We start from the raw sequence: 144179 nt of genomic DNA on the forward strand, positions 1-144179 counted from the left end.
ACAGTCATATTAACTAAGCTTTTACTTCTGCATTGCTAAAAACAGGCTAATATTCAGTTCAGCTCAATAAATCTTATCTGCATTGCCAGCTCACAATGCAATACTCATCTGTTATTCACAGGTTCTTGACAGTAAAGACACGACAACACAATTTAGGCCTGGAACCCACTACAAATCGCTATTGCAATCGTTTGTGTTTTTAATGAGCGTTTTGTAAGCGATTTCATGAGTGTTTTCTAGCGATTTTAAAAAGTGTAAGCATTTGTCAGCGATTGTGTAGCGATTTGCGATTAGCGTTTTTAATTCTGATTGGTCCTTTCAATTGACCAGAGATTACGCCAGCGTTTATATACTTTACATTGCAGAAACACTAACGCAAAACGCTAAAAATGCTGCATGTCCTGCATTTGTAATTTTGGTAATCGCAATCGCTCCAGTGGAATTTGGCCCATCCATTAACATTAGCTGAGCGTTTAGGGAAATTGCTAGCGTTTTGAAAACCTCCCTAAACGCTCAAAAAATCGCTCTAGGGGGTTCCAGCCCTAAATTTTATTGGATTGGGATTAATGGGAATAACAATTGTAATGTATAGAAGTCCCTCAGGCTTTAGTGAATCAAACCCATAGTGTGAACTTAGCCAACTTTCCTGTAGTCAGTTGTCCAGCTCATGCTATTTGAATAGGTTTTTGAGAAGTTGAGACACGTTGGTTGCTTAACACTAGCTAAGAAAACAAAGTTTTCTTACACAAATGATCAATGGAAATTTCCCTTCTGTCCGATCAAAAATTCCAATCAATCTTAGCCCAAAGTTGACCAGAATTATGATTAATTGGACATGTTGTGCAATAGATTTCTTGCAGATTAAATGAGAGTGATCAAAGTTTTACGCTAACTTGATTTGTGATAACTATATTTTCACTATATGGGTAAGTTCATGTTGCGCATGCATCGTAATGCAAGGGACCTCATCGCCATTCATTTGTAACGCATAATCTGCAGCTTTTCTGGTGAATGAATGGCAACAGGTGAATGAAACCATTGTGGAACTATTGCAGTGCATTTCTGTGCAACTATAATTTACATTACAGGTGAAACTCAGAAAAATTAGAATATCATACAAAAGTCCATTTATTTCAGTAATTTAACTTAAAAGGTGAAACTAACATATGAAATAGGAACATAAAGGAAGGTGTTTTGGATTACTTAGCTGATCAGAGTCTGACACTTTTAGCCTAGAATATTGAACATTTTCACAATAGTCTAATGGTGTGAGATTTAGGGGTTTCATAAGTTGTAAGCCATAATCATCCAAATTATAACAAATAAAGGCTTGAGATATCTCGCTTTGCATGTAATGAGTATATTTCATATGTTGGTTTCACTTTTTAAGTTGAATTACTGAAATAAATAGACTTTGCACGATCTTCTAATTTTTTGAGTTTCACCTGTATAACGCACTACATAGTGATGGAACTACCTCTACATATTCATATGCTCATGTGTTACTTTCCTGCGATTATTCGGGTGATCTGATGAAAGCAGTGACCTGCTGAAAGAATCCTATGACAACATTTGTTGCAAATAAAGAGTCACATTCAGTGATCAACCTTTTTATTTTAACAGATAAACAGAAGTTACTCAACTAGTTGCGCCTTGTTTACCTTCCTTTTGCTACAAAAAGTAGAATGTTTGTGGACATCTGTAGGATGATGTTTTATGTAGTGATATAATCATGCCTCATCCAATTACCAGTGATATTAAATATACATGTTAATGCATATAGTATAGTGCCCATTGCCAGTATGTGAATAGTTAAACACTTCACTTTAGAAGAAGCCATTTCTTCATATGGAAGTACATGTAATATACATAAGTGGCCAAAAGACCATAGCCTTATAAGGAAAGGTGTCCTAAAACCATTTAGGATTGGATGGAACTGTGTTTTTGTCTGTATACAGGGTCGGACTGGGACACTGGGGGCCCACCAAAGAAATTTCAACCTGGGGCCCACACATCCCATGATTGCGGTGAAAAAAGGGCGTGACACCGGAAGCGGAAGGTGGGCGTGGTCATGATGTATTATGGACAGGGCCAAATGTACATGATCTTAGCAGTATTGTAATTCAGAGACACTGCAGCCCAGCAAAACTTTGCATAGAGTCCCCTCCTTTAATATAAAGTAATGTCCTACTTTGCAGAGGTTGCGACCGCAGAGGTTGCGACCGCAGAGGTTGCGACCGCTTCGGGGCCCTTGGGCCAAACGGGTCCCGAAGCGCTCTCCTTTAACTACAGTATTACCTCTCTATTGGTCCTGTGCTTATAATAATCACTTCTATAGATACTTTGAACAGTGGTAATCATTAACAAGCTATTTACCATCCCCTTCTTGCACCTCTGACACTGTAGTTGCCATTGGCAGGTTTTGGTGCGTCGTATCAATTGTTACGTATAGAGTGCTTGGGGGCCCCATTGTAAAATTTGCATAGAGGCCTACAGCTCCTTAGCTACGCCACTGCTCTCAGCATGAGTGATTACAGCACTAAGAAGAGAATTTTTGTGCTGCAGGCAGCAATTGGAGCTCTGTCAGAGAAGGAGGGGGGGGGGGGGGCCACTAGAGACCTGGAGGCGGGGCCCACCGAGGGAAAAAACTGTACTACTGTGGCCCAGTCCGACCCTGTCTGTATAGGTATAAAAGGGAGCCAACACCCAATATCAGAGCATATGGGGCCCCTCAGGACTATTTGTGAACTTATCTGATCGAGCTCCAAGACATCTGGACATTTGGCCATCATTCTTTATTTATTCTTTAAATGTTATATATTTTACATCTTTTACAAGTGCTGTTTTTGAGTTATTTTATGTGCTCTGAAACTGTGAACTGTGCTACAAAAGCTCGGTGATAAATAGGCGCTTTGTTTAACTATTTTCACACGTTTTGTGAATTCTCAATACAACAATTAAAACATCAGACTAAGCATAACTATACAGTTGTTGAAATGGGCCATAGGATCACATAGCTGTGATGGTCTGTCCCTCACTGTCACCCGACTGCAGCCCCAGAGACTTGTCTTCTGCCTTCACTGCTTTCTGTTCAGCAGCCTGTTCCTCATCAATCCCAGCATTTTCATTCATGTTCATTCTGCATTTGGTATAGGAAAACCAAAATAAATAAGGATAAGAAAATACTCAAAACATATAAATATATATTGTGTGGCTGAAGTTACAATTGTAGTTTCTTAAAGCCAGGGGTGTTTCTAGCCACTTTGTCACTCCAGGCAAGAAAACCTGTGGCGCCCCCCCCCCCCCTCCACACTCAAATCTCAGGGCCAGCCAGGGGAGAGTGGGGCATATAATATCAAGAGGGGGCACGCCACTCACTATGAGGCAGTGGCATACCTAGGGTATTTGGCACCCGGTGCTGATTATCCACAGTCACCCCCCCCCCCCCCCCAATAATTGGGGCTTCGTTGCGCGAAAAATGTGTGTGGTCATAGACCAAAATGTGGGTGTGGTCACGGGTGGAGACAAGTTTACATGAACTTAGCAATGGTGGGACATTAGATTAGGACAGTGGTGGCGAAAAGTCACTTATCAATCGCAAAGTGCCAACAGCAATTTAAACTAAATACAAACATTTTAACTCATACATGAACATTATGGAAAATCCAAGTTGAAAATAAACTGTGAAGATAAACAATTTCATCCATCCTACTCCTGAAAAATGTATTTTTTTTAGAACCCCCCAGTTTTATTTTCTGTTTTAAAAAGCTAAAAAAAAGTAGGTTTAATGCTATTGTCTCATATGATGATGATTCTGCTTTTCCCATAGTCTCGCAGTTAGCAATCATGAGGCCCCCAACAAGACAAATTCAGCAATCTTGAGGCCCTCAACAAATCATGAGGCCCCCAACAAGACAAATTCAGCAATCATGATGCCACCAACAAGACAAATTCAGCAATCTTGAGGCCCCCAATAAATCATGAGTCCCCCAACAAGACAAATTCAGCAATCATGAGGCCCCGAGCAAGACAAATTCAGCAATCTTAAGGCCCCCAACAAATCATGAGGCCCCCAACAAGACAAATTCAGCAATCATGAGGCCACCAACAAGACAAATCCAGTAACCATGAGGCCCCCAACAAGACAAATTCAGCAGTCATGAGGCACATAAATAGACAGCATTTCACATAAATGGGCAGAATGCCCCCTTAATATGGTAGACACCTCTCACCTGGCTTCTGAATTCTCCTCTACTGGCTGCTGTGCCTGGCTGGCAATACTATTTTTGTCTGGATTGGGGATGATGTGTGGGCTGGAAGGCCTGCTGTGGCCTGACTGGCGGTGATGCTGTGGCTGGGCTGGCTGGCGGCGAAGCTGTGGCTGGGCTGGCTGGTTGAATTAAATGCTGGCCTGACTGGTGGTGATGCTGTGGCCTTTTTGCCAGTGATTCTGGGCTGGTTGGCCTAGATAGTTTAGGTAGTGAGAGGTGCCCCCTAGTTTAGGTAGTGCCAGGAGCCCCCCAGTTTAGGTAGTGACAGGTACCCACCAGTTTAAGTAGTGACAGGAGCCCCCAGTGTATGTAGTGACAGGTGCCCCCCAGTTTAGGTAGTGACAGGAGCCCCCAGTTTAGGTAGTGACAGGTGCCCCCCAGTTCAGGTAGTGACAGGAGCTCCCAGTTCAGTTAGTGACTGGCGACCCCCAGTGTGTGTAGTGACATGAACCCCCAGTTTAGATAGTGACAGGGACCCCCAGTTTAGATAGTGACAGGGACCCCCCGGTTAGATAGTGACAGCGACCCCCCGGTTAGATAGTGACAGCGACCCCCCGGTTAGATAGTGACAGCGACCCCCAGGTTAGATAGTGACAGCGACCCCCAGGTTAGATAGTGACAGCAACCCCCCAGGTTAGATAGTGACAGGGACCCCCAGGTTAGATAGAGACAGCGACCCCCAGGTTAGATAGTGACAGCGACCCCCAGGTTAGATAGTGACAGCGACCCCCAGGTTAGAGACAGCGACCCCCAGGTTAGATAGTGACAGCGACCCCCAGGTTAGATAGTGACAGCGACCCCCAGGTTAGATAGTGACAGCGACCCCCAGGTTAGAGACAGCAACCCCCAGGTTAGATAGTGACAGCGACCCCCCAGGTTAGATAGTGACAGGGACCCCCAGGTTAGATAGAGACAGCGACCCCCAGGTTAGATAGTGACAGGGACCCCCCCAGGTTAGATAGTGACAGGGACCCCCCCAGGTTAGATAGTGACAGGGACCCCCAGGTTAGATAGAGACAGCGACCCCCAGGTTAGATAGTGACAGCGACCCCCAGGTTAGATAGTGACAGCGACCCCCAGGTTAGAGACAGCGACCCCCAGGTTAGATAGTGACAGCGACCCCCAGGTTAGAGACAGCAACCCCCAGGTTAGATAGTGACAGGGACCCCCCAGGTTAGATAGTGACAGGGACCCCCAGGTTAGATAGAGACAGTGACCCCCCAGGTTAGAGACAGCGACCCCCAGGTTAGATAGTGACAGGGACCCCCCCAGGTTAGATAGCGACAGGTGCCCCTCGGAATCAGGGCTAGCCAGGAATCCGGATGCATATAAAAAAATCATCATGAGCAGCAGATCTGCAGATCTTCGCACTCACTGTGAGGTGTGTTGCCTCTGATAGTTTGTGCGCACACTGCGCAGTCAGGTGTAGCCAGCCGGCGGTAGCACTGGTGACTGGTCCCTGCGTCACAACACGTGTGACAGGCGGGGGGCGGAGTTAGGGGCGGCGCCGACGTGTAAACGAACTAGCGTGCGGAGGCCGCACGCTAGTCTGCACAGAGAGGGAGAGGGGGCGGGGAGAGGGGGCGGACCAGTAGGCGGCGGCACCGCACATATGAACTAATGTGCGTGCTGCTTGCTCAGAGACTCAGGAGAGGAAGGGGGCGGACCAGTAGGCGGCGCCGGGCACAGGCTGAGCTGCCTGTCACAGCCGGTGCTCCAACGTTTTGTCCTACGCGTCGATTTTGCCTACTTTACCTTCTGCGCATGCTCAGTACTTTCCACGCCCACTCTGCACATGCGCATTTAGGTTCTCTCATTTCCCCTCATCGTTTTACCCTACGAGTGTGCAGAGTAATAGCCTGTGGTTGGAGGGAGTACAGCGGCAAGTGTGTCCTAATGAGCAGGCCCCTTTCTAGGGGCTGTGCAGCCGCCCTGAGCACAGATGAATCAGCTATAGCTGCTACATTTTCAAACTTATTTCCATTATTACTTTATTAGCAATATCATACAGTGAAACACATATACAATCAGCCTATTTCCATAGTAGGTTATTTCGATTTGTAGGTCTCCTCGATGGAGTTTCCATCATTCTGTCATTAGCGTAGGACATTTCGACAATGTAGGACAAAACGTTGGAGCACCGGCGCCGACCTGGCTGGCTGAAAGAAGAAAAAAAAAATTAAACAAACGGACAGAGCGGCGACTTGGCGAGAAGGCGCCCACTTAGACCCACGGCGCCATAGGCAAAAATTTATAGTTGCCTAGTGACTCAGACGCCCCTGCTTAAAGCTTAAAGGCAGGAACACATTAGGCAGAAATTCATATGTGTTTTCCACTATGTGCTATGGAAAATGCATATGTGATTCTGCCTAGTGTGTTCCTACCCTATAGCACACCTGAACTGACCCACAAAATGTTAAACTGAATATGTCAATGTGTGTATTAGGTGGCCTGATACTTACAGGTCCCCATCAGGATGGGCTGTCCTCTATTGTGCAACTGCGATATAAAATTTTTGGGGTCACTTCAGGTGTCCTATAATGATGCTTAAAGAGTACCAGAGCTGACAAATTAAAAAGATTGTATACATACCTGGGGCTTTCTCCAGCCCCATCCGCTCCAATCGCTCCCACTCCGCCATCCTCCGCTGCTCGCGGCTTCAGAAACCGGGTCCCATCACTGACGTCAGCCCCGGCCAGCTACACAGGAGAAGTGCGCCCTTTACGTATCTCTCCAGCGGCTTTCTCTGCCCCCTCCCCCGCCAACTGTAATTATTTAAGGCACTTGAAGCGAGAGACATATGGTGGCTGATATGTGTGGGATAAAGTGGGATTAAACTTCCCACATTAGAATTTGTTGGGTGGCTTGACTAAGGACGCCCTGTCTGAAATGTTTAGTTTGCATTGTCTTCCTGGATGTTATAATAAAGGATACTGGATTTCATCAACATAACAGCTGTGCTGCGAATAGTTGTATATATTATTGGGTTGTGGCATTTCGGTAGTGCGGGAGGTCAAAGTGGTACCAAGTCCTCTTACCTGCTTTGGTGAGAGTCTGCAATACACACAGGACAGGGCACACCCGAGGCAAATAGAGACGAGTTGATATAAAATCCCCAGAACCAGAAAGATCAGCTTATAGCCAGACACTGTGAAACCAGTGACAGGAACTGTGCGGAGAGGGAGATGCACCCAGTCTCCCAGTATCCACCAGATTTCAGTACTAATGTGTGGGACTATAGTAGGGGAACAGGAGGGGAACAAAAGACCACTTTGCCTGCATTTCCTCAACCAACCAACCAGGACACAACTCCATGGGTGCCAGTATACATTACAGACATCAAGAATCCATCACTTAAGGATTCAGTACCTCTCTCTTCTCTTATCTTCCTCAGCATACTGATCCCTGGAAAATATAAAAAAAACATTGTATAAAAATGATGTGTAGAGATTATCAATTAGATGCAAATAACTCCAGCTTGCATTTAAATGTCAAGCAAACTATATGCAGCTTGGAATTGGGCCAAACAGAATCAACAGGAAGTGGTTTTGACTGTCTCAGTTGCAGGCTGCATACAATTTGCATGAAACTTGCATCCAAGCCAGAATGTATTTGCATTTCATTGACCAATTTTATGATGTGTAGTACTGCTTTATTAACGTTCCACAATCTTTGTAAATGCACTAAGACCACATAAAACCTACACAGTTATAGATATAGGGAAACCTTCCATTTAATCTTCTCTAGACAACTTAAACTTTCCTTTATAGGCCTCCCTGAGTTTCCTCCTGCTTTCATGGATAGCGGGCAGTGTAAGTGGCGGAATTCTAATGCTCTCACTATCTCTGATAGCTTTTGGATTGCGGAAAAATGTATACCTCTTTCCTTTTTATAATTTAACCACTTCCGGATTCTCGGTGCGTATATATACGCCCCTGAATCCTGAAGTGTATACCATGGAAACGGCCGCTCGTATGAGCGGCCGTTCCATGTCAGTTCACGGAGGGTGTCTACGTGAACACCCTGCGAGCCGATCGCCGGCTCGCAGGGTAAATGTAAACACACGTGGAAGACCTTCCCCCGTGTTTACATGTATACGGCGCTGCTGCGCAGCAGCGCCGTAGAGGAGATCGGTGATCCCCGGCCTCTGATTGGCCGGGGATCGCTGGCATCTGATAGGCTAAAGCCTATCCCATCAGGCGCAGGACGGAAATCCGTCCTGCGCCGCTCACAGAGGAAGGGAGAGGGAGGGAAGGGAAAGGAGGCCAGGAAGCGCTGTGGAGGGGGGCTTTGAAGAGCCCCCCCTTGCAAGCGCAAGCAGCCGGCGGCGATCAGACCCCCCCAGCAGGACATCCCCCTAGTGGGGAAAAAAGGGGGAAGTCTGATCGGCCTGGCTGCTATCTGATCTGTGCTGTGGGCTGGAGAGCCCACGCAGCACAGATCAGCACAACATTTCATGGTATGGAAGTGGTTAACAGACAGCTTCCAGTCTCAGAGAAATATCAATACAATCAACTCAAACTTTTTTTTCCAAACCCCTCTAGTCAAGATGGCTTTGCTCAACTGTACCTTGTATGAAAACTTATATTTATCTGTTTCCTTTATTGGAGCAGCATTTTGTTACTCTACTCTCACATGATAGAGCGAATCAGCAAAAAACTAAGATTATGCGAGACTGGGAGACAGAATTACAATTCTCTTTGGATATCACCGAATGGAATGAAGTAGGGCGGATTATGATTAGGGACACTGCTATGAAAATTGCATCACAATGGTATCAAAACACCCTGTCAGATTCCCTGCAATAGCATCAGTAAAGCTTAGTTATGAAGCAGAATACATACGGTACCTTTTTTTCTTGAACCAGAATGTTCTTATTAGCAGCACGGCAGAGACAAGAGAGAGGAAGACCAGCATTGCAATTAAACCCAGGAGCCATGGAGCTAGTGGGCCAGAAGCTGATGCAGATGAAGCCTGTGGCGTATCTACAGAATTGGAGGAATATAGATATTAGGGTATATGTATATACATCGCATCAGTTAGGTGATGGTCAGGAGAAGCTGACCGTCAGAGGCAGTATAAGGTGGTTACCAAATACTCTACTATAATGGTTTGGGTTTTTTTGGGGTGATTTTATTGCCTCTCCACCTTCAGTCACCTGACTCTAACTGATCTTATTAATAAATCTCATTCCCAACACCCTGGCCATAACCAGCCCGATAATGTTAACCTGTTTGATGATCAACTGTAACCTCGAGAATTAAGGTTAATCCCTTCTTGATGCCTAACCTTCACCAAAGCTTTAACCCCTTCTCGCCACTGTCCATAACTTCCCAAGTAATAATAACCCCATACTGCTACCTGCCACACCATCCCACCCCCATAATTAACCCTTTCCTAATGCCTAACCCTAACATTCGCGCACATGATAAAAGGGTATCCGGAAATGTGGGTGCCCATAAAAGCCGATAGTAGAATTTCTATATTCTACTCTTATTGTGTAAATGGCTGTAGTACAATATCAGTAATACATACCAATATTTTACTGCAGCTAAACCTAACCTTATTCTCACACAGAATCCTCCCTCTACCAATGCCAATCCATAACCACCCATCCAGGGTCAACCTTAACTGCCCCCCCCCCCCAAATCCGCTGAAAAAAAAAGCTCACTATAGCTGTACCTTGCATGCAGACAGCACCCAAAATTTCCCCCCATAGCCGTTATTTCAATGAGCGACTGTTTTGCCGCTAACATTTCTGCCAGACACGGGCACCCAAATTTCCTGCTTCCCTATAACAAAAATTTGGCAAATGACTAGATTTATTGCATTGCATTGAAAACAATGGTCACATCATTAAAAGATGTTCAATAAAGGAAATATTGTAGAAAGTGATACAGCACTCAGATAATGATGGCTTATACGCAATGCACAGCATCATTAAGGCTAGATTCTGTTGGCTATGGTGTGATAGATAGGTGAAAAATTATTTAAAATAATGGACACATTTCCTGAGTGTTCATTTGAGATGATCAGTGTGACGCTAGGCAACGCCCAGTCGTCCAAAACGCATAAAAATCGCAGATCCAACAGTCGTTTCTGATCACCGCAATGACGCAATCAATCGCACATCTATTGCAGAACTCAGAATGACAAACTTTGGTTTTAAGATAGAAAGTTCTGGGAAAGGTAGTTAATTGCGTTTAGCACTAAGCTGTAACAAGCTGGTTCCCCGGCCCCCTGGAGAGCTAATGGCCCCTCTCAGAGGATATGCCAGCTGTTTCACTCTGATAAGGAGGCCTAGATTCAGCCAGGCAGGCTACGAATCCCCGGGAGGTCTTGACATCTTGCTCCCTGGGAAGGATCAAAGGGAAGCCAGCTGCCAGTACACACCCTGAATGACCTGAGGCTCATAGCATAATCCATAACTTCCCAGATCTGTCATATTTCTGGGGTTCCTGAGATGGCAGCTTCGCCAAAAGTGGGGAAAGTGTAGCATGAGTCCCGGTGCTGGTTCTGTGAAATTCTCAGAACTCTGTCCCCTAAACTTTCATAGCAATATGGGTTTGAAGAGACGGGGGGTAAATTCTCATGATAGACCTGTCATATTACATGTCCTAGGATTCGTAAAATCATGCTGAGTGTGAATATGCGGTATAGGTTTTAACTGCCCCCACGTGCACCCCAAGACGGGCTGAAATAGAATTCTGCCAGTCTGAGGGTCTGTAAGGATGGGACAGCCCCTGCTCCATCCTCCCGAGGCTGGACTTGTGCCTGTCATAGCCCCTCCCTGCAGCGATGGGTGATAAAACTATTGACAGGCTGAAACGCAAGGGTCCTCCACCTTGAAACACCATCTTGGTCACATCTGTGCCAGCTTGAGGATATGCTGGCATCCACCTGGTCTGAACTTTGAACTGAAACAAAAGGAACTCTTCAAGTTTTTCCCACAAAAGGACATCTTTCCACAAATCTAAGTATTTTTTATCCTTTTTAGTTTCTTTTATACTGTGTTATCATTTGTCTCTAGAATTGTTGATTTTAATGATTTTCTGTATATATTAATTATTTATATTGCACGTAAATAAAGACTTTATCAAATTCATTTACTGTTCCGCTACACCTGCTATACAGCCATACACAGAAACTGAACTCAGGTCTCTGAAGAGTCGCTACTATTATTGATATCTAGACAGGATACAGCGTGTTTTAACCGTTTTATTTGCAGGATCAGTCAGTCAGTCGGTAGGGACCACTGGCCCATACCAGTGGTGGTGGCAGATATACCCTGAAATAGTGTGTAAAGTGTATTTCCGTAACCCACAGGCTCCCTTCTGGTTTGCCTGCGGCCAATTCCCAACGGTTTCTGCGCATTGACCGCGACCACAGTTTGCGCGATCTGTGCGCTGGAACCGTTTGGAAGGCATTTCGCGTTCCAGCCACCAGGGCTCCTGTGACAATCAGCCAGAACAGTCCATTTCAACCTTTAAAACCTGGTGCACACGTTAAGCCATGATCAATAAACCTAAAGACCAAGACCCAGGGGTGTCGCTAGGATCTGCATTGATGCAGTGCACCTCACCACACTTCAGAACACAAGCAGACCCCAGAGACGGCAAATGACAGTGTGCAGCTGACTGGGAGGAGGACATGCCTCATCCTTGGTACACCGACACTTGGCTGCACTACTGCAGAGCTTCCTTCTTCTTCCTTCCCCAAGTGGTGAACACTGCCAATAGCAGAGGCTTGTCCAGACCTGATGATGTGGCCGCATATGAATACTCTGAGCAGCCACATCATCAGATGCAAACAAGCCTCTTGTATAGGCAGCACCATGCGGGGAAGGAAGCAGATGGGAGCACTACATTAGTGCAGCCAAGCGGCATGGAACCATGGATCAGGTATGTCCAGCTCCTGGCCATCTGCACACTGTCACTCCCTGTCTGTCTCTGGTGTCTACCTGGCACTAAGGAGGAGGCAGACAATCAGGGCCCAGTGGTAGAGGTTCCGGGCAATAGGCCTGAACCTTTTGGCCTAAAAAAAACCACTGCCAAGACCCCTCAAGCTACACAGCATAAACATGAGCTCATCTCTAGTTAGTTTTACAGAATAACTAGAATAGTAACCGCTAATTACTGCCTCTGGTAAGAATCTGTGCACGGAAGTCCCACAATGTCACCTAAACATCTGGCGTGCCAGACACCTGCCTACATTGTTCTCTTTCCCCAGCTGTTAAAAGGCGATCCATCTTGTGCCACACTTTGTCCCTCTCCTTCTGTCCACAGCAACAGAACAGGTCGCTAACTTTCAGGAAAACGCCAAGTCTGTATAGCCTCAGCCACGCCAGGGATCAAGTACTGATCCCCACCATGTGGCAGACCAGGTATGTGTGTACTGTACAAAGCTTTAGAGTTTACAAGCTACATTGACAGATGCCCATGTAGGCAAGGCCTTACAAGCAAGTGACATTTTCAGACGTGGATAAAGTCTATTTGACAATCTTCACCATCAGACATTGGGGTATATTAACCAAACTGCGGTAAGCAGAATGACGTGTGTTGAGTCTTGCACACGATGAGTAGAGCATAATGCATTGCATGTATTGAATCTCGGCTGTTCAGTAAGAAAGCACCTATTCAGTAGGAGACCTTGGGCAAGACTCCCTAACACTGTCCTGCCTATAGAGTGCGTTGTAGTGGCTGCAGCTCTGACGCATTGAATCCACTGGCAGAAAAGCACGATATAAATGTTCTGTGTCTTGTCTCACTGCAGTTTATTGACCATTTCTGTGTAAAACCAGACCTATCCAGTACTCAATAGCATTTAATCGACCAAATGTATAAGTTGTACGATTTTTTTGTTGTTGTTAACATTATGAGGTGTAACAGATGTAGTATATTTTCATACTCCAAAGCTTGTTGATGTGAGTAGTAATGCTACATCCATGCCTACTTAGCTGCAGCTAAGTAAGGTTAAGGCTAAAAGGTTACTTTTCATCAATAGTCCATGGTATACTTCAGTCATTGACATTTAAGATGATAATATATCGGCCTCCTTATGTCAGGATTTGATGTATTATAGCTATTTAAATGCCAGGATGTAATCTAAAGTGTTGTAAATTAATGTCACTAACCTCAGCAGAATAATGAAGTTTCAGAGTGTATGATTAAGGTTCAGTAGTGACCCTAAACAGATTACAGTGCTGCTGCTGCTGCTCCACCTTATTTATAGCACAGTAGTAACACTGTAAAACCAAAAAAAGCCAGTGTGAAAATCTTAAGGTTATTGAAGTCATCGGGAAAGTGAGCATCCAATCTATAGAGAGCCAAATACAGTATTAGTCTACTTCTAGCCTTTTTGTTTTTTAAATTTAGTTTTGGGTAGTGTGATATTGGATAAGAATTTTTTTTTTATTATTTCTTTTTGATCTCCATGTGGAAGCATTTCTATAACTTTCTGCCTAGATGAGAAGTGGGATAATTTATCTAGAACATTGTAAGAATGTTAGGGACATCAACAAATAGACATTTCTTTGTTTTTATTTATTTATTTTTAGACAAAACTTTGGAAAAGTTAAAACTCATGACTTCGTTGGACCAGACCAGCCCTTGGTGAACTACCCCAAGTTGTCTCTCTTGCAGGGGTAGGTGTTGTTCCTACACCAGACCAACCCTTGGCAGACTACCCCAAGGTTAGTCACTACACCAGACCAACCCTTGGCAGACTACCCCAAGGTTAGTCACTACTCCAGACCAACCCTTGGCGGACTACCAAGGTATCTCTTTTGGAAGGGTAAGTGTAGTTCCTACAACAGACCAGCCCTTGGGTGACTACCTCAAGGTGACTAGTACCCCAAGGTGACTACCCCAAGGTGTCTCTCCTGGAAGGACAGGTGCAGTTGCAAGCCAGACCCGCCCTTGGCAGACTACCCAAAAGTTAGTCACTACACCTTGGCAGACTACTATGCTGTCACTACTATAGCTTGGCAGATTACCTCAAGGTGTCTCTCTTGGAAAGGATAGTTGTAGGTCCTACACCAGATAAAATAAGGCCCTCGACAAAAAGGACTGTGGGGCCCTTATATTTTCATTCTGTACTGACAGTAAATGTGTGACCTTTACATTCCCTGACTTCTGGGGCCTCTTAGAAGCTTGGGACCCTGGACAATTGCCCGGTTTGACCCTATGGAAGCACCAGACCTGTCTATGGGGACACATAGCTACTTAATTCTGGTATCTCAGAGCACGCAGCTGCTTAATTACTGTAATGGACTCCACAGATAAAAGCCAAACTGCCTCTGCAACAGTATCATGCAATTCAGCCATTGTGGGCTTCCCATCACTCCAACATGCCTATTCACTCTCTCAGCCAACAAACTGGGAGTCATGATTCTGCCTAAGGAGCTGCCTGGTCTTAATGTGGCTTTAGATGAGTTACGCTGGCCATACACATACAATAAATGTCTGATCCAGCATGTGTTGCTTACTCCCCATGTAATTATGGAGAGGGTAGTAGTGATTCATCTACGACTATGCTTCCTTTGATCAGATTTCATTAGAACAGGAATAGACTTTTCATTGCTCCTCCCTTCATTTACTGGTAGTGCTGTACCCCATTACTTTTTCAATAACTAAACAGCCCAGAAGTATTTGAAAGCTAATAAAGTGGGTGTCTGTAGATTTCTGGCAGGATTTTTTTTTTTACAATACTGTATTCATTTATAGATTACGGTATTTAGTCAATCTTTGCTACCTGATTCACATTGTGAAATGTATCACTAGTGGTGACCTCTTTAGTTCTGCCAGTTGATCTGTTCGGAATGTTCGATGCTGAAAGTTCCATGCGCAGAGCGATATATTGCTTGCTTGGTACCGGTAGTTGGAAAAATCTGTTATTTCCCACAATGCAATGAGGTTCACAGACAGCAAACTATCAGGACCATGGTTATGACATCACAGTGTAGGAGGGGTTTCGTAACAATAACAGCCACACAGCCCACTATGAAAGGTAAAGATTTCTCGTAGGAAAGGGGGTATCAGCTATTGATTGGCTTTAAATCTACTGAAAGACAAAATGACCCGTGTATGGCTATATTTAGTTTAAGAATTGCAGCCTATTGCAGTGAACTGGACAGGGTCTGGTCTCTCAACCAGGTATTTAAAAGCATTCCTGAAGTGAAAAAAAAAGAAACTAAGTTAGATACTTACCTCAGTAGTGGGACGCCTTTGGACAGTCCACAGGCTTCCTGGATCCAGCCCGCCGTTCCAGTGCAGGGTCAAATAGGTTTGTTGGCCATGCTACCACTGTAGACAAGTACATCCGGATTGGGCATGCATGCCGGCCAGGCTAGGAGTGCAGTCAGAGGATGGTCAGAGGATGACGAGGGAATGTGCCCTGGAATGGTGGGTTTGGCGAGGATCTGTGAAACCTCTGGACCACCCAGAGGCTTCCAACTACTGAGGTAAGCAACTATTCCCTCCATTACAGGTTTCCTTTAAAGTGGACCCGAGCCGAGGCTTGGGTACAAAATGAGATACTTACCAAACGAGAGAGAAGCCTCAGGATCCTATTCCCTCAATGCTTTGATTCCCCCCTCGCTGAGTGCGGCCCCCCGGAAGATTGTCGACAAGGTATTGTTACCAATCAAATCAGGGCAGCACACCTCCTCCTCCATCAGTGCAGCCGCACAGTAGCCAAGCAAGCATGCCTGCACAGTAAGCCGGAGCTGCTCATGTATGAGCAGCTCCTTGCTAGTGCACATGCATAGCCGCGCTTGTAACAGGAGAGGAGTGGGGCCCCGATGTGGAGGGAGGCTGCACTGATTAAGGCGGAACATCAGAGCACAAGAGAATCTTCAACAGAAACCTGAGGCTTCACTCTCTTTAGGTAAATATCTCTTTTTGAACCCGAGCTTCAGCTTGAGTTCCCTTTAAAGAAGAATTATTTGACATAAGTCAATCAAGGAGTATCTAAACAAACTAAGACAAGCTTTGCAGCTGGATGCCTACACAGGATTTAGTATACAATTATCACACATAAGCCCCTGTATTGAGTGACAATATAGCTGTCTTACCTTGCTGCGCCTTAGTACAAACTGCAAGCAGTAGAACTAAGAGAATGGCATTAACAGTGACCATAGTGAATGCCAGGATAAGTCCAGTCTGAGTTGTCACACTGTAATCACAGGTCTGAATGGGTTTTTTCTTAGTTCTGATACTTTTATAGTATACGCTCCTTGTCCCTCTACACAGATGATCCATTAATCAATAAACTTATCTGTTATGTTATAGCAATGTGGGCTGTAAAATCATTTTTTACACATTGGCATTACAGTAGCAACCTTTGCTTGTCAGACATAGGAAAAAGGACTGTTCACAAACTAGAAAAAGTATTTTGCATTCTCTATTTCACTTTAACAATTGTTGTGGGGGACTTTTTGCACTTCACACGTCGTGTTGCAATAAAATGTGTTAGATGCGTGATGTGACCATACAGGGAAGGATACAGTACAATGAAAGTATGCTTTGCTACCACATTAAGCGCACACGCCCAGTAAATGCACAGCATGCTCTCCGTTACTCCAATGGGACCCACCAAGTTGTATCCAATGTGAACGTACAATAGGAACATTATTGCATCTCATTGCAATGATATTGTCAGTTGCAATGCAAAGGATTCAGTGTGAAAGGCCCATAAGACCTCTTTTACACTATACAAAAATCAAGTGCGTTTTAACAATGGCTTTGGAGTTGGAGCAATTTTTGGGTACCTGGAGTCGGAGTTGGAGTCAGAGGTTTCATAAATTGAGGAGTCAGAGTCAGATGTTTTTAGCACCAACTCCACAGCCCTAGTAAGTATTAGACTCAGGAGTCGGAGTCGAGGAGTCAGAGCATTTTTTGCCGAGGAGTCAGATGATTTTTATACCCACACCACAGCCCCAGGGCTGTGGAGCTGGTACAAAAATCACCCGACTCCTCAGTTTATGAAACCACCGACTCTGACTCCTTAGTCTAATTATTACAAAGGCTATGGATTTGGTTCAAAAACCACCGACTCCAGGTACCCAAAATTGCTCCGACTCCACAGCCCTGTTTTTAACTTTCCATAGCAGTGCATTGTCAAAAAGCTTTCAGTTAAAATCTGTACAATATGAGCTAAGCCATAGGAAAACAGGGACGTTACCTTGCACATCAGTTTTCCTTTTAGTTATAACTGACAGCAAAAGAGTGGAAAAGGACCCTAAGCCGTTATTTGCACACTCAGAGCCTGATTCATTTAAAGCCGAGGTTCAACAGAGGGTACGCTTACCCCAGGGTGTACTTTAACTGAGCTCTGGGGGTACTTGAATTTGTCATAGTCAATCTATCATACTAGTAAGCTTTGAGATGAAAAAAAAAAAAGATAAACCATACATAAATTAACTCTACTGAGTATTAATAGTTTCTTAAAACAACAATAAATGTTTAAAAAACATTTATACACAATTATAAAGTTCTCCAAAGCAATATTTATGCATCAAGGGGTACACATGACACAACTTTTGCAACAATCAAAATTTTCCACAATGAACGATTGTTTAACTAAACGTATACAATGTTTAGCGATGTGCGGCGATTGCAACCATCGTGACAGATCCCAACGAGGACTATGGCGCAATCCCCATACACTCCCGCGTTAATTAGTCTCATTTGCACCTGTTGTTTGTTCCCACAGTATACAACTGCAGGAGATAGATTGGGGGAACGCTCTTATCTTTCATCACCACGGACCCCCGGATCCATCTTTCCAGAGTATGCAATTTGTTGTATTTTTTGTCGCCGTGGATCCTCCGATCCATCTTCCTGTGAGTATGCAGCTTTGCTCATAATAGAGGGTACTTGGCCAGCAGTCAGTAATAAAGGGATACATGTTGCAATAAAACCTGCTTCGTATGAACAGTCAGCCCACGTTTAGTGGCGGATTCAATTGCAAAGCTATGCTTGCAAACCTGAGATAATTGGTTAGCTGGTGCATTAAACTTTTTCAACCCAGGTGTCATCATGCTGCAGTTATGCCAAAGCTCCCAACTGTCCCTCTTTTGGAGGGGCATTCCCTCTTTGGGAGCCCTGTCCCTCTGTCCTCCTCATTTGTCCCTCTTTCAGGACTTTGTCCCTCTTTCTATGTACATGGTTGTACTTCTATACCGAAAAATGTGTTTGATTTACGCTAAACTTTATTTCCATCCTTTAATTTGATATATTTCTAATTTTAAAATGTTAATATGAAGGAAAATGAACCAGGATAGAAAGAACCAGTGTGGTTTGAATTATAAAACATATTTTTCTTATGAAATATTTATGGTATGTGTGACTGTGGATGTGTTGAGGGCGTGATCAGGGGTGTGGATTATTCGCGTTCCCAGACACGTTAGCACCCTCTATGCTGCTATATGGTATATGATATAGCTATAGCAGCATAGATGGCGCTATTGTGGCCAGGAACGCGAAGAATCACTCGCGTCCCCAGCCTGTCAGCTCCTGTCACCGAAACAGGAAGTGGCTGCCGGCGGGGCCAGGAGGATCGTAGGGAGACGGCGAGGGCACGGACAGCTGCAGGGGGCTATTGGAAGCCCTAGGTGAGTAAAACTCATTTTTTTTTGTTTGACTTAAGTGTCCCTTTAAGTGTCCCTCTTTCTCATCTCAAAAAGTTAGGAGGTACGATTATGCCTATTTCACAGGAGAAGCTGATGCTCATCATCGTGCAGGACTGGACGTGATAATTTGATAGGTAACTAGCTTAGGACATAAGTGAATGCGCACACCAAACTAAACACATGGCCTGGCTGGTAATGCTTTTTTTACGACAGATATAGGACAGAATATACAGTAACCAGAAATCAGCAGCGCCTCTGAGCTCACACACACTCCCCAACAGCTACTGATTAGTACTGAATTGTGTTCCACTTTGTTGTCATGTGATGCATCCATGGTACCGCCCAGCCCCAGTCACATGACGGTGACGTCATCAAACGGACTCCAGCAGCAAGACGGCATGGAGGAAGCAGATGTGGAGTCACGTGGGTTTGGCATGTCAGAAGGGATTGAGGTGCTTCTGAGTGATCAGATTAGGCAGAGCGCCCCACATTGCCCACATGGTGAGACTGCCTGTCCCCGGGTGACAAACGGCTGACATGTACATTGTAACTAATAGCTGCAGCGTGTCTCATTGCTTGTATACATTGGTCTCATTGCATTATGAGGCACATGATGGGCATGTCTGTACACGGATTATACATATTCATCTGTTATCTTCTCAAATGTGGAAAATTGCGTCTGAAGTTGAGAACCTTGATTTTATTTAAATCTGTGTGCAATAGGGTGGCAAATGTTTGAAATCCCCCTTATCCATAGCAGAATATGGTGAGAGTTGTTGAAAGCTTAGTGCAGGGTTGCTTAAAGAGTAACTGTTAGCCTCCAAATTGAAATTTAAAACACTATTGCAATGTTTTATTTATTTATTATATAAGTGAGCCAAAACGCCAATGCACAAGTTAAAAATCAATCTAATTTTGTTACTATCTAACCTTTTCCCCCAGCTCCGGACGCAAGCCGCATATCAGATACTATAGCATGCAGAGCATGCCTATGTCTGGCCGACCCCCCTCTCCCCCCCAGGACCAGGTGCCAATATATTCTCCCCACCGCAGCTGACCGCTCTGACACGGAGAGAGAGCGGCAGCACTTCCAAAGCAGCACCGCAGAGCAGCCAGCGCCGTGCATCTCTCACATGTGATTCTCTCACATGTGACTCGGCGGCGGCTGCTCTGCGGTGATGGTGCTGGAAGTGCTGCCGCTCTGTCTCCGTGTCAGAGCGGTCAGCTGCGGTGGGGAGAATATATTGGCACCTGGTCCTGGGGGGGAGAGGGGGGTCGGCCAGACATAGGCATGCTCTGCATGCTCTAGTATCTGATATGCGGCTTGCGTCCGGAGCTGGGGGAAAAGGTTAGATAGTAACAAAATTAGATTGATTTTTAACTTGTGCATTGGCGTTTTGGCTCACTTATATAATAAATAAAACATTGCAATAGTGTTTTAAAATTCAATTTGGGGGCTAACAGTTACTCTTTAAAGAGAACCCGAGGTGTGTTTAATGTTATCTGCATACAGAGGCTGGATCTGCCTATACAGCCCAGCCTCTGTTGCTATCCCAAACCCCACTAAGGTCCCCCTGCACTCTACAATCACTCATAAATCACAGTCGTGCTGTGAGGCTGTGTTTACATCTGTAGTGTCAGTCTCAGCTGCTCCCCCGCCTCCTGCATAGCTCCGGTCCCTGCCCCCGTCCCTTCCCTCCAATCAGCAGGGAGGGAAGGGATGCAGGCGGGGACTGGAGTTCTGCAGGAGGCGGGGAGAGCAGCAGACTGACACTATAGAGATAAACACAGCCAGCTCTGACAAGCTGTTTGTCAGCAGTGTGGCTGTGATTTATGAGGGATTGCAGAGTGCAGGGGGACCTTAGGGGGGTTTGGGATAGCAACAGAGGCTGGGCTGTATAGGCAGATCAAGCCTCTGTATGCAGATAATATTCTTCAAACCCACCTCGGGTTCTCTTTAAAGTGAACATCATTTAGCTCATATAGGTCCACTACAAAGTAATAGCTCTGACACAGTTGGGAGAATTGTTGGTGCTAGTCTTACAAAACCTCAAAGGGTTCAGACCTCCAATCACAGCACCCTCTACAGAAGCACTGTGATTGGTTGAATAGTGTGGGTGTAGTATTATACAATACAGTAGAGGCCTGCGCGGGTCCACTTTTTCATACCCGACCCGCTTTCTGGTGAATTTGATACCCGCAACCCGACCCGCAGGCCCGCTACCTGCTTTTTTACATTTTCTTCTAAAGTGCACATTTAAAGTAACAGTGGGGAGCTGTAAAGTTAATAAAACCTATTTTTATACACAAACCAAAGCTAAAGAAGGTTTTTAGCTTGCTTTCACTACCCGCGACCCGCACCCACAGACCGCTACCCGCAACTCGCTACCCGCACCCGCAGCTTAAATCAATTCGGGTACCCGAACCAGACCCGCATTTCGGGTTACCCGCGGGTACCCGACCCGCTGCAGGTCTCTACAATACAGTATCTGAAACCTAGCAGTTTTGAGAGGGTCCCCCCAATCATGTCAGAGTAATTGCCCTATGAGCTGCTGAGTCCCCTGAACTAGACTTCTACAAAAATATGCTTAGCTGGCCAAATAGATTTTTGTAGTAGCCCACCGACCTTACAGTTGAGTAGCTAACAGTTGATTTGACGCAATGCGGAGGGAAATTTATCAGAAGAGAATCTCCTCTGCCTAAAGGTGGGTACATAACTTTCGATGGATATCACTCGTCAGGAATCGGTACCCAGTCCCCTTGGGCGACTTCGCTGGCCTTGGCTGCACAGATGCATATCAGCTGACAAAGCGCTGTGTTGCTATGTGGGGGGCGGGGCGGGGGGACAATGGAGTCGTGCATGTGTGAGGTCACATGGCAGGCAGAGGAGCGGCATGAACTATGCACTTGGCCATCGCTGGGGAAGAGTGGTTCCGCTGAGCCGATTGCTTGCGGGTTGGGGGCTGCTGTACGCATGCCTGATTATCGACTGAGGAAGTCGTTATCAATCACCTCAGCCAACTTAAAGAGACTTTTTTTTTTTTTTTTTTTTTTTTTTTTTTTACCTGTTTTTCAGCATTATTTTTAAAGTGGATTCACCGCATTCCCATGGCAGAACACATGTTTTATACTAGAGAAATAGCCCAGCAAAGTTCCTGGGCTCCGGAGCAGTGCTTTTCAGCGCTGCTAGATTTGGGCGCAGCCGGCGCTACTATAGACTACAAAGGGAATCACAACTGAGCAGCGCTCAGTGAGTAACGTCGGCGCCGTCAGAAGACGGAGCCGAGGTTGCTTAAAGGGGAACTGAAATAAGAGGTATACGGAGGCTGCCATATTTTTTTAATCAACACCAGTTGCCTGGCATCCCTGTTGGTCTATTTCTCTGCAGTAGAATTTGAATAACACCAGAAACAAGCATGCAGCTAGTCTTGTCAGATCTGACTTTAAAGTCTGAAACACCTGATCTGCTGCATGCTTGTTCAGGGGCTATGGCTAATAGTATTAGAGGCAGAGGATCAGCAGGGCTGCCAGGCAACTGGTATTGATTAAAAGGAAATAAATATGGCAGCCTCCGTATACCTCTTACTTCAGTTCCCCTTAAAAAAACACAATAATTCGGCCTCCAGCAATTGCCGGAAGCCTAATTATATAATTCCCCCACTATCCATGGCGGCCTGGAGGAGGAATAGTAATTAATACGGCCCGGACTTGTGCAGAAGCAGGATCAGCCATATACTGGCTGTATCCTGCGCCCAAGTCTACCGGCGCCAATTTCAAATGTATGCCCTGAGCTCTGCAGATCCTATTTCCAGCTAGAGGCATAGCTTTATGCTGTAGCTCTGCCTTTACTCCAGTCAATCTCCACCTCTCCCCGCCCCTCTCGGTCTTCTTTCACTGAGAGTGGTGGGGAGAGGCGGCGATTGACTGACTAGGAGACAGAGCTACAGCATAAAGCTCTGCCTCCCCATAGCAGCACAATCTGCGGCCTGCAAAGTCGTGGAACTTTGCAGGTCTATTTATCTGGTTTTAAACCAGTTCTGCCGAGGGAATGTGGCGAATCCACTTGGAATATAATGCTGAACAGGATTAAATAAAAAAAAAAAGAGACTTCAGAGTCTCTGTAAGGCCTTGTTCAAATTGCGTTTGTGTTTTGCGGTTTTTAGTGCAATTTTTTTTTTTGCGATTTCTGAGCTTTGGGCGTTTCGGTAAGTGCTTTTTGGGGCGTTTCGCGATTTCTAAGTGTCCTAGGCCTTATATTTAACCTCCTTAGCGGTAACCGCGTGCTGGACACGGGGTAAGCCGCCGGAGGTTGCCGCTCAGGCCCTGCTGGGCCGATTTTCATAATTTATTTTTTTTGCTGGACGCAGCTAGCACTTTGCTAGCTGCGCCAGCACTCTGATCGCCGCCGGCCCCCGCCCGATCGCCGCTATCTGATGCGGCACGCCCCCCCCCAGACCCCGTGCGCTGCCTGGCCAATCAGTGCCAGGCAGCGCCGAGGGGTGGTTCGGGACTCCCAATGACGTCCTGACGTCATCCCGCCCCGTCGCCATGGCGACGGGGGAAGCCCTCCAGGAAATCCCGTTCTTTGAACGGGATCGCCTATCGCCGGAGGCGATCGGCGGGGCTGGGGGGATGCCGCTGAGCAGCGGCTATCATGTAGCGAGCCCTGGGCTCGCTACATGATTTAAAAAAATGAAAAAAAACTGCTGCGCTGCCCCCTGGCGGAATTTTTCATACCGCCAGGGGGGTTAAAGTGGATCCGAGGTGAACTTTTACACATTGCATAATTGTGTTCCTTTGCTATTGTTTATAGGGCATTCCTCAAGCCAAATACTTTTTTGTTTTTGTTTGAATACTCTAATTCCCTATAAACTAAAAAAGCCACGCCCACAGGTTTTCAGAGAGCCTTGGCAGTAGCAAAGGCTCATGGGAGCTCAGTCTGGGCAGGAGGAGGGGGGAGGTGTTACTAGCCATTGATTTCAGAGGCAGAGGGGAGGAGGGAGGAGGAGAGGGGATTAGGCTGATGGCTCAAGATACAGATAAGTCTGCTTCTGTGTAATGTTTACAAACAACATGGCTGCTGTCGTATCACAGGAATACATAATCATATTCTATTAAAGCTGTTTGCAGCTAGTTTTGCTGTGTAAACCATCTAAACTTTAGATAAGATATATAGACAAGTTACTTGTTATAGTTAGTTTTTCATCTCGGATCCACTTTAAAGGTAAACGGACCTAAAAATTTGAAAAAATTATAATTAATTAAGCAGTCCTACGCCCAGGATACATAATGGGAGTAATACTTGCAATGCCTTGTGGGTTTGTAGTGAGGAGGTCGTTATGGCAGAAGAGTTGGTGGTGCTGTTAGCTGCATTAAGATTCTCTACAAACAGGAAGTGCCAGCTAACCCGGAAACACTTCACATTTAAATTGACGGAAAAAAACGCCCACGAAATCGCTGGCAAAAGCACTTTTTCTAGCGATTTGCGCTTTTCCTATATCTCCCATTATCGCAAAATTGCCCCGAAAATGGTCCATGCAGCGCTTTTCAGATCGGAAAGCAAACGGAACGCCCCAATCTGAACTAGTGCATAGGAAAGCATGGTGTAAGCGCTTTCAGAGCGATTTTGAAAAATTGCCTGCGCTTAAAAAATGAAAAGGCGCCTCTAGTGTGAACGAGCCCTAAGTCATGTTTGTGTACTAGCCTTTATCACTAACCTCTACTTTCTGATGCAGAATATTAACCTCTTGTGTTTGGAGAGGGGAGGTTAGTGTTTAGACAGAGGAAACGTTAGTGCTCTTCTACCTTGCCCAGCTTTTCTCCTTTTTCCTTTTTTATTCACAATTCTTTTATTAGACTGCAGGGCAGTCGAGTAGCTTCAGCTGGAAGTCCCATGGTCTTCAGCTGCACTCTCGCAGTACAGCCATGGCCTCCAAACAATTGGTACGGAGTATCTGCTAGTTTATAAACAGCACATGTCCAGTTAAAGGAACTGCTTATACATGAAAGAATGAAGACATGCATGAGAGGCTTTTTTTTTTTTTTACTGGACACGCTTGGTTTATGGACTTTCATTTTCTCGGTACACCCTTGCCTGTGCTGCTGGAGTGAGGCTGAAGACCAAGGGACTTTTGGAAGGATGGGTAAGAAGAATACTAAGTAGCATAGGACAGGAGCGACACTGGAGCAAAACTGGGCATGTTGGAAGGTAAGTTAAAGTTAAGGGGACAGCAGCACATAAGATATTAGAATGAGTCATGTTTGCTTTAAAGGACAGCTGAAGTGAGAAGAATATGGAGGCTGCCATATTTATTTCCAATATCCGTTGACTGACAGCCCTGCTGTTCTACTTGCCTACAGTAGTGTATGAATAACACCAGAAACAAGCATGCAGCTAATCTTGCCAGATCTGACAATAATGTCAGAAACATCTGATCTGTATATGCTTGTTCAGGGGCTATGGCTAAAAGTATTAGAGGCAAAGGGTCAGCAGGACAGCCAGGCAACTATCCCCTGCACTCAGAAGCCATTCCATGTCAGGAATGAGCTTTATGGTTGTAATTCCTCATCAACGAGGGCTACGCTAAAGTTGAACTAGTGACTGACTGGAGAGAAACTGTCACTTGCATACCTGAATGGTTAACTCTTTCAGGCAGAAAAAGAAAAAAAAGGGAACACAGTCTGTTTATCTCAATTATGTCATACGTCACCTCGGGTACAATTTAAAAGGAAATGAATATGGCAGCCACCATATGCTTCTCACTTCAGGTGTACCTAAAGATCTGTGTGTGTGTGTGTGTGTGTGTGTGTGTGTGTGTGTGTGTGTGTGTGTGTGTGTGTGTGTGTGTGTGTGTGTGTGTGTGTGTGTGTGTGTGTGTGTATATGTATGACTGTAGTAGAGACAGTAGACAGCAGTCTCTTTTGGCACAGGACCAAGACTGAGTGGGCCTGTATCTTCTGAAATGCACTTTGTGAATAATGACAACTTGATCTCTCAATTATATTTAATATGTTTGTCTTCTGTTTTTGCTTTCTTTCCATAGGCCCGACGCTATTATTTGTGAAGTCCTCCCATGGAAAGGAACATGGCAGGAAATTCTATGCGTGCTCAGCCTGCCGGGACAGGAAAGACTGCAAATTTTTCCAATGGGAAGATGAAAAGGTAAAAAACTACCGCATGTAACCTCCTCTGCCCCCGTGTGTATGAGAAGATATGAGAAGTGGCAGTGCGGCTCACCTCATCAACGGTTCCAGCAGCGAACTCAGACCTCTTGTCATCTGCACGGCGCAACTGGTTTCAGTTTCTGCTGATGACGCGATATAATAATTAAATATTATATTATACTTCTTATATTTGTATGCTATACTTACCGCTGAACACTTTTTGGTGAAGGGCTGGGTAATTCACCTTCAGACGTACCAAGTTACCACTTTCTGTTCAGATGCTCAATAAACTATGCTACTTCAACAGCATTTTTCTCCCCCACAACATTTTAGGCAAGTTGTGTGGAGAAGGATTCGAAGCTTGTTCATGTTTTATTTTTTATTAGTAGGTGCAATTTTACTTGTAACACATTTAACTAACAATTACATGTTATTCTCTTGAAACAGGTTTCGGAAGCCAGACATCAGGCTAGAGAAGACTATAACCTCAGCTGTCGGCCTTCTTTGACGCATGATCGGTACATGCTAAGGTATTGCTATCTGCCTTTCTGTCTGCTTATAGCTTTTATTGATATATTTAAATGTGGTATGTTTCAGAACAGAGACAAAGGTAAATGGTATCCCAGCTCAGGGATATTTGTTATGCATTTGGTAGATTTTTTTTTTTTTAAAGTATGGAAAAAGATATCCACTAAATATAATAAACTGCACAAAAACTTTTTTGAATGGTCTTTGTTAAAGCGAACCCGAGCCCAAGCTTTGGTTAAAAATTAACAATTACCCTGCAGAGAGGGAGGCCTCAGGATCCTTTTGATGCTTCACTCAATGGTCCCAAGTGCCCCTGTTTCTGAGTGCGGAACCCCTCCTCGTCGTGGCCGAACGGCTCCCCTTCTGCATTCATGGCTGCGCATTAGAAGCTCAAGACGATGCATTGTCGCTAATCTTTGGGGGGGTGGAGAGGAATCTGCGCTCAGCGGCGGGGGACAGCAGACCACCGTGGGACAGCAGACCACCGAGGGAAGCCTTAATACGATCCTGAGGCTTCCCTCTCTTTAGGTAAGTATCTGATTTTGTGTATCTGAGCTTCGGCTCAGGTACACTTTGGAGTACATAATATAAAAAAGACAGAGCCTGTTATGTCAGACGGTAACTTTTTTAAAAAGGTAGTTGTAAAAAAAACAAAAACTGTCCTACAGGCACTCCAAGCCATGCGATACTTGCCCTGAGACATTATTTACTGACCTGAGGAAGTTGAATGACTCCCCTGAAATGCAGTTTGGTTTTTTTTTTGTTATTTGTTAAAAATAAACTACTACTGGATCTTTTTCATTGACTTATAGGAAACCAGAGCTGACTTAAATTAAAAGTTTTATAAATACCTGGGGCTTCCTCCAGCCACACAGATTGCTCCCACGCCGCAGTTGTCTTCTCCCTCTTCAGTTCCCCGGTCCCGTAACTTCCTCCAGTCACGACCAGTCTGACTGCGAGGGAAGTGCACTCTTTACATATCTCTCCAGCAGCCACCAGAGAGATACGTAGAGGGTGCACTTTTTGCGCAGACTGGCCGTGACTGGCTGAAGTTACGGGACCCGGTGACAAAGAGGGAGAAGACTGAGGACGGCGGCGTGTGAGCGATCCATGCGGATGGGGCTGGAGGAAGCCCCAGGTATATCTAAAACTTATAATTTAAGTCAGCTCTGGTACACTTTTAGTATTATGGGCAGTGTATGCATTTTCCCATAAGAATGTTAACTGTTTGTTTTGTAATGTTCCATCCGTTTGTCCCTTTTCATACCAGATTTCAAGAGTTCATTGGGCTGCCTTTAGCAAGAAGGAAGTTTTGTCAGGACTGCCAGCAGCTGCTGCTGCAGAATGAGTGGGAGGGACATTCCAGCCATCATGTGGTTGGAGACGTTTCTGCATCCCAGCTGAAGAGACCCAGCCAACTCCTGCATCCTCTAGAAAATAAGAAGAAAAATGCCCAATACCTGTTTACAGACAGAAGCTGCAAGTTTCTTCTGGATACAATTACCAGTCTGGGCTGTAGACGAGTGCTGTGTGTTGGCACTCCAAGGTATATTCCTTCTATTCCTATGTATGATGGTTATAGACTTTTTCACTAGAACCATCACCTGTATGTAAGATTTGTTCAAAGCTGAAGTAACATCTGCCAACAAACTACCACTACAAATAGATACACCTCCTGTATTCCTGTGTAATAATGGTAGCAAAAGGCATCCTCACTACCTTAACCTCTGTGGCGGTGTGATTATTTCCGGATTTTAAGGTTTGAAAGCGTTGCAGTTTTTCCACATGCTTTTAGACCGTAAAAATCATGCTGCAGCCCTTCACATTATTCACCTCCTATGGATCCAGCTCAGGGTTACTACTCTGAGCTGAAGATTTCTGGCCCAAGCCTGACTCAGGATTACCGCTAAGGAGGTTAACAATCTGGCTGCATCAATGTGATGCATTGTCCTTTTTTAGTGTTTGAATGAAAACCTTTTTTCCAGTAGTACTGGCCTAATTCTTCAGGAGAGGTAAGACCAACACCACGTAAGATTGCCAGCGCACAGCAATTTTACCATTATTACCGATGCCTAATTCCGCTTCCTCATTGCAGTACAAAGCTGTTTGGCCATTGATCACCAGCCATTTACCCCCAGATCCACTCAATAAAATACTGGACATTTCCAATAATTGTTGGATCAACATACTGACCGAGAACCAATAACAAGTGTTTTTTAATAGCATTTCATTCAATTCATACTTCCGGCACACTGCAATGGACTACAATAAGTGTGAAAGTTTCATAGACTTTCATAGCGTAACACAACACAGGTTTACCCTACTAGTGTAAAAGAGGCATTACAGAACAGTGGACCTGATTCACTAACCTATGGTAAAAATGCCATATGTTGCCTGTCCATGGCAGCTTTTCTTTGCCATGCACAAGCTACTCTTTGGAGGATCCAGAGGCTTTCCTCTACTGAGGTAAATATCTGACTTTTCCGCTGCCTAAAGTCACAGGTTTTCTTAAAGATTCCAGTTTGGAGATACATTATTCTATTCAACAAGCCAGACCCTTTGTAGGCCTCACTATCTTTACTTCATTGTTTTGACTGAGGAATATTACTCCTCTTATCCCTCTTCAGTTTACTGTATTTTGAGTTAGAGTTTTAAATTCTTCATACAATGTAAATTACTTTTTACCTTGAATTACAGGTTGCATGAATGGATCAGACAACATGCTGGTGAAGGCTCTAAGGCAAAGGTGAAAAGCCTCTTACTGGACATTGATTTCAGGTGTGTGGAAACCATATCTGTGCTGCAATGAGAAAAAGAGAGAGGCTGTGGTATGGGAGCGCCCAGCTTTGCTACCATTAAAGTAAACAAACTCTTGCACAACACACAGTGAAAAGTCTTTATTCCACATAAAAGTTGCTGAAGAAATTCACTTCTCTGTGTTCTGTGTTTGTTTAGACAGATAAACCTGTCTAATTAGTTCTTATAAGCAACTGTGAATAGACTGCAGGAAGCTCTGCATAAGATAAGCACTGAGGCTTAACCATTGCAGTGCCCTCTGCAAATGTGACACCAAGTAAAACATCAGGGTTTTTTTTCAGGATTTTTATAAATTGTAAGTTGGGTAGTCCAGATGTAAAATAATGAGTAACAAGCTTCTGTTCTGTGCTGGTAGTCACTCCTGCAGCAACATGGGAGGGTCTAGTCATTATGTACTCCACAAAGAGTGGCCTCAATTCACTAAGCTTCTCTCCTGTCTTTAATAACTCTTCTGGGCTGTTTCTACAGTTATCACCATGGTGATAACAGTAGAAACAGCTCAGAAGAGTTATTAAAGATAGGAGAGAAGCTTAGTGAATTGAGGCCATTATATTTCAGCTTGGCTAAGAGCAGCAATTTCAGCTGTGGTTGGTTTTTTAAAAAAAAACAGTAGTTTGCTGCAAACTGACATAGAAAGATACTTTTTAACACCTTAAAGTTGTTCTCCGGTACCTATATAAAAAAAAAAAAAAAAAAAAAAGGCTAAAACTGACACGTGGGGCTTCTATTGGGCTTCCCTGCAGCTGTAATGTTGAGGCCGCGCGCATGCTCGCTCCCGTGTGCGTCGGCAGGAGCTCACTGCGCAGGTGCAGTACAAGAAAACTTCGTACTGCGCCTGCGCAGTAAGCTCCCACTGACATGCGCAGGAGCAGCCGCGCAGCTAGGGTCCTATTCTTCTAGTTAGATGAATAAATAGCCCGGTGCCAACGGCCCGGTGCATCGTAGAAAGACGGCGCAGGACATTACAGCTGCAGGGGGGCGATAGAAGCCCCAGGTAAGTGTCAGTTTTAGTTTTTATTTTATTTTTTTTTAGGTCCCAGAGAACCCCTTTAAGTTACAAAAAGCCTTACAGAGCACTAATACGTTTGTAGCTAATTTTTAGTTAATTTAGTTTCAAACTTTAACCCTCCTGGCGGTTGATTTTTTCTGCAAAATATGCAGAAATCCTTTTTTTTTTTTTTTTAATTTTTTTGTTTCATGTAAAGCTACCAGAGTGGTAGCTACATGAAACACCACTAGAGGGCGCATGTGTCCCTCTAGTGCGATCGTCGCCGGCATCAATAGCAAACAGGGGAACGCGTATATAACGCGTTCCCCTGTTTGGCTTCTCTTGTCGCCATGGCGACGATCGGAATGACGTCATGGACGTCAGCCGACGTCCTGACGTCAGACGGCTCAGATCCAGCCCATAGCACTGCCTGGAACTCATTGGTCCGGGGGGCGGGGGGGGGGGGGCCCTCTTCCGCCGCTGCGTGCTAGCTGTGTGTACAGCACTTTAAATGGCACAAATCGCCCCACCAGGGGCTGAGATATCTTCCTGCGCGGCATAGCCCGAGCTCAGCTCGGGCTTACCGCCAGGAAGGCTAAATAAGTGAAGACACATTACAGGTGATGGCTCCCCACATTCAGAGGCAGTAGGCCATAATGAGTTTCATTTGTTAGGCCTCTTCTGCTCATCAGAGTGACTGCTGATCTTTGCATGTGGGAAATTAGAAAAAAATGCACTGGACCAAACCAATCTCAAACAAGCAATCGATAGTAAAATAACCTCCATCTTTTACTGAACATATTAAATAAACCTGGATACCCTGGTGCAAATTATCAACCAATGGTGAAGGTCTCTAATTTATAGTTCTGGCACTTAACCTCCCTGGCTTTCAATTTCTGCAGGATTTCTGTGCAAAAAGTGGTTCAATTACTAAACTGTGTCAACCAAGGGTTAAGAATACATTTTGAGTATAATACAAGTTTCAAACACAAAATCATGTCAAAAAATAAATTACATTTAATTCTCTCTGCAGACTATAATTTCCCCACTCCGGGCTTATGGACAGAAAACACGTTTTTTTGCATTAAACTTCACGTTCGTGTGCAAATTTTTACATCCAGGTGTCCATTCACATACGAAAATTCACATACGAACACAACTTTTAATGCAAAAAGATGCATGAGGAAAAAAAACCTGAATCCTGCCTTGGAACTGTTGGACGAGTCTGACTCATCTATACCATTTTCAGCTATTTTTTCTCCGGATGAGACAGACTTGTCCATACCGCCGGGGGAGGCTACACCAGCAAACTTTAGACTCATCCAATAGTTAAACATCCACAAATTGGTCCTGTTTCTTGGCACCGCTTGGGCTTACTTCACAAAATGGATTACTTTATATATTTTTTTTTAACTCAAGATTTGCCTCGGGTACACTGACAAGAGTTGACAATCACAAAGCTCAATCCTGTTCATAAAGTGTCCTTCGCAGACCACATAGTAGGTGAGGAGGGTTGTCGGAATAAAATAAGTCCTGACAGATAAGTATCCAGAATGTATAGGTGGGCATACATCAGGCTACTCGGCGGCCGATCGACCACCCGATTCAATTATTATTATGATCAAATCACATGAAAATCAGTGCCGCCAAGAGCATGCGCGATTCACAATGCGACCAATTTCTGCCCGACATGCTCAATCGGGTGCACGGCGGTAACAGCGTGCGATAATCACAAACCGCAAACGTGACAGAAAACCCCTGCCTCTGTTTCCCCTAATTTTTTATGTGCCCAGTGCAGGTACGCTTTACCTGTCATGCCGCCTGCTGTCGTCTGCTGTACTTCCGCATTCTGGCCCCATTTGACTATCGGTGTTATAGCATGTGGAGCGCAAGTGTGATGTCACGCACACCCCACGTGATAAAGCACAGGTAGTCACGTGGAGCCAGAATGAAGTGCAGCAGGCACCAGCCGGCGGCGAGACAGGTAGGGACATCGGCTGGGGGCGGCATCACAAGGCCGATTCCCGCAAGATTTCATGCTGAAATCGATTGATAAACGGCCTGCGTTGTATGGGCAGCTGACAGATCTCTCTCCGATCAGATTCGCTCATGAGCGAGATCTGTCTCTTGGTTGAATCTGCCCATTATTGCTAGATGTATGGGCACCTTAAGTGTAGATAGAGATAGTCACTAAGGCAGACCAGAGCAGACTGCTGCCACAATTAAAGGAATCCAATCCCACAAAACAAACTAGCAGCTGCCAGTGCAAGTCCCAACATGAGGAAATCGATTGATCCAATGTGATAGTAGATGGTATATTTAATGTACATAATGTAGGTAAGAAAATGGAAGGGTTGGATCTTACGAACCTCAATCTTTTTTTTTTTTTTTTTTTTTTTTCCCAGATACTCTCAGTTCTACAGCAAAGAAGAATTTTGTCATTACAACATGTTTAACAACCACTTCTTTGGTGGAGAGGTACGTGTTTATTAGATGGCATGAAGAATAATACTGCTGGAGGTGTTTGGTAGAACACTAAATGCTAGCCATGGCTGGACATAGGAATCTGGCCAATACAGCTTTCGTCTGTCACCTTGGCCAGTAACACACTGTGCTGTATTGGTCAGTGTATTACCTTCCCCCTTTCCCTCATTCAGTTCCATTGGCCTGGAGATCCATCTCCCTACAATAATAATTGCTAATTAGAGATGGTTCACCCAGAAATGTCTACAATGGTTAATGACCGAGACAGAACAGAGATGGTTGTATAGTCAAAATTAGGTTAACATTTGTAGAGAAAATGGCATTCCCCTCAGCCCAGCTCAGCAGTGTTTATATGCCACAGATTTGCATGCTATGTAGGGTATTGCAGTACTAAGAAGTAGCGAGTGTTATGCTGGACATGTTCTTTTTTTGCTAGTGGGGTTTGCAGAGAAGAGAAGCAGGCGTGTCCTGGGAGGATCAGACTCACCGATTATGTAACTTTTGCTCCTGTTAGATCATTTTCTTATTCTTTTAAAAATAAATTTTAAGCATTTTACAATTGAAAAAGTATCCACAAGTTGGTGAGAAATTACTATCAAAATTATTTTGAATATTTTCTTGCTTGCTGGTGAATTAAAAGGCCTTTTATTGACAAGTTTAACAATATCACCTAGGAGAAAACTGAGAAGAAAAAGTTGATTCCATATGGGCTCCTCTGAACCATGAGGCTGGGGTACTCTAGAGTGCACCGACTATCTGACAGGATACTAGATGCCCTGGCCAGCAAGGCCAAACTTACACTTTCTCCACCTCTAGGCCAATAGTTTTGCTGCTCCCTTTTTATTTGCAGCACTGTTCTTCCCATTCCTTGTGCAGCCATCTTTTTCATATTTAGCATCCATGAACAGCACTCCCTCTCATTCAGGCCCTTTGGGCAGTAGCTCCCCTCTTCCATGTGTAGCTCTCCATTTGCAGCCCCTTATTCTATATGTAGCAATCCATCTTCCATGTCCAGCAACCTTCATGTGCTGTAGCCACCCAGGGCCCGAACATTTGTGACCTTTTCAAAATTCAAGCTCTGCCTACCAGTAGAGCTTTGTGCAGTACAGTCTGATTGGTTCTGAGCATGAAACTTTTCTTGCTATGGTCATTGGATTACAGTTTGTAGTATTCTTTTTGCTATAATAAAGTGTAGCATCTTAAAGTGGATCCGAGATAAACTTTTACTCATTGCATATGTGTGTTCCTTTCATATAGTTTATAGGGCATTCCTCAAGCCAAATACTTTTACGCCCACAGCTTACTAGAGAACCTTGGCACTCTCAGCCTTAGTAGCAAGGGCTTATGGGAGCTCAGTCTGGGCAGGGGGAGGAGGAGGTTATTAGCCAGAGATTTCAGAGGCAGAGGGGAGGAGGAGAAGGGAGTGGGAGATACAGATCTGTTTGTCACATTACACACAGGCAAACTGAACATGGCTTCCATCATTGTATCACAGGAATAAATAATCATGAACTGTTCAAGCTGATTGCAGCTAGATAAACCTGCAAAGTTCCATGACTTTGCAGGTGGTAGAATTTGCTGCTCTGGAGAGGCAGGAGGAAGCAGAGCTGTGCGCAGTAGCTCTGCCTCTTGCTGTGTCAATCTCTGCCGATCTCCGCCTCTCCCTACCCCTCTTATTACTATGCCCTCAATTCCGCCCCCTCAGGCGTGCATCTGTTCCTGTGAGACTCCTCGCACACAGCGAGTGAGTCAGAAAAAGCTGCAGAGAGGGAGAAGCTGCGGGCTGCACAGCACTGGACTCTCCTGTGTACAGTAGAAAGGTATGTAATACACAGTAGAGTGAAAGGGCGCATATCATTACCATAAAATTAGCCAGGCTGGAGCCGCGACATGGAAACAGGAAGAGGGGTAGCGGCCATTTTATCCAGGAAAGCAAAAACCTGATAGGAAGGAAAGTAGAAGGGTGGACGGTACACACCAAAAGAAAGAAAACCAATTTAATGAAAAACTGTATACATTTTATTTATCAAAAAAGACAATAGTATTACAAGAAGCTTGGTCCCGTAACACACTCCCCTATAGCCCCCACCCCCTGGACTCCCAACACACTGAAGCCCCACAAGCACTCGCTACATTCATCTCCCAATCGCACAAGGCCAGTAATCCAGGTGCACCCAGATCTCATAGGGAACAAGAAAAAAATATATTATTGTGCGATCACATGTATTAACTGAAAGTCTCTGCTGAAGACCCTAGGGTCACAATATTCCATCACAGTTCCACAGTGTATGGTAGTAGCAAACGTCCACTTTCTAGCAGTTCCTCACAAAAATATGGTAATCACAGACCCTTTTGATTGTGCAAACATCAGGAAACAAAGCACTTATGAGCCACGGCAGACTATTGCAGCAAAGCAGAGCATAAGCCCATAATGTCCACAGCAGTAAAAGAGATTTGGCAAAGCGTGAGGCAAAAGTGCAGCATAAGAAAAGTCCACAGCTGAGTACCTTACGTACAGGCAGAATGCCTTCAGCTGGCAATCTTGCAGTGCAAAGCGGCTATGCAGTAGCTCACCCTACCAAATGGCAGTTCGTATGTCCTTGGAGCTCGCAGGACGACTGGGCAGTCATATACCGCTGTGGCATGGAGTTTGATCGAGGGTATCCCAGTGTGGAGGGACTTCCAGTGAGGCAAGGAGGCAGAGAGAGTGTCGGACAAGCATGCGGTGATGCCACCTATAGCCCCGACATGTTTCACGAGCTCCGTGCTCGTTTACTCAGAGGGCGTGGCTCACCGCAGTGTATTCCCATTGAGCCGAAGTTGACTCAACCAGCCAATGACAATGCGGCGGGGTGGAACAGGCCAACCACGACATCCGTCTAATAGCGGAGGCGCACGTCATCCCCCCCCCCCCCCATTTTATACATTTTATATTTTTTTTAAATGCTATGAAATGAAAAATAAAGGGCTCAGAGCGGCAGTAAGAGGGGGAACAGCATACATAAAGTGCTCCACATAAATGTCTTATTCAAAAAAAAAACAATTTCACTTTAGACTCTGTTTAAGCAATTTTACAATGTGTTTTAGGCTCCAAAGAGTGTCTGCCAGCGATTCCTGCAAGAAGAGGATGGAGAAGGTGTTATTATGGTGACAGACCCTCCTTTTGGAGGTTTAGTAGAACCATTAGCTTTCAGCTTCAAAAAAATGACTAAGCTTTGGAGGGCACCGTCAAACGCAGGTGTGTTGGAGCTGATTATTACTGAACCTGCAGGTAATTCATAGGGAAGAAGGGCAACGTGTGGTGCATTAGATTCGGCTTCTGGTGGGTGGAGTGAAGATGAAAATGGTGCAATGGGAATTGGGCAAGCATCAATATGGCCTCAATTCACTAAGATCATGCTGGAGATAATAAGGCAAGAGAAAACTTACCTCCACACAGTGAGAGAGTTATCTTATCTCTTCATTCCTTAAGTTACCTCCTCTGTAGTTAATTTACCTCCTCTGTAGTTAATTTACCTCCTCTGTAGTTATTTTCACATGCAGTTAATAAACAGCCTGTCTTTAACTCTGGAGTTATTTTAAGGATTGGAGAGTTAACTTAAAGACAGAAGAGTTAACTTTAGGTTTGCCTGAGGTAAAATGTTTCCTGAATACTACATGCCTTATCACCATGGTAACAACTCTAGAAGAGTTATTAAAGACAGGAGATAATCTTAGTGAATTGAGGCCAGTGAGAGTTAAGTTACCTCCTCTGTAGTTATTTTCACACGCAGTTAATTAACAGCCTGTCTTTAACGTTAGAATTCTGGAGTTATTTTAAGGATTGAAGAGTTAACTTAACCACTTAACCCCCCGCGGTACGAATTTCTCCGTCCCTTTTTTCCCATATTTTTATTTTCAGTTTTTTTTATAACATTGCATCATTCTCTAATATTTGAAGTTTACACTACTCAGCATTCTAAATGATTTTACAGAGTAGACAGGTGAACTTTTGAACTGTCCTCTGCAGAAAAAAAAAAAAACAATATAGTGCCAGACACTTGAGATAAGCTTCAGAAGACAGAGCTCTCTGCGACTTTGTGACTGATATTTTTTTCCCAGTAGGAAATCCGATGGAACTGCCTACATTTTGGATTTTTCCTTATTTCTTTGAGCCTCGTATTGTGCAGTCTTGTCCTGGGTTTAGTATGCTGGATTATCAGGTGAGCACCGTATGTTTGTCTTTTGTCTGTTATTTCCCAATTTATAATCTGAGGAAATGTTTTCTATTTTCTGTAAAGCACAACTAAACTAAGAATGTTGAAGATGCTATGTTTATTTTCTTTTAAACAATGTAGATTGCCTGGCTGTCCTCCTGATCCTCTGCCTAATCCGCTACATTTATCCATAGACACTGAACAAGCATGCAGATCAGGTGTTCTGACTGAAGTCTGAATGGATTAGCCACATGCTTGATTCAGGTATGAATGATTCAGATACTACTGCAGCCAAAGGGATCAGCAGGACTGCCAGGCAGCTGGTATTGTTTAAAAGGAAATCCGTATGGCAGCCATATACCTCTCACTTCAGGTGTCCTTTAAAGTGGACCTGAACTCAGAACTTCCTCTCTGCTCTAAAATATTAGCAACAGTATAATAACCTTTAAAGAAAAAAACATGTCCATGTTACAGCTTATAGAACTCATACTGAGATTCTGCAGAGTGGTTATTTCCTGGTATCCTGGCTGCACAGAAAGTGTTAACCCCCGTGTTTACATATTAGTTCAGAATTTGGCAGACAGCTGACAGCTCAAAATTACACTAGCTTATTACTTGCTGAGAAGGGAGACTAAGGGCTCGTTTCCACTATCGTTGTAATGCAAGTGGATGGGCCTGTTTCCACTGTAGCGTTGTTGAGGTGCGTTTTTTTTCAGCTGTGAAAAAACGCACAAAAGAGCTGCAGAATTCGCCTGCGAGTGGAATGCATGCGAATCACATGCAATGTATTTAATAGGGAAATCGCATGCGATTTCCCCATGCGTTTTTTTGCCGCGAATTCGCATAGGTACCAATGTAAATTCACACAGGCAGTGACATGGTTAAAATCGCATATACCCTCACCTATGCAAATTCGCAGCAAAAACCGCTTGGGGAATCGCATCCGCATGTGATTTCATCAGCGGTGGAATCCAGGCGATTCCGCACCGCAATAGTGGAAACGAGCCCTTAGGCTGTTTACTATAAACACACAGGGTGGATTTCTTTGTATTCTCCTTGTCTCCTGTGCTTTAATGAGATAGTAAGGATGTGTATGACCCCTTTATGGACAACTAATGATGTTAATGCAGATGATGTTGGTATTCTTTCAGGTGGACTATGATAACCATACTCAGTATAAACATGGGAAGACTGGAAGGAAACAGTCACCTGTCCGGATTTTTACCAATATTTCACCAGAGAAAATTGTGCTTCCAGCAAGTGAAGGCTACAGGTGAAAATGCAATTAATTATCATTGACTGCATAAGATGTCTTCATGTTGACATCATTACACATGTCACTGAACTTTATTAGCAAACCTACACATCTGGGCATACATGAAGCATAAGTAATTGGAGGTTAGCTTTGGTGAAAGTTGCCTGTCAGAATAATTGGCAGCTTCAGAGGTAGAAGCATCTAAATTAACATGCACATTATGACTTTTTTTTTTTTTTAATATATATATAACGTTTTGGATTTCACCAAGTTCTGTATTGGACTATAACTGATGAATTACTTAAAGAGAACCTGTATAAAAAAAAAAGCCTGCTATCATCTATTTTTAAAAAACTGCCCGTATAGTGCATCATTTTGATTCCTAAGACCTCAGAGGGGCAGTAAAAAAACAATCTTCCTTCGTGGACATCGCGTTCATTGTTTGCTTTAGGTTTCCCATTATATGAAATTATGTTCTGTCATTTTAGGTTCTGCGCACTGTGTCACCGATACGTGTCCTCTGAAAATAAACACTGTCAACTGTGCAACTCTTGTACCTCCAAGGTAACCAATCGTATGGTTCATACACGTTGTGAGGTTTCAGTATACACAACAGATGTTTCATAGCTGAGCAGGCTAAGTATTAAATCTTCTTCCTGGCCACTCACTGCACCAAAAGGGGCCTTTCTTCTTCTCCATCCCAGACTGAGATGTTCTCAGAACTGACTGCAGTGGGATTGTTGGTCACAGTTACTGCCGTGTAAAACTGTTAAGTACTTGGTTCTTTTATCTGAACGCGCTCAGCGTCGACTTCTGCTGCAGCTTAAAGAGGACTTCCATCCTGAAAAACAAATTCCTGCAGCGCTGCTGTAAGTTAAATTGTGGTGTCTTGTGCCACGAAGCCACTCCGAAGACCCTGCAATGCTACACTTCTGTTGCTTGGCCCCGCCTCCTCTCTCTCCTCTGAGAAAAAACACCCTGCAATTTAATGCAGTAAATAGCTTGGAGTTTTTTCTCGGAGGAGAGAGGAGGTGGGGCCAAGGGGCGGAAGTGTAGTGATGCAGGGACATCAGTATGGCTTCGTGGGACAAGACACCGCAGGTAAATATAACTTTTTTCATTTCAGCAGCGCTGCAAGATTTTGTTTTTCAGCATGGAGGTCCTCGCTAACTATATAAATATCCCCTCTACTTTATCTGGGGTGGGGTGCCTAGGAACGCCCCTTCATTCCCTGTTGATAGTTCCCGATATCACTGTAACGGCATACTGCGCAGGAGAGCTGCCACTTGTGTGGGCTTGTGGAGATTGAGCTCAGAACGATATTGTTGCAGAGCAGGGGGCGCTGGAGGGTGCAGATGGTGCTGTGGCATATGTACCGTATGTAAATCATGATTAAAAGTAAGCTAAAAAAATTTCAGGTAATAGTCTGCAGATTATGCCACATGTATGTGAAGTATGCCAAGCGTAAAGGTTTGCTTTATGAGATAGATCGGTGTATGTCAGTACGTGTAATTTACCCACATGGTACCTGAACTTGCTAACATAATTGTCCCCTTACAGGATGGCAGAAAATGGAAGCACTGTGCCCTCTGCAATAAATGTGTGAAACCATGTGAGTAATGACAGTTCTTTATCTGTGTCATATTTCCCAGTGACATGCATACAAATCTCTAGGCTGAATTTTAATACAAATATTTATTTAAAATTGCAAATGATTGCAGATCTTTTACATATCCAGATGCAGACTGTAGTGTTGAAATCAAGTTTAATGTGCCAGCCCATGCTTTCCTACTATAGAGATAAAAATTTCCAGTCAGGCATGTCAGTGGTTAGAGTTCAGAGGTTATGTGGAAAATGCAGTTCTGTCACAGATTTTCATCAGAATCCCCTATCAAGATAAGACACGGAACATTAATATTGCGCTTTTCTCCTGCAGGACTCAAAGGGCCAGAGCTGCAGCCACTAGGGGTCGCTCAGTACGCAGTAGCAGTGTTAGGGAGTCTTGCCCAAGGTCTAAACAGGAAGGAGATTCAAACCCTAGTCTCCTGTGCCAGAGCCCTCAACCAGTACACTATCCATCCACTTGTAGAGAGATATAGAGAGGGGCACCGAGAGCCCAATATAGTGTAATATGTACTGGTAAATGGAATTCTGAAAGCAAGTAGAAATATACTCACAAACCAGGGTTACCTCCAAGGTAACCACTGTAAATGCAGGTGGGGAGATTAGACCTGTCCCCACTCAGGATTAAGAAGTCGCTCTCTGTAGATCAAGGAAAGAAGGGGGTATGTCACCCCTCCACTAGGGGTGGACTCAATTGAGGTAAAGTAAACAGAGGCGCCAAAAGGATAAAATATGCTACGGCGGCAGTGGTGGACTTAACTCCCAGAAGCAGACACAAGAACTGTCAATTTCAAAACAGTTGAGAATTTGACATACAGTACTTTGGAGTATGTCAATAAATTCTCGACTGTTTTGAAATTGACAGTTCTTGTGTCTGCCTCTGGGAGTATATGCTTAGTATATTTTATCCTTTTTACCCCTCACTATCCAGCCATTGTTCATAAATCACCTGTGTGTACTTTGTAGGGAATGAAAGTGTAGAAACAGTAACCTGATTGGAGGCTATGGGTTACTGCAGTTATAGGTGTATTTTTGGTGATGCTGCTATTAACATGGGCGCATACTTGATTTTTGTAATTTCTTTCTTTTTTTTTTTTGTTTTTTTTTTTACAATACACTTTATTACAAAATAAAAGGTGTTATATTAACAAAGACACGTAAGAAATGCCACTAATATAGTAATCATGTTGGCAAGCAGTCAATGCATATAGCATTGTATGAATCTGAGGTCCAACTCCTATCTGTTTTCAAATCAGTATGGGACATGGTTGAGTTGTCATCTAATACCAATTCCCATTCATTGCTGGCTAGATGCCAGTGGTCCCATATACTTGAAAGGACTCCTTAACCATAAGAAAGAGAAGTAGAAAAGAAGGGTGATTTTTACTAGTGGTTTATCTTTTACTTTAACACGCTGTTATTAACTAGAAACAAATTGCCAATTACTGTCAATTTTTAGTCAATTATGTTTGTTTGTTTTTTTGGGGGTTTTTTTTCAAAATGTTTAATATGCATCGGATTTCCTTTTAACCTCCCTGGCGGTAAGCCCGAGCTGAGCTCGGGCTATGCCGCGCAGGGGGAGATCTCAGCCCCTGGTGGGGCGATTTTCAAGCTGTAAATTGCTGTGCGCGCAGCCAGCACTTTGCTAGCCGCACGCACAGCTTGATCGCCGCCGCTCTGCGGCGATCGGCCGCACGCAGCGGCGAAAGAGGGCCCCCGCCAGAGCCCTGCGCTGCCCGGACCAATGAGTTCCGGGCAGCGCTATGGGCTGGATCGGAGGTGTCTGACGTCAGGACGTCGGCTGGCGTCCATGACGTCATCCCGATCGTCGCCATGGCGACAGGAGAAGCCAAACAGGGGAACGCGTTATATACGCGTTCCCCTGTTTGCTATAGATGCCGGCGACGATCGCACTAGAGGGACACATGCGCCCTCTAGTGGTGTTTCATGTAGCTACCACTCTGGTAGCTTTACATGAAACAAAAAAAAAAATCAAAAAAAAAGTTTTTTTGCCAATTTGGCAAAAAAAATTAACCGCCAGGGAGGTTAAGCTATTGAAATAAACGCACAGTCACTCATCACCTCCCCAGTCTTTAACAATCCTAAAAATGACCACATGAGGGCAGCAAAGCAGCATAAAACATTATAGTACTGCACACTCAGTAATGTTGACATGTAGCCACTGAACATTCATTTTCATTCAGTCGTTAAACATAAACTGAGCTAATGCAAAATCGCTATTGCTCAGGCCCCTGCCTACCATGTCTAATAGTCACACTATAGCAAAGTTAGAGTGGCATTTGCTGTTCCTGGACTCAAATCACCATGTTAGTGGATCGTCTGATACCTGGGAGGCAGAGTTCGTGGCTTGGAACAGTGATGCTCTCTGTATAGGTTTTATACTTTATTTCATCTACTCATCAACGGGTGATCAGTACTAAAGCAAGACTAGGCTCCCTTATGAGATCTGAAATTACTAGAGGGGTTGGTGTGCCTGTGTAATATGTAAAGCTATAGGCTTGCTATACACCAGCGGTTCTGGATGCTTGTCTGGCTTACAGGGGCAAAAAATAGATAATTTGCATGCTCAGTAGTGGTGCATTGTGGGTAACCACAAATATTCACTTATAGCTGAATTATTGCAAGTTTGCTTCTGTTTTAAGAAGGCAAATTTCCCTAATTGTTGCTTATTAGTAGGAGGGTTTTTAGGTCTCTTTTATCCCCCTATACATTCCTAGTGGTTTGGGTCACCCGAGCTGCTTGGTTACTTTCTTAAAAGTTTTAAAATAAACCTGAAGTGAGCTGTGTAAAAAAAAAAAATACAAATTTTTAAAAAAGGTAGATACTCACCTTTGTCGAGGGAAGGCTCTGGATTATTCTGTATGTTTTTTTTTTTTTTTTTTTCAGCTCTCTTCAGGGTCACTTAAAGTGTACCAGAGCTGAGCAACTATGAAAGTGTTATACATACTTCCACCAGCCCCATGCGCACGGATCACTTCCACACTGCAGTCCTCCGTCTCTGTGGTGCCGGATCCTGTTACTTCAGCAAGTCGCGGCCAGTCTGCGCAAATAAAACTGCATCCTATACGTATCTCTCCAGCAGCTGCTGAAGAGATACGTAGAGCGCGCACTTCTTTTGCGCAGACAGGCCGCGACTTGCTGAAGTTACGGGTACCGGAGCAGGAGAAGACTGAGGGCGGCGGCGGCGTGTGAGCGATCCGTGTGGATGGGGCTGGAGGAAGCCCCAGGTATGTATAACGCTTTTATAGTTGCTCAGCTCTGCTTTCCTGCATGCAGAAGTGTGCTGTACTGCATAATGTTGGTTTTCAACACTGAAAAATTGCTTTTCCATGTGTGAATCTGAAGGCGATGAATTGAGTAGTTCTGTTATAAGATTTGCCATGAAGAATACCAGTCTTGGCATGTCCTATAAAAAAAATAATAAACTTTTGGTTATTTACCTTTGTTGAAAGCAATGCACCACGTCTTGGCATTTTATAGGAATGTAAAACTGTGACTGTGAGAGGGATATAGAGGCTGCTATATTTTTTCTCCCTTTTAAGCAATACCAGTTGCCAGGCCCTCCTTCTGATCCTCTGCCTCTAATACCTTTAGCCATAGACCCTGAACAAGCATGCAACAGATCAGTTGTTTCTGCCATTATTGTCAGATCTGACAAGATTAGCTGCATACTTGTTTCTGCTGTTATTCAGACACTTCTGCAGCCAAATAGATCAGCAGGGCTGCCAGGCAACCAGTATTGTTTAAAAGGTAATAAATATGGCAGTCTACATATTCCTCTTGTTACATTTATCGTTTTAAAGTGGAACTTTAGTTACAGCAATGTTATAACTTTTTGTATTATAAAAAATGTAATTTCCTGAAATGTGATTCACAGTTTTGGATAGTTAAAGGGACCCTGGGGAGTAAAAATAAACAAAATTGGTACTTACCTGGGTCTTCCTCCAGCCCCCACCGTAGGTCGGGAGGTCTCCCGACGTCCTCCTGGCACCTCTCCCAGTCCCTCCGTTGCATACCGCACCCGCGACAACCGGTGTCGGGCTCCCACTTCCTTATCGGTAACACTGGCGTGACTACTGCGCATACGAGATTAAACCACGTGGAGGGACAGGGATAGGAGCCAGGAGGACGGTGGGGGACCTCCCGACCTACGGTGGGCTGGAGAAAGCCCCAGGTACCAATTTCGTTTAGTTTTACTCCTCAGTGTCCCTTTAATTTTCTTTTACTTCCCAAGCCTAATTCCTGATGGCAGAGCCTCTGTAGTAGTAGTATTAATAAACTTTATTTGTAAAGCACCCACACATTACGCAGCTCTGTACAATTGATTGGAGAAACATTACAATGTGTACAATGTTACACGGGGGACAGTATATCGTTCAACAATGATACATAAAATAGTGATGTAACAATGTAGGGGTAAATGTAGCGAATATAGTATCATCTTTGTATGTGTTGTGTGAAAACAGCTTTTTTATATCATGTGATTGTAAAGCCATGTACACACACTAGATAGTTCTCGGCCAAGGTGGGCTGTTGGGTTTGCCTCTACTGAGAATCTAGTGTGCACTGTGCCCAAGTGATTATAAACACGGTTATAGGAGAAAAGTGCAGGACAGGATACATTTTTCATGTCCCAGATGTAGTTTGAAGTTCAGTAGAGTTTCTGCTTCAGCTGCTGGGTGTTATCAGCCAGATGTGACCATGTGATGCACATAATATGAAGTAGTGTTTGACTACATCTCCCAAAACCCCAACAGAATTACAGCAGAAACCATAAGCCTGATTCAGTTAAAAGGAACCTGAGGTGTGAAACCTATGGAGGCTGCCATATTTACTATTTTTAAACAATACCAGTTGCCTGGCAGTCCTGCTGAGCTTTCAGGTCAGTAGGATTTAAATCATACACCTGAAACAAGCATGCCGCTAATCTTGTGAAATTTGTCATCTGATCTGCATGCTTGTTGGGGGTCTATGGCTTAAAGGGAACTTGAGATGAAATGAAGTCTCAGGTTCCATACTCACCTGGGGCTTCCTTCCCTTGAGGCTGCTCGTCCCTCGCCGTTTCCCCACTTCGTTGGGAATGCCTGGCCAAGCGTGCACCACTGTTGCACTCCTGCGGCTGAGAGCATTCTGCACAGGCGTAGAATGCTCCCGGCCACAGGTGTACAGCCTGGCATGGACTCGGCCAGGCTAACGGGCAATCCAGTGGGGGGGGGGGGGGGGGAACTACCTCGGGAAACGGTGAGAGACCGAGCGGCCTCAAGGGGGCTTAAAGCTAATGGGAACCGACCTAAAAAAATAAAAAAGTCAGATACTTAAGGAGAGGGAAGGTTCTGTCCTAATGAGACTTCCCTCTCCTCTCCTTGTGCCCCGTCCCACTCAGGATCCCCCGTAGCAGTATTCGACCATTTCGGTCAAATACTGTCACTTCCGCCGCTGAAGAAAAGTTTCGGGAGCACTCGGGCTCCCGAAGTGCTGCTGCATACTGCGCATGCGCGAGTGCCCTCTGTCGCACTCGCGCGTGTCTATGACGCACACGCGTGTGCGCAGTATGGAGCCGCCGGTCTTCGGGAGCCCGAGTGCTCCCGAAGACTTCCAAAGTCCCCACGGCGGCGGATTTGAACGAAGGATCCACCGGGCCCCGGGAGAGGAGAGGAGAGGATAGGCTCATTAGGACTCAGAGCCATCCCTCTCCTTAGGTGAGTATCTAACTTCTTTTATTTTACATGGGGTTACATTAGCTTTAAGGAAGCCACAGGTAAGTATGGAACCTGAAAATTCCTTTCATATCAGGTTCCCTTTAAGTTAAGTATAAAATATGAGACTGTTTTCGTCTCAAGTACACTTTAAAGTATTGGAGGCAGAGGATCAGCAGGGCTGTCAGGTAATTGGCATTATTTAAAAGGAAAGAAACATGTCAGCCTCCATATCCCTCTCACCTTGGGTTCCCTTTATGTTTTTTCTTAAGTTTTCTCAAAGAAAATGCTTTCTCATCTCATTTTATCTATAAAATATGTTTTCAGCATATAGAAAGTGAAAACGTGCAAATACATGGGTAAAAACATTGGAACAACTAATTTTGGGTCAGTCTTTCTTTTTTTTTTTTTCTTTTCTTTTTTTTTTTTTTTTTTTTTCTTGCTTGGGGCTAAAATTCTGTTTTAATGATGAAGCGTTAAAACCTTTCCTTTCACAGGAAATGGGTGTTAAAGTGGATCCGAGATAAACTTTTACTCATTGCATAATTGTGTTCCTTTCATATAGTTTATAGGGCATTCCTCAAGCCAAATGCCTTGTTTTGTTTTAATACTCTAATTCCCTATAAACTAAACAAGCCTCACCCACAGCTCCTTTTGTGCCTTGGCACTGTAGCAAGGGCTTATGGGAGCTCAGTCTGGGCAGGAGGAGGAGGAGGTTACTAGCCAGAGATTTCAGAGGCAGAGGGGAGGAGGGAGGAAGAGAGGGGACTGAATTTACACACAGGCAAGCTTATAGCATCTCCAGCCCTCAGCCTGTGACAATGAGACAAACAGAACATGGCTGCCCTCATTGTATCACAGGAATACGGTAAATAATTATAAACTTTTGAAGCTGTTTGCAGCTAGATATGCTGTGCAAACTATCTGAACTTTAGAATATAACAAACAACTGATAAGAAGCAGCTCAAGTCAATCCAACTGTTGTTTTAGTTTTACAGGCCGCTAAACAAACCGTATTTTGACCAATGTGAACTGGGCCTTATAAATGCAGATAGGTTTCAGAAAATAACTCTGTGGAATTACCGTAAGCGGGTTGTTTGGTAAAACATACATGTTATCCTTCAGATCAGGTTTTACAGCTTGCAATGTAAACTGTCGGTTTTCTTTTGCAGCCTGGACTCACTGCTCTTCCTGCAGTCGCTGCGCTCTACAGGATCATCCCTGCGGCAGGTCAGCGGACGGCTGCTTTCTGTGTGGAGGAGCAGATCACAAGCGTAAGAGTTGTCCTCAGAAGCAAGTGATCGGGGCTCAGAGCCAGAGGTCAGTCATGGCAGAGTCTACATCTAATGCTTTCCTTGCATGATTACTGACATGTAAGGAAAGCATTGCAAAGTGTGGCAATCAAGTTACATTTGTGTATGTGGCCTGCAGCTGGATGTTGAGGGTTGCTAACGTGAGAGCCTATTTATGAAGTTCTTAACTTTGAATATATATCTGCGTTAGGAGTGTGAGGATGCACTTCACTGTGCCTCATACTTCGAATAGAAAGTTTTAATTTGTTTTATGAACTGAGTAGTCCTGCAAACTGTGAAGAGACTAGGATGCTGACTCTTAGGGTCCATACACACATCCAATTTTGATTGGCCAGTGGTTGGGCAATTTTACCACTTCCATGTAGTATGAGGGCCAACAGATTTTGAATACTATGAATAGATAGTTTTGGTAAGCTCTCATGGAGTTGGTAATATTGGCCAATCAAGATTGGATGTGTGTACCGTATTTTTCGGACTATAAGACGCACTTTTTCTCCCCCCAAAATGGGGGGAAAAAGTCAGTGCGTCTTATAGTCCGAATGCTACATATTTGGACCTGCGCCTGTAACTCTATCCCTGTGTCTACTATGTCTGCATATCCCTCCCGATGTCTGCAAATCCCTCCCGATGTCTGCATTTCCCCGTGTCTGCGTGTTTGCAGTGCCTGCGTGTCTGCGATGTACTCTGTGTCCCCAGTGTGTTTGCGTGTCCCCAGTGTCACATACGAGCAGTTGCCACATATTCAGCCGGCTGTCCCCGGTTTCTGAAATACATGCCTGTCTCGCAGCTTTAATCATCGCGCTGTCTGCCGGTATCGCTGTAGCTTGTATCAATCAGGAAGTCCTGGACATTTTTGCAGAGGAATCCACCAATCCGGCGGGAGCGCTGGCCTCAACCGCCAATCACGCTGCGCACTGCTGCTCGCCCGATGGTGTTGAGGGCGGGACCAACTTTCCGTCATTGGGGCCAATCACAGCACCCCCTCGCCTGATTGGTGCATTGCTCGAGCAGTGCGCAGCGTGATTGGCGGTTAAGGCCAGCGCTCCCGCCGGATTGGTGGATTCCTCTGCAAAAATGTCCAGGACTTCCTGATTGATACAAGCTACAGCAATACCGGCAGACAGCGCGATGATTAAAGCTGCGAGACAGGCATGTATTTCGGAAACTGGGGACAGCCGGCCGAATATGTGGCAACTGCTCGTATGTGACACTGGGGACACGCAAACACACTGGGGACACAGAGTACATCGCAATGATCAAAGCTGCAAGACAGGTATGTATTTGGGAAACCGGGGACACCCTGCTGCTGAAGTAGTGTAGGTGTTTACACAGACCAGGACACGCAGACACCGGGAAAATCGAGTACATGCAGACACGCAAATACTGGGGCACAGGGGGGCATGCAGACACTGGGACACAGGGATAGCAAACACTGAAGGAAACAGTGGACAAGGGGACAGAGGAAGGGGGACAGAGCACAGGGCATTGGACACCAGGACAGAGGACACAGGTGGACAGAGGACATGGAGACACCAGTGGACACGGGGGGTGAGGACACAAGGGGGACAGAGGACACAGAGGGACATAGGTGAACACAGAGGGACACAAGAAGTACAAGAAAGACATAAAGGGGGCATAATAATTCGGGGAGGGAAGGTCCATAAGATGCCCCTGCACAATGGACGCACCAGGTTTAGTATATTTTTTTTCCCCTGATATTTGTCCTCTAAACCTAGATGCGTCTTATAGTCCGGAGCGTCTTATAGTCCGAAAAATACGGTATGTATGCTTTCCTATGACACAGTTCACACTTAATGCCTTTTAACTGAAATCTTTTTCACAATGCCCTGCTATGGAGGAGAAAAAAAAAACATGTACCAACTGATGATGGGCCTGTTTCCACTACACGCAGATTGGATGCAGAATGGATGCAGAAAAACTGACTCCAATGAATGCCTATGGGCCTGTTTCCACTAAACGCGATTTTTTCTGATGCAGATTTTCCCATAGGCATTCATTGGAGTCAGTTTTTCTGCATCCATTCTGCATCCAATCTGCGTGTAGTGGAAACAGGCCCTAAGTGTAAACGGGGCCTTAAAGTGAACCTCCGGACTAAAAATCGACTCAGCAGAACTGAAAAGGCTTGGTGTTTCTGTAACAGTTTCACAGCATCAGAACTTTGTTTTTCTTACCAAAGCATCATTTTTAGCTGCATTTTTTAGCTAAGCTCCACCCATCAAAGAAAACTGCCCAGGCTTTTTTTTCCCTGATGCTGTGCAAAGCATGATGGGATTCCCTATGTTGTTGTTCATGTTGCCTAGCAACTGGGAGGGGTGATCAGCACACAGGACAGTTGGAACTGTGTCTCATGCTCCCTGTCACCTCCTTTCAACCAAAAAGATGGCTAGCCTCATGAAATCAAACATTTGCCTGTTTTTTTTTAAAACAGGGTGGGTATGAGATTATATTACCTATCTATTTTAATTAACATAACTAATGTAACTTAATGACAGTATGTTTGTTTAGGCTGAAGTTCCTCTATAAGCTACATTTGTGATCACGATAGTTAGGAATAACTGTCAGGCTAGTCTGGCTACTTGCTATAGGTTAGACTTTATGCTCATATGACTGACCTATAACCCAGCCCTAACACCTGCACAAACTCCTGCCTAACACAAGCTACAAACCCCTGCAGGTAGATGTGGCATACAACCTGGCAAATAGCATTCACCAAACACAGCAAGTATAGCAAACACAGTACACTTGAATAGTAACCTGAGGCCTAAAGACTGAATCAATTCAGACAAAAGTAGAATCACAATACAGAGGCGTAGTCAAGACAGGCCGAGATCAGGGCTGGCAGCGTTCTTGCAAGGTCCTTTTAAAGAGTAACTGTCGGGCATAAAATAAAAAATAAATTCTTTATTTTTATCTGGTAAACAAGTAACACGGATGCTAACCAGGCAATCCAAAAGTCAAAATCTCTATTACTTTTCTTGTTTATAAATGATCATTCCCCAGTTTACCTGACTCTTATTTGGTACGTTGCCACAAAAAGGAAGTTGCGGGGCATGCTGGGTTGTCCTTTTTTGCTTCTGTACATTAGTTAAGTCTGAGAATTGATTTTATGCCCAACAGTTACATTTTAACAATCCGAGGTTGGCAACAGGAAATCCAGTCAGGTCAGGAACAAGCCGGTTTGATAACAGGTGATCAGAGGAAGCGTAGTCAGGTGCAATCCAGGTCAGCAACGGGTTATCCAATCTACAAGAAGCTTGGTCAAGAGACAGACAAATCTGCAGCAAGGCAAGGCACTTGGTGTGAGCGCAGTCTCAGCTACAAGCCCAGCATAGACTATCACGGGCGAAGACTGAGGGCGCTCACCTTACTCTTATACAAAGACTAACCAATCAACAAGCAAAAGAATCCAAAAGAACTAATCAAGTAACAGCGTGTCAGCCGTCAGCTAACATGCAAGGTACGCATGTGGCTACTGTTTACAGCGGCGGAGCGTGTACTGGGAACGCGTCCGCCACTTATCCAATGGGAGCTGAGCGCCATGCGCTCCAGTGACGTCAGGGCGCCGCCGAGACCCAGAGGCTCGTGTCTCAGCGTGGGTCTCGGCGTTCCGTCGCCATGAGCAGCCAAAGGACTTTACAATAACAGATTAAAGAGCAATCACTGACTGGAAAGTTGATCTCTGAAACAAATTACCTCTTATAACAATTGGTCGCTTTGTAGCCGTTACAAATGACTAGTCTAGTGTGTACACAGCATTAAGTCTCTGTCAGAACTTATAGAGAAGTGTATTATTAGTTACGGTAGGTCAGGTGATGGATTTGTAAAGCTCTGATTTGCTGGTCACAGTCATGTGTCACTTCTGTTTCCTGTATTGGCTACAGTCGGGAGTGATCACAGCAGGTCAGAGCCTCACAGATTATACACATGCACAGAATGATCACAGACTTCTCCATAAGTTTTGGTGCACAGAGCAGCTTTATCCATAAAGTCTTGGCAGTGCTGACAGGCCAGTGACATTTTGCAGTGAGTTTTATCTGCCTCAGGCCTCAGCTCATGGTAGTTTGGTACAAATAGCAGTTGCATGTTATGTCTTTTCACATAAAAGGAGCTAAAAGAATTTTTAAAGTGTCCCTGTAGGGTGGTAAGAAAAAAAAGACTTAAGTGGGTACAGCACCATTTACCACTGTGACTATTGTATAGTAAAGTATTCTTCAGTGTCAAGCTCCTTGCAAAGCCGACTGTCGGCACAGGGACTTGACTTGGCCCCTTTTTGCTCCCATTGTGACGTTACCTCATGCCCTCAATTCTCTAGTCTAGTATGTCATATAGCCTGTAGCCTATACAGTTCTGTATAATGCCTGAAGAAGAAACAAAGTTTTGAAAGCTTGCAAACAAATCTTGTACAGTTAGTCATTTAATATATCACCTAAACACCTTTTGTTGTTATGTCTTCGGATTTAAAACCACAATGACTCAGCACCTTTTATTTTACTTTTCTGTAGATGATCTCTTAAATTTGCATCTTGCAGAGTTCTTATTGATACTTAGTACTTGCAGACTAATCTTATTTATTTGGATGTTTCATTTCTTTAATCATGGTGTTTGCAGAGGGAAAAGACAAGCCAAGCAGAATTTCAAGATGAATGCAAAGAAAAACATCCAGGCTTCAAAACGAGGAAAGAGGATGAAGAAGAAGAAAGCTCTCGCCTGATTACAGAACAGCTAGTAGCCTGATGACACAGGGAATTACAGAGCCAAGTCTGTACAGCATTCACACTGCTGAGATGGGGAGGTCATGGGTGGATGAAGAAGCTAGCATGCAGGTTATCTTTACCAGGGTGGAAGAAGTTGAAGTTGTCAGTTTCTACCTCTTGGGTGGGACGTGTTTGTATGTTGGTCAATCATTCAACCTCACCTTCCCCAAAGTGCAGCTTAAACTAAACCTGTAGGGAAAAAAGTGCCCCTGGGAGGGGGGGAAGTAGTTACATCAGGAGGAGGATGCCTCTGGATCCTAATGAGGCTTCCCCAGTCCTTCACAGCCAACTCATTCTAGCGCTGGCTCCCCCGCAGCTTCACTGACCATAATATGTACATGTTGCGGTGCACGCAGGAGCACTAGCGGCTTCCCACTTGGCCTCATGCGGAAATAGCCAAGCTCAATCGGGTCTGCTCTATTGCGCAAGCGGAAACTGTCTGCGCCTACACCGTAGAGAGGACCCGATCAAGCTCAGCTATTTCTGCTAGAGCTCATCAGAAAGCCGCTATTGCACCTGTGTGCACTGCTGATGACAAGCCCTTGACCGTAGATCTTAGGGGGAGCCAGCACTCAATCCCCTTTAGTGATGAGGAAGGGGGGGTGCCTCTTTAGGATCCAGAGGTTTCCCCCTACTGAGGTAAGTACCCCCTAGGGGAACTATTTTCCCTTCCAGTACTCTTTAAGGCCTCATTCACATACGCATTCATGTGTACATTTCAGCGATGTATATAGTGTCAGTGAATGGGAACTGCAATGCAGGTGCCATGTATAGCAATATAAATACATGGCCACCTACACTGTAGCGTGACCGCAGGTTTTATTTTTTTTTAACAAGATTCACAAGCTTCTGCCGTTTTATGAATACCAAAAAATAGTACTAGGGCTTGTATAATCACAGACGCCCAATAGGGACCAACTTGCTGAGTACTGTATGTCACCAGAAGGTAAAATGCTTGGCCTAGAAAAAAAAAAAAACTTTATCATTCATCTGTGAAACATCATTTTTGTTTGCTTTCCTTTGAATTGTTATGTTGGCTTTGGTCAAATAAAATCGTTTTTGTTCTTTTTCAACATTTGTGTCACAATTGATCTTTCTATAGATAGCACTCGCTTCCCGCCACCTAATCTTTTCCCTTAATTTTGAGGCGTTATTGGGGTCAGTTCAGCCCTTGCATAATTTGGTATTGCAGTTTGAATGCACATAATGTGCCTCTAATTTGCTGTCCATTTATAATGCAGGTGCTGCTTGGAAGTGCTCTTACCTACTAAGGGCTGGTGCACACCAAAAACCGCTAGCGGATCCACAAACGTTAGCGGTTTTTGAAGAGGTTTTTCAGAGCGATTCTAGGCATGTTAGAGAGATTTTCTAAACATGCCTAGCGTTTTTTGGAGCGTTTTTGTGTAGCGGTTGTTATATTTTGTTACAGTAAAAGCTGTAACTGAACAGCTTCTGTAACAACACCGCTTTAAAAACCGATCTAATCTAGCATTTTTCAGAACAGTTTTCCACTTTACATTGAGGCCTCAAATCTAAAAAATGCTGCAGGACCCGAGGTTTGTGTTTGGGGGAAAAACGAACCGCTTTGGTGTGCACCATCCCATTCACTTTCATTAGCCAAGCAGTTTTCCACCAGCAAGCATTTTAAAAAAAAACGCTCAGAACCGCTCTTGGTCTGCACCAGCCCTTAGTTTTTTGGGGGGTTTTTTGTATGAATCAGGTAGGAGGTTTTGTGGGGAATCTCCTTGGTGGTGGGGGCAGTTCACAGTTCTGGATTGTCCACCCAGGTGGTGAGAACGATTTTGGGGGGCTGTCTGTGCTGCTCCAGACCCCCTCCCCGGGTGTGTTTTGCAGAGCTGGGTCCCGGGTGGTGTAAGTGCATGGGGCCCCGCCTGTATTGCACACCTCTTTGCACACACCTCATCGTGGTGAAAGGGTCTAGTATGAAATGCCTTTGCATGCAAACCATTTTGGAAACATCCTCTGGTAGTGCAGCTGAATGCAAATAGTGCAACTAAAGGTAAATTTCACTCAAGTTTTTTATCAATACTAGAGTTCAACCTGTTATTTGTAGTTGAGGGTCTTCCTTAATTTTGAGGTTATTGGGGCAGTTCTGCCCTTGCATAATATGGTAGTGCAGTTTGAATGCACATAATGTGCCTTTAATTTGCTGACTGGCTTCTGCAAACCATTTATAAGGCAGGTGCTGCTTAGAAGTGATCTTGCCTACTAAGTGTTTTTTTTTAATTATTACCATATCTTTGACAGGGAACTACCAGTGTGTATTGCCATCACATCTGGGCTAGAGCTTATACAATGTATTAGCATAACGGCAACTGTTGCATGGCACTACCTGCATTTACACTCAGTGTCTGTTTACCCCCACCTCCCCACACTCTATACCTGCTGTGGATTGCCACTGTGTTTCCTCTGACATTCTACACATTCATTAGGTCCACTATGAATGTCCATGTCTGTTTGTTTGTTTTTTTGTTTTTTTTTAAGCTTTCAGTGGCAGGGTGTCTCAGTTCACAAAGAAACATGCTGAAATCTCCTCTCATAGCTCTCTGGTATAGTGTATGTCCCGATACCGCTAGTGGCCCTTGTCATATAGGCAGGAATGGGCCTGCACTATGGAGACAAGCTCCTCCACGTCTATATACACTGATCACAGAGGAGAAAAACAGGAAACGGGATGTACTGACATAGGCAGGAAACAGCATGGATTAGGTTATAAATTCTGATGAAAAAATATATATATTTGGGACCATTGAAAAGCATTATGTCCGATTCGTCCACAATGTCTGAAATTTGGAAGCAGGTTTTAGTGTGGACCAAAAATCTGATGCAATAAAATCAGACTCAATACTTTGTGTTGGTATCACGCAAATTCCGACTTTGTTGACTGAAAAAAGAGATTCTTAACTCTAATGGAAACAGGCCCTAAGTGCTGTCTGCAGGGTCGCTAAAATCCGCCAACTGCAATGTAACATGTAAAAGATTATAGCCCGCTATAAACCAAACAGGTTTCATCATTACGTTGTCTTTAGGGTTTCTACTGTGGAATTGGGTTCCTTTGGCAGCCCAATTAGCATTTTTAAGACCACTACTTGCATTAAGAGTACCTGTATATACTATATGTTTTACTACGTTGTTTCTATTGTAGTTATGTTACTTGCTTAACATGTATTACCATGGTAACAGTTGGGCTCCCCATGCTAAGTGTGAAACGCGTGGTGCTCTGCTGCCATTCATATTGGTAATATTGCTGCATGCATGGCAGTTTTTACAGAGTTTAGTGAATCAAGGCCATGGATACAAACACCTTTGTGAACGCACAACGTGTAGCAAGTGGTTGACAAATGAAGTGGTGTTTGTTTTTCTTTGTTGGCCAAATAATCTTAGAAAGATGATTACTGGCATGCCCAGAACCTTATTATTGGTCAAGGTAAGCAATGGCCATCTAGTCTCATTCCACTAAATTATAGTGAACCCGTGATTTGTTATTCATTCATATCCATTCAAATAAATATTTATGGAGGAAGTTTGCGTTCTAGATCATGTTATGAGGTTTTTATTATTGTAATATCGTGTGATTATCTTTCAAGGGTAGAGATGCAAACGGTTTTGGCTGAAGTGCCCAGTGCTGAAATGTCTTGGGCTCTGTGATAGAAATGTATTTATTGTTATTACATCCTCTCCTGTGGCACTGTCCAAAGTACAGAACAAACATGGGTACATAAATACAGAGCTACAAAAAGATACACTAAGACAATACAAACTGTTCACAAACTATAATACAAATCACAGGATTGAGGGAAGAGAAGCTTGCTCTTCTGAGGGTACAACTAAAAGAATAGGAGAGGTACAGTGGAAGGTAAACTGCATATTAGGTCATTTTGAGTTTTCTGTCAGATTCCCCAGGAAGCAGGGTTTGGACAGAGACTGAAGGCAGCGTCTTAAGGTCCATACCCACTAAGCGATTTTTTTTATTTTTTTTTCGAAGGATATTTCATACGATGATTTTTTTCCCATGATATCGTGTAACATTGTTTAATGAAAATGCCACCCGCAGCGATCATTCGTTTTTAAGTGGGAGGGCAATTATGCTTGCAGTGCATGTTGATCTATGAGGAAAAGTAGTAATGTGCAGATAGGAGCAGTCACTTGGAGAGTCAAACAATTTATTAGTTGCCGCACCAGACACGTTGTATGCTGTATTTGGTGTCCTTGCGGATGATGATATCGGCAAAACAGTCCAACCTTTGAAGGAATGGTTCCTGCAACATGAGAGGTTGATTAAGAATGGGGTGGGTGCCACCCTCTTGATCGAACATGTGAGGGAAGCTCACAATGCCGATGTGGGTTGTCTGTTATGTGCGGGACTTGAGATGGTAGAAAGCAATAATTGGGGCGGCTCTAGGGATGAAAGACTCCTTTGAGAAGCTATCATGATTTCATGCATGGATGCTCTGGGGAATCTGGGTTTCAAAAGAGGAATGAGCTTTTTTTTCAAGTAGTTGTCTTTTTGAATATAGTTCTTAAAGAGACTCTTAAAGCGAGTCTTAAATCATGTTATTACTGTAAAGCACTATAGATAGTGCTAAACTGCCGCATCCCTGCAGCAAAACGAGGGGTTTATACCACCAAATCCCCCTGCAAAATCCAAGACTTTCTTGGTCGTGGATTTTGCTGCTCATGGAGGCAGAGCTTTGAGCGTCAGCTCTGCCTCCATGCGCGTCAATCGCCCTGCAGATCTCCGCCTCTCCTCCGCCCCTCTCTGTGAAGGCAGATTGAGAGGGGCGGGGAGAGGCGGCGATCAGCGGGGATTGACGCGCTAAGAGGCAGAACTACATCGCTAAGCTCTACCTCATCAGAATGCACTCCCTCGAGTTTGGAGAGCGGATTTTGGGGGGATATAAACCGCTTGTTTTGCCACGGGGATGCGGCGGTTTAGCACTATCTATAGTGCTTTACAGTAATGACATGCTTTAAGACTCGTTTCAGAGTCTCTTTAAAGGGGTACTACAGCGAAAAACTGTAAAATTGAAAATATGTGCAAACATTTTAATAAGTACATTTTTTCCAAAGTAAAATGAGCCATAAATTACCTTTCTCCTGTGTTGCTGTCACTTACAGTAGGTTGTAGAAATCTGACAGAAGTGACAGGTTTTGGACTAGTCCATCTCTTTATATGGGATTCTAAGGGATATATTTATTTTTAAAAGCACTTAGTGAATGGCATTTGCTCTGTCCAACTGCCAAAAAACTGTGTAGGAAGCAGGGAAGCTGGGCAGCATCATTGTTTAAATCCTTTTTAGGGAATATCTTTATAAAGATTAAAAGCCTTGCTGAGAATCCCCTATGAAGAGATGGACTAGTCCAAAACCTGTCATTTCTGTCAGATTTCTACTGCCTACTGTAAGTGACAGCAACATAGGAGAAAAGTAATTTATGGCTCATTTTACTCTGGAAGAAATCTACTTCTTATTTATATCAAGAAAGTAGGAGGTGCCCTTGTTGGATTTTCAAATAATTCTGTATGTAAAATCACATATAAAGTAAATTGCCTACCTCATGAATGGAAACTTCACTCAGTAAGGGAGATGAGTAAATTTATTGGTAAAAAGCACTTGGGACAACACGTTTCACGGCACAAACCGCTTCCTCAGGTCAAAATAAGGTGCTTTAAATTAAAAATAAATAAATAACAATGGACACTCAGCATGCCATAATATAACCAACATGATTAGCAAAAGGGCAGCGCAGAGATAAAGGACATCAATAATAGTGCCAATAGTATATACATAATATATATATGTAGTGAGTAAATGAGATCATCTTGTTTAAAAAAAAAAACATGTATATATATGGAATCAGTATACATCAAATACCATATATGCCCAAAGGAAGAATAACACTTAAAAAACAATCATTAAAACATTATAGTACAATCAAATTCACTACACATCTTTTGTGCCCCTAAATAAAACATGGATAAATGTATGAGTGACAAGGAGATTAATCTTAATATTTATTTGATAATCCTAGCCGAGAAAAAAGTTCTAGGTAGGAGTCCTGTGAGGTATGTGGGGTTATGGTCGGAGTCCTGCTATTTGAAGAGTAGGTAACTAGCTGGAGGACAGCCCAAGTGCTATATGGATAGGCAAGTGTCTAACAGTTGGATTTATGTTAGAAAACCGGTGGGGTCGGAGCAAGTAGGATAAAACGCCACATATTGGAGTGCGACCGTGGTATAGACATAAAAAGGTCATATATGTGCCCCTGCGGACACAGAGGTAGGCTAACTTAACCCCTTGGAATCGATTATGCGATAGGTGAAAAGTATCCCTTACCTTGTTAGCACCTTATTTTGACCCGAAGAAGCGGTTTGTGCCGCGAAACGCGTTGTCCGAAGTGCTTTTTACCAATAAATTTACTCATCTCCCTTACTGAGTGAAGTTTCCATTCATGAGGTGGGCGATTTACTTTATATGTGATTTTACATACAATTCAACAAGGGCGCCTCCTACTTTCTTGATATCCATTGCACAACATCCCACGTAGTGGGATTGTTTTTTTCACTAACAGTTCGTGGTGAGAAGTTTTTTTCTTCTGAAGGAGCTGCGACCACCTGCTAAAAAGACCGAGTGGGGATGGGCTTTCCCCACAAGCCTACTTGAGTGGTTGCCTCGTTAGCAACCCATACTTGTGAGTATTATTACTCTTATTCATAGACCTTTTTTCAAAGATAATACACCATTGGGGCTCCCGGTGTCTCTGTGTTTTTTTTTTTCGTTTTTTTGTACTTACCACAGCCCCCATATTTCTTATTTATATATGTTTGCACATACTTTAAATTTTACAGTTTTTCGCTGTAGTGCCCCTTTAAGTGCTTTTACTATACTGCTGTCTTTCCCTCCATCCTCCAGTGGGTGGGTCAGTGTAAACACCTGTATATAGGTAGATGGGCGGTGTGTTAGACAGGCCCCACATGTCCTGAAGTACCTGTTCGTCGTGGTATTTAAATTTCGTTTTGTATGGAGAGTGCCGGAGTCTGCCTTGTCTTTTTGCTATCGTTCATTTTAGTTTCAAAGGTTTTTTTATTGGAAGTTTTGTAGTAACATAAAAGCAGATATTCATCCCAATGGGACAGTAACACGTCTTTGAACAGTGAACATACTGTTACTAGGCAATGAACACAGAGCACAAGTAAAGTCAAAAATGGAGTCACAGGGAAAGAGCACATGACCTAAGGCCAATGAGATCAATAGCCGACAGCCATATTGATAAGGGCGCTAATCTTAGACCAATAACTTTGGGCAATACCACCATATATGCGCAAAGGAGCCCAGTTGCCCACAGCCCCTGAAACAAAGGTTGGATGTAGATGGGTCAATGGAATGGAGCCTGTCTGGGTTTAGATACGCTCCATGAAGGACCTTTATTATTGGTTTCAATGTGCAAGAAGTAACTACTTCCTTTTGTCAAAGTGCTGCAGCACTTAGTCCACTATTCACGATTTAAGACCCCAATCTCCAGACCAGGCTGGAAGCACGGATTCCCGAAGATGGGGAGGCAGGTAGGAAGTTAAATTTGAAGGCCCTTGCAAAATTTAAGGGATTGCCAGATGGAAAATGAGTAGACTGATGGTGGTGAAACAGTTTTGTACTTTAGCGGGTGAGATAGCAGGGGACAACTGTATGGCCAGGAAGGTGGCTGGCGATAAAAGATCATTTTGTACTTGGGCCTGCAGTGGAGTGCTGTGATCGGAGTGCATTTGAGCAATTTGAGCAGCCCGATAATGGCTCAATAAGTTAGGGACACTGAGGCCCACTTGGGCCCTGTTCAGGCTCAAAGTGTTACGCCCAATTCTGCGTATTTTTTTTTTTAGGGGTAAACTTAAAAATAGCTGGTTGGAAGTCCTTGAGGGATTTCTGGGTGACTAATATTGGGAGGGTGGGAAAGAGAGGATACAGGGCAGGATTGTCATATGTACAATTATAACGCACCTTCCTGTCCAACAGATAGTTGGTGATCAGTTCTTGTTTCCATTTATTCAACATGGGTTTAATAGGGTTGAAGAGGTCTGCAGAGATTTTCCCTCCCAAAAAGGTGATGAATCTATGTTGGAGAGTGAGGCCCAAAGCAGAAGTCATACTACATGCTTGTGATTGTGGGAAATTAACAAAGAGAATCGATTTGGCAATATTTATGGATAGTTTGGAGATAGTGTCAAATCGCTTGACAAGCAAAAAGAGGTTAGGGATGGAGGTTTGAGGCGTAGTGAGGGTTAGGAGGAGGACATCAGCGAATAAGTTGGCCTCATATTCTTTACCCGCAATGGAAAGACCATGGATATCAGGTGATGACCTAATCCTATTCACAAGAGGCTCAATGGCAACAGCAAATATGGGCGAGGGCACCCCTGCCTTTGAATGGGAATATTAATAGGTGAGGAGTTTAAGTTGAGTTTTTGGGTGTCTAGTATAAACACTGTACGTCCTGGAGAAACACTCCTATAACAGCTTTGCACAGAGCAGCTATCATAAAGGTCCAGTCTATGGTGTTGAAAGCCTTTTCCATGTCAAGGGAGGCCAAACCTAAACCACTGCTAAAGCCTCAAACCTGATACAGTTGGTCTTTGGGTGACTGGGGTTCAAATTCAGAAAAGGGGGTGGAGCACAGCCAATCAGATTTGTTTCATTTCACTGCAAACTATTGATGCCAAAGACTGCAATGCTCACAAACTAGGTCATTGAGTAATTGTGTGTTAGGGTAAGAAAAAATGGGTGGAGCCAACACCAGCCAAATACATACCCGGGCCATCAGCTAGTAATACAATAATATTATTGTAGTGGACCTGAACTCTTGCACAGGACAGAAGGAAAACCTAAAGAAAAGCACCCTGTATATATTTAAAGCATTTAGCCTGTGCAATTCCCCCTCATTTGTGTCTAATCACAAACTGTAATCCGATCTCTCCCCTGTGTCACATGACTGCCAAAGGCAGAGATGGCAGATAAGCCAATGTGAAAGCACTGGATTTTAACAATGCAGTGGGATGCAAAAGTTTGGGCAACCTTGTTAATCATGATTTTCCTGTATAAATTGTTGGTTGTTATGGTAAAAAATGAAGCCATCAAGCCGGGACTCAGCACTTAGTGTCAGCACAAGCCGGGAAGCCAGCGAGAGAGCGGAGGTGTCTACAACTGCTCATCGCTGGAGCCTGGGAGGTGAGTAAAGGCTGCTGGCGAAAGGGGGGACATCTGGAGGCAGGAGACACACAGCCCAGCAAACCCAAGCAGGGATCCAGCTTCCTGAAACGCCCCCCCCCCCCCCAAACACGCCCCCCCCCCCCTGCATGTTAAATGCCTCGTCCTTAAGCAGGGGTAGGCAGCCGTTCCCTAGGGGGTTAAAGACAACTGTCCATGCTTGGAAGCCATCAAACCTGAATGAACTAGAGATGTTTTGTAAAGCGGAATGGTCCAAAATACCTTCAACTCTCATTGGAACCTACAGGAGGCGTTTAGAGGCTGTAATTTCTGCAAATGGAGTATCTACTAAATATTGATTTCATTTCTTTTTTGTGGTGCCCACATGTATGCTCCTGCCTAATTTTATTTAAACAATGATTGCACACTTTCTGTAAATCCAATAAATTTCATTTCACTTCTCAAATATCTCTGTGTGTGTCTCCTATATGATATATTTTACTGACATTTTTTATCGTAAAAACCAACAATTTATACAGGAAAATCATGACAATTAACAAGGTTGCCCAAACTTTCGCATCCCACTGTATGTCTGCTTCTGTGAATCAGGAAGTAGAAATAGTGCAGATTTATTTTAGGATTTGTATCAGCTGTAACAAAGACATGGTTTTTGTTTAAAAGTTTGTATGCTATTGCGTATCTTTTAGAGCAGAGAGGACTTCTGAGTTCAGGTCCACTTTAATGTTAGAAGGACTAGAAAAATGCATAGAATTACAACAATAATGTATTGCCATCCAAATAAAAACTTGTGAACTCTTAACAGCATTTTAACAGAAATTATTTTTCTGCAGAAAAAATACCTATTAGAACATGCCAGTGTAAAGCCTATTTGCCAGGCAGGATTATCCTCCAGCAAAGTCACAGAGAACCCCAGACTGATACCATGCACCGCCCAATTACTGAACTCTCCTCTGTTGTGCCGTGGGTGTGACACCTTTGAGACTCTGGGAGGAAGTGCAGGACAGCATGCAGCTGAAGTGGCAGCATGATGTCTTCACAGTCATGGTGGCTCCTTTTTTCCTCCATTGGGGGCAGCATTCCTCAGACCTGACAATGCTGTCCTCCTACTCTACCATTCCAGGCAAAAATAAGAGTGTTGCTGTACCCTGCAGGTACCCTCCACATCAGGGCCGTGCAGAGGTCACTTAAGTGGGGGGTGCTCAAATTTAAAAAAGGAACCTTACACCCCCCCCCCCCCCAATTGCACAGTAGACTTTGCCCTGCAGTGACATGTAAACTCCCCCCCCCCCCCCCCCCCCCGCAGCGTTCTTGGTTATCTGCGCCTCCCCACCCAGCCTCAGCCATCACACATTGACTTCTTTCAGAAGAAAAGGACCATGTACTGCACTCCATAATGATTTATGCACTGCACTTAGAGGAAAGCTTGATCTGCCATATGTTTCACACTTTACTCCCCCTTTATAGCTGCAGGAAAGCTGGGCCTGGTTCTTTATTTCTAATGAGCTCCACATGATTTGTGCACAATTAGCTGTCACTGCTGAATGGGCTGTGTGAAAAAGCAGCAGGAATGCCACTGCTATGAGGCATCTGAGGTATCCCTTCCCCATACAGAAGGATCTGTACCTGTTGTAACTGTTTCTTCTACTGTGTGCACCACAGAGCCTCACCTCACTTCCTCCTTGTAAGAAATTCCTTTTGGTAGTCAGTGTCAGTCAGAACAGCATCTCCACAACAGGGGAATAGTGGGCAGGGTTAACATCTGCAAGAGGCTTCACAGTAGTTCTTCTCCTCTCTGTTTCACCAGCAAATGAGCCACCTCTTGCACATCGGCCTTCTATGCTCCAGAGTGTCCTGGGTGGGGGTGGAGCTTACCACGGGTGGGTGGGGCTTATCACGGTCAGGGGCGGAGCTTCCTTTACTTGCCAAAAGGGCCTTTTTATTGAAAATTGTAAAAAGGGGGGTGCCTGGGCACCCAGAGCCCCCCCTTCTGCACGTGCCTGCTCCACATCATTGGAGTGCAAAAGATTAGGAAAGGAAATGGAGTCACGCTTGCCATGTCTTCCTTTCCAAAGAGAGATAGCAAAGCAGCAAGAAACGCATCTCATTTGAACACAATTCTGACAGGAAAAGGGCGTGGGGCTATGGACAAAGTCCTGGCGAATGGCTCTCAAGCAGCCCGCACATGCTCAGTAAGGCCTTGTTCACATCTAAAATTGCAATAGCTGATGCCAGCAATTTTGTCTGCGATCTTTTTTAGCGCCTCCCGGTGCTTACCTGCGGGATGCAATTTTTTTTTTAAATTAAGCGTTTTTTCTAAGCGCTTTTGCAGAGATGTATTCATGGAAGCGCTGGGGAAATTGCTATACACAGCGCTTTTTCAACCGTTTTTCAATTTCCCTATACCTTCCATTGAGGCAAATCGCCCCAAAAATAGTACAGGCAGTGCTTTCGTCAGCGGATCGTCATTGAGCCGCTCAGATATGAACACTCATAGGGAATCATTGCACGAGCCCTTTTACGGTGATGCCGGTGCTTAAAAAAGTGTGAACAAGCCCTAATAGATACAAGATTTTTTTTTTAATGTACACTTAAAAGGCCTCGACCATTTCTGCCTGGGTGTCACCCCCTGCTATGGTGAAACCTGATGCCCCCCCCCCCCTCCCGGTGCTCATCTGCAGATAATACACAATTTTTCATTTTGAATCCCATTAACTACTTTCGGACCGAGCGAGTACGAATCTACGTCGGGTAGGGGGCGCTGCGGTCCTGACCGGACGTAAACTCTACGTCCCATTGACCGCGCACCCCAGCCCGTCCGCGTCGCTCGGTCCGCTCTGCCCCCGCCGCAATGTGATGCCCTGCCGCCTCTATGACGGCAGAGCACTGTGAGCCGGGCAGGAGCCGTTTTCATTGGCTCCTGGCCCTGTCATTCATGTAAGCCGTTCCCATTGGCTTACATGGAGTGACAGGGTCAGGAGCCAATGAAAGCGGCTCCTGACCGGCGCACTGCGCTCTGCCATCATAGAGACGGCAGAGAGAGCAGCCTGCGGCGGGGACAGAGCGGCGTGTCCGGCGGGAGCGACGGTAACTTGCAGCGATTCGTCGGGAAGTGGCGGTTTGCTGAAACAGCACCCTCTGGTCCTTAAGGGGGCAGAGGGTGCTGGTCCAGAAAGGGTTAAAGACACCACCTGCAGTAAGTGTGTATGTTGTCTCTGCATATTCTTCTGGCACTCTGGGTTCCTTACACCAGTGTTCCCCAACCCTGTCCTCAAGGCATACCAACAGTGCATGTTTTGTATGAAGCCACACAGGTAATTAATCAGCTCTGCTGCAACACTGATTACCCCACCTGTGCATGTTTGTGGCTTCCTGCAAAACATGTAATGTTGGTGGGACTTGAGGACAGGGTTGGGGAACTCTGCCTTACACATTCTAAATCAATGCTGGTTATTTTCATTTTTCTCCTAAATGGCTCTAGAGCACAGGGGTCAACCTTCAGTTCAGGGCCATATTCATGCCAGGGTTTAGGACGGACAGGGAAATGGATAAATGTCTTCTACGTGATGAACAACACCTTTCCTGATTCAGTTCCATCAATTCATTCAAGCTGTGCCAAAATGTGTGATGACCTCAGGCCTCGGACAACTGTAGTTCAACATCCTTGCGTCTAGACCAGGCATGTGCAAACTTGGCCCTCCAGCTGTTGCAGAACTCTAGAGTATGAAAGGAACATGAGCCCAATCTGTATCCAAAACATGGGGATGCCAATGAACTAGCATCCACCGCATCTCATCACCAAATGCTTGATTAATGCTTTGATCAGATATCAATCAAAAATGCCCTAGTGTTTAATTTCCATTAGATTTTTTTTAATTTTCTATTAGGATGACAAAATTGGCCATTGTAAGACTTAAAATGCAAATTTCATGAATTTTTAATCAACGGTTAAGGGATTTTGAAGTAAAGGGATACATTTGGATCAAATAAAGTCTGGGCAAATTCTTCCATTTTCAGTGTGTTGGATTGAAATCCAAAGCCGCTTATTCGTTGCCTGAGACAATGTGCATAGATGGATAAAAGAAGGGGTCTAAGAACAGAGCCTTGATGTACCTAAGATTCTAATCTATTTTATTTAATTCTTTTTTTTTTTTTCTTTAGTGCAGTCTTAATACCCATAATCCGCTGATCATTTTTAGCATATACTGTAAGGCACCTTCACTTCTTGGGTCATTCTTATGACAAGTGAGCAGTTCAGCCATGTGGTGGAAAAAATTCCAAGAGTTGTTTTATCTTGGTGATTTAGTGTCACGTAATTATCCCATGATACTAGTATTATCCTATGATACTAGATAAATTAATTTTCCTGGACCATGTCCCATCTGTTGAGTATATAACGGAATAAAGTCATATTTGATTTGATAGTGCATTTTAAAAACCATGCACTTGTCAAATATTTTTATGACTTAACTTAATATGTGTTGCTTTTAGTAACTAGAGATAAGCATTCATTAAGTTGTTTAACATTCCAGAAACTTTTCCAACTATCATAGTACACGTTGCTCAATAAACAGTCACTGGTTACTCCAGATCAAAAGCACTGAGTGGCAGATGTAGTTAGCATTTGTGCCATTATACTCAAAATTGCAGTTTAGGTTATGTTTGCAAACAATAAATCTTACAGAAAACACCAGAAGGAATAACTTTGTGTTCAAAGAGAAACAACGTTGTTTTCTTGTATTTGAGGTTGATTTACTAGGGCTGAAAAAAGTGTCATTGAACACTATAGAACAGAAGTGGTACAGAAAACGTGGACAGGATTTTATATTAATGATTAGGTGCCAAAAGTGGGGACCCCTCACTTGCATCAAAATTAGTAGATTAGAGTTTTTATACAGGATGAAACTCGAGATATTAGAATATCGTACATACGGTAAGTCCTTTTATTTCAGTAATTAATATGAATTAGAACCTACATTATAAATTACAGTTGGCTTTAAACCAAGCAGAGGCGTAGCTTGGGTTTTCAGTGCCTGGGGACAAAGACAGTTTTTGTGCCCCCCTCTGGACAAAATGGGTGTGGCCACACATCAAAATGTGGTCACGGCCATAGGTGGAGTCAAAAGTTATTTAGATAGCTATGTGTGCCCCCTCACCCCATTCAGATAGCCAGATGTGCCCTCCTTTAAATAGCCAAATGTGTGCCCCATTTGTTAGCCAGATGTGCCCCCCTTCACCTTGTTTAGATAGTCAGATGTGCCCCCTTTGGATAGCCTTATTCTGCTGCTGTTAATGTTTCTGCAGAGGGAGGTAGAGAAGTAGGGGCACTTGGGGCAGCCAGCGAGGTGTGGGGGTGCTATGGCCGTGGTGAGTGCCCTCAGTGCTGCGCCCGGGGACAAGTGTCTCCTCTTGCCCACCCATAGTTACTCCTCTGTTACCAAGATATATAAAATCACACATAATAAAGTGTGATCGTCTGTCCCCTTTCTCCTATGTTGCTGTCACAGTAGGTAGTAGAAATCTAATTTATGGCTTATTTTACTCTGGAAAAAATGTACTTCTTATTTGTATATGTTTGCACATATTTAAAATTTGACAGTTTTTCGCTGTAGTGCCCCTTTAAATATGAATATTTAAAGGGAAGGTTCAGGGAGGGTGGGTAAAAAACCAAAATCAATTTCCACTTACCTGGGGCTTCCTCCAGCCCGTGGCAGGCAGGAGGTGCCCTCGCCGCCGCTCCGCAGGCTCCCGGTGGTCTCCGGTGGCGCGCCCGACCTGGCCAGGCCGGCTGCCAGGTCGGGCTCTTCTGCGCTCCAAGTCCTGGTACTTCTGCGTCCCACGCCGGCGCTCTGACGTCATCGGACGTCCTCCGGGCTCTATTGCGCATGCGCAGAACTACTGCGCATGCGCAGTAGAGCCCGGAGGACGTCCGATGACGTCAGAGCGCCGGCGTGGGACGCAGAAGTACCAGGACTTGGAGCGCAGAAGAGCCCAACCTGGCAGCCGGCCTGGCCAGGTCGGGCGCTCCACCGGAGACCACCGGGAGCCTGCGGAGCGGCGGCGAGGGCACCTCCTGCCTGCCACGGGCTGGAGGAAGCCCCAGGTAAGTGGAAATTGATTTTGATTTTTTACCCACCCTCCCTGAACCTTCCCTTTAAAGAAAAAATGGAAATGCATGAAAAAGGCATAAAAACGCACACGAAAAAATGCAAATACGCCCATAGCCGAAAACTGATGGTTTTCCGCATTGACAAGTGTGACCTTAGCCAAAGTGCAAACTTATTTGGCAAAATAAAAGAATTCTGAAAAAAATGATTCTGATCTAACACATTTAATCAGGAGAAACCGGAAATGTAACCTTTTTCACAGCTGCACCCTCACCCCAAATCCGTATACGAAATTATGATGAGTGCCACAGTAATACAGTTCATATACTTTTTAGTGTAACCTAAACAATAAAATGCAAGTGTCCCTGCATCATCAACTGGTTGTGTGTTCCTGGCTTTTTTGAACTGAGCATGTGCGCAGCCAGGACAGTAAGGACACAGGGCCGGACCTGACAATTTGCTGTGTGTGGTTCACAGAGGTTCTCATTGCATTGTGGGAAATAACAGCTTTTTCCAACTGCCAAGCAAGCAGCTCTCTGTGTGCGTATACTTCAGACAGTAGTGGGGAACATGCAAGCAGGACGCGTATGTGCGTGCATCGTGGGGTGGGGGGCTAGCGGGTGTGACCTAGTGCCCGTTTAACGGGCGGGCCTTTTTACTAGTCCTCTATAATAAAACCCCCGTGTCTCTGCGTCCCGTGTCCATGTGTGTGTCCCTGTGTTTGCGCTACTGCGCATGTGCCGCAGGGACACCCTTTGGACAGGGAGCAGGACGGGCCAGGGGGCCGCCGGGCAGGTGTGTTCGCGGGCGGCCGGCGTGTGCTTGCGCGGCGGGTGCGTGCGGCTGCATGTGCGCTTACTGTGTGTGGTGGCGGTGGTCACAGGAGGGGAGGAGAGGGGAGGGGGCGTTCCAACACAGACCTAGAGCCCGTTTTTATACGGGCTTAGGTCTACTAGTGCTCAATATGTGGCTCAGCCCACACATTTGAGGTTGCTGCACATCTTCCACTTCCCTGGTGCCCAAATGTGCTCTTGATAACCACTACACCACCGTGGCAGCACCGTGGCGTGGTGTTTATTACTCTCGCCTCGCAGCGCAGGGTCCCTGGTTCGAATACCAGCCAGGGCAGTATCTGCATGGAGTTTGTATGTTCTCTCCATGTCTGCTTGGGTTTCCTCCAAGCACATCGGTTTCCTCCCACATCACAAAAACATACAGATAAATCAGTTGGCATCCCCCTAAAAATTGGCCCTAGACTATGATGCTACACTACACAATACATAAAGACATACATAACTATGGTAGGGAGGATATTTTGAGCCCCTTTGAGAGACAGGTAAGTGATGAGACAATATACTCTGTACAGCTCTGCGGAAGATGTCAGTGATATATTAATACTAAATAATAATAATATTCTGGGATGCTAGCAATATCCCCGTCAGACTCTGAGGATAGTGCTTGTACTCAAGGCCAAATTTACAATTCAGAGGCTTGTAGGCACGGGCATTCTGGTGCCCTAAACTCCGTCCCTGAACTCAGGCCACACACCTTGTAACGATCGGTGGGCGCAGAGAGTATCTGATTACCGGTGATCTGCAGTATCACCGGAAATACAGATATATACCAGATTATAAGTGAACTGCAGTCTCACCGATAATCCGATATACAAACTAACCTCTGATCACCTGAATAGAGTGTAGTGTTTGGTGTAACTGTAACACTAAGAGGACAAGGCCTCAATGCAGTAAGGAGTACTGCACAGATTCCTTCCGCAGACCTGAGCTCTCCAAGACGGGAGGAGTCAGACTGACAGTAGGAAGGGATATCTGAAAGTGACCCTCAAGAGGAAGGATCGCTAACAGAGCGAGGAACCGCCTCTAACGGTAAGGTCGGTTCTCGAGGTCGGACAAGCCAGGTCGTACACACACGGACAGATAAAGTACAGGATCAGGAGGCAAAGGCAGAGTCAGAGTACAGGCAGGGTTCAGCAACGGGGTATCAGAAATATCGGGGTACAAAATCAGGAGGCAGAAGCAGAGTCAAAGTACGAGCCGGGGTTCGGCAACAGAGTATCAGAAATATCGAGGTGCAAGATCAGAGTTCAGGAGGATAGTCAAGGCAGGCAAAAGTCATAACAGATAATCACAATCAAACTAGTACTTTAGCTTTTAACAGAATCTAGCTTAGTGTAGGATTACAGCTCCAGCTGGTCCCGGCACACTAACGGATCTAACTACGGATCTGGGTGCTCCCACATATGTGAACGCAACGCCAGACAAGGAGCAAGTGAACAACCAGCAGTATATATACTCTAGGACCTTTCCAGGACCTCCCTAATTGCTGGTCCAATGGGAGCAGTGGAATTTGTCAGCTGACCCAGCTGGTCAGCCGACACCCTTCTAACTGCTATTTAAATTCTGCCTCAGTGCTCGCGCGCGTGTAAGTCTGAATCTTGGTGGACTATCAGTCCCAGCCACACCAGTACTGTTTTGCAATGTATCTAATGCGGGGGTCGCCTCTGATGTGGATTCCGCCGTTACCAATGCGGATTCCGCCGCACTGCCCATGCGGCATGCGGCGTTTTTTCCGCGTTGTGACGCCATGCTGGACGCGGAAACAGCCGCCTCACCTCGAGAGACGGCGGCTTTTCTGCGTTTCCTCACAGTACCCCCCTCCCGAGGAGTGGACTCCGGACAACTCCCACCAGGTTTCTCGGGATGTACAGCATGAAATTCCTTCACTAACTCGTCCGCATGCATGCGGTTCCTAGGTACCCATTGCCTCTCCTCAATCCCGTACCCCTTCCAATGTACGAGGTACTGTACCGAGTTCTGTACAGTACGTGAATCTATGATCTTCTCCACTTCGTACTCGGGTTGGGCATCCACCAACACGGGAGGAGGAGGAGTGGGACCCACCTGGACTGCTGGTTTAAGAAGGGATACGTGGAAAGACCTCACCCCCCGCATGCTGGTGGGAAGGTCAATGGAATAAGTAACATTATTAATCTTCTTGGTCACGGAAAATGGGCCCACAAACCTGGGACCCAGTTTGGCAGATGGCTGCTTCAGGGTCAAGTGACGCGTGGACACCCAGACTAGATCCCCTGGCCGAAACTTCCATTCCACGGACCGTCTCTTATCTGCTTGACCCTTCTGACTCTGGAACGCCTTCTGTAAATTCCCCTTAACAATTCCCCAATTGTCCCTGAGTGATCTCTGCCAATCTTCCAGTGCTGGAAATGGAGACGAGACAACTGGAAAAGGGGAAAATTTGGGTGACCTCCCTGTTACAATCTGAAATGGGGAAAACCCAGACGAGGAATTCTTTAAATTATTTTGAGCGAATTCCGCGAAGGGCAAAAATTTCACCCAGTCACTCTGCGCCTCAGCAACGTAGCATCTCAGGAATTGCTCCAGGGATTGGTTAATGCGTTCTGTCTGCCCATTGGTCTGTGGGTGGTAGCCTGACGAGAAAGACAATTTCATGCCCATTTGGTGGCAAAATGCCCTCCAGAATCCAGACACAAACTGGACTCCCCTATCAGACACGATGTCTTCCGGAATGCCATGCAGCCGGAAGATGTGAATGATAAACAATTCAGCCAGTTCTTGAGCCGAGGGGAGTCCTTTCAGGGGCACAAAATGGGCCATTTTGCTAAACCGATCGACTACCACCCAAATGACCGACATGCCTTCAGACCTGGGCAATTCCCCCACAAAATCCATGGACAAGTGGGTCCATGGCTCACTCGGGGTGGGCAAAGGCTGCAACCTTCCTACAGGTGCCAGCTGGGAGGGCTTACTCTGGGCGCACACCGCACACTCCCTAACATACTCCTTGCAATCTGTTGCCAAGGAAGGCCACCAAGCACACCTGGCAATCAGATCCTGCGTTCTGGCAGCTCCAGGATGACCAGCATTCTTATGGGCGTGAAAGAGTTGCAGAACCTGTAACCGGAATGGTAGTGGTATGAACAAGACCCCTTCGGGTTTCCCTTCAGGAACCTCCTGCTGAAAGGGACCCAAGATCTCTGTCCACTCTTCCCAAGACTCCGTGGCGGCTAACACCAGTTTCTGCGGAATGATGGATTCAGGAGTGGGGGGCTGTGCTGTCTCAGGTTCGAAACACCTGGAGAGGGCATCTGCCTTGATGTTTTTGCTACCTGGAGTGTATGTGATTATAAACCTGAATCTCGTAAAAAACAAGGACCACCGGGCCTGACGGGGACTAAGCCTCTTAGCCCCCTCGATGTACTCCAAGTTCTTGTGGTCGGTGTAAACAGTGATCATGTGCTCTGCCCCCTCCAACCAGTGGCGCCACTCCTCAAATGCCAATTTAATGGCCAGGAGCTCTCTGTTGCCTATATCGTAGTTTCTCTCCGCCGGAGAGAACCTACGGGAAAAGTACGCACAGGGATGTAGTCTTCCCTGTAACCCTGATCGCTGAGACAGCACAGCCCCTACCCCGACCTCCGAGGCATCGACCTCAACAATGAACGGATAAGCGGTGTCGACATGTCTCAGGATTGGTGCGGAACAAAACAATTTTTTCAGACTAGAAAATGCATTCTGAGCCTCCGGAGACCAGTGGGTAGTATCTGCCCCCTTTTTTGTAAGACTGGTAAGGGGTGCAATGATTGTGGAGTACCCTTTTATAAACCTCCTATAATAATTTGCAAAACCCAGGAATCTCTGGAGGGCTTTCAGACCCACAGGTTGCGGCCATTCTAGGACAGCTGTGACTTTAGCAGGGTCCATTGACAGACCTGAGGTAGAAATCACATACCCCAGAAACGTGACGGATGTCACCTCAAAAATACACTTTTCTAACTTGGCATAGAGTCTATTCTGTCTTAATTTGTTTAGGACAAATTTCACATGGACCGTGTTCGGGGAGGTTATTGGAATAAATTAATATATCATCGAGATATACCAGTACGAATTTACCCAATACCTCCCGGAATACCTCATTGATTAGTTCCTGGAAGACGGCGGGCGCATTGCACAACCCGAAGGGCATCACCAAGTATTCGTAATGCCCGTCGGGTGTGTTAAAGGCCGTCTTCCATTCATCGCCCCTTCTAATGCGGATTAGGTTGTATGCCCCCCTCAGATCTAACTTAGAAAAGATCTTTGCAGTAGTGACCTGCGTGAATAAGTCGTCTATCAATGGTAACGGATAGCGATTTTTCACCGTGATTTTATTGAGACCTCGGTAGTCGATACAAGGTCGAAGACCCCCGTCTTTTTTCTTAACAAAAAAGAAACCGGCCCCAGCAGGTGACCGAGAGGGCCGAATAAACCCCTTGGCCAGGTTGTCACGAATGTAATCCTGCATGGCCAACTTCTCGGGACCGGACAAGTTATACAGGTGACCCCTAGGGGGCATACAACCAGCACGGAGATCAATGGGGCAATCGAACGGGCGATGAGGAGGTAATTGATCAGCAGACTTGGGACAAAAGACATCAGAAAAATCGGAATACACCTCGGGAACACCCTCCACGTACACCTTGGTCTGACCCAATGTCACCTTTCCTAGACACTGTTGGTGACAACGATCAGACCATCTGGTTACCTGACCCGTGGCCCAGTCGATTTGTGGAGAGTGGGCCTGTAACCAAGGCATGCCTAAGATAATAGTGGAGGTTGACATGTTCAAAACGAAAAACTGTAGCTGTTCCCCATGCAATACCCCTATCGTAACCCTCACCTGCGGAGTCTGAGACAGAGGACGATCCCGTTGCAGCGGGGAATCGTCTACTGCCGTGACCTGAATGGGGGGACTTACTGGAGTGAGAGGAATACCCAACTCCCGAGCAAATTCAAGGTTCATAAAATTGGCCGCTGAGCCAGAGTCAATAAAAGCTTCAGTGTCCACAGACTTATCATTCCACGTAATAGTACAGGGGAGAAGTAACTTCTTCTCTTTTTGGGGTGAGAATGAAGTGCCTAGGGTGTCACCCCCCACTACTCCTAGGCAGACCCGTTTCCCGACTTGTTAGGGCAGTTTCGCACCCTGTGCCCTGCTTCTGCACAATACAGGCACAGTTGTTCTGTTATTCTCCGCCTACGTTCCACCTGGGTCAATCTTGATCGACCAATTTGCATGGGTTCGGGTGGTGGTGAGGCTGGAGAGGGTGACACCGGTGGAGATGCCGTTACTGCGGGTGTACCAGAAGGTGCCACATACGAAGTCACCCTGACCCGGTGACTGCCCCTAGTCTGCCTCTGATGGCGTAGTCGACGATCGACTCTGATGGCCGATGATATGGCCTCATCGACTGTTGCGGGCTCGGGTAAGGTTAGCATCAAATCAGAGACCTCCTCCGACAACCCAGATAGAAAATAATCCATCAGAGCAAAATTGTCGAATCTGGCGGTAACAGACCACCTACGAAATTCTGCTGCGTAATCCTCGACCGACCCTCTGCCTTGCCGCAAAAGTTTGAGCTTCCGCTCTGAAGTTGCCGCAAGGTCAGGGTCGTCGTATATTACGGCCATAGCCTTAAAAAATTCCTCGACTGAGGTCAGAGCTAAATTAGTGGGGGACAGGTTGTATGCCCAGGACTGGGAATCACCAGTTAACAGTGTTTTAATGAAAATGACCCGTTGGGTCTCAGTCCCCGAGGAACGGGGTCTTAACTCGAAGTATGACAACACTCTACTCTTGAAATTCCGGAAGTCAGACTTGTGGCCGGAAAATTTATCAGGTACAGGCATACGTATGTCATCACTAGGAGGGGATCGCACTGAATCAACTGACGTCTGGAGGGTTTGCACAGAGCCTGAAAGGGCATCAATCAAAGCTTTGTGCTGGCCCAGTGCTTGATGGAGGTTATCCACCGAAGTGGCAAGCATACCCAGACGACCAGTGTTTGCGTCCATTTTGTTTTTTGGTCTGGCGTTCTGTAACGATCGGTGGGCGCAGAGAGTATCTGATTACCGGTGATCTGCAGTATCACCGGAAATACAGATATATACCAGATTATAAGTGAACTGCAGTCTCACCGATAATCCGATATACAAACTAACCTCTGATCACCTGAATAAAGTGTAGTGTTTGGTGTAACTGTAACACTAAGAGGACAAGGCCTCAATGCAGTAAGGAGTACTGCACAGATTCCTTCCGCAGACCTGAGCTCTCCAAGACGGGAGGAGTCAGACTGACAGTAGGAAGGGATATCTGAAAGTGACCCTCAAGAGGAAGGATCGCTAACAGAGCGAGGAACCGCCTCTAACGGTAAGGTCGGTTCTCGAGGTCGGACAAGCCAGGTCGTACACACACGGACAGATAAAGTACAGGATCAGGAGGCAAAGGCAGAGTCAGAGTACAGGCAGGGTTCAGCAACGGGGTATCAGAAATATCGGGGTACAAAATCAGGAGGCAGAAGCAGAGTCAAAGTACGAGCCGGGGTTCGGCAACAGAGTATCAGAAATATCGAGGTGCAAGATCAGAGTTCAGGAGGATAGTCAAGGCAGGCAAAAGTCATAACAGATAATCACAATCAAACTAGTACTTTAGCTATCAACAGAATCTAGCTTAGTGTAGGATTACAGCTCCAGCTGGTCCCGGCACACTAACGGATCTAACTACGGATCTGGGTGCTCCCACATATGTGAACGCAACGCCAGACAAGGAGCAAGTGAACAACCAGCAGTATATATACTCTAGGACCTTTCCAGGACCTCCCTAATTGCTGGTCCAATGGGAGCAGTGGAATTTGTCAGCTGACCCAGCTGGTCAGCCGACACCCTTCTAACTGCTATTTAAATTCTGCCTCAGTGCTCGCGCGCGTGTAAGTCTGAATCTTGGTGGACTATCAGTCCCAGCCACACCAGTACTGTTTTGCAATGTATCTAATGCGGGGGTCGCCTCTGATGTGGATTCCGCCGTTACCAATGCGGATTCCGCCGCACTGCCCATGCGGCATGCGGCATTTTTTCCGCGTTGTGACGCCATGCTGGACGCGGAAACAGCCGCCTCACCTCGAGAGACGGCGGCTTTTCCGCGTTTCCTCACACACCTCAAGTAAAAATATTGTGAACTCTAATCCCTGCCTTATGTCCTTAGAATCTTACACTCTAATCATTGTCTCATATCATCCTTATTGACATGAAACAAGGATTAGGGTTTAAGTGCGAGAGGTTAGTGATATAAGGCAGGGATTAAACTATAAGCTCCCGAAGTCCGTGATCTGAGGAGGAGGGGACGCCTCTCCCACATAAGGCGCCTGTAGGCATGTGCCTACAATGCCTTATGGAAACTCCAGCTCTGCTTGTACTGGGAAATGCATTTCTGTTACTATATTTTTATTTTATCATAAAGAAATGTAATTTTTGTTATTAATCCTTAGCCTGCCAGTGGTTTTCTTGGAAAAAAAAAAGCTACATGTCAGTAGCAACTATGTTTAAGTTGTGTTTATTAAATGTCTGTAACTATGTCTTGCCGAAATTTACATGTACAATACAAATGTCCACATTAGTCAGTACGGATGTCATTGAGGTGCTAATACATTTGAGATGATTGAGAATTATGCTAATTATTATGAAAATCTATTGTACATGGACTAAGCAGATCTTGCAGTGAAAGCATTTGATTGGTCCATTTTAAAGCTGTATAGATTTGCAATAACATTTGCATAATTCAGCACCATCTTAAAATGATTTGCATATCTCAAGCCAAGTAGAACATTTTCACTGACTTAAAACTTTGTACTAAATGCCTTTAGACGACTGTGGCACAGGAATACAGGGAAATATACACGCCTGGGGACAGATGGAAGTAGATTTCCACTGTTTTAGAAGTCCGTAGCTTGTGGATGCGGAAGCACAGAACACCTAGAGACGTCAGATGGCACTTCAGCCTTCAGTGTTTTTTCACCTTATGTTTACAAGCAATTTTCACCTCCCATTCATTCACTAATAACTTTATCACTACATATCACAATGAATTGATCTATATCTTGTTTTCTTCCACCACCAATTAGGCTTTTTTGGGTGGTACATTTTGCTAAGAATAATTTTTTTCTAAATATGTTTTATCAGCAATATTAAGTTTTCAGCCATTATAGTTTTAAAATAATACATGCTACCATAATTAAAACCCACGTATTTTATTTGCCCATTTATCCCAGTTATTACACCATTTAAATTATGTCCCTATCACAATTTATGGTGCCAATATTTTATTTGGAAATAAAGGTACATTTTTTCAGTTTTGCGCCCATCACTATTTACAAGCTTATAATTTAAAAAATAATAGTAATATACCTTCTTGACATGCATATTAAAAAAAAAAATATTCAGACCCTTAGGTATTTGGGTATTTTTGGAAGAGTGTGGGAGGTGAACAGTTAATATATAAATGTAATTGTATGTCTCTTTATTAAAAAGTTGTATGTAGATGTAGTTTTACTATTTGGCCACAAGATGGCCTCAGGCATTTTTTTTTCATCCTGTAAGCGAGCAATCACGCTTACAAGAAGTGAAGGGAGGACGTGACATTTTTTTTTTGTACTTCAGAAATATTGCGGCTTCTCACAACTGAGTTCCCATTCATTGATCTCCGGGCTAATGGGCGGCGGCACGGGAGCACGCGGCCGGGCGTGCGATTGGCCACAGGAGCGCGTGGCAGCAGTTTTTTGGACATAGCAACTACATCCAAAAGGCTAAACTAGTTAATAGAGTAAGTTCCCTATGTTATTAAAGCAAATGTGAACCAAGAAAAAAAAAGTTAGATACTTACCACTGTAGAGGTGAGCCTCTGAATGCGCCTTCCTCGATCCTCATCGACCCCTCCGTTACTAGCCAGGACCCACTTGTGCTTCCCCTCCATGTACAAGGGTGGCCAGACTGCACAGGGCTCACACAGTAGCATAGAGTCATGCTCCAGCAGCTCTGTGGTACTCTATGAAGATTCCAACTCTTTTTTTCACTTCCAAAAGACATCCATCTCTCCCCAAACCACTCAACTTTCAAGCGTATCCTTAAAACACAGTTTTTCATACTAGCATAAAATGTACCCTAGACGATTCTACTTTCAGCCTCTGGACAAGCTGTGCTCCTCTCTGAATAAAGCTCACAGATGCAGCAACCCTGGTCATAAACCTTCTGTATATCTCCACCTCTTGTTTCCGTGTCTGTTATTTCAGCGCCGGTCAGCTTGGCGCAGAGTGAGTCGAATGACTATTCCCCCTCTGAGTCATAGCAACTCAGAGGGAGAAGCAATTCGGGATCTGGCAAACCCAAATTACCCGTGCGCGGGCTGCGGACTATAGAATTACTGCTATAGCCACGCCAAACTCAGGCGCTCTGACACTGTATTTGCCATTGGCAGCTTTTGGTGCGCCGTATCAATTGTTATGTACCGAGTGCTTGGCGGGGGCCCATGTAAAACTCGCACCAAGGCCCATAGCTCCTTAGCTACGCCACTGGCAGCATCTAAACACATTTGCAGTCATAGTTTTGTCTTCACACATCTTCTTTAATGGCGTGATTGGTGTAAAGAAATAGTGATACAATGACAGTACTGTGCAAAGTACAACAAAGATTACAAAACAATCCAAAACATTTCCATGTGTTCTCCCACTTCCACGTACTTACTAGAGAGTGGAGTTACAAAGATAGCAGTCAGGGTGTGGGAAAGGGAATAGGTTCATCTGCTGTTGGCACCAGGGACAGGACAGAACCACATCTAATCTATGTCCCTTCTCAATTCGGGTTATATGCCAGCATCGCTCCATACCACATACTAACTTTTCACAAGATGTAATACTATAAAATACTAAGTGAAGAGCCCTCATCCACGTCACGTAATTATATTTCATCATCAACCACCAGGACAATTACAGCTGCAGACTAGTTTCTGGGTTACTGCACTTAGGTTCCTCAGAGGATCGGTTTTATTTTACACTTTACTGTCCATAAAGTGCATTTACATGACTTAATACAAGCACCTATTAGTGTAGTTTCAAAAAAAGTTTGCATAAAAAAGCAACCTTCCCTAAACCCTATCTCTTAAGAGATGTACATCCTAAAGCACACATTCTACCGTATTTGCTGATAAAACGCCAATGCAACCACACAAAAGGCGTTATGTGTGACCCATGTGTCATGTGGAGCTATTACATGTCTATAATAATGCATCTTCCACCATATTGTCCTTCATACCAACCATCAGGTCCTTACATATGCAACAGCCCCATTTCCACATCAAGCCGCCCAAGGCCTTGGCCTTTTTGGCATTTCCAAAACACCAGCCCAGAGTCAGATATCGGCTGGTAATGAAGAACTACATACATAAGACATTTCAGCTGTGCTTCTGTGTTATAGGAAGCCCTGTGTAATGAGATTCCTGGCCAAACAAAACATGACACGATCATGCAGGAGTCACTATACCTGATATATGGTAATATGTTAATCTGGATATGTAAATACACTAAATGGATTTAAGATATACTGTTGTACTTCCTGTTAGACTGGAAATCACCCTTAGGGGACAAGGGTGTGCCTGCACACTTGAGTTAAGTCCTAGGTCCTATTTTCAGAAGAGAGTGAATCATTTAAGTTTTAATCAAGGTGTTGGTGCCAAGCAGGATATATTTACATTTATAGGGGGTGTAGCACATTGATAGTCTGGTCTGAAGTGATTCCAAACAAACAGCATAAAATGCTGTCCAAATAGCAGATAGAACAGTAGCGTGAATGATGTGACAGCAGATTCGATCCCAGTGATCGAATCTGCTGTCGATCGAATCGGCCTAGTGCAGCGGTTGCGAACCTATGGCGCGCGTGCCGAGCCCGGCACGTGTAGCCTAATTTGCTGGCACGCCACCGCTGCTTATGAACTGGCCGCAGCGTCTACTAGACGCCACCGCGCCAGTTCATAGCCCACAGCCCAGCAGTCTACCGGGAGGCAGACCAGGGCTACGGCAAGATCAGAATCAGAAATCAGAAATCAGAATCTTTATTATCGCCAAGCACGACTGGGTCGTGCCCGGAATTGGGCTTGGCACGTACAGGGTACTGATACAGGATATAGATACAGAACAGAACATAATACCAGGTGCAGAGAGACAAAGTGGCATAAGTTACAAACACAAAAACAACCAAAGAGTCCGCTTAAGCTAGAGCGCCATCTATGTGCAGAGTGCCTCAGTGCGGGCACGGTATTGTGGGATGGGAATGGCAATTTTGTGGATAGAGTTCAGAAGGTTGACAGCCGAGGGAAAAAAGCTGTTTTTATGTCTTGAGGTCTTGGTGAAGATGGACCGGAACCGGAGCCTCCGGCCCGAGGGTAGCTGACTAAAGAAGCGATGGCCTGGGTGTGAGGAGTCGTTGGTGATCTTTAATGCTCTGGAGTACAGCCTGGAATGGTAAAGGAGGTCCAGAGTGGGAAGGGATCTCCCAATGATCCTCTCCGCTGATCTGATGACCCTCTGCAGTTTGAGCCTGTCACTGACAGAGGAGCTGGCGTACCAAACCAGGATGGAAGAGCATAGGACGGATTCGATTGTAGCGGAGTAGAAGTTTGTCAGAAGTTTTTGGGCCATACCAAACTTTTTTAGTTGGCGGAGAAAGAAAAGTCTCTGTTGGGCTTTCCTCTGTGTGGAAGCAGTGTTGGCCTTCCACCTCAGGTCATTAGAGATGGTTGTGCCCAGAAGACGGACACTGGGGACTCTTTCTACTTCCTTGTCATCTATGCGGATTGGGGGTGGGGTGGAGGCGCGCCTCCTGAAGTCGACTACCATCTCTACAGTTTTTGCTGTGTTTAGGACCAATCCATTCTCTCTGCACCAGTGACAGACACTTTCGACCTGGTGGCGGTACTCCTTCTCATCGTTATTGGTGATGAGACCGACAATGGTCGTGTCGTCAGCGAATTTGATTACTTTTACAGAGTCCGTCGTGGATTTGCAGTTGTTCGTGTACAGAGAGAACAGAAACGGCGACAGGACACAGCCTTGTGGGGCTCCTGTGTTGGTGATCCTAGGTTGTGAGGAGATAGTGCCTAGCCTAACGACCTGGGACCTGTTGGTGAGGAAGTCTGTGATCCACAGGCGTAGGGTGGGGTGGACTCCTAGCGCAGCGAGATTGTCTTGCAATATTTTGGGGCTGATGGTGTTGAATGCTGAGCTGAAGTCCAGTAGGAGGATCCTGGCGTAGGAGTCTGGTCTATCTAGGTGATCATAGACGAGCTCCAAGCAGATGTTAATGGCATCATCAGTGGACCGGTTTGCTCTATACGCGAACTGGTGTGGATCTAGCAGTCCCTCTGTGGAGTGCTTAAGGAGAGGGAGCACCATGCTTTCCAAAGCTTTCATGATCACGGATGTAAGTGCCACGGGCCTGAAGTTGTTGAGGTCGAGGATTCCCTGCTTTTTGGGGACAGGGATAATGGCGGACCTCTTGAAGCACACGGGTACTTTGCCACCCTGGAGGGACCTCGTGAAGATGGAAGAAAGGGTGGGAGCAAGCTGATGAGCGCAAGTTTTCAGGCAGGCTGGTGACACTCCGTCCGGACCAGAGGCTTTCCTAGCATTCAGCCTAAGCAAGTGTTTCAGTACATCCGCCTCCCTCACTGACGGTGGGGGTGAGTTTGGGCCCAGGGTGTCAACGTCGGAAGGTTGTGCAGGCGGCTGTAGGAGTCCTGCAGGTGTTGGCTGGTTCTCGAATCTGCAGTAGAAGTCACTGAGACTCTCGGCAAGCTCAGTGCTGGGTGTAGCATGCTGAGGGGGAGGCTTGTAGTTGGTGGCAGCCTTAAGCCCTTTCCACACAGCTCGTGAGTCGTTTGAGGATAGCTTCTGTTCCAGCTTTTCCGCGTAGCACCTCTTTGCGGACCTCAGTTCTCTGTTTAGGTCGTTTCTTGCCCTCTTGTAATCCTCCTGGTTGCCGGACTTGTGCGCAGCTTCTTTGTTGCGTCGCAGTTGTCGTAGGCTATTTGAGAACCACGGTTTATCGTTTGGATATAGTTTGAAGGATTTTGTTGGGATACAGGAGTTCACGCAGAAGCTAATGTACGAGGATACGTTGTCTGCCCACTCGTCCAGGTTAGGCGATTCCAGAGCCTTCCAGTCTGTGCAGTCAAAGCAGGCCTGGAGTTGTAGTTTAGCCTCACTTGACCACACTTTGAAGGATTTGGTGACAGGTTTTGAGGTTTCCAGGCGCCTCTTGTAAGTAGGTATCAGGTGGATCATGCAGTGGTCAGATGAGCCTATTGCTGCCCACGGTGTCGCTTTGTATGCATCCTTCAGGGCCGTGTAGCAATGGTCGAGGGTGTTGGCACTCCTGGTGGGGCAGGTGATGTGCTGATGGAAGCGGGGCAGTTCATTTCGGAGGATGGCCTTGTTGAAATCCCCCAAGATAATGAACAGCGAGTCCGGGAGGGCCGTCTCCCACTGCGTGATGGTGTCACTGAGATCCCGCAGGGCAGCATCTACCTCTGCATCAGGAGGGATATACACACCCACGAGGACGTAGGAGGAGAACTCCCTGGGTGAGTAGGTTGGCCTGCAGTTGATAAGGAGGAGTTCAAGTTCTGGTGTGCATTTTTTGGCCAGTACAGAAGTGTTGGAGCACCAGGCGGAGCTGATGTAGAAGCAGATGCCGCCCCCTTTCTTTTTCCCAGAGAGGGTGCTGTCACGGTCTGCTCGGACAAGGCTGAACCCTGGGAGCTGGAGGGCACTCTCAGGGATGTCGTCATGAAGCCATGTTTCGGTAAAGCAAAAGACTGGGGTGTTGTTACCGAGTTCCCTCTTGTCACTGAGGAGTCTCAGTTCGTCTAGCTTGTTAGGGAGGGAGCGGACGTTAGCTAGGAGGACTGCAGGGATGGCTGACCGCAGGCCCCTCCTCTTCAACCTCGCCCGGACGCCTGATCGACAGCCCTGTACTGGAGACTATTTGTGTCTCCAGTACAGGGCTTCGGGCGCCATCTTCCCGTAGCCCTGTACTCTGCCTGTCAGCGGCAGCGCGGGAGACTGTCACTGCAGAAGATCCGGGGGAGATGCGCGCCAGAGCCCAGCCGAGTTAGAAGACTTCTGTCAGGTGAGTACATACATTACTTTTTTTTGCAGGTGAAATGCGGCCCACTGTGTTTTCTGCTAAAATGTTTTGTCACATGTGTTTATGTCCTGTGAAATGCTGCCCACTGTGTTTGTTTTGCAGGTGAAATGTGGCCCACTGCGTTTGTTTTCTGGTGAAATGCGGCCCGCTGCGTTTGTTTTCTGGTGAAATGTGGCCCACTGCGTTTGTTTTCTGGTGAAATGTGGCCTGCTGCGTTTGTTTTCTGGTGAAATGCTGCCCACTGTGTTTGTTTTCTGGTGAAATGTGGCCCGCTGCGTTTGTTTTCTGGTGAATTGTGGCCCACTGCGTTTGTTTTCAGCTGAAATGTTGCACACATTGCGTTTATTTTCTGGTGTCTGGGGTAACTGTTGCTGCATTATTAAGGGCTCATTCACACTACAGAACGTATGCACGAATGCGATTTCATGCATGCGCTGCCAACGCACAGTGATCGCACTGAATGCACGTTGTGGTGCACTAAACGTGGACGTCGGCAGCTGTACCCATCGGGGAAACATATGCGTTGTGCGTTAAAATGTTCCCAGATGCGTTATAACGTAACGCATGGGAACGCACACCTGTAGTGTGAATGGTAACATGGAAGTCTATTGACTTTCATGTTACCATATGAATCTTACATTATGTGCGTTGCGTCAAAACTGACAGCGCAGCACATAGTGTGAATGAGCCCTTAATAGTCATAGTTGGCTATATTTGCTGCTTTGGGGTTACGGCAGGTATAAATAGCATCATAGTTTCTGCACACCCATGATGCGAATCCTCGTTTCACCACATCATGGCGGAAACACTGCTTTCTTATGCCTCGCTGTTACATCATTACGTTAGCTCCGCCCATACAATATCATGGCCACGCCCATTTTTTGGCGCGCCGCGAACAACAACACCCCCCCATTGGTACTCAGAGATAAATAAGTCGATGTTAGGTCGCAATTTGGGCACTCGGCCTCTGAAAGGTTAGCCATCACTGGCCTAGTGTATGGCCAGCTTTACACTTACTAAATTGTTTACATTCCCTTGGCCGAATAACTCATCAAACTACAGTGTCAGATAGTGTGATCTCACAGAAAGCCATAGTGAAATTAGCAATACAATGTCCAGTCTCAATTGCATTTCTATTCAGCAGGGGGAGGTGGCAGCACTCCCAAGACAGGCTGTATCTGATTAACCAGCAGCATGGATGTGCAGAACCTAATATTGGCAGGTTACACAACTTGCAATTAAAACAGATGCCACAAAATGGAGGATGTTGGCTCCCAAAACAGTTTGCGCACAGAATGCTCTGTACTAGACTTTTCCACCGCGTTGAGGGATCCTCATGGTAGAGACCCTAACCACTAACTAACAAAAACATAGTGTGAACCTGGGGGTAGCTGGCCATAAAATGGTTTACACATTTTCCCCGGGAACAGAGAGATATTGGCAGTGCTCCTAATACGGTAATAATAATACAAATGATTGTTTCATGTTTGTTTGGAGCAACACAAGATGGCTTGAATGGCAGTGTTTGTAGGTACAAAAATGTTTTTTTCTACTGCTATAGTCTCTGATATTATAATATCCAACCCCCGAAACCTACTAAATATGAAATTATGCAATTTTCTATAAACCGCATTAAAGGTAGAATATTTGCGCTATAACCAGAGAAGAGGGCTGGGATGCTCTCCTTGCACTGAAGTATATCCATGGCAATAATTGCTAAATTACTACTAGAGATGGCCTGAACCTCCGATTTTCGGTTCGCGAACAGCAAACGCGAACTTCCGCAAAAGTTCGCCAACATGCGAACGTCCGTGAACCGCAATAGACTTAAATGGGGAGGCGAACTTTGAAAACTAGAAACATTTATGCTGGCCACAAAAGTGATGGAAAAGATGTTTCAAGGGGTCTAACACCTGGAGGGGGGCATGGCGGAATGAGATACACGCCAAAACTCCCCGGGAAAAATCAGGATTTGACGCACAGCAGTGTTTTAAAAAGAACCCGAGGTGTGTTTAAAGAATGTTATCTGCATACAGAGGCTGGATCTGCCTATACAGCCCAGCCTCTGTTGCTATCCCAAACCCCACTAAGGTCCCCCTGCACTCTGCAATCCCTCATAAATCACAGCCGTGCTGTGAGGCTTTGTTTACATCTGTAGTGTCAGTCTCAGCTGCTCCCCCGCCTCCTGCATAGCTCCGGTCCCTGCCCCCGTCCCTTCCCTCCAATCGGCAGGGAGGGAAGGGATGCAGGCGGGGACTGGAGTTCTGCAGGAGGCGGGGAGAGCAGCAGACTGACACTATAGAGATAAACACAGCCAGCTCTGACAAGCAGTTTGTCAGCAGCGTGGCTGTGATTTATGAGGGATTGCAGAGTGCAGGGGGACCTTAGGGGGGTTTGGGATAGCAACAGAGGCTGGGCTGTATAGGCAGATCCAGCCTCTGTATGCAGATAATATTCTTCAAACCCACCTCGGGATCTCTTTAATGTCAGAAATCACATTTTATTGCTAAATTGGAGGCCTAAAGTGCTTTAAAACATCTTGCATGTGTATACATCAATCAGGGAGTGTAATTAGTGTACTGCTTCACACTGACAGACCAAACTCACTGTGTAACGCACCGCAAACAGCTGTTTGTGTAGTGATGGCTGTGCTGGACTGGTGCGCACTATGGCCAGAGTGCAGGCGATAGCGGTTTTAAAGCCCATATGGTCGGGCTGAGGTAGCTCAGTGGCAGAACAACAGTGACTGAGTCTCCAGCTGATCGAATTTGGTCTGTCCACAATGAAGCAACGACCTTATTATCTATCTTCTTGGGTCAGGTGTGCCCCCAACCCCAACACACTCATATAGCCGTCGGTCATAGCTTCATTGTGATACGCAAGCCCCTTCACCGCGGCAAGGTAACGATCACGAAGGGGAATTGACACATGTACATGCCTTTTATTTTGTTGTTGCAGCTGCAGTGCAGCCAGAAAAATTAGGCAAGCATGTACACGCACCAGAAAAATTAATATAGCGGACGCTGCTAGCAGCGGCCTTAAAAATTCAGAAATCCGCATGGAGTTCTCGTGGATCCTGTTGGTGGTGGCAGTCAAGCGGCCTGCAGGCCGAGATGCTGTGTGGAGACCGACTTAGTCTTGGGGCAGGCAGCCAGTCACACGGCGTGCAGTCAGAGATGCTGTGTGTGGGGACTGACTTAGTCTTTGGGCGGGCAGTAACCCTCCGGGATCCATGCCTCATTCATTTTGATAAAGGTGAGGTACTGAACACTTTTGTGACCTAGGCGACTAGGCAACTTCTCTTCTCAGTGACAATGCCTCTAGCTGCGCTGAAGGGTCTTTCTGACAGGACGCTTGCGGCAGGGCAAGACAGAAGTTGGATGGCAAATTGGGACAGCTCTGGCCACAGGTCAAGCCTACGCACCCAGTAGTCCAGGGGTTCATCGCTGCTCACAGTGTCTACATACAGGCCAGGTAGTCGGCTACCTGCCGGTCGAGGTGTTGGTGGAAGATGGATCCAGAAGCGCTAAGGCGAGGCGTTGGACTAAAGAATGTCCGCATGTCTGACATCGCTAGAGCGTCCTGTCCTTACCTGCGTGGACATGGGATAAGGTTTACTGGCAGTGGTACCTTTATTCCGTTGTGCTGTGACATGACTCTTAAACGCACTGTAAAGCATAGTTTGCTAGCTTGTTCTGCATGTGCAGCATCCTTTCTGCCTTCAGGTGAGTTGGTAACATGTCTGCCACTTTGTGCCTATACCAAGGGTCTAATAGCGTGGCCACCCAGTACAGCTCATTCCCCTTGAGTTTTTTTATACGGGGGTCCCTCAACAGGCTGGATAGCATGAAAGATGCCAACTGCACAAAGTTGGATCCAGACGTACTATCCAACTCCTCTTGCTTTACCTCAGTGATGTCAGGTAAGTTCTCCTCCTTCCCCCAGCCACAAACAATACCAAGGGAGCGTTGAGCAGTACAAGCCCCCTGCGACGCCTGCTGCGGTTGTTCTTCTGCTGCCTTCTCCTCCTCAAAAAAAAAACACTTTCCTCATCATCTGACTCCTCTTCCCCACATGACTCTTTCTTCTCCTCCTCCCCCTCTGTGCTGCCGCAGGTGTTGAGGAAACATCTGGTTCTGATGAGAATGGATCTCACAATGCTTCCTCCTGTAACTGTTCTTGTTCACACTCATCCACAGCTTGATCCACCACTCTACGCACGGCATGCTCCAGGAAGAATGCATACGGGATCAAGTCGCTGATGGCGCCTTCACTGCGACTCACCATGTTTGTCACCTCCTCAGACGGGCACATGAGCCTGCAGGCATTTCGCATGAGTGTCCAGTTCTTCGGCCAGAACATCCCCATCTCCCCAGAGCATGTCATTCTACTGTAGTTGTAGAGATACTGGGTGACGGCTTTCTCCTGTTGTGGCAGGCGGTCGAACATCAGGAGGGTCGAATTACAGCGAGTCGGGCTATCGCAAATTAAGCACCTCACTGGCAAGTTGTTTCTCCGCTGAATACCGGCCAAGTGAGCCATGGCCGTGAAAGACTGCCTGAAATGCCCACACAACTTCCTGGCCTGCTTCAGGACATCCTGTAAACCTGGGTACTTACACACAAATCTCTGGATTACGAGATTGAGCATGTGCCATGCAGGGTACATGTGTCAACTTTTCCAAATTCAAAGCCAAAATGAGATTGCTGCCGTTGTCACACACCACGTTGCCGATCTCCAGTTGGTGCGGGGTCAACCACTGATCCACCGTCGTACCTGTCATGCAGCATAGGCCATGGGGAGCTGGGGCTGTGTAGCTGGAGACGAGATCGCAGCACCAGTAGAGTTGCGCTGCCACTCAGCCAAGGAGGAGGAGGATGACAGCGAAGAGGATGTAGCAGGAGGAGTAGGGGGAGAAGGAGAGGAGGTGGCAGCAGGCCTGCCTTCAAGCCGTGGAGGTGGCACAAGTTGGTCTTTCCACGGCTCAATTTTTGGTGGCAGTACAGATGCATTGGTCTGATCTTTGGCATACACACTAAAAAATGTTCACACCGCTGAGCCACCCTGGGGTGTGGGCACTATGGTGGCGTCAGCAGCTGACGTTGAACCGCATGTTGGCTGGCTGTCCATAGGTGGCGATACATGGCGCTGGACACTGCCACCAGCTGTTTCTGACGACGAGCTCCCCCTGCTTCTTTCAGCAACTCGTCTCCTCCTACTCCTCTCTGACTCCCCCTCTGAACTGTCCCCCTGGTTATCTCCTCTATTGGGAACCCACGTGGCATCCGTATCATCATAATCATCCTCCCCAGCTTTGCTTGTATCAAACACCTCCAATACTGCACCAACAGCAGGTACTTCATCCTCCTCCTCCTCACACGTTATGTCCATAGTGTCGCCTAACAGTATATTACACTGCTTGCGGTCACGTAGGTGCACTGAACAGGTTACAGGTATGCACTGCAGTGATTGGTATTACAAATGCGCAGCTGTCACACACAGGTACCGTGAACAGGTGCAGTGACTGGTGGTATATTACACTGCTTGCGGTCACGTAGGTGTACTGAACAGGTTACAGGTTTGTACTGCAGTGATTGGTATTACAATTGTGCAGCTGTCACACACACACACACAGGTACCGTGAACAGGTGCAATGACTGGTGGTACTAACAATGCGTGCACTCACGTAGGTAGGTAGGTGCACTGGACAGTGAACAGGTGCAGTGATTGGGATTACAAATGTGCAGCTGTCACACACACACACAAATACACACACACAGGTATCGTTAACAGGTGCAATGACTGGTGGTATTAACTATGCGTGCGCTCACGTAAGTAGGTAGGTAGGTGCACTGAACAGTGAACAGGTGCAGTGATTGGGATTACAAATGTGTAGCTGCCTATTGCACACACAGGTAGTCACTGAATGTGCTGGACCTGGCAGTGGTACAGTAGGAATTACCACCAAAGGGCCAAAGGCCAGCTGCGACTGACAGGGTTGTATATAATGCGAGTGGGACACACAAAAAAAAAACCAAAAATAGATCACAAGTACAAGATTAGCTCTCAAAAGAGCTGTTGAGGGGTTCTTTTTTAGCAATAAGAATCAGCAAGGAGCAAGCTAACAAGCCTACAAGAGCCTAACTAAGCTTTCCCTTTCTTCTTTCTGCAGCAGCAGCTCTCCCTTCTCTAATTACTGCAGGCACACAAGTGAGTGTAATGCCTGACGCTGCCTGCCTTTTATAAGGGGGGGGGGGGGGGGCTCCAGGAGGGAGTGTAGCCTGATTGGCTACAATGTGCCTGCTGACTGTGATGTAGAGGGTCAAAGTTGACCCTAATGATGTAGTATAGGGGCGGACCAAACTTCCGAAAAAGTTTGCGGTTCTCCGCGATCGCGAACCACGGAAGCTCGCCGGTTCCCGTTCGCCGGTGAACCATTCGGGCCATCTCTAATTACTACGTACATCTCAGCAATTTTTATCCAGGAATTTTATCTGATTGCCACCTGAAGTCTGGAAAGATTTTTTTCCCTTTAAACGGTGCATACACACATCTAATTTTATGCCAGATTGTCGTTCAAACCGGATGTTTGAACAACTTGTCATTCAAACAAAAAGTCGTTCAGACTCCTTGTACACACAGATGACAAAATGTTTGAAATGCTAATTACAGCTAATTTAATTACAGCTAACGTGTGTGCGTAAACACGTGCTACTGTCGGCTGAACGTCCGCCCAGTGGGAGGGTCTGACAGACCCATCATTTGCGGCGGTATGGCGTGTGTACGTGCCTTTAGTGTCAAACTAATAGACTTTCAAGCAACAAGTAGTTTGTACACATTTACGGACCTAACTGTTGTTTGAACGACAGTTAGTCCACGGATCCGCCAAGAGGATTGGTCAAAACTGCTGCTATCAGTCTAACGATCGTTCGTACACACTCCAAACTGTCATTTAAACAACCAGTTTGAACGACAAGTCGTTCACAAATATCAGATGTGTGTACGTACCTTTAGGCGATTCTATGCATGTTTAGAGAGATTTTCTAAACATGCCTACAGGGGCGTAACTAGGCCCCACCGGGCCCCCCTGCAGAGTTTCAGAGCGGCCCCCCTGGGGGCACGTTCGTGGCAGTTTCGTGGGGGCTGGAGGGGTGGCAGCATGAAGGGAAAGCCTTAGCCACAGTCGGCGGGGAGAGGGAAAGTTCCCCCCTCTCTCCCTCTTCTCGGGGCTCTCCCCTCTGCGCTCCCCTCCAGCTAGATATAGTGTAAGCAGCGGGCAGCGGCGGGCAGATACATACCTTCTTCCGTGCGTTCCATCGCAGACTCCTCGCTCTAGCGGCTGACGTCACTTCCGGAAGTGACGTCAGCCGCTAGAGCGAGGAGTCTGCGGTGGATCGCATGAAAGAAGGTATGTATCTGCCCGCCGCTGCCCGCTGCCCACTGCCCACACTATATCTAGCTGGAGGGGAGCGCAGAGGGGAGAGCCCCGAGGTGAGGGAGAGGGGGAGGAACTTCCCCTCTCCCCGCCGACTGTGGCCAAGGCTTTCCCCTCATGCTGCCACCCCTCCAGCCCCCACCAAACGGCCCCGCGGTAGCATGGGCTGCAGGGCCTATTGTTACGCCACTGCATGCCTAGCGTTTTTTGGAACGTTTTTGTGTAGCAGATGTCATATATTTTTACAGTAAAGCTGTAACTGAACAGCTTCTGTAACAAAAATGCTTGGAAAACTGCTCTGATGTAGCGTTTTTCAGAGCAGTTTTCCACTCTCCTATACTTTACATTGAAGCAGAAATGCCTCAGAAATCTAAAAAATACTGCAGGACCCGAGTTTGCGTTTGGGGGAAAAACGAGCTGCTCTGGTGTGCACCAGCCCATTGACTAACATTAGTCAATCGAACATTAGTCAATCTCAGAACCGCTCTTGGTGTGCACCAGCCCTTATAGTTGCTGGAATTAAAAGGAAATATTCCAAGCAGACACACAGATAATAATAAAAGTCCAACTCTTCTTTATACTATTAAAAAAAAAAATTATTTTCAAGTACCGGTACATTTTGACTGAGAATCCCAAAGTATATCTTCTTGAATGTTTATTCAATTTATTTTGACATAATTAGATAACCCCGTGCCAGAGCACATGTGATAATTGATTCAACAGGCACACTGTGACATCCTTCTGCCATTCCTCTAACAAATAGGAGCAATGTTATGATTAATGATTAGGATGCCTCCAGGCTACTAGCAATACCTGCTCATACTCTGTGTCACTAATGAAGTCAGGGCTCGGGACAGGTTCTTTGTAAAAGTAAACCTGAAGTGAGCAAAATATGAGAGGTGCTACTATTGAGTACGTATTGTTTGGGCGCCGGGCAGATCAGTGCGGGGCAAGCCGAATGACGGCTCTCCCTGCTGTCGCAAAACTCCCCGGCGGCGTTAAATACTATTCCTCCTCTGAGTTGCCGCAACTCGGAGGGAGGTCTCATTTGGGGTCTGGCAACTGCCAGAGTCCCGAATTACTGCTACGTGCCCCACGCAGCATAACATTGCTGCTATGGGGCACCCAGTCTCGAGATGACCTGTTTCTGCCAATATTGTCTTTCTTTTAGGAATCTTATTAATCTTATTTGACTGTAGTGCTGATCTACTGACACTAATGCTTTCTGGATCTTTCATGTGCATGATAAGGACTTGCATCGCTAAATGTAAATAAAGCTACATCAAACTACATCAGTCATTCTTTGAGAAAAGGTTCATCCCAAAACAGCGACCTGTCACTGCTGCCTGTTTGATGCAATAAAGAGCTTTAATTATATTTAGCAGTGCCAATCCTTATCGTGTACATTGGTTGGTGCTCCCCAGAAGGCACTGGGGTTAGGACTCTTGCACGCCATTTTTTCATATTTTGGCATTCGGTGCTCGCTTCCATCTGTTCTCTTTTTCTGGATCTTTAATACAGAGCCGGGGTGCTGCTTTGCCCAGGCTGGCCAAGCAACCGCTTGGGGCCTCACCCACAGCAGGAGGCTCCCATGCTGTTCGGCTGCCTTTGCCTTCCTGTCACTTGCGCACAGACTTCAGATCAGCAGTTACGTGAATGGAGGGGTGAGCAGCACAGTGACTATAGTTTATACTTATGATGCAGAAGTGATGTAATTGCTAATTTCCTGCATTTGAAGTGTGCCACGCGCTTACTGTGCTGCTCTCATCCTGTGTTTACCAGGTAGCTGCTCTGCCATGGCAGTTAGCTGACACAGCTGAGTGATCAAATTACAGTTGTGATTAGTCACAGGTGAGGGGGAATTAGACAAGCTAAACTATCTAAATACATACAGGGTGCATTTCTCTGTTTTCTTTCTGCCTGTGCAAGAGTTCAGGTTCACTTTAAGGCTAATTGATCCACAACTTGTAAAGGTTTTTCACCTTCCTCTGGATAAGCTGGGATATTTAAGGGTACAGGCTAGTGCTGTACCATATTTTTTGGTTGCGCATCATGGACAAATGTCTTTTTCCATCCAAACTAACTATCATGTGTTCAGGTTCCCTGCTTGTTGTGTTATGTATGCCTCAAACTACTGAAGCCAAAGAACAAAATGGGGAAAAGACAGTAACCTATAGCTTTAGTAATGATTAAAGTGTTAAAGGGTGAGAGAGAGTTATGCATGTGATGTGAAGAGCTATTCAGAGAAGTAAAGATGTTTGTGAGAAGTCCTGTGAACTAGTGAGAAGTCCCTAGTACCCTTTACTGTAATATATTTAAAGGGGGATGAAAGTGGACTTTGAAAACCCAAGTACCTATTGCTAAAGAGTATTAGTGTATCATTGTTTCCCCACCACTTTTTTTTTCAATTAGTTGATATATTTATACACTTACCTTTGTCCCTGCAGTGCTTGTATAAAGGGTAGAAGGTCTGAAAGTGGCATCTTGCTGTCTGTGGTTGGGTGCATAACCAGGGTGAAAATCGGCACCCAGTATAATAAGTAAAGTCTAAGGTTGGTTAGCATGCCATAAGTTAATTGCAGAAGTATTTATTCCTCAATGCATGAAGTCAACCCAACATCATTGACAATTGTTTCTGGGCCACGGAGTGTCCCCTTCATCAGAAAGTGCAGACATACAAGCAGTACAGTGCTGTGCACAAAACATATATATAGTGTAATCCACATGACCTACCAAGGTAACCCGCCCCCTAATCAAAATGCACAGTCGAGACAGAAACAACATTATGCATATATTGCTCATCCAGTTTAAAGAACATATACAGTACACTGACCGTATGCTGGGAATACACGGTTCGTTTTTCCTCTTGGTCGTTTTTGCCGCTTGATTCTGCAGTCGATTTTCTTATCTTCCACTCGTTTTTCTTATCTTTTTCCATTCACTTCCATCAGAAATCGAGCGGTGAAAGGATCGAAAGGGAGATTGGACATGGAGGAAATTATCTATCGAACCATCTAATCACCTCAAAAACGAACCATGTATTGCCAGCATTATATTGCCAAAACTTGGGTCCTCTCTAGTATTCTGATGGTGCAATTTTTGAAGTTCAGCCTGCCACTATGCAGTCATGGGCATTACAGATCATCGGACATTTGGTATTTGCATAGGACACTATCAGGGAATCAGAGAGGACACATATACAGTACAGAGTCACCCGTCTTTGGGAGCACTCAAGGATACAAGTGCTTCCAAAGCCTTTCCAAGGGCTCCCAGAGGTGGCAAATTTGAACGGGGGACAGTGCTGGAACGAGGACATCAGGAGAGGACAGAGAAGGCTCTATGAGATCCAGAACCTTCACTTTCCATAAGTAAGCATCTGACTTCTTTCTTTAATTTCATTACAGAAAATTTGTGAATCAGCTCCCAATGTACTAGGGCCCATTTCTACGGGCGCGGAAACTGCACCGAATTCACAAAGTTTCCCCGCAGGCAAACCGCGCGGGGAAACTCTGCCATAGGGAGGAATAGCGTTTCCGGCCGAATCGCTCGCGCTAGCGATTCGATCGGCTTTTTTATCCGAAGTTGTGTGGGAGGCTGCGAATCCCATAGCCGTGCATGGCACAGCTGATGGGATTCGTCTGCGTACCCACAGACCCGGAAGTGCCACCGCGCGTCTCGCTGACGCGTGTGGCAAAAGTGGAAACGGGTCTTTAGACATGCCTGTTTTGCTTCTGGTTGGCTGCATGCAGTAGCTCCTTATTGCCAGTACACTGGAAATTCCGTCGCCAGCACTAAACAGTTCATCTAACCCAGCCCACAGACTTATACTGTATTTAGGTTAACCAAACTGCATGTGACCCAGTAAGTCAGGTAGTAAAAAATGAATGATTCATATATTTTGAGAACCCTACATATAGACCTATTACACCGAAATGGCTTTGTTTTGTTTTTGTTTACTGAATATTTCATTTTTCCTGTTAATCACTATTATTTGTCTCTATTGTAATGTTTCATACTGCGTCACTCTAACATAATTTCAGACGTTTATTGATTGTCCTGCCTACTTTTCAAGTGACTCTATTCTCTTTGAACCAATACTACACCCTGGTTAATGAAATTTAGGATTAGAAACTCCCTGAGTCCTTTGATTCCAATACTGCCGTATGTTAACCTATTTGTTATAATTGTGGTATTCCTGTCATGAGATGTATGCGATAACTTCTTGCTTACACTGTTTACGCCAGTGGTCCTCAAACTAAGGCCCGCGGGCCGAATGCGGCCCCCTGAGGCTTTTTCACTGGCCCCCCACTCACAAAATCTATTACTTATAGATGTGGTCTACTGCATCTTTAAATATTGGTGTCTCGCATATACAGTAGAATAGCAGTCGCCATCAATCCACAGTGAAGCCAGTGAGCAGATATTCACTGGTTTCCAATCCAATTCCACATCAGGTGACACTGCTGTCCAATTGGACAACAGATTGCTCCCTGAGTATGCTTCACTGTCTGGTGAAGAGTTTTTTTTTACTATCTGCACATGCTGTATTTGGGGCATAATGCCTGCTTTGGTTAAATGGGAGATAAAAGGGCTGCACGTGTAAACAGGTAATAGTTTACACTATCTAGGTTCAATGTAATGTTTTCTACATCATATTATGTATACTCTGGCCCCCCATTAGTTTGAAGTATGTTGATCCGGCCCTTGAACGAAAAAGTTTGTAGACCCCTGGTTTACGCTGTCAAAACTGTTCAATAAAGAATCTGAGAAAAAAAAAAGAATGATTTAATGCTTTATGTGCAAAGCCTAAATCTCTCTGTGTTGTAAATCATGAAATATTCCATACAAGATACATTAGCCTGAACTAGGGTTTTAAGGATGAGAAAGATATACACATATGACACCTCCCGTCCCTTTTCCCTGTTGGAAGTTGTTGATAAAATATTGCAAATGAAAGGACAGGGTGTAGTCAGCAATAGACCAGCTGAAAAACATGTGGGCGATTGTTAACTTGAGAAAAATAATTACACCTGTTACACTACTGTTTTCTCGACCATAATTAAATTCGAGTTTAGCAAGTTCACAATTTAATGTATTTTTGTCTGCCAAATAAATCATTTGTCAACTAGACTTACACTTGAGTGACTGTTTTTTTTTTCTTTTCCCCCAATTAGCTAAAAAGCAGTGCTGAAAGATTTTACAAGACATAATTGCAGTAATGTAACATCTTAATTTAGTAATTTCTCCCTTCTGCTGCTCAGGAATAGGACTTTGTAAGTGCTATTATAAGACCTGCCCAAACCACTTACTCGTATGTCTGCTCTTTGCAAGGTCTATTATAGCGTGATAACGTCAGAGGAGAATGAAGTAGACCATTCAATGAAAAATATTTGGCCCATATGCAATTCACTTTTTCTCCTGAGTTTTCTCCTAGGAGATAGTTTCACATCTTGTAATTGGGAGATTTGGTTTGGACATGGGGTAAAGCTGATAAATTGCTTACTCTGCTCCTGCACAAGTCCCGGCGGCATTAATTACTATTCCCCCTCCAGGCCGCCATGGATAGTGGGGGAAAGATGTCTTCCCGCTATTGCTGGTGGACAAATTACAATGTTTTGGTAGTAATTTGTGCTCTGTCTTTTGACAGCACCCAAATTATTTCCTGAGCGCCGCTATAACTGTAATTCCTATTATAGCCTATGGCAGCGCCGGCTGCCCCCAAGTTTCCGGCGCCGTTTTTACAGCACTCGCTTCAGTCTGTCTGGACCACTATAGTCTATAGACACAAAAAATAGTCTATAGATGCAAAAAAAAAAAAAAACCACAAAACAGAAAAATTACACCTTTACTTCCAAATAATATATTGGCACCATACATTGTACTAGAAACATAATTTAAATGTTGTGATAGCCGGGACTAATGGGCAAATAAAATGGGTGGGTTTTATTTATAGTAAGGTTTTGCAGGAGATCGCGTTCACGATGCGCGCGCATCTCCATTTGAGCTTTGCTCCGTCTTCAGTCTCCCATCGGCGATCGCCGCTAGGAGACTGTTAGGCGGTGAAACCGCCATCTATTTACACTGTACAGCGCTGTGATCTAACGCAGCACTGTCTTAGGGACAGCCATGTGACACGGCTGTCCCCTCCGGAGGCACAAAGGCGATGGGCTGTCATAGGCTAGCGGGGGGGTGGGAGGGAGGGGCGGGTATAAAAAAAAGTAATATTTATTTAAAAAAAATACAAATAAATAAAAAAATAAATAAACATGCCAGCAGGGATCAGCGCCCACCAACAGAAAGCCCACACCTGTGCACACTTCTAGTGATATATAATTGTGTGCCACATAACACAAGCAGTGTACTATAATAACTACTGCTCGAGGGCCTTTGTTATTACTGTACTGTGTCTGAACTGTTGCATACTACAGTGTCTGTCTGATACTCCAAAGACAGAGCCCACTGGCACTGACCCACACCTGTGCCCACTTCTAGTGATATATAATCGTGTGCCACATAACACAATCAGAGTACTATAACTACTGCTCCAGGGCCATTTTTATCACTGTATTGTGTTTGAACTGTTGCATACTACAGTGTCTTTCTGATACTCCAAAGACAGAGCCCACTGGCACTGACCCACACCTGTGCCCACTTCTAGTGATTAGAGATGGCCCAAACGGTTTGCCGGCGAACGGTTCCCGGCAAACTTTTCCGGATGTTCGATTCGCCCCCATAGTGCATCATTAGGGTCAACTTTGACCCTCTACATCACAGTCAGCAGGCATATTGTAGCCAATCAGGCTACACTCCCTCTTGGAGCCCCACCCTCCCTTATAAAAGACAGGCAGCATCAAGCTTTTCACTCACTCGTGTGCCTGCAGTAATTAGAGAAGGGAGAGCTGCTGTGCAGAGACCTATAGGGAAAGCTTAGTTAAGCACTTGTAGGCTTCTTAGCTTGCTCCTTGCTGATTCTTATTGCTAAAAAAGCACCCCTCAACGGCTCTTTTGACAGCTAATCTTGTTCTTGTGATTTATTTTTGTTTTTTTGTGTGGCCCACTTGCATTATATACAGCCCTGTCAGTCAGTCGCAGCTGGCCTTTGGCCCCTTGGTGGTATAATTACTACTGTGCCATTGTCAGGTGCACATTATAATACCCATCACTGCATATACATACCTGTTGTTCACAGTGCACCTACCTACCTATGTGAGCACACGCAGTGTCACTGTGCCTGTCCGGTACCAGTCTGTGTGTGACAAGTAGACATTGTAATACCCATCACTGCATATACCTACCTGTTGTTCACAGTGCACCCACCTACCTACGTGAGCTCACGCAGTGTCACTGTGCCTGCCCGGTATCTGTCTGTGTGTGACAGGTGCGCATTGTAATACCCATCACTGCATATACCTACCTGTTCACTTCAGTACACCCACCTACCTACGTGAGCGCATGCAGTGTGATATTTAATACCACCAGTCACTGTACCTGTTCACGGTACGTGTGTGTGACAGGTGCACATTTGTAATATTCATCACTGCATATACCTACCTGTTATGTTCAGTGCACCCACCTACCTACGTGAGTGCACGCAGTGTGATATACCACTCCGTGCATACCTGTTAACTGCACCTGTGTGACTGCACATTGTATTAAACAAAACAAACAAACACAGAACATTTATATCGCGCTTTTCTCCTGGCAGACTCAAAGCGCCAGAGCTGCAGTCACTAGGACGCGCTCTATAGGCAGTAGCAGTGTTAGGGAGACTTACCTAAGGTCTCCTACTGAATAGGTGCAGGCTTACTGAACAGGCAGTCAGTGCATTATTAGTCAAGTCAGTGCATACCTTTCACTGCATCTTTGACTGCACATTGTATTATACCTGGCAGTCAGCGCAGACCTTTCACTTGAATGGATGGCAGACTTGCCCTCCATAACAGATTCTCATTAAAGGATTTAAAGCTGATTCATCTCATATACAGCAGGGCCTCGAAAGTCCTCCTGCATTGTTATTTTTGGTCACTACCTCGGGACGTGCATGCCATGCCTGCTGCCTTCCTTGGATGTGTGGTAGCCGTTCCTGCTCCTTTGCCCACAGCGTGCCTGCTGCCTTCCTTTGATGTGTGGTGGTGGTAGCCATTTCTTAGGCTCCCACTCTGCACTGGATTCGAACCAGGATTCCCCGGCCATTACCCGTGGTCACAATGGCAGACTTGCCCTCCATAACAGATTCTCGTTACAGATACTGAACAGCCAGCAGAAAATGTAATTTAAAAAAAAATAGATGTAAACTTTAACAATGGTAGAGAAAGAACCATTGAAAGTTGATAAGGCAGTCAGACATTACCTGATATCACTGAGGAAGAGCAATCTCACCATGGTGCGCACCAGTCCAGCACGGCCGTCACAACACAAACAGCTGTTTGCGGTGCGTTACACAGTGAGTTTGGTGTGTCAGTGTGAAGCAGTACTCTAATTACACTCCCTGATTGATATATACACATGCAAGATGTTTTAAAGCACTTTAGGCCTGCAATTTAGCATTCAATGTGATTTCTGCCCTTAAAACGCTGCTTTGTGTCCAATCCAGATTTTTCCCTCAGACTTTTGGCGTCTATCCCACTCATCCATGCAAAAACTCGGATGTTAGACCCCTTGAAACATCTTTTCCATCACTTTTGTGGCCAGCATAAGTGTTTCTAGTTTTCAAAGTTCGCCTCCCCATTGAAGTCTATTGCGGTTCGCAAAAGATCGCGCAAACTGAACTTTTGCGGAAGTTCGCAAACCGGGTTTGCGAACTGAAAATCGGAAGTTCGGGCCATCTCTACTAGTGATATAATTGTATGCCACCTTACATTACCACTCTGGTCTCTGGGGACATTTAAAACAGCCCTTTATTCCTCAAATGCAGGAATGTACTGTGATTTCTGCCCAACTCTGCGTCAACTCCATAATTTTTGGTGGGACTTTTGGCATGAATCCCCCTCCAGCATGCCCCTGTCCAGGTGTAATACTGGGCATACGCGGTACGTTTTTGCCCGTGTAATCGAGCCGCTGGCTCGATTCCGGCACATCCCCGCTCGTCCCCGCGGGCGCCCGTATCGCTTCCCGCTCGTCCCCGCGGGCGCTTCTTATCTTCTTTTCGTTTTTTCTACTTTTGTCCTGCCCGCGGTATCGAGCAGGGAATCGATCCGGCGGGACATCGGACACGTCAGAAATTATCAATCGAGCCATCACCGGCTCGATTACACGGTACAAAAACGTACCGTGTATTCCCAGCATAAGACCCTTTGAAACAAGTTTTCCATCACTTTTGTGGCCAGAAAGAGTCCCTGTATGTTTCTAAATTCGCCTGCCCATTGAAGTCTATGGCGGTTCTCCCGGTTTGAGCAAACTCAAACTTTCCTGGAATTTGATGTTCGCAACATCTCTAATATTAATATGAAATACATTTAAATTTATCTCATGGATACATTCAATATTCTTTTTCCAATATGTGATAATCGTAACTACTCTTAAAGAACACCACATTATCAAAACCACCGGCTCTGACTCCAGGCACCTAAAATTGCTCCGACTCCTCGACTCCAATTCCTTAGTCTAATATTTACCAGGGCTGTGGAGTTGGTACAAAAGTACTCCAACGCCTCAGTTTATGCACTTTGATTCCAGGTACCCAAAAATTGCTTTGACTTCAATATGCAGTACAGGATTGTTGCAAAATCACTTACATAGCGATTTTGCAGCAATTTTGCTACTTGGAACCACCAAAAAAACAAAGAAAAAATAGATTACTATTGCTGTAAAAATCACTAGCATTAAATTCAAAAGTACTTTAATATCACCAGAAATCGTTTTGGAAAATCGTTTTGTGAGTCCCAGCTCAAATGCAAACTGGAGCCAGCTGTACTTGACAGCTGAACTATACTTTAATGTGCAGGATTAAAAAAATATCACTTCCAGTTTACCATGGGATTAGATTACCACAATGTGCCAAATATTTGTGAATTTGGCAAAGCCTCAAATCTTTATTTGCTCTGCCATTCATGACTGAAGTGGCTGGCTTGTGAAATAACTTGTATATTGTTTTGGGTCAGAGTCCCAATACACTGGGCTGTTATTGGCTGAGTTGGGTAACAAAAGATATCCAACTGACTGATAGGATTATAGGAAGAAAGATCTGACTATAGACACTTAATCCCATCAGGAAATGAAGGGTTTAGCACTGTACACATAGACTATAGATAGAAGAGATTGAGCATGAGCAATGAGCAACAACATCACTCACACTTGTGGTTTTTACCTGCTGAACTATGATGGAATTAGGTTATGTAAATCTGAGCAATCATGTGTGCTTTCCCTTCTCTGTTGTGTTGTGCATGATGGGATCATGAAACCCTCCAGGCAATAGCATGTATCTAAATCTTTTCTTATTTATATTGAAAGCACAATTTATTAATTTTAAGGCTACTGACAGTGAATGGCTTCTATTTTATAAACAGAAGCCGTTCACACTTGCAATGCATCCGCGGGATCCATTTCAGCAAGTGGACTGCTAGGGGGTAATGCATATGCCTTGGGCTACCTGTCCCGCCACCGTTTGACTCCTGTACACAAGGCAGAAGCATGGGGATCTCTATTGGATGGCAAAAGACCAATGGGGATCCTCAGCAACAAGGAGAAGTCTCATTGGTTCATTGTGGACAAATGAAAATACTCCCTGTTGCTAGGGAGAATTGGTCTAATGCAGCCTATGGAAAGCCCCATGCTCCTGCCCGCCTCCGGGCTGAGTACAGAGAAACAGGGTGGTGGTTATCGGTAGCAGGACACGTGCACGGTGATCGGGTTCGGATGGCGGGAGGACAAAGTGCGGATTATGTCAAACTTAAATACAAAGTTTGCCAAAATTGAGCTCTGGGACCAAGCCACGGGCCAACCTCAATGTCTAGTGGCCACCTCTCTCCCTCGTAAATGTTTCTGGTGTCTAAGAGCCCCCTCCTTCTCCTATACGCTTCCCTGGTGTCTAATGGCCCTCCTCCCTCCCCTATACAGTTCCCTGGTGTTTAGTAGTTCTCACTTCCTCCCGTATACAGTTCCCTGATGTTTAGGGGTTCCCCCCTCCCTATACAATTCCCTGATGTTTAGTGGTCCTCCCTTATACAGTTTCCTGGTGTCTAGTGGCCCCCTCCTCCTATATTGTTCCCTGGTGTCTAGAGGCCCCCCTCTCTTTCCTATACAGTTACCTGGTGTCTAGTGCTTCCCCCCTCCCCTTATGGCCTCCCTGATTATCGAGGGCTTACCCTTCAGTATAGCTTCTCTGGTGGTCTAGAGTGGGCCAAATATAATGCAAAGTGGGGAAACCATCTGAGGGCCAAATATGATGGCTTAGATGGGCAGATTTGGCCTACGGGCAGGAGTTTGACATTTATAGCTTAGTGGATGCACTTACCGTATCCATTTTGCAATCGCTCAAGTGGGACCCGAGCCTTAACCACCCTGGCGTTCTATTGAGATCGCCAGGGCGGCTGCGGGAGGGGTTTTTTTAAATTAAAAAAAAAGTATTTAATGCAGCCAACTGAAAGTTGGCTGCATGAAAGCCCACTAGAGGGCGCTCCGGAGGCGTTCTTCCGATCGCCTCCGGCAAGCATAAGTAACAAGGAAGGCTGCAATGAGCAGCCTTCCTTGTTTGGCTTTCCTCGTCGCCATGGCGACGAGCGGAGTGACGTCATGGACGTCAGCCGCCTCCGATCCAGCCCTTAGCGCTGGCCGGAACTATTTGTTCTGGCTGCGCAGGGCTCGGGCGGCTGGGGGGACCCTCTTTCGCCGCTGCTCGCGGCGGATCGCCGCAGAGCGGCGGCGATCAGGCAGCACACGCGGCTGGCAAAGTGCCGGCTGCGTGTGCTGCTTTTTATTTGAACAAAATCGGCCCAGCAGGGCCTGAGCGGCACCCTCTGGCGGTAATGGACGAGCTGAGCTCATCCATACCGCTAAGGTGGTTAAGCTTATGTGCTCTAAAGTTACATATACACGCTGCATTAAACTTAGCTGTGGTGGCGGATAATGTCCTCCCCGGGCAAGAATCTAGTGTATGCACAGGAGCCCCCTGACTCCCCCCATGTGCATTGGTCTACTAACTCCTCTTGCAGGAAGCCACTTAGTCATGCGCCATGCATCATCTCCATAGTAACAGATGCGTTGCCAGCCTCTAGGCTACAAGCATGTCTGTGCAGAAATCAGCACTTCAGTGTTTCCATTGCAATGTCTCCTTCTTCATAAGATGCAGGACATGTCGCTTGGCTGTTGCCTAGCAAAGCATCTGTATAGTATTGGGGCTCTGCATGGTCAGCTGCAGGATTGGGTTTGATCCTGGCTGGCCATTCAAGTTGAGTGGAAATCATGCATATGTATGCACCTTAATGGTCTAAGAACTTCACCATGTCCTAGATTGTAAGCTTGTAAGGGTAGGACCCTCCCTCTTTTGCCTTTTCTATGTGCTGTAATGGTTCTACCTGAGCATATAATTACATTGTCTTGTGTCAATTGCATACTTTGCATTTATTTATCTGCATTGCTAAAAATCCCTATTTAGCAAGGAAATGAACAGCGCTACTTAAAAACAGGCAAGTGCCTACCTGCAAAAGAGTGCAAGCCCCACTTGTGGGATATAATACACACCGAGCATACACATGACCTGTCTACCACTGGAGGAGGATGTTAGTTTCCTGTAACAGTTTGCATGCAACCTATTAAGTACTCGTCCCTCCCACTGCGAAGAAGTCATTCCTCCATGGGAGGGTCCTAACACTAACTAAATCCTAACCTATGTATATGCATAGCCTGGGTGCGGCTAATCAAATAAAATCGAAAATTGAAAATTGCGCAAAAGGTGGATCAGCGCAACACCAGGCCGCCTCCGAATGGCCTCCAATATTTGATTAGTAGATTTGATTGTTTTTAAGTAGCGCTGTTCATTTCCTTGCTATGGACTAATTTATTTTGTTTTTGGTCAGCTGCTCCCACTTAACAGCCATGCTTTTGGTGTATATGCAGAGCTTCTGTTTGGGTTCAAGGTGCGTTTGTAGTTTCTGGGGGGGCTCAGTGCACCTCTGATTGGAGGCCATTTGGAGGCGGTCTGGTGTTGCGCTGATCCACCTTTTGCGCAATTCTCAATTTTGTGCAAAAATCCCTATTGTAATGTGTGGCATACATTTCGTTTCTACACTAATGAGTTTGGTGGGAGTGGTAGCGAATAGTATTAATATCTGTACATTTTTTATTACCATTGTGCTATTGTATTTAACTTAAAGCTTGGGTCAAAGTCCTGCTCTAATCTATCCTTTGAACTAACCCTCCTACTAGCACTACACCTATCATTACGCCTACTGCTGCTACACCTAACACTATCCTTCTTACTGCCAAACCTAGCATTAACTTTTCTGCTGCTACGCCTAACACTAACCTTCTTACCAATATGCCTACTGCTACACCTGGGACAAACCTTCTTGCCCCTATGCCTAACACTAACCTTCTTACCGCTACACCTAACACTAACCTTGCTACCGCTACACCTAACACTAACCTTTCTGCCGCTATGCCTAACACTAACCTTCTTACCGCTACACCTAACACTAACCTTTCTGCCGCTATTCCTAACACTAACCTTCCTACCAATATGACTAACACTAACCCTCCTACTAGCACTACACCTACCATTACGCCTACTGCTGCTACACCTAACACTATCCTTCTTACTGCCACACCTAGCATTAACTTTTCTGCTGCTACGCCTAACACTAACCTTCTTACCAATATGCCTACCGCTACACCTGGTACAAACCTTCTTGCCTCTACACCTAACACTAACCTTTCTGCCGCTATGCCTAACACTAACCGTCCTACCACTATGCCTAACACTAACCTTCCTACCACTATGCCTAACACTAACCTTCCTACAGATACATCTAACACTAACCTTTCTGCCACTATGCCTAACACTAACCTTCCTACCAATATGCCTACTGCTACACCTGGTACAAACCTTCTTGCCTCTATGCCTAACACTAACCTTCGTACCGCTACACCTAACACTAACCTTTTTGCCGCTATGCCTAACACTAACCTTCCTACCAATATGACTAATACTAACCTTCCTACAGCTACAACTAACACTAACCTTTCTGCCACTATGCCTAACACTATCCTTCCTGCCAATATTACTAACACTAATCTTCCTACAGCTACACCTAGCACTAACCTTTCTGCCACTATGCCTAAAACTAACTTTCCTACCAATATGACTTTTTTATTCCAATTAAAAAAAGCAGTGCATGCTGCTACGCTTTTTTTTAATCGGAATCAAAAATCGGATCATATAAAAAAATCGGAATCGCATGTAGTGTGCAAGAGGCCTTACACTAACCTTCCTACCACTACACCTCTCACTAACCCTCCTTCCGCTATGCTTATTAACACTAACCTTCCTACCACTACACCTAGCACTAACCCTTCTTCCGCTATGCTTATTAACACTAACCTTCCTACCACTACATCTAACACTAACCTTTTTACCACCACACCTAGGACTAACCTTCCTGCTGCTATCCCTAGCACTAACCTTCTTACCACTACATCTTACCTACTACTAATTCTCCCTCCCCTATGTCTAAGTCTAACACTAACCTTTGTACCATTACACCTTATACTAGCCCTCCTGCCGCTATGCCTAATACTTACCTTCCAGTACACAATAGAGTCAGCACCATCAGCAGTAAAATGCTCTTTTATTGAAGTAAAAAAAGAAATGATGTCCTTATTACACAGTGACTACTGCCCCTGTATAAGGACAACATGTCTTTAGCATCATGTGCTGAATCTGTTGTGGAGCGAGATGCCTGTGCATGCAAAGGCATCAGGAGTCATAGCACATCCAGCTTTTCCCTCCCTGGGCGCTCGCTCAACACAGAATTTAACACTAACTTTCCTACCGCAATGCCAAAAACTAACTTTCCTACCCAACCCTTACTGATCCTCATTGCCAGAGTACCAAATCAGGGGTGTAACTAGTGGGGATTGCAGGGGCGCCCAGAGCTGTGGGGGGCCCCAACTACTAACCTTCCCTTTCTCCGATACAGGGGACTCTACTTCAGATCAGTTGTTTTTGCGGTTACACTTATAATGGCTGTGATCATGATGGCCACACTTGTTTTATGACCCTCATGAGTTGGGCCCCAAGGCGACAAATGGCACCAAGGGGAAGCAAGGGAAGGGTGTGACCATTGGGGGGTCCCATCTAAGTTTCACTGGGGGGCTCCATGAATTGTAGTTATGCCACTGACCTCAATGCCTCATAGCCGCAATATTACATTGCACCTTCTGCTAGTGTCAAGATAAAATCATAATAATAATGAAAAAAAAACCCCAAAACAAATAGCTGGTGATTGGAAAAGAGCTGCAACAGTACAACCCTATGAGGGTGGTTCCACTGCAATGTTGTGATCGCAAAGTGATTGTAAAAACGCTGCATTCAGCATTTTTGCAGCGTTTACATTGAAATGCGGTCAAATCGCATTATTCCATAGTCACTCCAGGAATCTTGCACAAAAACGCAAGTGGTTTACGAAATTGGAAAAGTGCTGCTAGTGGACCCGGAGCCTTAAAGTGTACCCGAGGCAACATGTGACAGGATGAGCTTAATGTGTATGTACAGAGCAAAACACATCAATAAACAGGCTTTTTTTATTTTTCTGCCTGAAATAGTTAATTTTCAGGCATGCAAGCGGCAGCTTCTGTCTTGTTGGTAGCTTGTCAGGAATATAGTAAACCTCACTGATAAGAAAATTACAGCCATAAAAGTTTTCCTGGCAGAATACAACTTGTAAAAGTAGAGAAGAGATAGAAAATAGTTCTTGTATTTTAACTCTGGGGCACTTAATAGACTGCCATTGAGCAAAGACAATAAAACATTCAATCTACTTTGTAAACGTTTAAATATAAAATTAAAATATGGGATATCTAAAAAAAGTCATTTTTAGGAGGAGGAAGAGGATAAATAGAATTGTTTATCTCATCCGTTTAATTTGACATCTGATTCACTTTAAGGCTTTTCAAATAGAAGAATGTTTGCTTCCATAAACAGAACACAAAATGTGTTTGCTCACCTATCAGCTTGTTGCTCAACACATTGGGAAATAATGGAAACATAACATGGCACAAATGATTGTAACATTGCAATGTGTCCATTATCTACTTGGCTTTGTAGGAATGTGGAAGGCAAATAGCTTGCTTCCGCTTTTTTTGCATTTTCCACCTTTCCCCAAGCCGAGGAGTTTCGCCTCAGATGTTACAAAACACGCAGGGAGAGTGTTTTCCCTGTGATATCTGGAGTCACTGAGGTAAAAAGCCAAAGTCAGTTCACATTCCCGAAATATACAGCACCAAAAATAAACCCTAATCAGAGAGATGGAAGACACAAAAATAAAACCAAACACCACAGTGACTGTTTGAATCAGTAGTTACTGGAAAGAAGTAAAACTAGTGAACTAGTGTACACATTTTCATTTATTTAAACAAGTTAAAGGATACGTCCAGGCTAAATAAAAAAACAAACATCCACTTACCTGGGGCTTCCTCCAGCCCCTGGCAGCCGTCCTGTGCCCTCACCGCAGCTCCGGTGGCTCCTCCACTGCAGAAGCTGACCTCGCCAGGCCGGCTTCTGGATCAGTTTCTTCTGCACTCCATCGTGCGGCTCACGTGATCGCGCTGATGTCATCAGGACTGTACTGCACAGGTGCAGAACTACTGCGCCTGCGCAGCACAGTCCTAATGACGTCAGCACAACCACATGACCTGCACGGTGGAGCGCAGAAGAATCCGACCTGGCGAGGTCGGTTTCTGCAGCAGAGGAGACACCGGAGCTGCGGCAGGGCCAGCACTGCGTAATATGCTGGCGCTTTATAAATACAATAAATAAATCAATAATAAATTAGGGCACAGGACGGCTGCCAGGGGCTGGAGGAAGCCCCAGCTAGGTGGATTTTTGTTTTTTATTCTGCTTGGACGTATCCTTTAAGCTTTGGATGATTCTCTGCCAGGAATAAAGTTGTAAAGTAAAGTGAAACTCCGGACTAAAAATCTACTCAGCAGAACTGAAAAGGCTTGGTGTTTCTTTAACAGTTTCACAGCATCGGAACTTTGTTTTTCTTACCAATGCATCATTTTTAGCTGCATTTTTTGCTGAGCTCCACCCATCAAAGAAAAAAAGCTCAGGACACAGGACAGTTGGAACTGTGTCTCCTGCTCCCTGTCACCTCCTTTCAACCAAAAAGATGGCTGCCCTCATGCAGAGCCGGGAGAAGGTCCTCCTGCACCCAAGGCTGAGACACCAAAGTGCGCCCCTCCATCTCTGCCACCCCAGACATCACACACTGATTGCTATTAGACTAAGAGGTGCCACAGGACCCACAACCTCCCCAACACCTTAATATCTAGTTATTTGTCTTGCAGTCACTGCTATGTATCCCTTTTTCTTATTTATTTCTGCTTCAAACACAATTAGGAATGACAGTTGAATGAATTCTGCGCCCCCTCCTACACTGCGCCCTGAGGCTGGAGCCTCTCCAGCCTATGCCTCGGCCCGGCCCTGCCCTCATGAAATCAAACATTTGCCTGTTATTTTAAAACAGGGTGGGTAAGAGATTATATTACCTATCTATTTTAATTAACATAACTAATGTTACTTAATGACAGTATGTTAGGCTGGAGTTCCTCTTTAAGGTGCCCATACATCAGACGATGTATGGGTAGATCGACCAAAAAACATATCCCTCTATGATAGAATCTGATCGGAGAGAGATCTGTTGCATGCCCATACACCACAGGACAATTTCAGCATGAAATCTCTCAGGAATCGGCCTAGGGATGCCCCATCCGCCACCTCACCAGCCTGACACTGTCCCCCTAGTGTAAAATGTGCCCTCTGCATTAATACTTTACCTTTCGGTGTCCGCCGCTGGCTCCATGCTCTATTGCACAGGACAAATTTTACAATGGGGGGGAGGGGAAGACAGCGTCAGGGGTTCCATCACATTCATTGCTAATCCTGATATCGTCATTACCGGTGCACACCCAGTCGAGCATGTCGACCTTACATCTTGCACCATGTCCTTTCAATTCATGCGACCAATTTCGGCCCAAAATTGGTCACATTGTTGATCAGAAATGCTGTTGGCGGCACTGATTTTCATTTAATTTGATTATAATAATTGAATTGGATGGTTGATCAGCCGACAAGTCGCCTGATGTATGGCCACCTTTAGGCTTCTTTCGCACTACGTCCATTGTGTTGCAATGGACAATATAACCGCAACAAAACGTGATGTAATTTTCACAATGCTACTTTTGCGGAGCAGTGTCAAGTTTTCTGACAAAATAACGCACAACATGCACTGTGTTACCGGGCAATGAATGCGGTGCAAGCATTACATCTATGGACTTTATACTGCGCTGCACAGGCCGCATCACAATAGGATGCAGTGCAATTTTACATCACTGTTGGGTTCCTACTTTTCAGGATGCAAAGCATTTAGTGTGAAAGGTGCCTTATGGTTGAATCATGGAGATAGCTGAAGGGGCACAGAGTGGGTATTCGTGAGACTCTCAGAAAACTCTCCAAATGCCCTCTTTAGAAAGATGGATAAAGCCAAATATCTCAGTTTACACTTTTACAGGTGATAGGTGGTAGCAACTGATTTGTCCAAGCATTGCTTGCCACGCTCCAGCTTAGCCATAGTTGATTCAGATGGGCTGTATCCTCTAACTATGTGAATTAAAGCCTACCCAAACTCTTTCATAGCACACAATTAAAAGTCTTTATTCCACATATAGTTGCTGAATAAATTCACTTTTGTGTGCTCTGTGTTTTGTTTAGCTAGATCAAAGTGACCAATCAGCACTAATCAGCAGCTGTGAGTGCTGCATAGACAGCTCTCTGTCCAACAGTAAACACATGAGGCTTAACCCGTTCAGTGCTTTCTGTAAAGTGAAAGCAAGTTAAAACTTCAGGTTTTTTTTGTTTTTTTTTTACGATTTTACGTTTGCGGGGGTTTTTAAGCGTCTGTGAATTTTAGAAATCACCCCAAAAGTGCTTGTGCAATGATTCCCTATGAGAGTGTTCACATGTAAGTGTTTCATTTTCATTGAAATCGCAAACGTGCTACATGTACCATTTTCTGGACGTTTTGGCTCAATGGAAGGTATAGAGAAATCGCAAAGCTCTTGAAAAAGCGCTTTGTATAGCGATTACCCCAGTGCTTTTATGAATAAATACATTGCATTTATTCTTTTCCTGGTGAAAGAGTTCACTTTCTGACTGACGTCAGGAAGTGAAAAAACGAATTGTTCTGCAGAAGCGCTTAGAAAAGCGCTTTTCTAAGCGCAAAGTGCAGGGAAAAGAGCTTAAAAACTCTCAATAAATCACTCAGCGATAGCGCTGGCGATTTATAATGTGAACCAGGCCTAAGGCCTGGTTCTCACTGCAAGCGCTTTTCTAAGATCTTGTGATTTTAAAAGCTCTTGCTAATGTAATCCTGCATGTGTGTTCTCACTGAAGTGATGTGATTTTGTAAAAATCCCCCATAGCATTGCATTAGCAAGAACTGTTCAACTCACTAGCACTTAAAAAGCTCTTTCAATGTGAGCCAGCTCTAATGAAGGTTTTCCCCTAAGGGCTCGTTTCCACTAGTGCGGTGCGAATCCCTGGGATTCCACCGCTGGCGAAATCGCATGCGGATGCGATTCCGCGTGCGTTTTTTGCCGCGAATTCGCATGCGATTTCGCATAGGCAGGGTCTATGCGAATTTAACCATGTCACTGCCTGACTCAATTTGTATTACTTTTCATGCGAATTCAAAAACGCACGTGCGTTTTCCCTATTAAATACATGGGCTGCGATTCGCCTGCATTCCTCACGCAGGCGAATTCTGCAGGCCCTACCGTGCAGAAAAATCCTGCACAGAAAAACGCACGAAAACAATGACAAGTGGAAACAGTCCCATCCACTTTCATTGCCTATGCGAATTCGCATGCAGGCCACGCATGCGAATTCGCCCTAGTGGAAACGGGCCCTAAAGGTTATCATTCTATGGCTAATCTTTTAGAGCAGAGAGGAAGCTCTGGGTTTAGTTCCACTTAAAGCCTAAGGGCTGGTTTACACTACGAGTGCCTTTTAATAGAGTGACCAGATTTTTGTAGGCTCAACCTGGGATGGGGTGAATTGGGTGTCTGCAGCGCGCGCGAAAAATGGGCGTGGTCATGACATTCTATGGGCGGAGCTAACAGAATGATGCAACAGCGAGGCATAAGAAAGCAGTGTTTACGCCGTGATGTGGTCAAACGTGGATTCACATCATAGGTGTGCAGAAACTGTGTGATGCTATTTAATAGTATGCCATAACCGCAAAGCAGCAAACATAGCCAACTATGACCATTAAATAATAAATGCAGCAACAGTTACCCCGGACACCAGAAAATAAACGCAATGGGCAACATTTCAGCATAAAATAATCGCATTGCGGGCAAACATGTCAGCATAAAATAAACGCAATGGGGGCAAACATGTCAGTACAAGATAAACGCACTGCGGGCAAACATGTCAGTACAAGATAAACGCACTGCGGGCAAACATGTCAGTACAAGATAAACGCACTGCGGGCAAACATGTCAGTACAAGATAAACGCACTGCGGACAAACATGTCAGTACAAGATAAACGCACTGCGGGCAAACATGTCAGTACAAGATAAACGCACTGCGGGCAAACATGTCAGTACAAGATAAACGCACTGCGGGCAAACATGTCAGTACAAGATAAACGCACTGCGGGCAAACATGTCAGTACAAGATAAACGCAATGGGGGCAAACATGTCAGTACAAGATAAACGCACTGCGGACAAACATGTCAGTACAAGATAAACGCACTGCGGGCAAACATGTCAGTACAAGATAAACGCACTGCGGGCAAACATGTCAGTACAAGATAAACGCACTGCGGACAAACATGTCAGTACAAGATAAACGCACTGCGGGCAAACATGTCAGTACAAGATAAACGCACTGCGGGCAAACATGTCAGTACAAGATAAACGCACTGCGGGCAAACATGTCAGTACAAAATACACGCAATGCGGCCAAACATGTCAGTACAAGATAAACGCACTGCGGGCAAACATGTCAGTACAAAATACACGCAATGCGGCCAAACATGTCAGTACAAGATAAACGCACTGCGGGCAAACATGTCAGTACAAGATAAACGCAATGCGGGCAAACATGTCAGTACAAGATAAACGCACTGCGGGCAAACATGTCAGTACAAAATACACGCAATGCGGCCAAACACTTCACCTGCAAGAAAAGGCATTTACTCACCTGGCAGAAGACGTCCCCTCACGCAGCCGGCCTCTGGTGCCTCAGGTGCAGCTCCCCCTGGCCTGGACGATGTTCAATCTCCCGCTCAGCCTCTCACAGGCAGAGCAGGGCTACGGCAAGATGGCGTCTGGAGGCGGAGCCCTGTACTGGAGACAAATAGTCTCCAATACAGGGCTCCGCCTCCGGACGCCATCTTCCCGTAGCCCTGCTCTGCCTGTGCCTGCCGGAGGAGAACATTGCAGGCTGGAGCGCGGCTGCGGGGAATGAACTAGCGCAGCGTCTAGTAGACGCTGCGGCTAGTTCATTGTACGGTGGCCAGAGTCCCGAGGCCGGGACGTCCCGCTGCTAAAAGCGGGACGTTTCCCGGGACCTCATGCAGCCTGGGACAGCGCCCCCCGAAGGCGGGACGCGTCCCGGGTAAAGCGGGACGTATGGTCACCGTACTTTTAAGCACCAGTGAATTGAAAAGCTCTTGCAAATGTAAATCTATAGGTGTAAAAAAAAAAAAAAAAAATCACATAACTCAAGTGAGAACACACCCATAGCATTACATTGGCAAGAGATTTTCAAATCACTGGAGTTTGGAAAAGTGCTTGCAGTGTTAGCCAGCCTAAGGAGCTCCAGAAATGGAACAGTACAGCTTTTAGTGTCACTGAGCTGAAATCCAATTTCTAGTTCAATATAACACACTGTTATGCTGGGCATACACGGCTCGTTTTTGCGCCGGTATCGAGCCAGTGGCTCGATGCCGGCGCGTCACCGCTCGTCCGCGCAGATCGATCCCCGCTCCTCCCCGCGGGCACTTCCTTCTCAGCGCTTACCAGCGCTTAGTTTTTGCCTATTGTCCGCCCGCAGGGATCGAGCCGGGAATCGATCCCCCGCGTGATCGGACATGTCGGAAATTATCAATCGAGCCATCAGCAGCTCGATTGATAAGAAGAATCTGGGCCGTGTATGCCCAGCATTACATATCCTGCAAGTTTTATACAAAAACTCACAAGTTCTGTTTTACATTGTGTTACCCTAAGTATGGTTCTGAACGTAGCAGTTCAGAGGAACACACCACTAGCTTTACTATATATCTCTGCTGAGATCATCCTTTAACCTCCTTAGCGGTAACCCCGTGTGTGACACGGGGTAAGCCGCCGGAGGGTGCCGCTCAGGCCCTGCTGGGCCGATTTAAATAATTTTTTTTTGCTGGACGCAGCTAGCACTTTGCTAGCTGCGCCAGCACCCCGATCGCCGCCGCCGCGCGCCCGATCGCCGCTATTCGTTGCGGCGCGCGGCCCCCCCCCCCCAGACCCCGTGCGCTGCTTGGCCAATCAGTGCCAGGCAGCGCCGAGGGTTGGATCTGGAGTCCCAATGACGTGCTGACGTCGGTGACGTCATCCCGCCCCGTCGCCATGGCGACGGGGGAAGCCCTCCAGGAAATCACGTTCTTTGAACGGGATTTCCTGATCGAAACGGGCGGGGGGATGCCGCTGAGCAGCGGCTATCATGTAGCGAGCCCTGGGCTCGCTACATGATTTAAAAAAAAAAAATTAAAAAAAACTGCTGTGCTGCCCCCTGGCGGAATGTTTCATACCGCCAAGGGGGTTAAAGGAATCGTCAGGCAAAAAAAAAAAGAGTTTCACTTACCTGGGGCTTCTACCAGCCCCCTGCAGCCATCCTGTGCCCTTGCAGTCACTCACTGCTGCTCCAGTCCCCCGCTGCCAGCTAGTTTCGTTTTTGCCGACCTCGGGGTCAGCAGGCCGCATTACGTACATTTTTACGCATTCCCGCTGGTGCAGGAACATTAACGCATACATTTTACGCGGTAGCGTTGCAATACGTACATTTGTACGCGTTGCATCACTAACGCGTAAAAATGTATGCGTTAATGTTCCTGCACCAGCGTGAATGCGTAAAAATGTACGCAATGCGGGCCGACGACCCCGAGGTCGGCAAAAACGAAAATAGTTGGCATAGGGGGACTGGAGCAGCAGTGAGTGACTACGAGGGCACAGGATGGCTGCAGGGGACTGGTTGAAGCCCCAGGTAAGTGAAACTCATTTTTTTTTTTTTTGCTTGACAATTCCTTTAAGGGATGAAAATATTTTCACCTCCACAGCACACAAGGTTGGCAGTAACTGCTTTTATTATACTTAGATTGGAGGCAGCTCATACCACTGCTTGTTCGGAGGGAGAAGTGAGAGAATGAGAAAGCCCATGATTCATAGTGAAAATATGGTTGACCAAGCAGGTACCTTGTAATGAGTTGCAATTGGAATATACCAGCCAGTTCCAGACAATCGTGTTAGACAACAGGTCCCCTGATGAGTCCCAGTGTTGAAACGCGCTGGGTCGGAGCTGAGCAGTGGCAGAAGGAGGAACTTGCTGTTTTAATCCTGGACACTGGATCGTTTTATACAATGCGCATTTTTATCTGTGATATATGCGAGTGGAATACTTCTCTTATATCCATATAATAAAGCTTTATTACGCTATGGAAGTATGTTTAGTTTTTAAAGGAATATAAAGGAAGACTGCTGATGGTACAATGACTTGTCTATTTATCCCTGGCCTGGTGGAAACCTAACCGAAGGTGGTGGAGTGTGTATACAGGAAATCTTGGAGCTGTTTGTAACTGGACAGCATTCCTCTATGGTATACAGCTGCATATTCTGGAGTCGAAGATTTAGGACCTACTGTCTAACAAGATTGTCTGGAAGTGGTTGGTATATTCCCATCACAACTCATTGCGGCATCCCTGCTTGGTCAACCATATTTTGAGACTAACTAAGCGATGACACGTCTGTCTAACTTTTTTTTTTTTTTACATTTATGGTGTAGCGATCCAGTAGACATTTTAGGCCAGAGTTCCCCAACCCTGTCCTCAAGGCCCAACAGTACATGTTTTGCAGAAAACCACAAACATGCACAGGTGAGGTAATTAGTGTCTCAGCAGGGCTGATTAACTACCTCCTGTTAATTTCCACAAAACATGCACTGTTGGTGGGCCTTGAGGACAGGGTTGGGGAACACTGCTTTAGGCTATATATCCTTGGAGATTAGAGGAGCGCAACACCTTTTGACAACCTATACATGATACATACTACTACGTGTTGGCGGAGCACCGTTTGTGAATAGGAAGAAGTCCAAAGTATTAGTTCTTTAGGGTGACGCTCTGTCAGATATAAGGGGGATTCATACCAATACTTGTTCTGGGTAATCCTTTGCAAGAATGAAGGAGCCTGTACCACTTCATGTGGGCAATTTCTGGTGAGAGAAGAAGGAGCTCGTATGATTACTTGTTCAATATAGCACATTGTGAGTATCTGAGGGAGCCGTATGACTTTTTCAGAGGGACCCCTTGAAGAAGAACTTTAGCAAAAATGGGGAAAAAGAAATCAATACATTGCAAAGTGAGAAGTTAAAAAATAGAAGAGAGATAAAAAAAACTATTAATATTTGCCATGTAACACAGTATGTTCATATGGTTAGATCCACAATGAGCCTGCACATCATCATCTTTACTACTGGCAGGCAAGAAAGAAAACTAGACAGCACCAACTGCCATTATCTATAACCACACCCACTAACACTGCAATAGGCTAAAAGGTTGTTTTTATATAGATATACATATGCACAGAGGTAGATACTGGTTATTTGGCAGTAGGAAACAGCTGTTATTTCCCACAATGCAACAAGGTTCACAGACAGGAAACTGGTCCTGACATCACACAATACATGTCCAGAGTGTGCCCTTGTGAGAGTAGGAGGAAGCTGTATGATTATTGCATGTCCAGAGTGACCCCTTGTGAGAGTAGGAGGAAGCTGTATGACTACATGTCCGGAGTGACCCCTTGTGAGAGAAGGAGGAAGCTGTATGATTACATGTCCGGATTGACCCCTTGTGAGAGTAGGAGGAAGCTGTATGACTACATGTCCGGAGTGACCCCTTGTGAGAGTAGGAGGAAGCTGTATGATTATTACATGTCCAGAGTGACCCCTTGTGAGAGTAGGAGGAAGCTGTATGATTATTACATGTCCGGAGTGACCCCTTGTGAGAGTAGGAGGAAGCTGTATGACTACATGTCCGGAGTGACCCCTTGTGAGAGTAGAAGGAAGCTGTATGACTACATGTCCGGAGTGACCCCTTGTGAGAGTAGGAGGAAGCTGTATGACTACATGTCCGGAGTGACCCCTTGTGAGAGTAGGAGGAAGCTGTATGACTACATGTCCAGTGTGACCCCTTGTGAGAGTAGGAGGAAGCTGTATGACTACATGTCCAGAGTGACCCCTTGTGAGAGTAGGAGGAAGCTGTATGACTACATGTCCGGAGTGACCCCTTGTGAGAGTAGGAGGAAGCTGTATGACTACATGTCCGGAGTGACCTCTTGTGAGAGTAGGAGGAAGCTGTATGACTACATGTCCGGAGTGACCCCTTGTGAGAGTAGGAGGAAGCTGTATGACTACATGTCCAGAGTGACCCCTTGTGAGAGTAGGAGGACGCTGTATGACTACATGTCCGGAGTAACCCCTTGGGAGAGTAGGAGGAAGCTGTATGATTACATGTCCGGAGTGACCCCTTGTGAGAGTAGGAGGAAGCTGTATGACTACATGTCCGGAGTGACCCCTTGTGAGAGTAGGAGGAAGCTCTATAACCCCTTGTGAGAGTAGGAGGAAGCTCTATGACTACATGTTGGGAGTGACCCCTTGTGAGAATAGGAGGAAGCTGTATGACTACATGTCTGCAGTGACCCCCTGTGAGAGTATTAATTTTTATTCCTGGAAAAAGATTTTAGACTAAGCTTTTACAAAAACACTTATAAGGCACTTATACTTACTTAATACTGCAGAACTCTGCGCTGGTCTAAATATGCAAACAATGGACTTGAAACTTGCCATAGTATGCTCAATTATCATCCTCTAACACTTTGCACTCAAATTTGCATTTCAGTTATCCTGAAATGACTACAAAATAACTTTGCACAAAGGAACAGCAAATAAAAGTGCCAAAAAGACAATTAAATAATGTGATAAATTCACTCCCCCCAAAAAAGTAAATAAATACAACTTGTGAGCCATCTTAAAGCGGTTCTGAACTCAGAACTTCCTCTAGTCTCCGCTTTAAAAGATATGCAACAGCATAATAACCTTTAAAGGACACTCGAGGCGAAAATAAACTAATGAAACAAACGATTGTATCTGTCTTCCTTCCCCTAAAAATGACGTTTTAAGATATTCCACAGTTTTATTTTATGTTTAAATCTGCTTTTTAAGTTTTAACTGTTTTATTGTTTTTGCTCAATGACACAGTCATTGAAGTATGCCAGAGCTAAAATCTATGAACTACTGACCCTTTTTATCTCTTTCCTGTTCTCAGAAGCTATTTTCTGCTAGCAAAGTGTTTTATAGTTGGAATTTCTTATCAGTGAGGGTCACACTTCAGTTTAAGGTAATAATGTTGTTAAATTTGATGAGGAGGACACCCAGTCCTCCTCATCTCCACCAATCCAGTGCATGCAGCCCAGCTCCCATCCATGAACCAGTGCAGATGCACGATGCCTTGCACCTGTGCTATAGCACCGAGTTGCTCGAGCTTAGCTTTTTCTGCCGAGCCCGAACTTCCAGAGGGTCCCAGCCTTGAATCGGTGGTCTCAAGGAGGAAGTCTCCATGGGAAGCCAGAGGCTTCCCTCTACCAAGGTAAGTATGGGACTTTCTCTCCTTTTAAGGTCACAGGTTTGCTTAAAGGGGCACTTAAGCCAGGAATAAAAAATCAGTTTTACTTGCCTGGGGTTTCTATCAGCCCCCTGCAGCAATACAGTGCCCTCACTGTCACTCACGGAGCCTCCGGTCCCCCGCCGTCAGCTAGTTTCGTTTTCACTGACAGGCCCTGACAGGGAGTTGGATGGCTTTCTGCACCTGCGCAGGCCTGGCCACGCATTTCCTTCTTTATGTTCCCGTCCTCAATAGTGTCCTGCATAGGCGCAGGACTCTATTGCGGACGGGAGTGCAAAGAAAAATATGTGTGGCCAGGGCTGTCGGGCCTGTCCGTGAAAACGAAACTAGCTGGAGGCAGAGGACCGGAGGCTCCCTGAGTGACTGCGAGGGCACGGGATGGCTGCAGGGGGCTGGTAGAAGCAACAGGCAAGTAAAACTGATTTTGTATTTCTGGCTTAAGTGTCCCTTTAAGCTGCCGATGCATGCACTATTCACCTTGTGGTAGATCAGATATGCGATCTACAGTCTCTAGATATTAAATACCTGTTCTATCACCCTTTAGATTGTAAGCTTGCAAGGGCAGGGCTCTCTCCCCATTTTGTGTCTTGAAAATTATTATTTATTAATCATATTACTTTTATCACTGTCATTACCAATTCTGTATTTTGTATTTTGTATCTTTTTTGTATTTTGTCACTAATTATGTATCTTGTATATTGGTGTACACCATTGTCTGTACAGTATTATTATGTACCCCATGTTCGTTTCTTACTTTGTACAGCGTCATGGAATATGTTGGCGCCTTATAAATCAATAATAATAATAATAATAATATCACTTTGCAGCGCATTGCAATGTAAAGGGGCCCATACACTTGTTTATTTCAGCCATAGATCGATGGAGCGATCGATTCTATGGAATCGATCGATCAATCAGAAATCGATTCTATCAAATCTATCAATTGATCGATTTCTGGCCGATTTCGATATCGATTTGATCTGTCTGACAGGATGGAAAGTCTTGGTCGATCTGCTGCCAGCAGTGTTGCATTGGATCTAATGGTCCAATAATGCATTTAGATAGATTTCCAATAGATTTCATTCTGGGCTTGCGTCCCTGCTGCCATGGTGATGTGAATACAGTTGATCCACCAGACAGCGGAAGTGTCAGACACGTCTTCAGCTTCTCTTGGGTTTCAGCAACATCAGCAATTTCCTTGAGAGCCAGATAGGAGAAATACAGACTAACAGCTTGTACAATTAGGTAGGTGACTTGGGGGTTGATTCACTTTATAGGACGAGATCCCCACACTTTGGCCCAATAGGCTGCCTGTCAAGTGACGGGCAGCCTATTGGGCCAATCAAAGGGTGGCGATCTCGTTCTACAAAGTCACTGGACCTGACAGGAACCAGAGAGAGTGGGATAACTGTAGCAGCGTTCGTTTTGGGGTAGCGCCAGTAAGTTAGTAGTGCATGCTACAGCAGTCGCGTGCATTACTTTGAACATTTTACTTGCACTGCCACACTAAGCTGCGCTGCTTGAGTCGTGTAGCTTAGTGAATCAACCACTGATTTGTCTGTGAGCCAAATGTAGCCGTCAAAAGAACCAAATCTGTCTCACGAGCCATAGGTTCCCTACCCCTAGTCTAATGTATTGAAGGAATTAAATGGCATGTGGATGCGTAGCAATTGTCCATGCTATCAAAATAATGGTAATATTACTACGCATGTGCATAGTGTGCGTTGCCTTATGTCCGTGTTGTAGCATGAGCATTATGCAATGCACAAAGGGCCCGATCTTATTCACTTTTTCTCATAAGTTTGTTTCATATGTTTCATCTTGTTCTTGGGCCCATTCCCACTAGGTGATTACATTTCACATCCATTTTCCCATTTGCGAATTTTCTCTTTTTTTATGTGAATTTTAGTCTGCATCTAGTGTTAATTGACAATCATTACATGGGAAATGGATGTGTGGTGAGAATCTGCAGCACGAAGTCCATGTTTATTCTGCAATCGGAACGCATTTTGAAAAACACATTCAGTGGAAACAATTGAACTGCATTGGTTTCAGTGTTGACGTGACTATTCACATTGCGAATTCGAACTCAGTGGAAAAGGATCTTAAAATAACTTTTCAGCATTGTACAATTGAAAAAGTACCAAAAAGTTGGCGAAAAAAAAGGACTTCCAAAATTAGTATTTTATTGCTTGCTGGTGGCTTAAGTCCAGTTTACACCTATGAAGAGCTTAGCAGTGCAATCACACTGCAATGCCAAACAGTAGATTGATACGACCTTATGGCAGAGTGCCCCGACAGGGTCATATGCATAGCGCCGCATGCTGCTCACACGACCCCCGCATGCCCTTTGCCACCAATCACCACCCTCGCCTAGTGATGTACTCCCTGCTGGACGCGAAGTATGTCACTGGGATTCTGGGCTTCCCCGTTGTATTTGCGTCATTCCGCGCATGCGCACTGCACCGCCGCCACCAACAAATTTAACATTTCTGCATTGCACATTGACTACAATGCATTACGCTGCCGCATGCATCGCCGCAGAAGTCGAACGGTAACGCGCTGTTGACTTTGCAGCTGGTTGGCAGCAAATTGGGAGTTTCCGGCATGTACTGGCCGCATACACGTTCATTGCTGTTGTGTTAACCTGTCCTGTGTGCAGAAAGGGTAACGCAACGCAAAAAAGTGTACAGGTGTAAAAGGGGCCTAAAAGACATTTTATTAATAAGATATACAAATATCACCTTGGTGAAAACGTGTGATATGTGCAGTTTTATTGTCCCCAGTATCTTACAGGATTTGGAGTATAACAACATTGCTTATAGGCACATGCAGGAGGGCAGCAGTTTCAGGTTACGCACTCTGCATACACCGTTTGTTTCTTTCCACCGGTATTAATAGCATGAGGTGTGATGCTTGCAGGTGGGGAAGCTTTTGTAGCGCCATCATTAGATCCCCAATGCATCATGTAGTAAATACTTACAGAGAGACGTACCTGTAAATAGGTGACTGAGATCTTACTGGGAGTGCTTGGAAATAATGTTTTGCAAGCGCTTATAAATAGTTTACACAAGACTACTCTGTGCCAAGCAGGAAACAAGACTGGCACATGAAAACCTGCACTGCTACTGACAGATGGATATGTTGCAATGCATTTCACTACACAACATCCATCACTGGCGTCTAGCAGCCACGGCATACACTGCGTATTAAAGCTACACCTTCAAAGAGATGCAGGATTGAGCGGACCATGGACGCTGCCATTTAAAAGGACCCTGAGCAGTAGTACCTCTGGTTATGTATTTAAGCATACCCGCGTCTAATTAGTTATGCCCCCTCACTCACCCTACCCCACGTTAACCTCTCTGCCTGCTGGTTCTTGAGATTCAAAAAGCATTACAGTAGCAACTCTGTCAAAATTTGTGCTGTGACCCCCAAAACAGGAAGCCTGCTGGTCCTTTTGGTGCTAAAAGAGAAAAGATTTGCATTGATTTGAATGGGCGCCCTTTTTAATAGGCGCCATTATTATTTTCTCCCCTTCTAGTTCCTCCTCGGTCCACGTCATGACACCTCGGGCTTGATTCACTAAGACAAATAGCATGCCTTATCAGAGTTAACACACCTTATCAAAGTTTACACACCTTATAGGAGTAGCATTGGGAGCTCTACGAACTTATGCCTGCTACTTGGCAATGACGAAAGCTCCACTGGTCCTACCATGAGCCCCTGCAGCTCCAATCACTTTAAAGGACATTATCCCTGCACTTTGATTGTCACAATAGGCTGCCTGTCAAGTTTCCTGTCAAGTGACAGTCAGCCTGTTGAGCCAATCAAAGTGCGGGGATAATGTCCTTTAAAGTGATTGGACCCGCGGGGCTCAGGGCAGGATGAGTGGAGCTCTCGTCATTGCCAATTAGCAGGCATAAGTTCGTAGCGCTCAAGTGAATCAAGCCCCTCAAAAAGTATTTTTTTTTACTATAGTCAAATTTTCAGACAAGAAGAGGCAGGCTTGTTGTGATGTTCCCTCCTATCACCCTCCCATTCCTTCCTCTTTCTCATCCCTTTCAATTCCCTTAAAAGGAGGGAACATCACAGCAAGCCTGCCTCTTTCTCAGTTGGCTTTAAGTAAAAATTTTCAGTTGGCTAAAAGTAAAAATGTTCAATATTTTATATACTGTATACAGGGCCGGATTTACCAGAAAGCATTGTAGGCATGTGCAGCACACTCTGATGGCTGCCTAGCAACAAGTAGAGGGCGGTGCGGCGGGCGAAACTCAGAGCGAAGGAGGCGGGGTGCAGGGTATTAGTCCGACGTCGCTTTGCGATCTCCAGCCCCTGAATGAGTCACGAGGTGTGACGAAACGCATAGGGCGGAGTCGGAGGCGCGCTGACGTCAGAGTAGGAAGCAGGAGGAACGGGTCGGTCGTGCTGCTCTATAGTATCCGCGGTTGGAGCCGTCACGTCAATCTGTAAGCCTGCATATACAAGAGCCTTTTTAAATAAGCGGATTTATTTTCACAAGTTGGATCTACTGCTTGGCTGGCTAGAGAAGGATTGGATGTGATATGCTATAACTCAAGACGCGCTTCCGGTGAGTGCACCCACAAAAGGGGAGCTGTGAGATTGTCCCTTATAAAGGTGGTGGCACTACCCCCTGGAGTGCGGCACAGGTGTTCATTGTAGCCTGTTATACAGGGAGTGCAGAATTATTAGGCAAGTGGTATTTTTGAGGAATAACTGTATTATTGAACAACAACCATGTTCTCAATGAACCCAAAAAACTCATTAAAGAGACTCTGTAACATCAAAAACCTCCCCTGGGGGGTACTCACCTCGGGTGGGGGAAGCCTCCGGATCCATCCTAATGAGGCTTCCCACGCCGTCCTCTGTCCCACGGGGGTCTCACTGCAGCCCTCCGAACAGCCGGCGACAGACCCAACTGTCAGTTCAATATTTACCTTTGCTGGCTCCAGCGGGGGTGCTGTGGCTGCTTTCGGCTCCGAACTACACGGAAATACCCGATCTCAGTCGGGTCCGCTCTACTGCGCAGGTGCCGGAAACTTGCTCCTGCGCAGTAGAGCAGACCCTACGGCGATCGGGTATTTCCGCCTACTTCGGAGCCGACAGCCGTCAGAGCGCCTGCGCAGGAGCCGGGAAGGTAAATATTGACGTCATCTTTCACGGAGGGCTGCAGCGAGACCTCTGAGGGACGGAGGACGGCGTGGGAAGCCTCATTAGGATCCGGCGGCTTTTCCCCCTACCCGAGGTGAGTACCCCCCAGGGGATGTTTTGATGTTACAGATCCTCTTTAATATCAAAGCTGAATATTTTTGAAAGTAGTTTTTAGTTTGCTTTCAGTTTTAGCTATTTTAGGGGGATATCTGTGTGTGCAGGTGACTATTACTGTGCATAATTATTAGGCAACTTAACAAAAAACAAATATATACCCATTTCAATTATTTATTTTTACCAGTGAAACCAATATAACATCTCAACATTCACAAATATACATTTCTGATATTCAAAAACAAAACAAAAACAAATCAGTGACTAATATAGCCACCTTTCTTTGCAAGGACACTCAAAAGCCTGCCATCCATGGATTCTGTCAGTGTTTTGATCTGTACACCATCAACATTGCGTGCAGCAGCAACCACAGCCTCCCAGACACTGTTCAGAGAGGTGTACTGTTTTTCCTCCTTGTAAATCTCACATTTTATGATGGACCACAGGTTCTCAATGGGGTTCAGATCTGGTGAACAAGGAGGCCATGTCATTAGTTTTTCTTCTTTAATACCCTTTCTTGCCAGCCACGCTGTGGAGTACTTGGATGCATGTGATGGAGCATTGTCCTGCATGAAAATCATGTTTTTCTTGAAGGAGGCAGACTTCTTCCTGTACCACTGCTTGAAGAAGGTGTCTTCCGGGAAACTGGCAGTAGGACTGGGAATTGAGCTTGACTCCATCCTCAACCCGAAACGGCCCCACAAGCTTATCTTTGATGATATCAGCCCAAACCAGTACACCACCTCCACCTTGCTGGCGTCTGAGTCGAACTGGAGCTCTCTGCCCTTTACCAATCCAGCCACGGGCCCTTCCATTTGGCCCATCAAGACTCACTCTCATTTCATCAGTCCATAAAACCTTAGAAAAATCAGTCTTGAGATATTTCTTGGCCCAGTCTTGATGTTTCAGCTTGTGTGTCTTGTTCAGTGGTGGTCGTCTTTCAGCCTTTCTTACCTTGGCCATGTCTCTGAGTATTGCACACCTTGTGCTTTTGGGCACTCCAGTGATGTTGCAGCTCTGAAATATGGCCAAACTGGTGGCAAGTGGCATCTTGGCAGCTGCACGCTTGACTTTTTTCAGTTCATGGGCAGTTATTTTGCGCCTTGCTTTTTCCACACGCTTCTTGCGACCCTGTTGACTAGTTTGAATGAAACGCTTAATTGTTTGATGATCACGCTTCAGAAGCTTTGCAATTTTAAGAGTGCTGCATCCCTCTGCAAGATATCTCACTATTTTTGACTTTTCTGAGCCTGTCAAGTCCTTCTTTTGACCCATTTTGCCAAAGGAAAGGAAGTTGCCAAATAATTATGCACACCTGATATAGGGTGTTGATGTCATTAGGCCACACCCCTTCTCATTACAGAGATGCACATCACCTAATATGCTTAATTGGTAGTAGGCTTTCGAGCCTATACAGCTTGGAGTAAGACAACATGCATAAAGAGGATGATGTGGTCAAAATACTCATTTGCCTAATAATTCTGCACTCCCTGTAGGCAGTACTGGGCACTATGTGCATTTTCGGATTATTATTGAGATAAAAAGGTTGAATTTCCAAAACTGACGGTTAACTGTAAGCTGCATCTCTCTGGAAGCATAGAGTCAATACTTATTTAAGTATTTATATAGGCAGACGTACAGTATTACCCAGCGCTGTACAGAGTACATGGTCATGTCACTAACTGTCTCTCAGAGGGGCTCACAATCTAGTCCCTACCATAGTCATATGTCTATGTATGTATTGTGTAGTGTATGTATCATAGTCTAGGGCCAATTTAGGTGGAAGCCAATTAACTTTTCTGTATGTTTTTGGGATGTAGGAGGAAACCGGAGTGCCTGGAAGAGACCTATGCAGACACAGGGAGAACGTACAAACTCCTTGCAAATGTTGACCTGGCTGGGATTCGAACTGGGGGCCCAGTCAAGGCAAGAGCGCTAACCACTACGCCACCGTGCTGCCCGTGCCATGTAGCATGCCCTTCTTTCTGGATATCCTATGTTCCTACAAGAAAAGGTGCACAGAGGATACCTTGTTACTCCTTTTCCACACCTGAACCTATCCACTGATTGGCAGGATGCCCTGACTTGGAGGGACCGGTCCTGTGGGTATGCAGAGAGGTAGCAGAGCATTCTACATTTCCAGCTCCCAGCGGCCATACAGGTCCTCTTCACTCCACTTCATCGTACAAAGTGCCATGCAGCAAACCAATCACTATGTGATTGTTACTCCCATGGGGCTCACAGTGTAGTCCTTATTATAGTCATGTGTCATCACATTAGGCAAATTTGGGGCAAGGGAACGAAAATATACTGTAATTGTTTTTGATAAACAAATATTACTTTATAATGTATTTCCCTTTAAAAGTATAAAGCCCAGTACGCACCAAGCAATTTCCCATCAGATAGATGGGTTTAATTGACGATTTCCAACCAGTTGGATCAACTCCCGATCGATAACACAATCGAATTTCCACAGTAACTAATGGAAACGTTCGGAAGGTGATCCAACCGGTTGCAAATTAGCGAATCAACCTGTCAATCTGATGGAAGATTGCGTGGTGTGTACTTGTGTACTGCGCTTTAAACCTCATCTTCGTGGTACAATTTTCCATCAGATTGGATCTATTAGACAGATCTATAAGATAATTTCCAACCGGTCCAATTGGATTGCGTTAGATTTTACAATAGATTTTGGGTACTTATCAAAGCAAAATCTATCGCAAAATTGATTTGAAACAATTTGGACGTCTACACACGATGCAATTTCTTATTAGAGCCATCTAACAGATTCGTCTATCTGATGGAAAATTGTACCGTGTAGATGAGGCTTAACTGTGCTGAATTGAGCACAAAGAGTCTGCGACATGTGTGTTTGCTCACACCTTGTTACTGTCACTGTCACCTAGCCAGCCTCGGAACAATGCTTTGATTATTCACAATTGAGAAATTCTGTTTTCCCCTTTCTGCTTAATATTTAAAGTGAATCGGAGCCAAATGCAGAGCTGGGCATGATGTTTTATCTCCGTGATTTGTTGGGTTGTTTACAATTACAGCAGACCTAGGCCTATCAATAAAGGCACAGTACATGTGGATTTTCAGCCATTTTTGTTGAGTGCTTGAGGGGCCTGCATGTTAAGCCTCATACACGGTACAATTTTCAATCAAATCGAACGGTGATCTAATAAGTTGCATTGTGTGTAGACATCCAAATTGTTCCCAATGCGATCGATTATGTGTTGATAACTACCGAAAATGAACTGCAAAATCGATCGAAATCCGGTTGGACCGGTCGGAAATTATCTGGTCGATGTGACAGAAAATTGTACCGTGTGTAGCCAACTTTAGTGGTGCCTCAATACTTATTCTGGCTTCCCTAGGCTGAGCTCATATAAACAGCTGTTATAAACTTCTGCACACTACATATAGCAGGTTACAGATGTTTGATAGACATTTGGCTCGGTCCAATTCACTTTTTCTCCTGCGTTTTCTCCTTGGAGAATTTTTCATCTTTTGTTTAAAATAACTTTTCAGTATTTTGCAATTGAAAAAGTACCAAAAAGAAGGTGAAAAATTTCTGTCAAAATTGTATTTTATTTAGTATTTTCTTATTTGCTGTTGGCTGAAACGACTTTTTATTGATAATATGTGAAAATATCACCAAGAAGAAAACTAAAGGTTCCCATACATCAGATAACATATGGGAAGATCGACCAAGAGACAGATTTCTCTGTGATCAAATCTGCTCAGATAGAGAGATCTTTTGCCTGCCTATACACCGCCCATTTATGAAAAGGTTATACAGTACATATGTTGTCTTTAATTTAGGTTAGGCCACTTGCCCGGAGGTCTGCCTCACCGTGGCGCAAGTGTCCAGTATATTATACTTTGCATGCAAACTATAGTGGAAGCCAAAGTTCCTCCATAGTATAATAAATCTAGCATTTGTTTTGGACGCAGGGCATGTATTTTCAGACTAATAGAGGTGGTGCATGACTGAGCGATTAACCAATCAATTGCAGCATGTTTTTAGGGATGCGCAACCTCCCCCCTTTTCATAATTTTGCTAGTATGTAACTACCAGGTTAGCTGCTCCCAGCCCGTATTCCTGAGTTTCCCGTTTGTATGGTAAGTAATAGTAGTTATGCATATGATTTGCATCTGAGTTGAATGCGAAGTGTGCAGAAAGCTTATTAGAGATGCAGGGCCGGAGCTAACATAGGAAAAAATAGGCAACTGCCCCAGGGCCCCAGAGCCAGTAGTGGCCCCCAAGGTGTCCCTCCCTATCTTAGCTGTTGCTTCCCAGGGACTCTGCAGAGTCTGTTAAGTTTGGAGGTGATTGGGGGAGGGTCAGCAGCCAGCTCAGGGGCCCAGGAGGGAAATTTGACTGCAACAAAGGGCCTCTAATTTTTGGGTGGGGTATCTGTTGGTGGGCCCCCCCCCAGGCTAATTTTGCCCTAAGGCCCAATTGTTACTTGAACCGGCCCTGTAGAGGTGCTGCACATGTGAGCTGTTGGTCATTTCAGATGCAGCCTTTGTGGTATGCGCTGGCCCTCTCCTCGCTATACACCGCCCATACCACCGCAGGCCGATTTCTGATCGATTTCAGCATGATGGTGCCGCATCCGCCGCCTCGGATGTTGGCATCCATGTGAGGTGCAAGTTTGTGCAGAGAGGGCGGAGCGTGGAGCGAGCGGCGGACACCGACAGATAAAGTATACCACACGGGGCACTGGGAGGCACATTTAAAGTGGGATTGTCACTATCAAAATCAAATTTCATTAGAGACTGGTCTGAGTTTCTTGAGTGATAAAGATGCTAATCCTGCATTCCACACTGTAAAAAAAAAAATCTGCAGTTATGGTTTGGCGTTATTATATTACATTTCCGTACTGGCCGTTTAAATCGCCGTCGCCGAAAACTTGCACTCTGGGGGCTCGTCTTATCTATAATGTATTCCTCCTATCATCTGCATTTTCTCCTCCTTCTAACTCCTGAGTTGTGCAGGATTGGCTTACCCACTCTCACTCTCCCGTCCCTCCCCAGTCCCCACCCACATCTCTCCCCTTCCCTGATTGTCTGACACCGCAGGTGACGTATATACTAGACGCCACAGGTGTCAACCACCGCTGCCGTGGGAAGAGGAGATTTGAGAGAGCCACCACCGGAGGGAAGCCTGTGCAGCTGCCGGAAGAAGAGGAGCCCCACCGCCAACTGAGGAGACTGAACACGCCGCCGCCCGGAGGGAGAGAAGCGTGTCTAGCCGCTGCCGGCCGGAGAGGGAGAGGCAGTAGTGGTAGCCTGCAGCACCTTGGAGAGGGTAACAGCGGAGTAAAGCCAATAGAGAGCAGGAGGGATTTGTGCTCCAAGTTCTAGGCGAGGGGGGGCCCTTTGTCACCTCTGGGTCCCCCCACCCTCCATGTCACACATCTGCTCCCCCTACCTATCCTGTGCTCTGCGGCCCACTTCTGTTTGCTCGCTGTAGGGGAGACAGCGACAGGGGCTCCTTCACGTTCGTCGCTCGTCCCAATATCGCACCTCATTACGGCCGCGCACTTGACATGCCAGCCCTACATCTTGCAGCATGTCTGATCCATACATGCGACCAACTTCGAGCATGCTCTTGCCGGCACTGATTTTCATCTGATTATAATAATCGAATCGGATGGTTGATTGGTCGCCAAGTCACCTGATGAATGGCCACCTTTAGGAGAAAAAGGTGAATTGGTCTGGGCCCATTCTGTCAGTGGTTATGTGGCAGCTAAACCCGGTATTTAGCTTAGTTTAGGAATGATGCCCAAGTAAAGGCAATTAAGATCACTACCAAATACAACAGAATCAGGCATGTGTCTGCCTCTGTCCCCTATGTGTCTGCCTCTGTCCCCTATGTGTCTGCCTCTGTCCCCTATGTGTCTGCCTCTGTCTCTCATCTGTTCTCTGTCCCCCTTGTGTCCTCTGCCCCTCTTATATATCCTCTGCCCGACTGCCCCCTTGCATTGTCAGTTATAACTGAAAGTACAACTGATGTGCAAGGTAATATCCAGGTTTCCCTTTGGCTCAAGCGATAATGGAGAGCTGAATCGGAAGCTATTATGGGGTCACCGCCTTTTTCAAAATGGCAAAAATTCCGCTGATCTCAGTGGACAAACAGGACGCGGGAGAGAAGAAAGAGAGATTAATAAGCATACTGCATGGGAAGTAAGTCTGACCTGTGTATGTTTATTTTGAAGTCTATTTTGCAATTCAGGTTTGCTTTAATAAAGCATAAGCATACCATGCAGTGCTCGGGCCTGCAAGGCTTCTTACTTACTACACTTGATTTTTGTTTTTTTGTACTATCCCCATATTATTATTATTTTCAAATAAATTAGGATTTTGTGTTAAATATGAATAAAGCAATGCATTGAAAGACAGCATTTCAAGTGTTGATGGGGAGAGATACACCACTATGTGAAAAACTGCAGGAGCAAATAGTGCAGCAAGATAAGCAGGGATGCTGCTAGGCCCATGCGAACCAAGTGGCCGATATGCGGAAGTGAGGTCATTGCCAACTTCCTGCATTTGAAGTGTTCCACACAGTTACTGATTGCTGCTCTCTTCTCTCCAGTTCACTGCTGATCTACAGGTCTGTAAGTTTTGGGAATAAAGAGGAAACAGGAAGCTACATACCCCCACTGACACCATTCGAGCGCTGTAATAACAGCGCAGGAGATTTGGGCGCAGCTGACGCCATCATAGACCGTAATAGGAATTACAGCTATAGCAACACACAGTGAGTAACTTCAGCGCCATCAGAAGACGAAGCCGATGTTACTTTTAAAAAACTGTAATTCGGACGTCAGCAATAGCTGGGAGCCGAATTACATCATTCCCCACTATCCACGTCCACGTGGACCTAGAGGGGGAATAGTAATTAACGCCGCCGGGACTTATGCAGGAGCAGGGTAAGCCTTATATCGGCTGCATCCTGCGCCCAAGTCTCCCGGCGGCGATTTCACTCGTACACACACTATTGCCTTATACGGGGAAGGGGGGAGTAACACCTTTAAATACCTTTACTGCAGGTGGCTACCTACAGTGGTGTGAAAAACTATTTGCCCCCTTCCTGATTTCTTATTCTTTTGCATGTTTTTCACACTTAAATGTTTCTGCTCATCAAAAACCGTTAACTATTAGTCAAAGATAACATAATTGAACACAAAATGCAGTTTTAAATGATGGTTTTTATTATTTAGTGAGAAAAAAAAACTCCAAATCTACATGGCCCTGTGTGAAAAAGTGATTGCCCCCCCTTGTTAAAAAATAACTTAAAGAGACTCCGTAACAAAAATTGCATCCTGTTTTTTATCATCCTACAAGTTCCAAAAGCTATTCTAATGTGTTCTGGCTAACTGCAGCACTTTATACTATCTTTATCTTTATACTGCCTTTGTAATAAATCAATGTATCTTTCCCCTGTCAGACTTGTCAGCCTGTGTCTGGAAGGCTGCCAAGTTCTTCAGTGTTGTGGTTCTGCTATGAACTCCCCCTTCCAGGCCCCTCTATGCACACTGCCTGTGTATTATTTAGATTAGAGCAGCTTCTCTCTTATCTTTTACAAGCTGGATAAATCGTCCTCTGAGCTGGCTGGGCTTTCACATACTGAGAAAATTCAGACAAGGGCAAAGCTGTTTGCAGGAGAAAAACGAGCAGCCTGAAACTTCAGTGCATGAGAGATGCAGGGGGAAAGAAACACACAATGATCTCTTGAGATTCAAAAGGAAGGGTGTATACAGCCTGCTTGTGTATGGATGTATTTTCTATGTGTGGACATACTGTACATCAACCTACTTCCTGTTTTGGTGGCCATTTTGTTTGTTTATAAACAAACTTTTTAAAACTGTTTTTAACCACTTTTATTGCGGCGAGGAGCAGCGAAATTGTGACAGAGGGGAATAGGAGATGTCCCCTAACGCACTGGTATGTTTACTTTTGTGCGATTTTAACAATACAGATTCTCTTTAAAGATGCTCCTTGCTGTCACTCAGCCCCTGACTACTATCCCTAACCTATTAGCCCTTTTGAAAGGATTTTCACACATCTCAGGTCTCACTATCAACACCCACAAATCCCTGGCAATGAATATAAACTTAAGCCCTGCCCTTAAGGAGGAAATTTCCTCGATCCTGGACTTTCAATGGGCCAACTCCATACCTTACTTAGGCATTACTTTAACTCCTAAGATAGACACGTTGTTTGAACATAATTATCCTCCCCTTCTCAGGCAAATGACAGCACTAATGACAAAATGGTCCCAACTACCGCTTTCTATGTTTGGAAGAATAAACACCATTAAAATGTCTATCTTGCCAAAGATTTTATATTTATTTCGGACACTCCCCGTTAGTGTCCCACCTCACTTCCTGAGACTACTCCAGAATAAAATACTGAACTTTATTTGGGCTGGTCGGAGGTCCAGAATCAATAAATTTACTCTGCTCTCCCACAGACTAGACGGGGGTCTAGGAGTTCCCAACCTACTTCTGTACTACAGAGCAGCCACAGCGGCCCTTCTCCTATCACTGTATAAGGAGCACGATGCCCCACTCTGGACCTTCTTAGATATGCCTGATAGTCATCCTATCAAGCTACACACTCTCCTTTGGATCCCGAGGCACCTTAGACCAAAACAACTAAGCCCATTCCTTTCTTTAGACTTAGCGACTTGGGACTCATTCAGGTACTCAGGAGGGCTGCAATCCTCACATTTACCCCTATGCCCAATTACACACAACCCCCTTTTTCCACCGGGATATGATAACCCCGATTCCTAAATGGTGGGTAGACCATCAACTTCTCCTAGTCAAAGACAAAGACAAAGGAAGAGGCCTCCTGTCATGGGCGGACATTAAAGACAAATTCGATCCCCCCCCCCCCCCCCACGTGAATATTTCAGGTTTCTACAGATAAGACATTGGATCTCCACCCTCATACGAGACAAAGAGCTCCCATTGCTGACCTCCTTTTTCGAGAGTGCGTGCCTTGGGAGTCCATCCGGCCCCGGCTCCATCTCCAGAATCTACTCCAGGCTCTCTCGCCCAGAATCCGCAAGACTACATCCATATATTTCTGGCTGGGAAAGAGAGCTGGGTCAACATAGGGAAAGTGAAGACTGGACTGACTGTTGGTCAGGGCCGGGCCGAGGAATAGGCTGGAGAGGCTCCAGCCTCAGGGTGCAGTGTAAGAGGGGGCGCAGAATTCATTCAGCTGTCATTCCTAATTGTGTTTGAAACAGAAAGAAATAAGAGAAGGGGATACATGGCAGTGACTGCAAGCCAGATAACTAGATATTAAGGTGTTGGGAAGGTTGGGGGCCCTGTGGCGCCTCTTAGTCTAATGGCAATCTGTGTGTGATGGCTGGGGTGGCAGGGATGGGGGGGCGCACTTTGGTGTCTCAGCCTTGGGTGCTGGAGGACCTTGTCTCGGCTCTGCTGTTGGTCACGTATAGCTAGCTGCTCCACAAATGTATATGCTATAGAATCTGCATACAAAGTACTGACCAGGTTGTACCTTGTCCCCTCAAGACTGCATATCCTTTCCTCAGCTATCGATTCTAAATGTTTCAGAGGCTCTGGAGGGGAGGGCACAATGTACCATATCTGGTGGCAATGCCCACGCCTCACCCGCTTCTGGAGCAGGATCTTTGGCCTTTTACAGTCCCTCTTCCACATTACCATACGAAAGGACCCATGGATAGTCCTTTTCCACGGTAAAGTGGATGGTCTCACGACAAATCAAAACAAACTTGCATCCTTCCTCTTCCTATCTGCTAAAATGACAATAGCTAGAAACTGAAAGAAAACGCCCTCAAACTTTTTAGAGGTCAAAGCACGCATGTCGGAATTTATGGTCAACGAGAAATTAACCAGTGTCCTACGTAACACACACAGCAAATTCCTCCGTATTTGGCAACCCTGGATCGACCTTGAGTATCCAAACACGAACGCTAATCTATTTACAGCTTACTGAACTCCTCTGGACTCCCCTGGACTCTACTCCCTCTCTTCTCTCTTTCACCTCTTTCCCCCTGCCTCTTTTTCCGCTCTTTCCCTTCTCCTTTTTCCTTTGCTGTCCCCTGGCCAGGGGACGGGGAACGTAGAGGATAGAGGGGCAGTTTAGCCCCTCTCCCCTCTTTTCCAGCCCTATCTGTGAACACTAGCTCCCAGTTCCGGTCACTGTGGAGCTTCTAAGGATCGGGTTCTATGTTACATGTTTGCTTTTAACAGTTATGATAGTACATACTGTACGTTTGGGTTTGACCTTTCTGGTATATGATGCCTTAGGCTGCCAGAACGTCTTCAAACCAAACATTTGTTTCATAAGAATCGCATATGTACAACTGTTTGATTTGTTTATTTTGTTTATAAAATCAATAAAAAATATTGAAACCAAAAAATAACTTAAAGGTGGTTTATTACACCTGAGTTCAATTTCTGTAGTCACCCCCAGGCCTGATTACAGCCACACCTGTTTCAATCAAGAAATCACTTAAATAGGAGCTATCTGGCACAGAGAAGTAGACCAAAAGCACCTCAAAAGCTAGACATCATGCCAAGATCCAAAGAAATTCAGGAACAAATGAGAACAAAAGTACTGTAATTGAAATCTATCAGTCTGGTAAAGGTTATAAAGCCATTTCTAAAGCTTTGGGACTCCAGCAAACCACAGTGAGAGCCATTATCCACAAATGGCAAACACATGGAACAGTGATGAACCTTCCCAGGAGTGGCCAGCCGACCAAAATTACCCCAAGAGCGCAGAGAAAACTCATCCGAGAGGCCACAAAAGACCCCAGGACAACATCTAAAGAACTGCAGGCCTCACTTGCCTTAATTAAGGTCAGTGTTCACGACTCCACCATAAGAAAGAGACTGGGCAAAAACGGCCTGCATGGAAGATATCCAAGGCGCAAACACTTTTAAGCAAAAAGAACATTAAGGCTCGTCTCAATTTTGCTAAAAAAAATATCTCAATGATTGCCAAGACTTTTGGGAAAATACCTTGTGGACCGACGAGACAAAAGTTGAACTTTTTGGAAGGTGCGTGTCCCATTACATCTGGCGTAGAAGTAACACAGCATTTCAGCAGAAGAACATCATACCAACAGTAAAATATGGTGGTGGTAGTGTGATGGTCTGGGGTTGTTTTGCTGCTTCAGGAACTGGAAGGCATGCTGTGATAGATGGAACCATGAATTCTACTGTCTGACAAAAAATCCTGAAGGAGAATGTACGGCCATCTATTCGTCAACTCAAGCTAAAGCGATCTTGGGTGCTGCAGCAGGACAATGACCCAAAACACACCAGCAAATTCACCTCTGAATGGCTGAAGAAAAACAAAATGAAGACTTTGGAGTGGCCTAGTCAAAGTCCTGACTTGAATCCTATTTAGATGTTGTGGCATGACCTTAAAAAGGCGGTTCATGCTAGAAAACCCTCAAATAAAGCTGAGTTACAACAATTCTGCAAAGATGAGTGGGCCAAAATTCCGCCAGAGCGCTGTAAAAGACTCGTTGCAAGTTATCGCAAATGCTTGATTGCAGTTATTGCTGCTAAGGGTGGCCCAAACACACAGGGCCATGCAGGTTTTTAAGTTTTTTTATCACTAAATAATAAAAAAACATCATTTAAAACTGCATTTTGTGTTCAATTATGTTATCTTTGACTAATAGTTAACGGTTTTTGATGAGCAGAAACATTTAAGTGTGACAAACATGCAAAAGAATAAGAAATCAGGAAGGGGGCAAATAGTTTTTCACACCACTGTATATCAGGTGAAAGGAGGAGTACCCCCTGGCTACCTATACCTCTACCTTTGGCTACCTACCTATACTGGAAGGGAGTTTTATTTTTTTCCTTTGGCAACCTATTGTTATGGGAGGAGCCTTTAACTGGGGGGAGTGCCACAAATGATGAGCTGCTTGGGGCCACGAAAACCTTAGCAGCACCCCTGAACATAAGAATAATGCTCCGCAATGTAAAATTGCCCCAAAGAATTTGAGGATATCATCATCTATTCCCAAAACATATCGATCAGTTAATCTTTTCCCTCTGGAACTGATTTTTAGCCTTTGGTAGGGACATTTGGCTATTGGTAGGGATTACATGGCAAACTCCTGTGAGGACATTTAGTGACAAGGCTATGTACACTGTAAAGCGATGGGAAAGATATCACTTTATAAATTATAAATCATAATAATGGCCATCAGGCATTTATACTGCCAACTGTGTCAGGTGTCAAAGTCTGCAGATCAGAGCAAGATGATATCAGATCACAGTGTGTATAAACATGAATTCATCTGATTGGTTGATAAAGAATTGCATCAAGTTTCCAGGCTGGCAGTGGGAAAATCTCTTCTTTTGTAGTGCCAACCAACTGAGGCAATAAAATGGATTATTAATTTTTAAGAGGCACTGATAATTGGACTTTTAATCTTAGAACAAGAATTTCCATTCTGTGTAGCCAAATGTTCAACTAAACAAGATCAATGCCAAAGAACAACATTGCCTTCCCGTAGTACACATACTGTAAATACAGTTATTGGCTAGTCTGATAAACTCACACTCATCTAATATCTGAATGTTGTTTTAAAGAGAATCTGTACTCTAAAATTCTTACAACAAAAAGCATACCATTCTATTCATTATGTTCTCCTGGGCCCCTCTGTGCTGTTTCTGCCACTCTCTGCTGCAAACCTGGCTTGTAATTGCCAGTTTTAGGCAGTGTTTACAAACAAACTAACCAACTTGTGATAGGCTCACATAAGCAGAGTATAACAAAAGTTTGCTTTCCTAAAACAGAAAGAATTTGCGATAATTCAGGTTGGAGTGAGCTCGAGATGTCTCCCAGGCACCACTGCTGAATATATGCAAATTAACCATAAGCAGAGTATGTGAGTCATACAGAGCCTGCAGGGGGTTTGGAGAGGGTGTGTATAGCTTATATCCAATCACAAGCAGCCCTGCACATTCCAGTCTGAGTGCCTCAGCCCGACAGAGCCGACAGAGGAGAGAAGATTAGATAATATAACAGAGATAATACAGTCACTGTGCAAGTAGGAAAGGCTGCAGTAAGCCAGACCACATTAGAACAGGCATAGGAACTTATAGGATAGAAGAAATAAGGATGACAATGTTGTTACAGAGTCTCTTTAAAAAACAGCAAGTGTGGCCTATTGTCTATGTCAGGGCTTCCCAACCCTGTCCTCAAGTACCACCAACAGTCCATGTTTTGCAGGAAACCACACACAATCACAGGGGAAGTAATTAGTGTTGCAGCAGAGCTGATTAACTACCTCTGTGGATTTCCACAAAACACGCCCTGTTCGCGGTGCTGGATGACAGGGTTGGGAAGCCCTGGTCTACGTGATATGAAACAGCCACCACTGAAAACCTACAAATTATCATAAATATGTATTATTGTGTAGCTTCCATAAAAGAAAATCTAAGTGGCAATTCAGCAACAGAGAAGCCCCTAGAAGTCTTTCCGGTCCCACATCGAAGTTCCGCTCTATTCCAAGGAGTGCAATCATGAGAGGTCACAGAAGACCAAAAACCTGCTGCTGGTTGCCATCTTACGGAGGGGACAGCGGTGGCCTGGAGCACAGTGGAACTTCAGCGTGGGACTGGATAGACTTCTAGGGGCTGGAAGCCCCAGGTGAGTAAAACTTTTCTCTTCTATCGTTGCCTCGTGTATCCTTAAAAAGATGGCCATGCACAATTCAATTTTTTAGGGATTTTTTCAACCAGAGAAATCTGATAAATGTTTTCGCTTGTTGAAATTTTCAGAAAAATCAAACTAATATACCATAGGCTTGTGATCACATTTTCTTATCCAGCAATTGATCAAATTAAAATGTTAGTTTTTATATTTTTCTATCTGATTTTTTCAACAACCTATCAGATTTTTTATCGATTTGATTGTATTGTGTCTTGACACCTTACAGTGCATTTATAAACACAGAAAGTATTTTCACCCATAAGGAAAAAGTGAAACACTGCAAGTTACTTCATTTAAGAGGGAATTAGACTCAGCAGATTCATAAAGTTAAACTTAGTAGTTAGAACACCACCCTGGTACGTACTTTCTCTTATTTGTCCAGCCACTCATTCCCAATCTCTTTCAATGACAATTCTCACTTCATGTCTGCTAATTTGGCAAACCTATTTACTCTTTCAGTCTTCAATACCTTTTGTATGAAGATGACACCCAGATTACCTGTCCTTCTGTGACTTTTCTCCATCAACTTTGGAGAAAGTTTCAGGCTGCTTTATGTTGGCTGTCCCTGTCAGATAAGCACCTGAGACTTATGGTGCCCGTACATCAGGCTACTATGGCGGCCAATCGACCAACCAATTTGATTCTTATTATCGAATTGGTTGAAAATCGGTGCCGCCAAGTGCAGGCACAATCGACAATATGACCAATTTCGGGCCGAATTTAGTCGCGTTAGTCGATTGCTCCTGGTGCAAGATGTGGGGTCAAAGTTGCTTGGTCGGGTGTGTGGCAGTACGGCAGCCGATTTCGAAACAAGCGAAGAAACAACAAAACCCTTGCGCTGCCACTGTAATGTATAAATTTGCCACCCCTTGTGTGCATTATACATTACCTGTACCGTGTCAGCCTCCACGCGTTGTCTGTAACCTCGGGGTGGCCTCCGTAAATGGCATTTGCGCATAGCGTACTACATCGGTGCATAGTGTCTTACGTCAGACGCTATACACTAGTGGCGTGTACTGAGAGGCACCCGGAGGTTACGGACACTGCGTTGAAGGCTGCCACAGGACAGGTAATGTATAATGCACACACTGGGGGGCACATTCATACATTGGGGAGCAGCGGCGGGGCAGACGCGGCAGGCGCCGCCGATTCCCTTAAGATTTCATTCTGCAATCGGAAGGGAATCAGCCTGCAGTATATGGGCAGCTTCAGACAACAGACAAATTTATCTCTAATCAGATTCGATTAGAGATAAATTTGTGTTTTTGTCAAATCTGTCCATAATCCCCTGATTCTCTTGATTCATAACCTCCTTTCCTTAACTTTCCACATCAGAACATTTGTAGGTCCTGCCCATCAACCTACACAACTTCCAAAACATGAAGTTACCTCATCCCTACTTTGTGGCCGGCCTGGTGGGAAACAATCATTTATAAGAGGGAAGCAAACACACGGCTCCACACAGTCCAGAACCAGGGCTGTCATCCCTTGCCACTTTGAAATGGACAATGCCAAGCTGGCATCTGTGTTGCTAAGCACAACATCTGCCATGCTGCTGCCTGGCACACCTCTAGGGCTGAAATACCTTAATTGTGCTGTGTTGGTGTATTTCCCCTCAGGCCGGTTTCACACTGGAAACTGATGGTAGCGGAGCGATGTGGTGCTGACGCGTTAAAAAAAGATGTGTTGTGTTGCTCTGCTCTTTTGAGAACTTGACGTTTAACTTCAGCAAACAATCAAGTTCACCACTATTAGAGGCAATTCTCCTCTACATATGCCTTTCAAAGCTGGGAGTAGTGCCCTAGGCCTCCCAGCTTCACCCACTCACAGGTGTATGCCTCTTGTACATTACTCTCTTCAGAACAAGCCTTCACATCCTAAACCCCCAACTATCCATTGAAATAAACTACTCAAACATGCCGATCGCGGCTGCCGGCTGGCAGGCTGTTCGCAGCCGTCTCCCCGTTCCTCCTGCAGTGAACGGACGCCTGCCTGCTAATCTTGCGCAACTCAAGATGACGCACCAGTGCGTGGTGGAGGAACAAGAGAGCCACTCTGCAGCTGCCATCCTGCGTTAGGATTTCAGCATCAAAAATACATATTTACATAGATGTGTACATCAGTCCTGACAGAGGGACAAATAAGGAAAAAAAGGAGACAGAGGGATTTGGTTCCCAAAGAGGGACATCTCTCTGAAAAAGGAACAGTTGGGAGCTATTTTAACTCATTTGGGGCAGTGCGGCTCTGGCCCCGTATAGGAAATCCAAGGCGATTAATAAAATTTAGCTTTACTTACCTGGGTCTTCTTCCAGCCCCTAGAGGTCACTTGTGTCTCTCGCCAGAGCTTTGGTCTTCTCCCGGGTCCCGCTGGCAGCCTCTGAGGTATCACTGACCCCCGATGAGTTGGCGTCTTCTGCGCATGTGCAGGCATGCACCCACACCATGTGGAACGCGCACACATCATCAGTAGCATACTACACAGGTGCAGTACACTCCCGGTGACTTGGGTGCGCTCTCTCATGTGCGTGTGCAGGCCTGCGCATGCGCAGAAGATGTTGACCCATTGGGGGTCAGCAATGCTTCAAAGGCTGTCAGCGAAACCCGGAGAAGACCGAAGCTGAGGCGAGGGAGGGACACACGTGACCTCTGGGGGCTGGAAGAAGACCCAGGTAAGTAAAGCTAGATTTGATTAATTGCCTTGAATATCCTTTAAGAATCAGAGCCTTTTTTTTTTTTCTTTTTTTTCTTTGTAATCACTGTAAATGGCTCACAGTGATCACATGGACACGAGCCAATGAAATCGGTACAGGGACAGTATTTTGCTGGTGAGGTCACGCAATCACAAGAGCAGTGTAGGTCTCACTACAGGCGGTCCTGAAGCTGTTATTAAAAATATGTAACTTGAAAATACATTATGGCAATCATGCTCTCCTGACCTTTGGCCTATGACACAAGCTCTTTTTGCCCATTAATTGTTAATAAAATGACGGTCTGTCATGTGACTGGGAAATAGCAGACACAGCTGAAAGACACCCAGGAATCTTGGAATGCAGACTTATTCCATTCAAGTATAAAAATAGAAGCTAAAGTACAAAACATGCCCACAAAATATGAAAACAAAAGCCAGCTGCCAGCGACTTCACAGAAAGGGCATGATTCAGATTTTATAGCAACTAAATGTAACAGAATAGCGCTATTATTAGAAATCAGAAGTAGATAAGATGCGCATCACCAGCAATGAACTGATTAAAGTGAACCTCCAGACTAAAAATCTACTCAGCAGAACTGAAAAGGCTTGGTGTTTCTTTAACAGTTTCACAGCATCAGAACTTTGTTTTTTCTTACCAAAGCATCATTTTTAGCTGCATTTTTAACTAAGCTCCACCCATCAAAGAAAAAAGTTATTCACGTTGCCTAGCAACTAGGAGAGGTGCTCAGGACACAGGACAGTTGGAACTGTGTCTCATGCTCTCTGTCACCTCCTTTGAACCAAAAAGATGGCTGCCATTATGAAATCAAACATTTGCCTGTTCTTTTAAAACAGTGTGGGTAAGAGATTATATTACCTATCTATTTTAATTAACATAACTAATGTAATTTAATGACAGTATGTTTGTTTAGGCTGGAGTTCCTCTTTAATGTCTGCCAACACTTTCCAGTTCAAAGTCACTTGTCTTCTTATTACTTTAATTACAAACATTTTTATATTGTACTGTTTTATGTTATAAACATTCCTGCCTTATCCAGTCATACCTCTTCATGTGTACCCGTGGCGACATGTGACATGATGAGATAAATATGTGTATATACAGTGCAAAACATATTAATAGCCAGGCTGTTTTACTTGTTTTATTTTGCTGCTTGAAAGCGTTAATTTTTAAGTAGGGAAGTGACAGCTTCTGTCTGGTTGGTACCTTGTCAGGAATATAGTTAACATCACTGATAAGCTATTACAGCCATAAAAGTTTTCCTGACAGATACAACTTCTGAGTGCTGGGTAGAGATAGAAAAAGATCAATACTACAAGTATTTTTACTCTGGGACACTTGGAGTGGAGCTGTCAGCCATACTATCTCAGACCCCCACCCCCAAATACAAAAGTAGATAAATACTTGCTCTTCTTATATAACATATGTATTGAACTGTCCACATTTTGGTTTTAGTGATTTTTTTATAGTAAAAAAAAAAGTGAAAATCCTTCTTAGGGTTTTCCATTTTGTCTGTGTCTATCTTGAAGCCAATCCTGACATCATTTCCTCCCTTACACTGTATGTGTATCTTTGATCTCCCCCCTCCCAGTCTGCAGACACTCCCACCCAGGTCTGCACAGAAGGTGCATTGAGAAATATTGGCCAATCAGAGAGGAACAGAAGTGTGGTAGGGAAAAACAGGAGGGGAAGAGGCTTCAGCCAATCAGTCTGTATTAATTAAGTCTGAGGGGAAAGTAAAGAAGAAAAAAAGAAAACCCAGCATGCCTTGCAACTTCCTTTGTGTGGCAGATGTACCAAATAGGAGCCAGGGAAACTAGAGAATTATGTTTTATGGAGAAGAAAAGTAATAGTGATTCTTAACTTTTGGATTGCCTGGTTAGCATCCTCATTACTTGTTTACCAGATAAAAATAAAGAATTGATTTTTGATTTTATGCTCGACTGTTACTCTTTATAGACTGCCATTCATCAGAGACAATAAAACATCCAATCTACTTTGCAACTGTATAAATATAAAATAAAACCAATTGGCTATCTTAAAAAGTCATTTTTAGGAGTCGGAGGATAAATACAATTGTTTATCTCATCAGTTTATTTTCACCTCGGGTTCACTTTAACAATTGTAAACGATGTCATTACAAAATTTACCGGTAGCCTCTTCTATCTCACTCGCTATAGAAAATATGAGTCAGCCCTCCCAAAACTTCATATTTAGTTCATATGAGTCAGCAAACAAAATCCAACACTTTCAAGCCACATTTCTTTGCTGTGGAAACTAATAGAATAAACCGCCTAAATATTCCTCCAGATGGTTTCAAAAAAACGTAATGTTCTCTTACATACGATGTGCTCATTTGTAGAAGACCAAAGCTCTGCAGTGAAGATGAGCAAGAACAGTTTCAGGAAAAATGATACAGTCCTGGGGTGTAAAGAGGTGTGCACTGCGGCTCAGAGACGTAGCTCACCTGTGTCACTCACTGCCTCTCACCAATGTGCTGCAAGCTGCTCCCCATCTTTCTGACACAGTTTTGATGTAAAGGCGGAAGTGTCAGAAAGATGGAGAGTAGTGTGCAGCACTTTGGCAAAACACGGCGACGTGGGCAAGTTAACCCTTGAAACCACGGTCTGTGCCCCCATACACGCCAAGACGGTTTCACTTTTGCAAAACTGTTGTTACTCATTCCTACGCTACATGTTGTTCTTGAGTGCACTTTAGACTATTTTAATCCAACCTGCGATTAGATTGTTTAGATTGTTTCTTCTATTTGTGTCCTTGACAAAGAGCACCCGTGTGGCCTTGAAACATTGGACTTTGCTTCCTATCTCATTTTGAATTGATTATACATTTTTGGTAGTGCTGATTGATGTTTGTCCATATTTATTGCTACCTGTGGGAGTGTTATCCATTAACTGGAGTTACTAGTGCCTGCCTTTAATAATTGGCCTCATTAAAAGTGTGCTGAGAATCTTTATCATAGTCTCATCACTCCTTCTTACATGCATCAAAGACAACAAGGAGGTATGACAAACAAAGCTTTCTTCATCACATCACATACTTGAAAAAGTCACACTATCTGCATATTGAAGTAGAAGACTTGGTTACCACAATATGCCTCCACCATTACTGCCTTTTTGTTATTTGCCTCTGTGGGTGCTTTCACCATATTACTGATGTCAGCACTATGCACATCAGCTTGTCAACATCCTGTGTATTCTTTCTCTGCACCATAATCCTTTTGCTGTATCTGAAGTATATGTTAGTCACAGAGAATTGCTTTCTTATCATTTAGCAAAATGAAATCACATCCTTTCAGGACAAAACTGTTTTAAACAAGAAATGGCTGTATCTCATCTTATGAACTGTAGGTTGGAACAGATGCACCAGTACAAGATAAAAATGTGTTAAAACCCATTTAGAGAAACTCTGTAATAAAAAAAAAAGTTCCCCTGGGGGGTACTCACCTCGGTAGGGGAAGCCTCTGGATTCTATCCTATTTTTTCATAATACAGATCCTCTTTAACAACTTTACCCCCCGTGGTACGGATTTCTCCATCCCTTTTTCCACCCTTATAAAACCAAGGGACGGAGAAATCCGTACCTCCCGCGCTACCGCCGCTTTCTGCGCTCCCGTCGCTCGTGCACGCGCTCCCGCCGCTCGTGCACGCAGCCGCCCGCTCGCCTGGAGATCAATGAATGGGAAAATCCATTCCCGTTCGTTGATCTAAGCCCCCGCATAGATCTGCTGCTTCTATGAGAAACAGCGCGATCATTGTGATTTTCCCAGCCTCATAGTGCTTCCTGTAAGCGTCCTTCCGGACGCTTACAGGTCGCATGAACAAAGACTCACTGTGGCCGTCTTGTGGCCAAATAGTAAAACTACACCCTAAAGCATTTTACACATACAAATACATTAGTTTTACACAATAAATTAACTCATTACCTCCCATACTCCCCAATTTTTTTTTGTAATTATAAAAAAAAAAAAAAATACAATAAAAAAAACATAAATAGTTACCTTAGGGACTGAACTTTTTAAATATTTATGTCAAGAGGGTATAACACTGTTACTTTATAAACTATGGGCTTGTAATTAGGTATGGATGCAAAACTGAAAAAAATGCACCTTTATTTCCAAATAAAATATTGGCGCAAAACATTGTGATAGGGACATAATTTAAACAATTTTATAACTGGGACAAATGGGCAAATACATTTCATGGGTTTTAATTACAGTAGCATGCATTATTTAAAAACTATAATGGCCGAAAACTGAAAAATAATAATTTTTTCCCCAAATTTTTTATTATTTTCCCATTAAAACACATTTAGAATAAAATAATTCGTGGCATAATGTCCCACCTAAAGAAAGCCGAATTGGTGGCGAAAAAAACAAGATATAGTTCATTTCATTGCGATAAGTAATAATAAAGTTATAGACGAATGAATGGAAGGAGCGCTGAAAGCTGAAAATTGCTCTGGTGTTCAAGGAGTAAAACCCCTCAGTGGTGAAGTGGTTAAAAGAGGAGGTAGTGGTGGACTTACCTCCCCAAAAGACACAATTTTGTTGATTTTGTCGACAAATAGCTTTATTCGAGTACTCCAAAGTGCAGTGCGTTTCGCAGGTTCAATCCTGCTTCATGACAGTACTTGTAGCAAACTATTACAAGCCTAGTAGAAAGCCAAGCACCTCTGTCGACCATTACCTCCTCTTTTAAACAGGTTTTAAGACATGTTACTCTTTTACTAGTGCCTCTGTTCCAACCTACAGTTCATAGTTTAGTCCACCCTTTCTGCAATGGTAAGCTGTGTATTCATGTACTTAAAGTGAAACCGTGGTAAGAGTGGTATGGAGGATGCCTTATTTATTTTCTTTTAAGCAGTACCATTTGCCAGGCTATCCTGCTGATCATTTGCCTCTAAAGGCAGCCATACACTGATCGATTGCCACCAGATCGACCAACAGATAGATCCCTCTCTGATCGAATCTGATCAGAGATGGATCTAATGGCTGCCCATACACTGCAAACAGATTTTGAATCGATTTCAACCTGTGGAGCTGCCACCTGCTCGCCGCCCCTGCTCCCCTGGCCAGCCGCAATACATTACCTGTCCACCGGCGTGATGCCCCGGGTCCCCGCAGTCTCATTTCTTCCAGTGTACCCCATCTTCCCTTCACTTCCTGTCCCTCTGTCACAAGCAGAAAGCTCAAACAGTAGAGCGCCCTCTACTGTTTGAACTTCACTTTCTCATAGGACGGGACAGGAAGTGAAGACAAGACCCTGGAAGAAGTAAGAGACAACGGGGACCCGGGGACTCGCGCTGGCCGGACAGGTGATGTATTGCTGCGTCGGTCGTCACCGTATGGAACGCCGCTAACGACGTGCTCCCGACCTGCTGGTGATCGAGCAAAATTTTCCGCCTGGGCAGATCGACAGAATCGATCAATTTTAGATGGAAATCACTCGATTTGTCCGCATTTGCATTATCGATTTCTGGCTGTATCGTTTGGATGCCAGCTCTTGATTATTGTAAAACTGAGCACCTGATATTGACATGAGTGCAAAGTAGGGGTTCTTAGATACTCCTGCTCTGATATCAATCAGGATAGGAGGAGCGAGCAGGACAGTTTGGATAGAAGAAGTAGTGGAATGGAGATGCAGGTGCTAATGGGGC

At 45.1% G+C, this 144179-nt stretch overlaps 2 protein-coding genes across 3 annotated transcripts; one reads left to right on the forward strand and one right to left on the reverse strand.

Moving 5' to 3' along the window:
• Positions 1 to 2655: 2655 nt before the first annotated feature.
• LOC137564430 (small integral membrane protein 24-like) lies at positions 2656 to 92269 on the reverse strand. The gene is made up of 5 exons (XM_068278307.1): positions 92037 to 92269; positions 29281 to 29395; positions 9121 to 9256; positions 7641 to 7676; positions 2656 to 3139 (listed from the first exon to the last, which is right to left on the reverse strand). The coding sequence occupies exons 2-5, from the start codon at positions 29315 to 29317 to the stop codon at positions 3010 to 3012; spliced, it is 339 nt and encodes a 112-aa protein (XP_068134408.1). The 5' UTR covers positions 29318 to 29395; positions 92037 to 92269; the 3' UTR covers positions 2656 to 3009.
• ZCCHC4 (zinc finger CCHC-type containing 4) lies at positions 19276 to 52836 on the forward strand. 2 transcript variants are annotated; one of them, XM_068278286.1, is made up of 13 exons: positions 19276 to 19404; positions 25947 to 26065; positions 26515 to 26597; positions 27866 to 28141; positions 29293 to 29373; positions 32806 to 32878; positions 35972 to 36122; positions 36986 to 37086; positions 38232 to 38353; positions 38824 to 38899; positions 39896 to 39947; positions 46848 to 46995; positions 51618 to 52836. In XM_068278286.1, exons 1-13 carry the CDS (start codon positions 19302 to 19304, stop codon positions 51718 to 51720), a joined length of 1488 nt encoding a protein of 495 aa, XP_068134387.1. In that variant the 5' UTR covers positions 19276 to 19301; the 3' UTR covers positions 51721 to 52836. The 2 variants fall into 2 exon arrangements, with proteins under 2 accessions (XP_068134387.1, XP_068134395.1); XM_068278294.1 differs by having other exon boundaries at positions 36989 to 37086.
• Positions 92270 to 144179: the final 51910 nt, after the last annotated feature.

Source organism: Hyperolius riggenbachi, chromosome 1, assembly GCF_040937935.1.
Source record: "Hyperolius riggenbachi isolate aHypRig1 chromosome 1, aHypRig1.pri, whole genome shotgun sequence".
Lineage (NCBI taxonomy): Eukaryota > Metazoa > Chordata > Amphibia > Anura > Hyperoliidae > Hyperolius > Hyperolius riggenbachi.

Excerpts from the sequence above, each read along its gene's own strand:
- ZCCHC4 (XM_068278286.1), top strand. The coding sequence starts at position 19,302 with ATGGAGGAAGCAGATGTGGAGTCACGTGGGTTTGGCATGTCAGAAGGG. Across the intron at positions 36,123-36,985 it reads GAGGGCACCGTCAAACGCAG|TAGGAAATCCGATGGAACTG; the intron begins GTGTGTTGGAGC and ends TTTTTTTCCCAG. Across the intron at positions 39,948-46,847 it reads CAATAAATGTGTGAAACCAT|CCTGGACTCACTGCTCTTCC; the intron begins GTGAGTAATGAC and ends TTTCTTTTGCAG.
- LOC137564430 (XM_068278307.1), bottom strand. The coding sequence starts at position 29,317 with ATGTTGTCTGATCCATTCATGCAACCTGTAATTCAAG. Across the intron at positions 9,257-29,280 it reads CATGCAACCTGTAATTCAAG|ATACGCCACAGGCTTCATCT; the intron begins GTAAAAAGTAAT and ends CCAATTCTGTAG. Across the intron at positions 7,677-9,120 it reads TTCTGGTTCAAGAAAAAAAG|GGATCAGTATGCTGAGGAAG; the intron begins GTACCGTATGTA and ends TATATTTTCCAG.